At 41.9% G+C, this 144,179-nt stretch overlaps 2 protein-coding genes across 2 annotated transcripts in view; one reads left to right on the top strand and one right to left on the bottom strand.

Annotated features, from left to right (window-relative positions):
- Positions 1–26,837: 26,837 nt before the first annotated feature.
- On the bottom strand, positions 26,838–80,513 carry EHHADH (enoyl-CoA hydratase and 3-hydroxyacyl CoA dehydrogenase). Its single transcript, XM_075180085.1, has 7 exons — positions 80,126–80,513; positions 79,234–79,337; positions 78,870–79,042; positions 72,289–72,400; positions 70,827–70,931; positions 52,192–52,533; positions 26,838–28,177 (listed from the first exon to the last, which is right to left on the bottom strand). Exons 1-7 carry the CDS (start codon positions 80,230–80,232, stop codon positions 26,910–26,912), a joined length of 2,211 nt encoding a protein of 736 aa, XP_075036186.1. The 5' UTR covers positions 80,233–80,513; the 3' UTR covers positions 26,838–26,909.
- Positions 80,514–136,211: 55,698 nt separating this feature from the next.
- The window catches only part of TMEM41A (transmembrane protein 41A), a 14,940-nt gene continuing 6,972 nt past the window's right edge, over positions 136,212–144,179 (top strand). The window contains exons 1-3 of the mRNA XM_075180084.1: positions 136,212–136,382; positions 139,083–139,236; positions 141,562–141,723. Coding sequence (XP_075036185.1) covers positions 136,279–136,382; positions 139,083–139,236; positions 141,562–141,723 — 420 coding nt within the window. The 5' untranslated portion in view covers positions 136,212–136,278. The remainder of the gene's footprint in view (positions 136,383–139,082; positions 139,237–141,561; positions 141,724–144,179) is intronic.

Here is a 144,179-nt window from a genome sequence, read left to right as displayed (position 1 = left end):
CATCTTGATGGACTGCGCATGCGCAGCATCCATGAACTCTTATGACCTTGCTTTTAACCTAATTGGTGGATCAATCACCTCTCCCTATTTAAGGCACCTGTGGCCATGGTATCGTGGCCTGATCTTGATTCTCATTCCCTGTGAGTCTCTGAAGGTGTCTCCTGTGTCCTGCTCGTATCTTCAGTTTCCTGCTGGATTACCTGCTCTGCTCATCGGTGGTTCCCATACCCGCTACTGACTCCTGTGTCCTGCTCGTATCTTCAGTTTCCTGCTGGATTACCTGCTCTGCTCATCGGCGGTTCCCATACCCTCTACAGTCTCTCAGCTCTCCTGCTGTGCCTGCATATCCTCGTTGGACAAGCTTCTCTACTCAGCAGCGGTATGCATACTTGTTATTGACTATCAGCTGTTATCCTGCATATCCGCTTTGGACAAGCTTCTCTACTCAGCAGCGGTATCCATACCCGCTATAGACTATTAGCCGTTACGCTGCATATCTGTTTGAACAAGCTTCTCTACTCAGCAGCGATATGCATACTTGTTATTGACTATCAGTTGTTATCCTGCATATCCACTTTGGACAAGCCTCTCTACTCAGCAGCGGTATACATACCCGTTATAGACTATTAGCTGTGACGCTGCATATCTGTTTGGGACTAGCTCCTCTGCTCTCCAATTGTATTTATACAGTTATAGACTCTTATCACTCCTCCACTTATCCGCATCTGGACAAGTCCTCACCTCATCACAGCAGTGGTACAACTTGCTATACGCAGACCACTGACTCTCCCGCTACCTACCTACACCTGGACAAGTCTTCCCTTCACAGCAGTGGTACAACTTGCTATACGCAGACCACTGACTCTCCCGCTACCTAGCTGCACCTGGACAAGTCTTCCCTTCACAGCAGTGGTACAACTTGCTATCCGCAGACCACTGACTCTCCTGTTACCTTCCTTCACCTGTTTACATCCACTCTACTCTCCTACCAGTACAGCTGCAAGTCGCTGACTGTCCTACCAGTATAGCTGCAAGTCACTGACTCTCATCTATTCCATTGGCATTTTCTCTCCATCTGCTGTTATATACGTTCCTACTATTCACCCTACTGCCCAGAGGACCGCTGTGTAAACCCCGCCCCTATGGTAAGCATTATCAACTGGTGAATCCTGGGCAGAACTCCTAGTGCCCGTGACAATCCCCAATGTTTTTCATGTATCTCTGCTCAAACCAGTAATCATTAATACACTTTCTGAATGCAACAAAAACGTTCTGCCACCTTGGTACAAGACCAAGAATTCGAAGACAAAGAGATTATTAATTCCAGTATTTCTCGAGAAAACCTCCAATTCCTGGTTGACTCGAGAGGCTACGACCCAGAGGATCGATTTGGAGAATGTGTCAACTGAAGTCCATCCAACAGAAGATTTACGTACAGTGGAAATGGAAGCCCACCAAGCAACAATAGAGGTAGAGGACGCTACTCCACCTGAATCTGAGCAAGCCACAGTTCAGTTGTCACAACTTGAGTATGTGCTTACTGGTTTTGACACTACTCACCAAAGAGGCGCGGAGTCTAACGTGTTCCAGGTATTCACCAGGAACCCGCGCAAGGGACTATGTTCTTAGCTGCGGGAGACACGCAGGTCGTGGTCCTCAGAGGGAGCAACCAGTGAAGCGGTGAGATGAAAACGGTGTAAGGCAGGCCGGGTCAGAAACGAGAGAATCAGGATATGCCACAGGGAAGATCCAAGCCAAAATCAGGAGTAGCCGGGTCCAGGGTCAGGAGCGCAGGAGAGGATAGTCAATGAGCCGGGTTCAGTAAACAGACATATCAGAAGTAGAAGGGTCAGCCAGCCGGGTTCGGTACACAGGAATATCAGCAGCAGAATGGTCAGCAAACCGGGTTCGGTACACAGGAATATCAACAGTAGAATGGTCAGCAAGCCGGGTAATACACAGAGAACAATGAGGACACAGGAACGCTGGAGCTAGGTGGGACCTATTACTCTGGCACTCTCCTAGTGCCAGAGTGATCCTTAAATAGAGCCTTCAATTAGCGGCGGTGGTGACGCTGAACACCACCGCCTGATTTACTAGAGAGCGTTCTGTTGCCTAGCAACGGAACGTGGCCGCCGACCCGGAAGTGTACTCGGTTGCCTAGCAACCGAGCGCTCAGCGGTAGTAGCAGGCGTCCGTCCCTGTGCGACGGACACAGTACAGGGACGGCGCCTGACATCAGTTTCAGGACACCATGCAATCTGAAGAGGTGGCCCACACTACAATTGAGGTCACGGACACAACAGAAGAAACCGCAGAACGGGTGAATACACCTCTATCACATGCTGAAGTTCCTAACATCTCACCTGAACCAACACAGCAAGAGGAAGAAGGGCGTGACTATATTACTCATTCCTTGGTGATTCACAAGCTTTTAGACAGAGACAAATTTTGGCTATCCAGAATCTCTTTGCCCAACACTTTTGAACCAGGGAATGTGTTAAATGGAGCATTCCACAGCATTCGGGAACATTCAAATGTCACAGCATCAAATGTGGGCAACTGTGAATGAAATGTGGATAACACAGCAACAGGTGGTTGCAGCGAGCATTGCAGTTTCCACCAGTCTGCAACTTCTGGTAAATGAATTGATGAAAAGAAATGTCCAAGAAAGTGCTGCAACGCATTCCCAACTTGCTCGAGTACCAACCTCAGAATCATCTACACAAATAGATGAAACAGAAAGTGAACACCAAACAACTTCCACCAAAGAACCACCTCATTGTTGAAGATGATCGCCTGCCCTGCGCCACTGCAGCACATCAGGTAATTACAATTGTCAACCAACATATCTATTTCCCTGGCTCCATCTTGTACTTTCCTTGACCATGGCTTTTATTTCTTGTTTTTGCCTTATCCCTCCTCTTTTCCTGTTGCAAAATGCATTAGCTCACAGGCCTTTTATGCTACTCTTTGTAGGTTTCATGTTGTAACAGTGCCAGTCGCCAACCATGTCTGATCGTTGAAGACAGAAGAATCACCTGCCCTGCGCCACTGCAGCACTTTAGGTAATTACAATTGTCAAATAGACAAATATCTCTCCTTTGGTCCTTTTTCTTAGGTTTTTTTTTTTATATATATTTCTGTAACTGTTTCACCCCTATCTGGACTCTCACAGCCTTCTTATCTTTTATCTCTCTTCAATTAACTTGAGTATGTGTATAGTTTTTTCTTTTTTTTATTAGTGTGGTCTGTATAATCTATTGACAGATATTGTACATTCAACTACAGAATGTGTACTCAAGTGTTTTGTAAGATAACCTCTTCAACTCTCAAGATACACATTGAATAAATGTAAATGAAAGAGCATTTCTAAATCTAAGTATATTAAACAAAAATTACTTCTAATCATTAGGTCTAGTCCTGTTTTTTATAAATATTTTTTTGCAGTGGTAATCTTTATAAATGTTCATAGTTAAAATATTATTTTTCAAGGTTGGTAAAGATGTGATGTACAAGTTTTTTTTGGTAATTCAACAGATGTTACAAAGTCAGCTTCACCGTGAAAACAAAACCTTCATTGAATATCCTCACGAAGAAAACATGCAGTAACTGAAATTAAAAGAGAGTGACCTAAATTTGAGAGCATCCTACAAAGATTATCAACCATTTGAACACATTCACCCCAAAATTTGGCGAAAATCATTGTACATTATTATTGTCATAAAACAATTTATGTACATATACTGTATATTGCAAACAGTGGTTTTTCATTATATATTGTTAATGATTGCATTTCTAATAAAAAAAAAATGCTGTTTTTCAAATTACATTGTCTGAATTCATTCTACTTTAATTTTTCTTTGCAATTAATTAAAATACATAAGTGTTGCAAGGAGTCTATGGATAGTTTGGTTGCAGTGAATATTAACATCCGTATTACAATATAAGGTAAACTTTCGGTTAATTTACTGGTTAACTTGATATATAGTATAATATATTTTGTAAATTTTCAAATAGAATATATATATTTGAAAGTCAAAAAAGGACATTATGACATAAGTTGACCAACAATGACTTTATAAATTTAGTCTGAATCAGAAAGTTTATACCCTACATAGTAATAACATTTAAACAGTATAACTCCTATAGTGTGCCCTGCAAGAACGTGCATTACTTGCAAGAATTATATATTTTTAAAAAGCTGTCTAAAAATCACCTAATACATACTACATAACATTAATAGTAACATTCATTAACATAACATGGTCAGTAACCCACCAGTGTTATGAATGTGTCTTTTATTGTGAAATTAAAAATGTCAAAGTTGTAATTAATAACAAATAAAAACATGTTAAATTTGCTGTAGAAAGTACATTTATTACATATGAAATAACGTTGTATTACAAACATGTATGGCATCTGATTCAACAGTTACATTTATTATACTAATTCCCCACATTGTTTGTTAAGAAATTCCTATTGTCTCTGGCTTCCAGTCTACACGTATTAACAAACTGCAAACCTGTCGCCATATTTACAAGCTAATAAGGTTCACGTGACCATGTCAATTGACGTTGTATCTGTTACAAGTGTTAACTAACTTAATAACAAACAGTAAATTACTGCAGAGATACACAGGGCTAGATTTACTAAGCTGCGGGTTTGAGAAAGTGGGGATGTTGCCTATGGCAACCAATCAGATTCTAGCTGTCATTTTGTAGAAGGTACTAAATAAATGAAAGCTAGAATCTGATTGGTTGCTATAGGCAACATCCCCACTTTTTCAAACCCGCAGCTTAGTAAATCTAGCCCACAATCTGACATCTACAACTTTGGGCTATAATTCAGACATTCATTCATAGTATAAATAACTACATAATGTAAGTAAATAGTCCAACCTCACATCTGCGCTTATAAAAACTCCCGACCAGAGTCACATTGCCACTTATTACTACTGAATAAGCTTGCTAATTCGTGTTGTATACCTTTCTTTGCCTGACTCTGTTACAGAGAATGGATTTTGCAATATATCCCTTTGATATACCGGCTTTCCATTCTGCTGTTATCCACCTTTGTGACAAATCTCTGCAATTTCGATGAATTTGTTTAGAAACGGATTATACTATCACCGAAATTATGGCGACTGCATCTGTTTCCCTAGTGCCATCTCAGAAAGGTGGAAATCTACTCAACGCTGATGGATTTCTTTTCACCAGGAACAAACAGCGTGGAAAAAGGCGTTATTGGCGTTGTAACAAGTTTAAGAATGGCAGTTGTCGTGCATGGGCCATCAAGGTGGAATCTGCCAATAGCCGTGAGCTCATCTCACACACTGAACATAACCACGCAGCGAGGGAAGAAAGAACTGATGTTGCCAGAGCAAGACAACATCAGGGAATGGGCACGGAATACAGTGAAGTCCACGGCACAGATCATTCAAAGTGTGACAGCAGAAATGCCATTAACAAGCACAGTGTACTGTGGCAAGAGCCCGTTACTGCTGAAGCACACGCGAATAACTCCTTTTTTTTTATGTAGCTTTAGTGTCAGGATGGTAAATGTTTTGACACCGTATACTTTCACAGCAATTATGGAGACCCTAAACGCTAGCTATACATAGACCAGCTCTCTCTCAAGACCAGCCAGCTTCCCCAGCCTTGGTCTCAGTGAACAAATGACACAAACAAGCTTTTATACATGATACTCCTCCCCCAGCCTTAGCTTGATGGACAGGTGACACACCCACCTTCTCTTTAAGAGAAAACGCCCATCACTGGCTCTGTTTGAACTAACAGACACACCCTGTCTGTTTGCTGAGAGGAAGCGGTTTTCAAATCATGTAAGTTAACCAACTTTAAACTACACATAAGTCTTTACTTGGTTTAACCTGAATCTAGGTGCATAACTGCGCCAATGTCTTACTCTGCTTGTATGTTTTCTTTGCATCTAGTCAGATAAATGCCTCCCTTTATTACATATCCCTCCCCCTAGCGTCTCCAAGTAGGGGGACGTGGACTTCGCGAGGAGCGCATATTTTCGTGACAATGCATCTGCATTCTTGTGCAGAATCCCAGGTCTATGTTCTACTGAGAACTTGAAAGGTTGCAGTGTCAAGAACCAGCGGGTTACCTTGGCATTTACCACCCGGTTACTTTGCATCCATCTCAATGGTGCACGGTCTGTTATTAAGATGAACTCTCTGCCTAGGAGATAATAGCGCAGAGCTTCTGTAGCCCATTTTATGTCGAGGCATTCTTTCTACATTGTGGCATATTTTTGTTCCTTCGGAAGTAACTTACTTCCGAGGGAACTTACTTAGGTACAGGACAGGATTTTCTACTCCAATCTTCTCCTGTGACAAGACTGCACCTAAGCCAACGGCAGAAGCATCAGTTTGAAGGAATAACCTCTGGGTAAAGTCCGGTGCTTCTAGAGCTTCTGTAGCCCATTTTATGGCAATGCATTCTTTCTCCACAGTGGCATGTTTGTTCCCTTGGAAGTAACTTACGACTTAGGTACAGGACAGGATTTTCTACTCCATTCTTCTCCTGTGACAAGACTGCACCTAAGCCAACACCAGAAGCATCAGTTTGGAGGAAGAACCTCCGGGTAAAATCCGGTGCTTGTAGAACTGGGGAGGAACAAAGAGCTAACCGAAGATCAGAACAGGCGGTTTCTGCAGAATCAGACCAGGTTAATCTATCTGGACAACTTTTTTTTAACATGTCCGTAAGTGGAGCAGTTCTAGTGGCGAAGTGGCTTACAAACCGCCTGTAGTAACATACTAAGCCTAAAAAGGTTCTTAACTGCGAGTTTTTTTCTGGTCTTGCCCAATTTCTGACTGCCTTCACCTTGTCTAGCTGGGGTTTTACACGCCCTCGACCAACAACGTACCCCAAATATTTGGCTTCTCTCATGGCTATGGCACATTTCTCTGGGTTAGCTGTTAACCCTGCTGACCTTAATGAAGCTAAGACCGCCTCAACTTTGGCTAAATGTGATCCCCAGTCTGGGGTATAAATCATTATATCGTCCAAGTAAGCGGCTGCATAAGCTGTGTGAGGTTGTAGCAATTTATTCATGGCCCTTTGGAAGGTGGCAGGTGCCCCATGCAACCCAAAGGGTAGGAGGACTTTATATTGATAGAGACCATCAGGGGTGGAAAATGCAGTCTTTGGCATGGCCGTGGAAGTCAGGGGAACTTGCCAATAACCCTTTGTTAGATCAAGGGTTGTTAAATAATTGCTACCAACAAGATTTTCCACTAGTTCATCCACACGTGGCATCGGATAGGCATCAAACTGCGACATACTGTTTAGGCGCCTTAAGTCATTGCAGAACCTAATTGTCCCATTGGGTTTCGGGACAAGCACAATGGGACTATTCCACTCACTAGTGGACTCTTCAATCACATCTAACTGGAGCATCGTCTCGATCTCCTTTCTCACGTCCACCCGTCTGGCTTCTGGAATACGATACGGCTTCTGCTTTACAATGACTCCTGGCTTAGTGACAATGTCGTGTTCGATTAAGGTAGTGCGCCCAGGAATGGAGAAGACATCCCTGTTTTGGCGAATCATTTCTTCAGTCTGTTGTCTCTGCTGAATGGACAAAGCTGGCTCTATGGGCACTTCAGACTGTTCAATGGCAGTACTCACTACCTGAGGAGAGGTTTCCTCATCATGCCAAGGTTTAAGGAGGTTAACATGATATATTTGCTCCTCCCTTCTCCTACCTAACTGGCGGACTCTGTAATTTACAGGACCGACAGCCTCTAGAACTTCATATGGACCCTGCCAATGAGCTAAAAGTTTGCTTTCCTGGGTGGGAACCAGGACTAGGACCTTGTCCCCAGGCTTGAAAGATCGAACTACAGCACTTTTATCATAACTTTTTCTCTGTCGTTCCTGAGCCTCTTTTACATGTTGCTGCACAATGGGTCCTATCTTTCCTAGCCTCTCATACATTTGGGACACAAATTGTACCAGATTTGGCTCCCTGGGACCTTGCTGCTCCCACCCTTCTTTTAACATATCCAAGATACCCCTGGGCTGTCTCCCAAACAATAACTCAAAGGGACTAAACCCTGTTGAAGCTTGAGGTACCTCACGGATGGCAAACATCAAATAGGGAATAAGAGTGTCCCAATCTTTTTTCTCTTGAGCCACTGCTTTCCTGAGCATGTGCTTTAATGTGCGGTTAAATCGTTCCAGCAAGCTATCTGTTTGTGGATGGTATACAGAGGTGTGAAGCGCCGTAACCCCTAGCAGCTGGCACATGTCCTTCATCAGTTTAGACATGAATGGAGTACCCTGATCTGTGAGAATTGCTTTGGGCATTCCCAAGCGTGTAAACATCAATACAAGTTCCTTAGCTATGGTGCTGGACTTGGCTACCTGGTTGCATAGTCAAGCACCACTAGTATATATTGGTGCCCATGTGCGGATTTTTCCATTGGCCCCACAAGGTCAATAGCTATCCGTTCAAAGGGAACTTGTACTATTGGTATTGGAATGAGAGGTGCCCTGTACATGGGTTTGGGACAGGTTCTCTGACAAATGGGACAGGATCGGCAATACTTTTTTACTGCCTTATGTACACCGGGCCAGTAAAACCTAAGCAGAACTCATTCCCGTGTTTTATCCTCCCCTAGGTGTCCCCCACTGACATGTGTGTGTGCTGCTTTTAACACTAGGGGTACATGGACCTGAGGAACCATTAATTGTTCTACTTTTTCCCCCTGTACATTAGCAACTCTATACAGGAAATTATTTTTAACAATAAAATATGGTATACCTTCTGCAGGCTGGGCGGCTTTCGCTGCCCCATTTACCTCAGTCACACTTTTAAAGGCATGTTCTAAAGTGGCATCATTCGGTTCCTTTAAGATCGGGCTTCCGACCGTTGCATCAGTTGCCGGCATGTCCGGCTGGATCCGCTCACCGAGGACATCATTAAACAGTGGGAAGTCTCGCCCCAAAATGAGTGGATATGGGAGTTTAGGTTCTATGGCAGCTACCACCATAACAGTTTTGTCTTTGAGTGTGATTGGTAGTATTGTTCTTTCATACTCCTCTGTCATGCCATGTACGCAAAGAACCTTCAGCTTGGGCAACCGAGAAGTTATGGTTTCAGGTAAGGCAGAGCTGGAAACCAATGAGAGTTCACTCCCCGAGTCAACCAAGGCCCTGTAGCAAGGATTGTCAAACCTGGTTTTTGGCGTGGCAGCGGCTTTGGCACAAATGCAGGTTCTTGAGTCATTTGCTGTAGCGCACAAAACCTTTCTACCACGGTGGCAAGCTCTTCATAAGTTTGTGGGTCTGATTGCAGAACCCACCTTTGCAAATCGCGGTTCAGCCCCAGGATGCAGTGATCTATCGCCAGAACATCAATAATCCGAAAAGGCGAATTCTCCTCAGGCTGCAGCCATTTCTTTAAAATTTTAGAAAGCTCAGCCACTTGCGCTCTGACCGGTTTTTCTTTATCATAGCGCCATTGGTGATAGCGCTGGCTCGGCCTGGCCCAGAAACTCCAATGCGAGCCAATATCTCAGACTTTAGGCACAAATAATCAGAGGCCCGTTCCTCATCTAGATCCATATAAGCTCGCTGAGCTTCACCAGTCAGATATGGCGCCAGTCTCTCAGCCCAATCTTTAGGAGGCCATTTTGCCCTTTTTGCAAGTCTCTCAAAAGACACCAGATATGCTTCTACGTCATCAGCTGGTAACATTTTCTGCAGAACCGGACCAGGTGGTTAATTTCTGTCATGCCTCACCTGGCTTAACTCTTCTCTTAAGAGCCTTGTGTTTTCCACCTGTGCATCGGCGACTCGTAGCATCTGAGCTTGCTGCTGTTGCTGTGCAGCGGCCACATTCACGAGGGTTTTCAGTACTTCCTCCATGTTGACATCTGCGCAGGTTGGGTAGTGGAAACTTGCTTCCCGGAGTATCCCACTCCTGACACCACTTGTGGCAAGAGCCCGTTACTGCTGAAGCACACGTGAACAACTTCTTCTTTTTTATGTAGCTTTATTGTCAGGATGGTAAATGTTTTGACATCGTATACTTTCACAGCAATTATGGAGACCCTAAACGCTAGCTATACATAGACCAGCTCTCTCTCAATACCAGCCAGCTTCCCCAGCCTTGGTCTCAGTGAAAAAATGACACAAACAAGCTTTTATACATGATACTCCTCCCCCAGCCTTAGCTTGATGGACAGGTGACACACCCACCTTCTCTTTAAGAGAAAACGCCCATCACTGGCTCTGTTTGAACTAACAGACACACCCTGTCTGTTTGCCGAGAGGAAGCAGCTTTCAAATCATGTAAGTTAACCAACTTTAAACTACACATAAGTCTTTACTTGGTTTAACCTGAATCTAGGTGCATAACTGCGCCAATGTCTTACTCTGCTTGTATGTTTTCTTTGCATCTTGTCAGATAAATGCCTCCCTTTGTTACAGTACATGCCAAATCGATCTGCTTTCAGGCAGTCGGTGAAGAGGGTGAGACTCGCTGACATGCCAGCACAGTCAACATCTCTAAACTATATAAATGTCCCTGACAATTTAAAAGAAATCGATGGAGATCAATTTCTCGGGAAGGACACCACACTTGGCAGCGAACAAATTTTACCGTTTGCAACTTGTGAAAATTTGGAAAAACTACAGGTGGCCGCATATTGGGTGATGGATGGCACCTTCAAAACATGCCCAACATTATTTAGGCAGATATACACCACTTATGCTGTGGTTGGTACTAATGAACACACCAGACGTTTTGTGCCACTGGTTTATGGATTACTTTCCAGTAAAGGCCAAGAGTGCAATCAAAAGTTTCTAGAAGAACTCCAGGTTTATGCCATGGAATTTGACATCGACCTGGCACCACAATATATTCTCACCGATTTCGAGATAGCTGCAATAAATGCCACTCAGCTAGAATTTGGAAGCTGCCAGTATAAATGTTGCTTCTTTCACCTGGGTCAGAGCCTTTACCATAGCATACAGACAGCAGGATTAGCTCAGCTGTATAGCACTGACCCAACTTTTGCACTCCACATGAGGCTTTTGCAATCCAAGCAAAAAGAACGGGAAACTGCATTACAAACATGCAACGGCCAGAGTGAAACAGTCAACCTAATGTCATGTTTAAGAGGCATCGCCTGCTACTTATTAACAAGTTGGTTGTGCCAATACAATATCTGTAATGCAAGCTCCCCTCGCGAAAATTGCCCGCAAGTATGCACTTAGAGCAATGTCTGTGCCTATGCAATGTTGACAAGCGCGCGACTAAAATGAACAGGCGATTGATGTTTTTTTGCTTAAAATGTTGTTTTTCCAGTAGTAAATTGTGTGCCTGATGTGGTCTTCAAACAAGTCTGGATGTCAAGCTAATATGTACAATTATAAGATCCTGACTTGGCGATTCACTAAGGTATGCAGCTGAGTTAGTATCTAGAATATGCACTCTTATTTCAAAAACTTTCTATAACAATAAAAAAATGATGATACATACACTTGTGCTCCCTTTCTTTTTCCTCTGCACATAGGAAAATATTCAACTTGAATTTTTTTGATATTTAGGATCTACTTTTCTCCGCGAATGTATGAAATCGATAAAATGTCTTGGGACTCACATGAAAAAGAACATAATATACACCAAATAGTGTAATGCATTCATGAATATATACACACTGAGTCCACCACCATAAGTCCCACACCCTCCTTATTTCTCTGTGTAGAAAATGTCACTCGAAATACACCAGGTGAAGAAATTTTCACTCCACCCTTCTAGGGTATGTGCTTACAGCTATCCAGAAAATAATGCGCCTTCACATATGACTTTCCAGATGACGTTATTTCATCAGCTCCCAAATTTCAAGTACAACAATGTCCTTTTTTTAAAAAAAAAAAATACAGTGGAAATGAAGAATTGAGAATAACAGATTTATCTAGCTATTCTATGGATGTGATCTTTGAATTGAACATTGACAACATTAAAACTACTGTTTTAACAATACCAATATTAATAAATTAACAATAAATTACCACATATACATAAGAAAGTGTCTGCGCAATGCTTACGTGACAAAATTAACTATGTTTAACATAATAAAAAATTGCTTGTATGTAAAACAGTCAAAAAAATGTAAATGTAAAACTAAGAAAGAATTATAATAATATGTATATAAAAGTACTGCACAATATGATTAAAAATGGTTGAGAATATAATAAAAAATAATTATATTTATTATTTAAAATATATAAATTACAATGTATACATCAATTTGCTTTAATTTACATCTGAATTTATATAAATATAGACAATTATACATCATAAATGACAGCAGTTAAAATAAAACATTGGTTAATAATAACTGTTCCTCCAAGAAGAAATGATTAAGGTCTAATTAAATACCAATTATAAACACAACAAAACATCTGACCTATTATTGGTATTAAAAACATACTAACTGGTGTAATGCTTTTTATGACACAAAAAAGAATAGTAGCAAACACGGCTACAGAATACATGACAACATATAGTAATAACAAGCATGGTCGGGAAAATTATATGTTCATCTAAGTTCAAAGTTATGTTAAACTATTATGGCCTTAACACCTTTAATTGTCAATAATAAACTGAATATGTTAATAAAGATACAGAGACTGTAATGTAATGTTTGATAAAGCTAATATATAATGTAGTAATTGGATACATATGGAATTACATAACTATTAATGATATTGAATGCACTCTGACCATTTTCATAACCTTTTTTTTGAGTGAGTAAATTGACTTTTTATTTTTAGTAATAGATTATCTATTTGGGTTTGTTTACCAAAATAATGTGTAGGGTTTATATCTCAGTAATGATTTTTTATGTAGACATTAATGTTCTGTCATTGATATTGGATGTAGAAATATATTTAGTAGCAATTTCAGTTTTGTAGTTATTATTTCAGAGTCATTTTTATTTTGGTAGGCATTTATGTAGTGTAGGTAATATTTATTGTTGGATTTTTTTTTTAGTGATTTTTATATTTATAGGTAATATTTTTCAGTAGGCATTTCTTGTGTAGAAATTTAGCACTGACATTAACCTTTATTGTAGTCATTTATGCTATCGTTACTTAAAATTAGTATGGATTTTATGTATGCCGTTATATTATGTGAAGGCATAGCTCGCATCTGTTTTACATCGTGCCTACTATGTAGCTGTCGCGATAATGCACTTGGAGGCATTCTCGTGTAGTTCTATTAGTTGTCGTTATTTTCAGTGTCATTAATTCATACCCAACCCAATAGAGAAATATATTCAATTTAAATTACCTTGCAGATTCTGAGAAAATGTACCGTGTTTACTACTTATACACTGTTTTGCATTTCTAGTGATACTTATTAGTTGTGTGTGTAAAATGCTATTTGTCAGACTTAGTTTTAGTAATGTTGCTTTTACAAAATGTGGGAATATGTAGTGTTACTAGTTTATGACACTGCAGCTGTGCAAGAAGATCTTTAAGCTGAAGAAAACCTGTGTTGGATGCTACTACCGGTGCTCCGCTTTATATCCTGACCACGACCAACATAAAGCCAAGTGACAATTGGGTTAATATATGTTTTCTTGAAACAGTTTTCATAGCATAATCACTTTGTCTGCCCATATCTAAATGAGTTACAGCTACTGACATGGACTGTCACAAACTTGCTCCCAGCTGCCGTGACTTTGGGGGTTTTCTGTATGAGGTCACACTATTCCAGCCCGCAATCTCTCTTTACCTATCACACAGGTTATAGACCTATTGAATCACCCCAAACAGCGCTCACACCTCACACACTTCAGGTTTGTCACCACCTATTGAACACGGGCAATAGGACCCCAATATACTGTCCCACACTGGCACACAAGGCTTCTAGTTATCCACAGCCTAGCAGGACCCACACCAGCAAGCAAAGGGTTAACTCTTCACACCTCCAGACTGTTACACAAATGTAAATGCAAGCACACACAGCTTGTTAATTAAATGTATCAACAAATCACACACTGGCATTCAAAGAGTAAACTTGGTCAAGCTATTTCTTCTTAACAGGCTAATGGATTTGTTAGAGTATCAAGGACGCAAAATATTAAATTATAGATTTAATATGCAAAGTACAGGGCATACAGATATAAAATAATAATTATTAAACAATTAATAGATTCAGATAACATACACAAGCAAAACAGTTTAAAATAAAAAGGATTAGATTCAGTGTGTCACTTACATGAATGGCCTACTCTGTGCCATGGGAAATTGGCAAGGAAGATGGACAGCATATTAATGTGAATTGATTTCCAAAAAAGTCTGACAATTTGTTGTAACTGGTATGTTTTTTAAAGACACTTCCACACCTGTCTCCACCCCCAGGGGTTCTGTCTGTGATACTTTTTTCAATCACTATTTGCATGTTGCCTGATTTACTACTCAATTCTACTATGTGACCTAACTTTTCTGTAAAGTGTCACACAGAAACAATTTCATTATTAATAAATCCCTTATGAATCTGTCTATCTTTTGATACCAAACATGATGAAATTTTGACAATGTGACATACCTTTTCCAAAGATATGTGATTTTAGCTGTTCCCGGATACCACCCGTACCTGTCATTCACAACCCTGGTGTGATTCCTGCTCCTCAGTATGGAGTGCCACCCAGATTTCCCCAAATATGAACTATGAAGGCATTTTCCTTGGAAGCTCATATTTCTATATACCTGTATAGGCCTTCAACATGCTGCCATGGGCTGCAAGGATGTCCAGCTGTGAGCCGCCCCACAAAGTCTATTCAGGAGTTCAAAAACTAACTTGTGTCAGGATATATCTCACAGCAAGAGCCCTTTGAAGGTGGCACTGCTATCTTCTCGCACTGGAATGTGCAAAGCTTACAAATACATTTACATCAGATTTTCTGTCCTCATATTTTACACTTTAGTAGCTAAACTTGTATCAAATTAATCCATTGATAACATATTTACACTGCAGTTATGATTTATCCCTTATAAATAACTATAAGTTATCTATATTCACAACATGGACTTTCAATGCCACAGCGCCAATCGCTATTGTACTAGGACCACTCCATCAATGTTCTAATGCAATGTTTTTATGGAGTAAGGCGGTTTGACTGTCATGGCATTGTGCTATGGTTTACTCCAAATCAAATTCCTACTTTTTAGGGGGCCTAATTTCTTCAACGATCCCAGCATCACATAGTCTGGGGGATCTAGAGGAGTGATCCTGCCACACACAATGCAGGTAAGTGTTAGCAAGATTGGCTGGGGTAGGTCATTTTTTACATTTTCCATACAAAAGGTGGATTTATACTTTAACACATCTGGCAGTTTTCTGACTCCACGTAAATACGTTTGTGCTCAATTGTCAAAGTAAGAACAAAGATAAATGTTTTTGTAAATATTCCATGGCAGAATAAGTTAGTGCCTTCTAGCCTTAGGTAGAGACAGGATATAAATATGCCTCCAGGTAGCATATAGTGCACCTCCTGCTCTTCTCTGACATCTTTGCCAAGACTTGCCAAGCTGTTCCTGAAAAATATAACATAAAAACACAGTGAACAAGATGGGTGGAAATATTAGGCTGCCAATGAGTATTTTGAGGAAAAGGAATTAATGGCAAATATAATTCACTTCTTTCCTTGCAATCCTCCATGGAAGTCTTGAAAATGGGATACATCCAAGCAATAACAATAGGGAGGGCTACAAAGAAAAACTAACAGCAATATATACTGCATTATTAAAAAATTTCTAGAGGGATTGTGTGAATAACATATCTCCCAACTGTGCAGTGGAAGCTGATATTACATCCCTCCGATAATGTCTGAAGAAGGTATGAATAGATGACCACTCCGCAGCTTTGCAGAGATCTTCTTTTGGATTTAGGCCTGAGCCCTAAATGCCTAAAAAGCTTTAGTTTAGTGAGCCTTCAAAATTTCTGTCACCTCACATTCATTTCTCTTATATGCTTTTGTAAAAACTTATCTAAAACACTTCAAGATGGTCTGTTTGGATGGGGCATTCCCTTTCCGAGGTTTTGTCAGACTCACAAAAATTTGTTCCATATTCCTCAATTCTTCTGTTCTCGATAGATACACAGTCCACTGTGTGTAACTTCCTTTCTGTGTTAAAGTTGGCTGCAAATACAAGGATGGAAGTATAATTTCCTGATTAATATGGAAGTAGGACACTACTTTATGTAAGACAGCTGTATTAGCCCACAGAACAACCTTATAGACATTCAAAAAGGGTTCTTTGCACTATAAAGTTTAAAGTTCCCAATTTTGTGAAGAGGTAATTTCCACAAAAAACATTACTTCTGTGTAAGCCACCTAATGGAATTCTCTAACCGGCAAAGGTTGCAAAAGTCCAAGTGGAGCAGTGCGTGGAGTCTTAAATCGGGCACAAGTAGTGAAGGACAACACAATTTTTTTAACATCCTTCTTATATTTCGGCCACCGAAACATACACGCATAATTTAATTCCTATGGGAAATAAATGTAAAAGAATTAAGTCTAAACCAATGTGGCTAAATAAAAAGGTAAGGAAAGAAATGCAAAGGAAGAAGCGTGCATTTAAATTGTTTAAGTCTGAAGGATCTGAGGAGTCCTTCCGTAGGTACAAGGAATATAATAAAACATGCAAAAAGGAAATTAGATTGGCTAAAAGTTGCAGAAGAAAGTAAGACAAACCCCAAAAAGTTTGACGTGTATAAATGGCAAAAGGATTAAAAAAGATAATATAGGACCCCTAAGAAGTGAGATGGGAGAATTGATAAATGATACTAAGGAAAAAGCAGAGGTATTAAACACTTTTTTTTTCTTCAGTATTTACTAGAGAGGAACAAATGGTAGGAGTAATATATAAAAATGGAAATTAAATCATACCATTAATTAATTCTTAGTTGTCAGAGGAAAAAGTCCAAAGGTGACTGACGAATATTAAAATAAATAAAGCTCCAGGTCCAGATGGCATACACCCAAGGGTCCTTATGGAGCTAAACACAGAAATAGCTAGACCGCTATTCTTAATTTTCAGAGCTTCAATCTCATCAGGCTCAGTACCAAGGGATTGGTGAATAGCAGATGTGGTGCTGTTGTTTAAAAAGGGTGCGAGATCACAACCAGGGAATTATAGACCTGTAAGCCTGACACCAATAGTGGGGAAACTACTGGAAAGTATATTAAGGAATAGTATTCAGGATTACTTGGTGCGCAATAAAATTATTAGTGGGAAGCAACATGGATTTGTGAGGAATAGGTCATGTCAAACTAATCTAATTAGTTTCTACGAGGAAGTTAGTGGGAACTTAGACCAGGGCAGCACAGAAGATGTGGTCTACTTAGATTTTGCAAAGGACTTTGATACAGTACCACACAAGAGGTTGGTTTACAAAATAAGGGAACTGGGTCTAGGAAACAACATTTTTACTTGGATCGAAAACTGGTTAGAGAGTAGGGAACAGAGAGTTGTAATAAATGGAACATTTTGTAATTGGTCAAAAGTTTTAAGTGAAGTATACCTCAAGGTTCCGTGCTGGGGCCGCTCCTTTTTAATATATTTATTAATGACCTTGGTGATGGTTTAGAGAGTAAACTTTCTATTTTTGCAGATGACACTAAACTCTGTAAGGAATAAAATCAGAGCAAGATGTAGCTTCTCTACAGAGGGTCTTAAATAAACTGGAGGATTGGGCGGCCAAATGGAATATGAGGTTTAACATAGATAAATGTAAGGTTATGCATTTAGGGATTAAAAACAAGAAAGCAATCTATAAATTAAATGGAATTAATTTAAGAGTATCTATAATGGAAAAGGATTTTGAAGTGCTCGTAAACAGTAGACTTAGCAATAGTAATCAATGTCAAGCAGCAGTTGCAAGGGCAAATAAAGTATTGGCATGCATAAAAAGGGGCAGAGATGCAAGGGAAGACAGTATAATTTTGCCACTGTATAAATCGTTGGTAAGACCTCTTCTTGAATATGCAGTACAGTTCTGGGCACCAGTCTATAAAAAAAAGATAATTTGGAATTAAAAAGGATTCAGAGAAGGGCGACAAAATTGATAAAGGGTATGGAGTCATTAAGTTATGAGGAAAGGTTAGCCAGTTTAGGCATGTTTACTTTAGAAAAGAGGCATCTAAGGGGAGATATGATTACTATGCACAAACCTCATCAACTATATTACTATGGATATATTAATATGGAATATGTAGAAAACTTTGTTCTAAGCAAAGAGAAAGCCCTTTCAGCTTCTGGAGACCAAAGGAAAGATGATCCTTTATTAGTTAGTTGAGTGACTGGTGTCACAATCTTGGAGAAGTCTTTAATGAATCGTCTATAGAAATTGGCAAATCTACTATCTACTATAGCCTTGACTTTGCTAGGGTCCATTCCCATACATTTCCACGATATGTCATCCTATGACATTCCCAAGCTATGTCATCTCACCAAGAGGTGAGATGAAATAGCCCAAGAAGTTAATCTGTGTTTGGTGGAATTCACACTTGTCCAACTTGATGTACAAATGGTGTCTGAGAAGACGTTCAAGTACAGTTCGAACCTGTTGTTGATGCTCCTCTTGGAAATTTGAGAAAATTAGTTTGTTGTCGAGATAAATAACAAATTGGTCAATTAAATCTTTAAAAACGTCATTCATAAAATGTTGCAATGTAGCAGGGGCATTGCACAGTCCCAAAGGCATCACCAAATGTTCAAAATGTCCATATTTACTTTGAAAAGCAGTCTTCCATTCATCACCAGATCGTATGCAAATTGAATTATATGCTCCTCGTAGATCTAATTTGGTGAAAAACTTTGCTGAATGAAGCCTCTCCAGTAATTCTGAAATAAGTGGGAGCAGGTAACAGTTCTTGATTGTCACTTTATTCAATGCTCTATAACCAATACATGGTCGTAATGAACCATCCTTCTTTTTCACAAAAAATATAGATGCACCTGCTGAAGATGTGGAGGGACGAATAAAACCCTTTTCTAAACTTTCATCTATATCATCCTTAAGGACCTTTAACTTAGGGTCGGCTAATGGATAAATGCACCCAAAGGGTATGGCAGCCCCAGGTAACAAGTCAACTGGGCAATAATAGGGCCTGTGAGGTGGTAATTATCAGCATTCTTCTTATTACAGACATCATAAAAGTCTTTATATTGTGGAGGTAGCTAGTCCAATACATGAGGAGGGGAGTTATATAACTCGCTCACCTCTTCAACAGAGGGTTCGGGTTTAGTCTCAGGAGCTTCAGTTTCTTGTGCAAATGAAAGGGTCTTTGATTCCCAATTAATGAATGGATTATTTGCATCCAAGGAATTCCCAAAATAATAGGGAACTGGGGAAAAGAGATCAATAAGAAAGTAAGAGTCTCATGGAGATTTGGCTCAATTACAAGATCCAGGGATTCAATCTCTGGAGGTCGAACGTGAGCTGTTCACAGTCTCCATTAACACAGGTATCTGTTTTTCTCTGAACTCAATCTTGTTTCTCTTAGCAGACATAATGTCCATAAAATTGCCATTCACACCAGAGTCCACCATTGCTATACTGAAAATCCAGTGTGCACCGATCTGAAATTGAATAGGAAATGAGAAATGCAAGTTATTATTCCTCTTATTCTTCTCAGTTGATGCTAAGGAGGAGAGACAAAGAATGATTGCATTTAAATGCTGAGGAATATCGGAAATCACAGACTTCTGATCTGAAGAATCTGCCTTTGATATGGTGGCCACTGTATTCTGAGGTCTTCTAGGACAATTTGAGACATAATGTCCTGGTTTGCCACAATAAAGAAACACGTTTTCTTGAAGTCATTGCCCTTCTCTCACTGAAACTATGTTTGTGAAGTGTGTCTGCTTGCATGGGTTCAGACTCACATTCCTTAGTGGATTTGATCTCAGAATTCCCATAATAGTTTGAAGTTGTGGGTTCAAGATAACTGGGGTACGTCCAGGCCAAGGCCCTCCTTTCTTGTCGTCTCTCAATCAATCCTGCATCAATGCAAATGCAATGTTTGATGAAAAGTTCAAGTTCAGTTGGTGCCTATCTGTTCCTGAAATGCAAGCCATGTCAGATTATCTGAAAGTAAACCTTGCTCGAGGCTTTATTCGACCATCTACCTCTCCAGCGGGTGCAGGATTTTTTTTTGTTTAAAAAAAAAGAAGGGACATTACCGTCTTGTATTGACTACAGAGGTCTCAATGCTATCACCTTAAAAAAAACGTATCCCATTCCTCTGGTCACCGAACTATTCGACCGAATAAAGGGGGCACAGATATTTACCAAATTGGACCTGAGGGGCGCTTATAATCTTATCAGGAAACATGACATAGATGAATGGAAATCGGCACTTAACACTAGAGACTGCCACTACGAATACCTGATTATGCCATTTGGACTCAGCAATGCCCCAGCAGTGTTCCAGAGTTTCGTGAAAAAAATTTTCAGAGAACTTCTGTATTCTTCTTGTTGTCTACTTGGATGATATTTTGATTTTCTCACAGGATTTAAAGTCTCATCGGGCTCATGTAGTGGAGGTGCTGTCTAGGCTCAGAGCTAACCAGTTCTTTTGTAAACTAGAGAAATGTGTTTTCGAAACATCGGAAACTACCTTTTTGGGTACATTGTCTCAGGACAAGGATTACGCATGGATCCCGGGAAAGTCAAAGCTATTAACAACTGGCCTATTCCCTCTGGCCTGAAAGCCAGCCAATGTTTCTTGGAATTCACCAACTATTACAGGCAGTTTTTCCACAATTATTCCTCGATTGTAGCACCGATTGTTGCCCTCACTATGAAAGTGGCAGATACCAAGACATGGCCAGCTTCAGCATTATCTGCATTCCATGCCCTCAAAGAGGCTTTTTCCACAGCTCCAGTTTTAAGACAACTCAATACTTCGTTACCATTCTTTGTTGATGTGGATGCTTCAGCGGTTGGAGTCGGCGCAGTATTATCCCAGAGGTTTCCTCCAGAGAAACAACTTCACCCATGTGCCTTTTTCTCTCGTAAATTTCTACGGCCGAGAAGAATTATTCAATTGGGGATAAGGAACTTTTAACTAAGAAGTTGGCTTTGACAGAATGGAGATATCTGTTGAAAGGAGCATTGTTCCCTGTGACGGTTTTTACTGACCACAAAAATATACTTTACCTTCAGACAGCTCAATGCATGAATCCCAGACAGGCTCGTTGGTCTCTCTTCTTTTCACATTTTAACTTGCATGTTACATTTCGGCCAGGATCAAAAAATAAGAAGACAGATGCTTTGTCCAGAGCTTTTTCATGTGAACCAAAACTGTCCAATATCACTAATCGTCCCATCTTGTTACCCAAATTTTTACAAGCCTCATCAGTATCTCCTCCCCGACGCCTCCTCTGGGGAAAAGCTTTGTACCTTCTAAACAGTGCAAAAAACTTCTACACTGGTATCATGTTCTTGGTTTATGGGTCACTCTGGCACAACCAGAGTCTTTGAAATAGTTTCCCGAAACTATTGGTGACCTACTCTTAGAGCAGACGTTAAACAATTCGTGGCAGTCTGTCAAATCTGTGCGCAACATAAAACTCAGTTGGTCCCCTGGTGCCGCTTTCGATTCCTTCCAAATCTTGGACGAAAATGTCCATAGATTTCGTGACAGACCTTACGCCACGCAAGAAATTTAATACTGTATGGGTGGTTATTGACCGCTTTTCGAAAATGGCACATGTCATTCCGTTGAGTGGTCTGCCTTCAGCTTCACTGTTTGCTCAATTATTTATCAAAGAGATATTCCGCCTGCCTGGATGCCCTCTCGAGATTGTCTCGGATCGGGGAGTTGAATTCACAATGAAATTATGGAGATCATTGTGTAAACTTTTGGATATTCAGCTAAACTTCTCCTCATCCTATCATCCTCAGTTCAACGATCAAACCGATTTGGTAAATTAGGATCTAGAGACTTTTATTCAGTTATACTGATCTGCTTCACAAGACAATTGGGTGGACCTTCTACCATGGACCAGGATTGCCCATAACAACCTTTATCATGAGTCCACGTTATCCACTCCATTTTCTATTGTGTATGGGTTACATTCCAATCTACCCAGCTTCAAGACCGTTTCTCCCACTCAAGTTCCAGCTGCCAACGAACAAACTCGACCGAGATTTCTTGTCCATATGGGATCGGTCTCTCAAATGTCTTAGGAAGGCATCTCATCGATATAAACGGTTTTTAGATAGAAGACGCCGAGCCGTACCTCCACTGAAACTGGGAGACAAAGTTTGGTTAACCAACCAAGAACATTCGTCTTCGAGTCCCATCCATGAAATTTGCACCCCATTATATCGGTCCTTATAAAATCCTCTGTGATTAATCCTGTGTCAGTCAAGCTGAAATTACCAGATTCACTACAGATTGCTAATTATTTCCATGTGTCTCTCATTAAACCTCTTATTATTAATCGGTTTTCCTCTACTCCGGCAACTTTGGCTCCTCCGGTGGTGCAGCATTCAGATGAATTTGAGATTTCACAGATATCGGATTCCAAGATCTCACGAGGCAAAATAAAATATCTAGTCAACTGGAAGGGATACTGTTCCGAGGAGCGTTCTTGGATCGACGCCTCCAATGTTCATGCTCCATCTCGGATGAAAAGATTTCATAAGAAAAATCCCAGGAAACCAAAACCTTAGGTCTTTAGTGCCCACCTTTTTTAGGGGGGCATACTATCACGTATCTCACCAGTTTCGCCCCGTGTGGTTCACTGTGTTCTTTGGTTTCCCTTGGTTACCACTAACTGCTGTTCAGCCTGGCGTTCCTCTAGCATTGGAACCATTTTGCCTAGTGGTCTGCGCATGCGTTTCCCTGGGAAGCTTCAAAACCTCTGCTCCACAGTGATTGGATCATCTGCAGCCAGTTCCTTTTATAAGGGCCCACCTCCCTTTAACGGGTGTCAGATCATCAGGTCTCTCTACCTGATAGGAAGCATTTCCTCTGACTGCTGTTGTTCCTGACATCGTGGATGGTGCAGCTTGCTACTACTCTGAATACCCATGCTGCTAACTGCTTCCCAGCAATTACCTGTGCAGCTTATCTCTACTCAGCAATACCTGTGCTGCTCAGATTCTCAGCATTACCTGTGCAGCTCATCTCTACTCAGCAATACCTGTGCTGCTCACAGATTCTCAGCAATACCTGTGCTGCTCACAGATTCTCAGCATTAACTGTACAGCTCAGAACTCCTGTACTGCTCACTGCTTCTCAGCAACTACCTGTGCAGCTCATCACTACTCAGCAACACCTGTGCAGCTCACTTTTCAGCAATACCTGTGCTTCTTACTGCTTCCTAGCAATTACCTGTGCAGCTCATCTCTACTTAGTAATATCTGTGCTGCTCACAGATTCTCAGCATTACCTGTGCAGCTCAGAATTCCTGTGGAGCTCATTGCTTCACAGCATTATCGCCGCAAGGCATTGCTCCTCATTGGTCTTGTTCCAGTGTTATAACACCTGTGTGGATCTCAGTGCTATTGCTCTCTACTGTGCATCTCTTCACAACTACTTCATGGTTCTGTGCATTCTCTGCTGCGCCCTCTAGAGGACCACGACCTGCGTTGGAGAGCAGCCAAGGCCATATTCCCTTGCAGGAATCCCTGGTGAACACCTCTCTGCCGTTAGACTCCACACCTCTCTGGGGTAAGCTGTCACTCTAGCAGCAATCAGGACCATTCCCATTATCCAGCTTTCATGACAGTGATATGTTCCTCATGTTGAGATAGTCTAATTAGAAATTCCTAGAAAACACTACGTGTCCCACGAGCCTTTTGTGAGACAAATTGAATTTCTTGCTTAACCTGTAATTCGAGAGCCAAAAAGCTATCATTCAGGAATTTCAGCTCTGCCTGGTATTCAATTAGCACGGTGGTTAAACTTTCCCCATGCCGCTTAATAGGTATATTTTTGGCAGGATCCATTTTAATGCTTGAGTATCCTGTAATGATACTGGTGGTATTATCTGAAGCCCAATAGCAGAGTAGATATCCAGAGAGTAGTCAGACGTTTCGCAGGTTAGTACACAAGAGGGTAGTCACAGATGCAAGGAAGTGTAGCAAGTAGCAGCAGCTGAGCAAGCAGAATACTCAATACACATGTCTGATCAAGGAAGTGCCTATTATAAGCCCAAACAGGAAACAGGATCTCCTTGATGCAATATTGGCCATCTTGGATAAGGGCAAATCTAAGGGCAAGTTACAAATACAGAGTCCTCTAATGGTCGGAGGTGCAAATATCAGAGTAATTCCTTACATATTGTTATATTTTTGCTGATCTGTGTTTTGTTTTCTGCTCTGTCTCTGATATTCAGCAAAATCTGGAGTGGATATCTGAGTTGTTGTGTGTCTGTTGCTGAGCAACCTTACTCACCCTGCTTCCTGGGCTGCTAACGAGGAATCCACATTACAGCTACATCTCTTGCAAGACTTATCACTTCTCATTACTTAACAGCTGAGCAGTCATACGCTGGAACTGGACAATGTTTTGGAATTTTCCAACATTCCAAGGACAGAATCGGATAACTTGCTCAAGAGAGATTTGTCTGTGATCCCACTGATTAATTCGAACTTGCTAAAGGGAGGATACCTGTGGGGGAGCAAAACATTCCTACTAGGTGGAGTCCCATATATATTGGAATCTGTTGTTGAGACTTTATTTGCTGTGCAAGCTTGAGATGACTCTGCCTAGTTTATGATCCAGCCATGGGGCTGCAGAAAAGACATTACTTGAGCTATCCTCACTTGGACAATATGCTCCGACTTCCCTGTCACTAGGATTTCATCTAGATAAGGCCAGAGAGTGATTCCCTGCTTTCTCAGTTCTGCTTAAAATTTAAATAATACATTGATGAATGTCCTTGGGGGTGTTGCCAGGCCAAAGGAAAAACAAATGAACTGGAAGTTGTGGCCCAGAACAAAGAATCTGAGAAATCACTGGTGACACACTGCAACAGGGATATCAGCATCCTAAAGAACTATGGATGTCTAAAGTGTCTTTCACAGAGAGAATAGATTTTTTTTAGCCGACTTAAACCAAATACATTTCAGGATCCACCTACAGATTTTCTGACCAGAAATAGTTTGGACTAAAAGCATGCTGCTTTCTGGACTGTCGGAATCCACCGATCCTGAACTGAATGCGCCAAGGTTTCTGTATAATCTGTGATCCTGCCACCCACTGGAGTCATTGAAGGCTGAGCCAGCCAAGTCATTGCGGGGAGGCTTTTTGAACTAGCCTTCCATCTTTAAGCTTGAATGGCCAAAAGGCACCATCCTTGCATGTGTACTGTCTTTCATATTCATAGCTCGTTAGTTTCTTAAAATATTGGAATGATGAAGAGGAGAAAAAATACTTAACACTTCTATATTGTGGCAAATGGATCACTTCCAGAAAACTTCTGAATCATGGTATATAGCTGGTCACTAAAGGGCAAGAAACCTTCATAAGGAAGCATAGCTAAAATATTCTTCAAGTAAGCATCTCCCCATGGATGCGGCCAGTATATATCCCCTGGAGTTGTGTATATTTCCAGTCTCTACCTAAGGCTATAAGGGACTAACTCATTGTTAAAGTATCCATGGAGGACTGAGGAAACAAAACCTGTTTGATGGTATTAAGAAACATTTTCCATATTTTAAATCATCTTAAACCTAAACAAAATGAATAAAGTGGAGGCAATCTTACATTGGAAAGTATGTGACTATACATAAAATGTGTAAATTTGGCTAAATTAATTTTGTTGAGGTAACAACCGTGTAAAGCATCCATAGCTGTGTTTGTGTATTGATCAATTTATACTATAAAAATTAAAAATGCAGCTTTTTCAGATCAGGTAGGTGCGTAAATCTGTAGTCTGCAGACAGATTTTTCAGAAGATATTACACTGCAAACTAATTTCACCATCTACTATCTCCCTGTAGCTATAGTGTTAAAGAATCTGTCCCCTTCTCTGGAGTTTACTTTTATTTTACCTAGACCAAAGGGTAATATTATGAATAGACATTCCTGCTACCTGCATTTGTTAGCCGGTTACACTTTCAGAGAGCATCTTATCTACATTTTAGAAATATTCAGTCTTTGGGCTGTGTATAAAGGACGTTTCCACTGCCATCTCCCATATTGTTCTTAGGCCAGGGATTTGGACTTCAGAAAACACCACAATCGTGACGGCATGCCGCTATACCTGGCACATGATCTAGTTGGTAAAGATTTTTAAAATGCAGTAAGCATATATATATTTTAAAATCTAATTGTATCTTCTAAATAGGGTTCAAATATCATTAAAGCAGTATGTAGCATTAATGAGGATTTGATGAACCACCATCAATTTTAAATTGCTTTGTCAGAGATAAAAGCAATTTAAATATATGTCAGTAATTACATATTTAATATAGGGCCTGATAGGAGCCAAATAGATGATATTTGAATGAGGTGAAGGCCCACTACTTTAAGAATCACCTTTAATATATCAACTGCTCATCACCAAGGTCCCTTTTTATCCAGGTTCAAACTCAGAAGTGTCTGCTTAGAAAATATTAGATGTAATATGTTAGCAAGTTACCAGAAACTTTAAATAAATACACAAAATCTCAAAAACATATCTTACGGCATTTAATAAAAAAAATCATATTTCATTCTGAAGGTTTTGTTTTATTTAATTTTTATGTCAATAGGACAATGCATCATGTTTTCCAATAGATTGGTCTATGTATTGAAAATATTCAATCAACAATGATTTTATTGTTGTTTATTTCAGTTTCTCACTAAGTAATTTGTAAATGTTTAAAGTGGAAATTTTCTGTAGTTAAAGTTTGTTAATGAGCTTTCCTACTTGTGTTCTCCATTCTTTGATTGGAGGTCCTCCCACAGCTGCAAGCTTCTTAAGTAAAAAGGCTGGCTTCATGTTTGGGACATCTAGGTTTGTCTTGTGATAATTTTCCAGCATGTCAAACAATTTAGCCAAACCAACAGTGGAGGCATAAAACATTGGTCCTCCTCTGTACTTAGGCCAGCCATAACCATTGTTGTAGATGACATCAATATCCTCTGGACCTGAGGTGATTCCATCTTCCAAGACACGGAATCCTTCATTAATGAGTGCATATAGGCATCGTTCTAAAATCTGTTCTGGCCCTAAATGGTGCTGCTTTATTTGATGAGTGTTTCTATATTTCTGTAGGAAATCTTTCACCCAAGGATCAGATTTTGCATTTCTACCCCCAGGTTTCTCATACTGGTACCAGCCTTTTCCAGCCTTTTGTCCAAATCTTCCCGTTTCACACAGCAGGTCAGGAAGGGGGCTGTACCTGCTACCTTGGCGTTTCCTTGCAGGAGTTCCATAGGGTACCTTGGCACCAGTTAGACCTTTTTCCATTCTTGACCTCCACCCAACATCCAAACCAGCCAGGTCCATCATTCGAAATGGACCCATGGCCATGCCAAAATCTTCAAGAACGCTGTCTACATCTTCTGGATAACATCCTTCCTCTAAGAGGTAATTTGCTTGCTCAAGGTATGGGCCCAACATTCGATTCCCAACAAATAAGGGGCAGTTGCCTACCAGTACAGCTACTTTCCCCAATGTTTTGCCAAGGCTCATAGCTGTAGCAATGGTAGTGAGTGAGGTATGATGACCTCTCACCACTTCCAGGAGTCTCATGATGTTGGCAGGGGAGAAGAAGTGTGTGCCAATGACTAGGTTAGGTCGACTTGTGACAGATGCAATTTCATCAATATTGAGTCCTGACGTGTTAGTGCAGAGGAAGGCATCAGGTTTACAGACAGTTGACAACTTACTGAATATCTGCTTCTTCAGTTCCATGTTTTCATACACTGCCTCAATGATGAGATCTACATCTTGAAGCTCTCCAAAGTCCAGGGTGAAGTGAACAGATCGCAAGCCCTTTCCTGGAACAGACCCTTGCTTCTTTAACTTCTCAGCTTCACGTTCCAGTAAACCATTTACGACTTTCTTACCCAGATCCAGCTGCTGTGCATCCTGCTCCAGGGCAATGACAGGGATATTTGCCTTTGCTAGTGAGGTAACTATCCCTCTTCCCATTGTCCCCAGTCCTGAGAAAAAGAAAGTATGAATTATAAGTCTCAAACACTGAAATTAGCAATATATGTTGTTGTCCCTTCTATAATATTATTTAAAAATGTTTAAAAATATTTTGTGCTCCAAACAAATTTAGATGAAGAAATTACTTTTCAACTTTAAATAATTACAAACATAGTACTGCAGATTGAATATTTCCTGTACCGACAATGGTCTCCAGAGTTTGACACAAATGAATGATTCAATCATTTATACCAAAAAATGGTTTTATCAGGGAAAAACTAGAAATATTCTATATTATGCAGTATTTAACCCAAAAAATAACATTTTCTTGTGCACCATGTATCCTTGTCCTCACTGTCCATTGCTCCTCTGATTTCAAATGTCAGTTTAAAACATAGGAGTCATGGCTCCTCTCTGCTTAACAACCATTTGTTGGGCCTGGAACTGGAAGCGGTCATCTCCCAATGTACTATAATTATTACAATTATAAAGTCAACAACTTTGTTACAGAACAAGAGTGTACATATACATATGCACATTTTAAGGAAGACAGAGACAGCCAGGGCAGCACATTGGAGGCATTTAGTCTTTAAGCCAGCGGTTCCCAAACTGTGTGCCACGGCTCCCTGGAGTGTCACAGCGATGTCACAGGGGTGCCACAGCCGTGGCCAGCGGTAAGCGGGATAAGCAATCTGGGGGGGAAAGGGCGCACAGTGTGATGGTGAAGAAAAAAACTGGACTACTAATTATTTTGATTTAGTAGTGCCTTGATAAAATTATGGAGACCCTAAGGGTGCCTCAAACTGAGAAAGTTTGGGAACCACTGCTTTAAACAATAAAACAGAACAGGGAACTTATTATAGTACATCATTTTGTAATATTGTGTACATAATATTGTGCAAATTGACCACTTTTTCAGTTAAATGCATGGATTTCTGGGGCCAAGATGGTAGCATCTGCAAGGTCATTCTTTTGTTCCTTGCTAAGCGTCGGTTAAGTGCACAAATGTGCCTACAGTAATTGTACACCCACAGGCAGACAAGGAATTATGTGATTCAAAGAAAGGAACTTAGGAGAAATTTCCAGGTTTAGTAGAGGCCATGGCATTTTTTTTCTTGCAAAATAACTTAATTTTTACATATAATTGGAGGTTTGTGTATAATTTTAGTGGGATACCTCTGCATCTTCAGGGTGCACTTTTTATTGGAATGCTCTAGAAGCATTTCAATCAAACACAAAAAAGGGACACATAGCATATAGTACAATTAAGCGTTGATCCTAAAGTGGTAGCAGGATGTGCCGTGAAGTGAAATTTTAACGCTTTCCACCTTGTGCATTTCTTGCTTGACCTGCAAAAGTTTTACAGTGGCATTTTCAAAAGTATGTTTTAGGTATGCTCTCTATTAATAGATGTTACTTAATAGCCAAAATTATAATGTCATAACTGCTCTAAGGTGAACATCACATATAGCCCTACTTAAGACAATAAAATTCACAATTGATTAATCGTTACAGGAGTTAATCAGAAATAAATGTATTAGAGATAAAGATTTCCCTATATCTGACTTCCTGTTAGCAAATCCAACAAATGATACTGCAGGGTAGTTTTGAGTCTGTCATTTGTGATAACTGAGGACAACAGCTTGCAATGAAATAGATAAGATAATGAGATAGTAAAGCGCTACGGAATTTGCTGGCGCTATATAAATAAATGTTGATGATGATGATGAGATAGTGATGAAAAGATCACTTATAATATACCTTCCCTTAGACCTTTTTATGGCAGGACAGTCTCAAATTTCTGACCGCAAAAGCGTGCAGTCTATTGAATTGGGGAACAGGCATCTGGAAAATGTAGGTATGACTTAAGTGGGTGAAGGTTTATTTTGTCCAGATTTTGACTTCAGATGTTGAGAGGTATGTACATGCTCTTCAAATGCAAAAAGAGATAGTTGAGTGCTAACTTCAGCTGAATTGGCACCTGAGAAAACCAAACACCACGAAAGGGAATACAGCTGCAATACAGTAGTAATTTACATAATTTTATTTCTACTGAACACATATCATACTTGCCAACTTTTAGTACCTGCACACCAGGAGATCCCAGAGGGGAGGTCAGGTGGCAAGTGCACAAGGGGATGTGGCAACAAGAATACCTGTCCGTGCCTCCACTCCCTATGTAAGGCTGTGATTCACACAGCAGGGTTGAGGCCTGATGACTCAAACCGTGCCCCACCTCAACCCAGGTATTGGAAGACTGTCTGCTCTTCTGGGAAAGTAGGCAATTATGACATACGTGCAATGTTTTAGGTTAGAAAGCCCTTTATCAAGCCTTACACAACATTCCAATAAAGTATAAGCAATCTTAGGTGTGACCTGGAGTATAAGCAATCTTAGGTGTGACCTGGAGATCACACATGATCACCCCCATCAACATCTAAAAAAAAAAAAGCAAAACATTATTGCATTGTCAGAAGAATAATTTAGCACACTAATAGTACTTTTAAAGATGAAAACAAAAAGTTTTAAAGTTTCTAAAGATAAAATATTGTCTATATTATTATTTTACTTATCTTTAGATGTATAATAAGTATGATAAATTATTCTTCTGACACTATGTCTTTATGTTTTTATAATTGTTTTTAATATGTTAATAGGTTTTTTTTTTATTTAAAATGTGTACCTTATTTTAATGCTTTGTGAGATTCGCCTAAGGTATTTTTACTCCTAATACATTGCTTTCCATGTATTGTCCACTTGGAATAAAAGGTTACTAATGTGGTGCTGTATTAATAAGGTACATCTCCAATTTCTAACATCTTAATGCCTGTCATAGTATATAACTGTTTTATATACTGTAACAAAAGGAGGCATTTAGCTGGCAATATGCAGAGAAAGCAGGGAAGTAGAGTAAAACATTGGCACAGTTATGTACCTAGGTGGAGATTAAACCAGGTAAAAACATATGTGTAGTTTAAAATTGGTTTACTTACATGATTTAAAAGCTGCTTCCTCTCAGCAAACAGACAGGGTGGGTCTGATAGTCTAAACAGAGCCAGGGATGGGCGTTTCCTTTTAAAGAGAAGGTGGGTGTGCACCTGTCCATCAAGCTAGGCCTGTGGGAGAAGTGTCAGGTATAAAACCCTGCTTGCTTCATTGTTCAGGGAGATCAACGCTGGGCTAGCTGGCTGATCTGGACAGAGAGCTGGACTATGTATAGTAAGCATTGAGGGTCTCCATAATTGCTGTGCAAGTATACGGTGTCAAAACATTATTACCATCCTGACAATAAAGAACCATAAAAAGGAAGAAGTTGTACGCGTGTGCTTCTGCAGTAGCGGGCTCTTGCCACAAGTGGTGTCAGGAGTGGGATGCTCCGGGAAGCAAGTTTCCGCTACCCAACCCGCGCAGACGTCAACATGGAGGAAGTACTGAGAACCCTCGTGAATGTGGTCGCTGCGCAGCAACAGCAGCAAGCTCAGGTGCTACAAGTCGCCAAGGCACAGGTGGAAAACACAAGGCTCTTAAGAGAAGAGTTAAGCCAGGTGAGGCATGACAGAAATGAACCACCTGGTCCTGTTTCTCCAGAAAATGTCACCAGCTGATGACGTAGAAGCATATCTGGTGTCTTTCGAGAGACTTGCAACAAGGGAAAAATGGCCTCCTAAAGATTGGGCTGAGAGACTGGCGCCATATCTGACTGGTGAAGCTCAGCGAGCTCTTATATGGATCTAGATGAGGAACGGGCTTCTGATTATCTGTGTCTAAAGTCTGAGATATTGGCTCGCATTGGAGTTTCCGGGCCAGGCCGAGCCCAGCGCTATCACCAATGGCGCTATGATAAAGAAAAACCGGTCAGAGCGCAAGTGGCTGAACTCTCTAAAATTTTAAACTACACATATGTTTTTACCTGGTTTAATCTCCACCTAGGTACATAACTGTGCCAATGTTTTACTCTACTTCCCTGCTTTCTCTGCATATTGCCAGCTAAATGCCTCCTATTGTTACAATACATAATTGGATAGTAAACTGGGTCATTCCATGTCAGTTCAACCAGGGTTGTCCACCACCCATCTCAGATTTCTACGAAAATTTTTTAGTTAAGAGAGGATGTCAAAACAACCACTTCTGCCAAATATCTCGACTGTCTGACAATTAGTTGATTATATATTGATTTTTCAATTTATTAAATAATTTACCAATCGCGGCTTCTTTATCCAGTTTATTTGAAGTATTGCGGGTGTTTATTAAGGAATCAACACAAAATTTGGACCCCTAAGGTAACTCTTCCTCCCGAATCCAAAAATCCAAACCAAATTACTTTATCTGCCTCATGTTTTGCGTTACGGCAAAAACGCACGTTTTTCGAATATCATTAAAAACGCTAGATTCAATTGAGATTAGGGATCCCATTTTTAGGGGGGTGTTTAAAGAAAGTATAAATTACTACCACAACAATCAGCCGTGTACTCTGCTTCATAGTGGAGAAAAAAAATAATGAAGTTGATGCTCAATTACTGCTGTACAGCATACATAATTTACAAGTTGTTAAACACCATACCAAAAAAGTGAACTAAACTGAGGCAATGGGATAAAACTCCCATACAGGAAATGAAACAAACAGAAACTGATGGGAAGGGGATTCCCTTTAGAGAGACCAAAACTGAAACTTTCCAGAGAAAGAGAGAGGGAGACACAGAAAGAGTCAATCATGTCAGCTGCTCATTTGGTAGTCTTTTACATATGGACTGCCATATTACTATTTAGTCAAAAACCATTGGATTACATAGCTGGCACCACTCTACAGATGAAGAAAAAGAACTTTTGATTCTGAGAACTGAAGTTTCAAATGCAGTAACCAATGATCCTGAAACCTCAGTCTGCTACCATCATGAAAAGCTTCTGCTGCTAAGATATGAAGAATTTCAGAAAACATGCTGTAATCCGAGACAAAAAAGGAGCCAGGAAAAGCTTAAAAGTTATGTCACTGAAGTAGACCAAAGAACAGGGTAACTGTCAGCTTGTTGTATATTTTAGGCAAGATCATTGTGACACTTCAAACTGTGTGAGCCTGTGCGTTATTAGCGATACCCATGACCATGTAGCTATAACTGTGCATGCCTTCATTACGGTAGCTATGAAACACTTAGCGTTATTATTGTCAAAATTGTAGTATGTGAATTTAGTGATGGTGCTAGTGCACAATATAAGAACTGCAAAAACGTTTTTAAATTATGCTTCAATAAGGATGACTTTAACATTCAAGCAGAATAAAAAAAAATTCCACATCTCATGGTAAGAGTCCATGCGATGGCATTGGAGGGACAGTTAAACATCTAGCCACACGCAGCAGTCTGCAAGCAGTGGAAACCCCTCACATCTTGACGCCTTTCGACCTGGGCAAATGAAAACGTACATGGCATAAAGTTTTTTTTCGTGTCACAAAACAAAATACAAGACTGCGAAACCAAGCTGCATAGCCGTCTAGAAACAGCAAACACTGTGGCAGGAACACGTTCTCATCACAGATTTCGGCCTATTAGTAATGATGAGCTACACATATATATCGATTGTCATCAGACGACATAAAGTCAGGAGGAACCAAAGTTAGTGTCACTATGACCACAGTCACAAAAAATGTGGAAAAAAGTGATCTGCAACTTGGAACATACATAGCAGATAGCAGCAGTGTATAATAACATCTGGTACATTGGGTATATCATTCAATGTAATGAGGAGGAACAAGGGGCCTAGTTCATTAAGGATCTTAACTTGAGAAACTTCTTATTTCAGTCTCCTGGACAAAACCATGTTACAATGCAAGGGGTGCAAATTAGTATTCTGTTTTGCACATAAGTTAAATACTGAATGTTTTTTCATGTAGCACACAAATATCAACTTTAAATTTCAGTTTACAAATAAGCTATCAAGTATTTGTGTGCTACATGAAAAAACAGTCAGTATATAACTTATGTGCGAAACAGAATACTAATTTGCACCCCTTGCATTGTAACATGGTTTTGTCCAGGAGACTGAAATAAGACGTTTCTCAAGTTAAGATCCTTAATGAATCAGGCCCAAGATGTGCTGATACACTTAATGAAACCAATCAACAAATGTGCTGTCCTGGCCTTCAAGAGATAAGTGTTTTGTTCCTTTTATTCACGTCCTCTGTGTAACGAAAGTGCCTACTATCCAAGGAAGTACTGGAAGGCAGTATACACTTTCTGCTGACACTTTAAGGAAAATTACAGACTGTTACAAGTTCCAAACAAGGGAAAAATAATGAGATTGTTGACTCAACTTCAGTTAAGGGCTTAAGTTATGTTAAAGGTTTTAAATTTCATCATTTCTTGTGTAAATTATGTATGCGGTACAACAGTAATCGAACATCAGCATCAACTTCATTTTTTTTTTCTCCACTATGAAACAGAGTACCCTGCTAATTTTTTTTTTGTGGTAGTATAATATATACCTTTTTTAAACACCCCCAAAAAAATGGGATCCCTAATGTCAAATGTAAAGTGGTCTCAGCTATATAATCCAATGTTTTTTGAGTAAATACTAATATGGCAGTCTGTATGTAAAAGACTACCAAATGAGAAGCTGCCATGATTGACTCTTTCTGTGTCTCCCTCTCTCTTTCTCTGGAAAGTTTCAGTTTTGGTCTCTCTAAAGAGAATCCTCTTCCCATCAGTTTCTGTTTGTTTCATTTCCTGTATGGAAGTTTTATCCCATTGCCTCAGTTTAGTTCACTTTTTTGGTATGGTTTTTAACAATGTGTAAATTATGTATGCTATACAGCAGTAATCGAGCACCAACTTCAATATTTTTTTTCTCCACTATGAAACAGAGTACCCGGCTGATTTTTTTTGTGGTAGTAATTTATACCTTTTTTAAACACCCCCTAAAAAATGGGATCACTTATGTCAATTGAATCTAGCGTTTTTAATGATATTCAAAAAAACGTGCGTTTTTGCTGTAACGCAAAACATGAGGCAGATAAGGTAATTTGGTTTGGATTTTTGGATTCGGGAGGACGAGTTACCTTAGGGGTCCAAATTTTGTGTCGATTCCTTAATAAACACCCGTAATACTTCAAATAAACTGGATAAAGAAGCTGCAATTAGTAAATTATTTAATAAATTGAAAAATCAATATATATCAACTAATTGTCAGACAGTCGAGATATTTGGCAGAAATAGTTGTTTTGACATCCTCTCTTAACAAAAACTAAAAAAAATTCGTAGAAATCTGAGACGGGTGGTGGACAAATCATGTTTTTTTGGGTGATCTGATGTGGAATGACCCAACTGCAATATGTGTGTAGAGACAACCACCCTGATCCCCCAGCATAAGATGGGTTAATTAATTCAGGAAGTATCCAGTGCAGGGAAAATTCACTTGTTCCCTGTGTTACAGAAATCCCAGTAGCCCACAGTTTTTCCTGCCTTGCTTAGAGAAAGACGATATTTCTACCAATACTGCAAGCAGGGCAGTTCTAGGATGAATAAAAAAAACAAAAACCTGGTGATTAATCGCATTAATATACATAAAGGCTTTCAGAGACCAGCTGTATTGCAGTGAGATCTCGTTTATTGTAGTGTATGAAAAATTAATATCTCTATTATCTCTGGAAGTAGGCTGCCTTAAAGTTTTTTCTAAAAATTTCCAGATGTCAACAAACAATTATTTTCTGTGTGGTATTAATATTGGTGAAAGATAAATTAATTACATGGTTGTTGTTGCTCTGTCAGTCATCTTGGAGTAAAATTGATGAGGAATGTATGAGATTAACCAGCTTTACTATCTGTAAAATACTGTAATCAGATATCCTTACTATTAGACAATTTAGGATACAATACAAGGCGAAAAAGAACATAACCCTAGAATGTATCCATCAGTGCTATTACTTAATTTCTAGAATTCTTAGGGGGCCAGACACCATTACCGGACAAGATGACTAGCATTAATTTATTATGTTGAGGGTTTATTAAGTTTTAAACGGAGCATCTCTAAGGCATTGGTATACTCTTTATTTAGAAAAAAAGAGATCTAAGATACATATTATACTATTTCTAGGATATATATCATTTAAACACATACAATAATTAAATGCAATGTCCATTTAAACAACAAATATGTATAGCCTTCATCTGAGCAAATAAATGGACAGATTGACAACCTCTGTCTAGAGAGGAATGGGAAAAGATTTGGGACTACACAACATGGCGAACAAAGAAAATGTCAAAGGAATAATAACTTTTAAAAGTGACTATTTCGGCCAGGACTCATTTCTAAGCTGACACTATATCTAAGAAGACTGTCTCCCTTACAACTACTACAACCACTGTGGCTTCCCGAAAAAAGTTGAGGTCGCCAGCCTACTGCAAGCCTGAAGAGCTGCCAACACCATCGAGCAGTCAATTGTGACCATCAAACAATCACATAAAAATATACAATAATGTTATAAAAAGTAATGACTAATATTATTAATAAAACAATCCATATAAAAAGTTCATTAAGCTCATAAGGTGCTAGCCAGCAAAACAAAACAAAAAAACAAAAAAAAAACACATACAAGCTAGACAATGTGTTACAACCAGTTAAAAAAAGTCAGGTGGGCGAAGAAAACAATCCCACTAAAACAGCAAAGGTAATTGTGGACTTCAATGCAGAACTGTACAATATCGGTAGAGATGTCCACTCCTATCAACCCAACTTTGAGCAGACTAAACGATTCAAATTCCAAACCCGAACCTACCCTAACTCAGCAACCATACTTTGCATTCTCTCTAAAACTCCCATGATATAAAGGGAAAGCATTATCTGTAATCAATACTACCTCCTTGAAAGTCCCTTTAGTCTTAGTTTCACTGGAATTCCCTTTATAGATGGCTTGGAGGAAATAGTTCCACATCTGTTGGAGATATTAAATTTAGGATCCTCCCAATTCCCCTTTTCCATAGAAATGATGCAGGCCCAAATTGTTACCAAGTTACTAAATTAGTTCTATGCTAAGCAACAGTCAATGTTATATACTGTGAATTTTGTAACCCTTATCTTTTCCCATCCCTTTTATTTTATCTGCACCCCCACATTGGAAATCAATATAGCTGAATGATATAAAAAAAGTGAATTCATGGTGGTGTGGCTTGGCGGCGGAAGTGATTGGACGCACTCCAACAGAGCTCCGGCGGCTGTCCACAGAAATCTGCAAATTACACACCGCAGCTCCAGGCTATTGAGTCGGAACCTACCCTGGTTGCATCACTGCAGCTGCACCGGCGGAGTTGTCCACCTGGAGAGGTGTTTGCGGACCGTGGGGCACCTCCTGCCGAATCTCGTGGCCCTCCCGCTGCCTGGTGCAGTCTCTCGCGGACCTGTTGGATCGGGGTGCTTGGCTGGATTTGGACCCACTGAGTCCACTAATACTAACCGGCGGATCAGACTGTGACAGCCCACACTTAACGGTACAGTGAAGTAGAGGTGAGCTGCAGTATTCCCGTCAGGGTCACTCTTCGGATGGTACCATTTGGTAGTTTTCTGGATGCCTTAAGAAGGAGTTGACGTGCTGAACGAGAGAAGTGTCTCTGCGAACCCCCTGGCCAGACTGCAGCTTGGCTGCCTTGAGAAGCTGTGGAGCAGCTGACTATGTCTTTCCATGGCTCCCCTTCAGCTGAGGCCTGTGTGTTTTGTCCCGCTGGGAACCAGGGCCACCCCTCCCGGCCTCCACATTCCCCTGATAGTCTCCCGCGTGGCTGTTTCCACTGCTGCTGGGGGCATTGTCGGTGCCAAGCACACATGCTTTGAGACATCAGCGACTGGTGGCACAATGACCCCCATCGGACACAGACCCAGCACCTCTGCTCTCCCTTTGGGATGAGGCTCGGAAGCTACTTGTGTGACAACTTGCCCCACTCTTCACCCGCAGCTCACGGACACACCTACCTGTGAATGGGTTTGTCGTCCCGGTGGCGATCCTGCCTTGTTACCCGCTCACAGGATTCTTCATCTGGTGTGCCTCTCTCCCAACAGTCTAGCCGTGTACACCATTTCTATTCTCACAGTGAGTACTGTTCACAATTCATTTTCAATTCGCTGTTCAATATAATTGGGCCAACAGGATGGTCAGTTATACCCAGTAAATGGGTCGTGCTGCCATCTAGTGGCCGTTTATGATTACTACACCCCATAAATCTGACTTAAGACAAAAAGTGAGAACAATACAACTTACGAACAAATGTCTAAATAATAAAAGTAGTTTTGGGTCTGAGTGGGCCGTCAGCCCCTGTTCTGCCTTTTACCAGAGCTGCAGGCTCATACTAGCTCTGCTATCACTTCACTTTGGTTGTCAATTAAGGATAGCTGGACACCTGGTGCCACCTCTGTGGAACTGTATTTGGGGCGTGCACCTTCTCTCCTATGTCTACATAATTAACTCTATGCGGCCTGACCTACCCGGAAACACTTTTCTTTTCAAGCCCCCCCCCAAAAAAAAGCAACCCTTTCTCGTGCTCTAATACCCACTATGCATAAAAACAGCTACAGGGGAAGGAGAGGAACTCAAACGGGGATCCTTCAACATAGGACGAGACAGGATTCTCCTGCACATACTACCTCCCCACCCCATCTCCTCAAGCCTTATCTTATCCTTTACAGTTGAAATTCAAAAACTCTTGGCTGATCTCCAAGGAGAAATTCCGCTGTTGACTAAATGTACAGCTTCTATTGAAGATAAAGTGGACTCAAACTCTAAAACGCTGCAGGAACCAATGCAAGATACTGATTACCTTCATAGGGAACTGATGTTCTTTAAAGATAAAGCTGAGGACCTTGAAAATGGAGATCGCTGGAACAATCTTTGTATCCGTAACATTCCAGAGTCGGTGGATCCCCAACAGCTAGAACCGAACCTAGTCCGTCTATTCCAAGCCCTAGTTCCCGAACTCTCTGATCCAAGATATCCATATTGAATGAGCCCACATGGCCTTGCGCCCCAGACCTAAAGACACCGAACCTCCCAGGGATGTTGTCCTTAAATTCCTATGAAGGATAGCATAGTTGCAGCAAGCAGGAACTCCCCATATATTCAATTTGAAGAATCTAAAGTTCAGATCTTTCAGGACCTGGCTCCCTCTACAATCTTAAAGTGCAGAGAATTAAGGGAAGTCACGAGAACCCTACACGAACATGGATATAAATATAAGTGGGGCTACCCTTTCCGGCTAATTGTAGAAGCGGGAGGTCGCCAACTCACCGTACGTGATCCTAATGAAGGCAAAGATCTGCTGCGAAAACTAGTCCTGGGCCGTACGGCACCGGATCCTGTCTCCCAGTCGTGATGCTAGCATTTGGCTTCTTTTCTTTTGGGTAACCTCTATACAAGTCAGCCTCCCAGGCGACGACTTAAGTTCGTGTGAATTCCTGGAACCTGTTCTGGATCCACTCCACGTGTTGTGGCAACCCGGGCATGGACTCCTGGACCTAACAGTACTGTTAATAGGAATTCTTCTTAGTTAATTGCAGAGACTAAATTTATTCACCATAGTTCAGTTATTTCGGATTTTAATTTTGATACGTATAGTTTATGCTTATATATTCTCAAGTTATATTTGTTTCTACTTGCCTAGAGTCTATATGCTTTTGATACATTTTGGTTTCTTACACGTTCTTTAGTGTAGCCATTTACAGTACAAGCTGCGGTCATGCCCTTTTGCCCCTCCTGGTGCTCTGTCCTGTCTGTCTACCACGGGTCGGTTGGGGCAGAGATTCTGTTTCCATCCATAGTCCGGGGCTCCTGGAGGCTGGTGACCACCCCTCAACATCTTGAGTTATGTGCAATGTTAAGGTTTCCCAGATTCATATTTTATGTCGTTATTAATGTTCAATATGTACTTGCATTAATTTTGCCGTTTTATTGTTACACTTTATCAGACTTATGATTAATTATGTTGTATGTTTCCGGGTGGGTTGGGTTTGGTTTGCCTACCCGGCCTTGCCCCCCCTATATTCTGTGTTTCAGGAGTGAGGGGACGGTATAGTCCCCATTCTCTCCTTGATACCATAACTTCTCTTCCAGAACTTTGTAAACCCAATCTCCGAGACCATTCGACCTGTTCCAACCAGGATGGACCGAATTCCCACCTTTCCATGGGCTCAAACTCAGTGATCACTTCTCCCCTCATTCTTTTTTGGGAGAAGTAGTTGACCACTATCTACCCCTATCCCTTTACTACCACCCACTTCCTGTTCCCTTTTCTTTCCCCCTTCTCCTCTCCCTGTTATGCAAAATTTTACTTGTCTCTCCTCTTTCCTTTCTTTCACTCTTGTAAGCCTCCTAGTGCTATTGTGTGGCGTTATGTCCCTCACTTTTGTATCCCTTAATGTCAAAGGGCTGAACACCCCCCCAGAAGAGATCACTGCTACATTGAACTATTAAAAACTTGAATGCAGATTTTGTATTTTTACGGGAAACGCACTTTAAAACAGGGCGACCACCCCTCCTTGTCCTCTCGTAGATTCCCCACCGTGGAATATGCTTCCCTACCCACCAAGAGGAATGGAGTTGCCATCATGATCAGGAATTCCGTGCCTTTTCAGCGTACTGCTTCTAGTTTTAATCGCGAGGGACGCTTCATTATACTGGTGGGTCAGGTAGGACACCAAACTATTACTGTGGTGAATTTGTATGCTCCCAATTCAGGGCAAACTAGCTTATTTAAAAAAAAATTTCCAGAACTAAATAAGATAGAGGGGCATTCTCCTGATCTGTGGGGACTTTAATGCAATTTTGTCAGAGGAACTGGACAGGTCTGGGGTACGGCATATCTTCCCACTTACTGCACACTCAAAAGCGTTGATCAGACACATGGCTGGGGGAGGTCTGTTTGATTCCTGGAGGGCCCTTAATCCCTCATCTCGTGATTATATCTTCTACTCACATCCACATAAATCCTACTCTAGAATTGACATGATAATGGGATGTAGTAAAGTTATTCAACTTCTCACTCGCACTGATATACTCCCCAATCCTTGGTCGGATTATTCGATAGTCAAGGCTTCGTTTGATCTCCTGAATAATTCTAAAGGCAGATCGCCATGGAGACAAAACAAATCCTTGCTTAATCTTCCCCAGTTTCAAGAGCAGATGGGCTCCCACCTCCAAGAATATTTTGACCTCAATCTGACTCCTGAATCCTCTCTCTCTACCGTTTGGGAAGCACATAAGTCAATAGAGGGGCCATTATTAAATATGCATCCTTTCGAAAAAAGCAACAAACCATGAAATTAAATTCTCTTACTGTCCAATTGCAGCAGCTCAAACATATCCATAAACAAAACCATTCAAAATCAGTTTATAAACAAATTCTGTCAGGGGAGAAATTCATTCACTACTGGCGGAAAAAACTGAATGATCCCTTAGCTGCTCAATCAAAAATTCTATGAAAAAAGCAACAAATCAAAAACTATGCTAGCAAATAAACTAAAAGCTAAACGAGCAGCACAGGCAAATATGGCAATAAGGGATAAAAAAAGGTACACTTAATTACGACCCAACAGTTATCAACGACTTTTCACAGATTTTACAAATCCCTCTATAATTTAAATACCGTTGGGCCCCCTTCATCCTCCTCAACGGCCATCATTCAGCAATTTCTAAAGGCTTGTAAACTACCACAACTAGATAGGTCCTTAGATCCAAATTGAACGAGGATATCTCTGAGGATAAGATTAAAGTAGCCCTCAAGTCCCAAAAAGCATCTAAGGCTCCTGGTCCTGACTGATTCACCATCTCGTATTATAAAACTTTTGCTCACATTCTGACTCCGCATCTACTTTTAACTCGGTTCTCCATGGTGACACCACATGCTCCACTATTATAATCATACCTAAAACCAACAATTTGCGCCAACTATTGGCCCATTTCTTTTCTAAACACGGACATCAAGCTATTTGCTAAGATCCTAGCAAACAGGTTGAAACAACCACCTGTAACAATTTATCGACCCAGATTTTGTTTGTTCCTAATAGACAAGCCCTTGATAATACCAGGAGGACAAAAGACTTGAATTCCTATATAAATCAATCCAAACTCCCCTCGGTAATTTTAGTGCTACATGCAGAGAAAGCCTTCGATAGGCTTTCTTGGCCATTTATGTTTCAAACCCTTAAAACCTTCGGATTCTTTGGTAAATTTTCTTCAAGTTATTCCAGTTTTATACCATAAACCGTCCTCCTTGGTCTCAATGAATGGCTTGAGTTCCTCCCTGTTTGGTATTAATAATGGGACGAGACAGGGTTGCCCTCTTTCCCCTCTCATTTATGCGTTATGTATTGAACCACTTGCTGCTCGGATTCGACTGGACAGATGTCAAGGGTATCCAGGTTAATAGTAGACAATATAAGATTTCTCTTCGCAGACGATGTCCCCCTAACTCTATCCTTACCCCAGACCTCCCTTCCTAACCTATTTATGGAGCTGCAGAATTTTGGTTCCGTCTCTCTTCTAAAGTGAATAATTCCAAATCAGAGGCTCTCGCACTACATCTTTCGCCTCCCACTAAGAAATTATTGGAACTTAACTTTTCAGTGGCATCCTCGTGCAATTTGTTACCTGGGCGTTTTCCTATAAAACTCTGTTTAGGCCAACTATCCCTCTTTGCTATCTCGTGGTTTTGGAGAATCAATACCATTAAAATGAAAGTCCTGCCCAGGTTGTTATACCCATTTCAAACCCTTCCTCTCAAAGTACCAGATTCCTTCCTGAGCTCTATTCCATCTCTGTGGTAATTTTGTGTTGCTCATTAAAAGACCCAGCTGTAGTAGGCTCTGTTTAGCCAAACCTAAATGTAACGGGGGCCTGGGCCTTCCCTCTATTTGATAAATATTACCACGCCACACAATTCACTCATCTCCTTTCTTGGCTCTCGTCTGTAGGACTCCAAAAAATGGGTGGACATCGAAGAAATGTAGTCCTCAGTCTTGGGAGTACACTTTTTACCCTGGATCCCTAGGAGTATCAGACCAGCCTCAGCTTATGCCTTCCATTCGTTTTACGGTGGAGATATGGGACAAACTGAACATGCAATACGCACTGGCCCCCTACCCCTCGCCACTTACTGTTGTTTATTTCATCTGATGGGTGAGCATGCATCACGTTTCTTTACGGACTTAAGTGAGAAACATGATCATCCAAGCATCCTATACTTCCACTATATGCAAGCAAAAAGTTTTATACAAACCCCCACTCAATCGTCTAAGCGTCGCCCCCCCCAACGCCCTTTGAACGTCACAGCATCTATAGCACGGGATGTCGGGGCTATATATCAATCCTGTACAGTTCTCGTGTCCTCATCGTCCTCTCCCACGAAACCGTTTGAGCGGGCTTGGGAGCAGGATCTTGGAGTACCTTTGGACAAGGAGGACTGGTTGCTCATCTGACAAAGGATATCAAAGTCTTCCATTAGTACAGCCATTCATGAAAATACCTACAAGATTTATACTACATGGTACATGGTTCCAGACAGATTGCACTCTATTTACCCCCACACCTCCGATGTTTGTTGGTGTAACTGTGGTTCAGTGGGCACCTTCCTCCACATATGGTGGGAATGCCCCCTAGTATCTAAATTTTGGTATGATGTCTTGCTCCTGCTTAAGCAGGTTACTTCAATTAATGTGCCTAAGGACCCGTTATATGTGCTCCTTTTTCAGCCTATCAAAGGGATCGCCAAATCATCGGATAAACTTATTCGACACATATATAACGCAGCTAAACTTCAGATAGCTAGTGATTGGAAGAAAGCTTAGCAATTCTCTAGAGAAGCGGTTATAAATATAACCTGGCACACTGCCTCCAAGGAATATGTGAGAAGTCTACTCTACGATACAGGCCCTGATTTTCTTAAAGTGTGGGGCACTCAGTACTCCTATAATAATAGCAATATGCCTGGCCTTCTCTAAGCCCTCTATGGTCTTTCTTCTTCGCCTGTACCTTTTGCCTCTTATTTTTCGAGCCTCTCTCCTATCCACCTCCGGGACTCACCACTTCCCCTACTCTCTTTTCCCCTCCCCTCTTGCCTACCTCTGTCCCTCATTTTATCTAGATACGTAGGATCTCTGTGCAGGGAGGCACACCTACAATGAAGACAGTTTGCTCTGGCCATTTCAACCGACTCAGCTAATGAACCCTCTGCACGTGACCTTCTACTCCACTTGGCTCATAGGGTGGAGAAGCAAGAAGCAGAGCAGGCACAGTTACTTCACTGTATCCAAGGAGTCGCAACTCGTCTTGAGACCCTCCAGGCCTCCATGGCTTCTGCTCAAAACGTTCCCGTGACTACCGTGGCTGGCGCCGCCACCTCCTTCTCTCCTGCAGTGGTTTCTTCAGCAGCCCTGAGACTCTCTCCACCAGACAAGTTTGACGGAGAGCCTAAAAATGCAGAGGATTCCTTAATCAGTGTCTTATCCACTTCGAGTGTAATCCTGCATCTTTTTCCTCTGAACGCATTAAGGTGGCATTTATTATGTCCTTATTATCCAGACAGGCCCTTGCTTGGGCCTCCCCCTGTAGGAACGAGATGACCCTATGCTGTCCAACGTCACCACCTTCATTGAAACCTACCGCAAGGTTTTTGATGAGCCCGGACGCATCTCCTCGGCTGCCTCCAGTCTCCTTAACCTCCGCCAGGGATCCCTGACTGTCGGGCAGTATGCTATACAATTCCGCACGCTGTCCTCTGAGCTCAGTTGGAATAACGAAGCTTTGGTAGCAACCTTTTGGCAAGGACTCTCAGACCGAGTTAAAGATGAGTTAACTTCCCGTGAGCTTCCCGCTGATTTGGATTCCCTGATTTCTTTATGCAATCGCATTGATCTACGTTTCCGTGAGCGTACTCAGGAACGTGCCACTTCCAGACGGTCCTCTACTCGCCTTGCTCCCATGTTTCAAAACCCGGTTCATCATGAAGAACCGATGCAAATCGGCCGTTCCCGGCTGTCCGCCGAGGAACATCAATGTCGCTTTAAGCAAAACCTATGTCTGTATTGTGGAGATCCTGGCCATACCATCTCGTCTTGTACCAAGAGACCGGGAAATGCCCCCTCCTAATCGGTGGAAGGGAGTTAGGAGTTGGAGTTATTACTCCCTACACCATTTCTAGCAATGACTGCCTCATGCCTATCTCCTTGCATACATCTGTCGGCCCCTTTGAGACCTTAGCCTTTGTGGATTCCGGCTCTGTCGGAAATTTCATCTCCGCCACTCTGGCATCGCAACTCCAATTAGCTACTATTAAATTGCCTCAGCCGTTATTCCTCACCGCGGTAGATGGGAATCGGATCTCCAACGGGTCTGTTTCTCACACCTGCGCTCCTGTTCGGCTGACGGTAGGGGTGCTACATTCTGAAGTCATCGAGTTCCTGGTTCTTCCTCGTTCTGTCAACACCGTCATTCTAGGATTACCTTGGCTCAAGTTTCATTCACCCCAATTTGATTGGAATCGTGCAATGGTTACTTCTTGGGGCCCACAATGTTTTAAGTCCTGTTTGTCTGGTCTAAAACCAGGTCAGACCTCTCTTACTTGTCATCTGATATCTCCACACGTTGAATTACCACTTTCATATATTGCTTATCAAGATGTGTTTTGCAAAGCTGCAGCCGAGATCCTGCCCCCCCATCGGCCCTGGGACTGCTCCATATAATTACTACCTGATAAACCACTTCCAAAGGGCAGAATCTATCCCCTATCTCTCCCTGAGAACACTGCTATGACCACCTATATCTCTGAGAATCTTCAACGTGGCTTTATCAGGAAATCCTCCTCTCCCGCGGGCGCGGGATTTTTCTTTGTCAAGAAGAAAGATGGTTCCCTACGGCCGTGTATTGACTGCCGGCGATTGAATGCCATCACCATAAAGAACAGATACCCGTTACCTCTCATCTCTGAGCTCTTTGATAGAATTGCTGGATCCAAGGTCTTTACTAAGCTAGACCTGCGGGGGGCGTATAACCTCATCCGTATACGCTCTGGAGATGAGTGGAAGACTGCATTCTGTACAAAAGAAGGCCACTTCGAATACCTAGTCATGCCCTTCGGGTTGTGCAATGCCCCCGCTGTTTTACAATCTTTTATTAATGAGATTTTCAGAGGTCCTGTCTCGTCTACGAGCCAATAAGTTGTATTGTAAGCTTGAGAAATGTGTATTTGAGAAGCCACAGATTCCCTTCCTGGGCTACATCGTGTCAGGGTCCGGTCTACAGATGGATCCAGTCAAGCTATCTGCCACCCTCAAATGGCCTAGACCTATGGGTCTGAAAGCTACCCAGAGATTCATTGGCTTCGCCAACTATTACCGGCAGTTCATTCCACGGTTTTCTTCTATCATCGCACCAATTACCGCTCTGACTAAGAAAACTGCTAATCCTCATGTTTGGTCCACAGAGGCCATCGACGCCTTCGAAACACTCAAGAAAGCCTTTTCTTCTGCCTCTTTGCTTGTTCAACCGGATCAAGATAAACCATTCCTGGTAGAAGTGGATGCCTCTGCAGTAGGAGTCGGGGCAGTTCTTTCACAAGAATCCATTTCAGGGGGATTACTGCCATGTGGGTTCTTTTTTAGGAGATTCACTTCCTCCGAATCTAACTACGGTATAGGGGATAAAGAGTTATTGGCGGTGAAGTCTGCGCTTGAAGAATGGCATCATTTTCTAGAGGGGGCATGTCATCCAGTTACTGTATTCACCGACCACAAGAACCTCATCTATCTTCGGGATGCTCGGTGTCTCAATCCCCGGCAAGCCAGATGGTCCTCATTCTTTGCCCGCTTTAATCTCATTCTTACTTATCGTGCTGGTTATCTCAATTCCAAAGCTGATGCCCTCTGCCGCTCTTTTGATGTCTCCGATTCTTCACCCACTACTGTACCTCTACCAGTGTTTGAACCCTCCTGTATTGTAGCCATCACCTGTACTCCTCCTGTGGGTTGTTCTTTCCTAGAACCACACCTACGCTTAAAGGCGTTACGTTGGGCTCATGCCTCTAGGTTTGCCGGTCATGCTGGTACTGAGAAGACTCTCTCGCTGTTATCACGACATTACTGGTGGCCAACTGCCCGTACGGTTGTCCAAGAGTTTGTAGCCTCATGCTCTATTTGTGCCCAGAATAAAGTGCCTAGACAATCTCCCGCTGGATTGTTACAGCCTCTTCCGATTCCTGATCGTCCATGGTCCAGCATCTCGATGGATTTTATTACTGATTTGCCATCCAGTAGCGGCTTTGACACCATTTGGGTCACAGTAGACCGGTTCTCTAAAATGGCTCATTTCATTCCTCTAAAAGGCCTTCCATCTGCATCCAAATTGGCACAAGTCTTCATCAAAGAAATCTTTCGTCTCCACGGGTGTCCTCTGGAAATAATCTCTGACCGAGGCGTCCAGTTCGTGTCTCGCTTCTGGAGAGCCTTCTGCAAAGATATATAGATATTGCTCTCAAGTTCTCCTCTGGATATCATCCCCAGACGAACGGCCAGATGGAGCGAGTAAACCAAGATCTAGAGGCGTTCCTTCGCTGTTTCTTATCTCATAACCAGTCTAATTGGAGTCTTCTGCTACCTTGGGCCGAGTTCACACACAACAATCATGTCCATTGTTCTTCTGGGTTTTCTCCTTTCTTCACTGTGTATGGGACTCATCCTACCCTCCCCACGTTCTCTTCCACTTCCTCCACGGTTCCTGCCGCCCATGCCATGACTCAAGATATGGCTAAGTTATGGGTTACCACCAAAGAGAACCTTCTGAAATCCGGACGGCATTATAAATCTTCCGCTGATCATCATAGAAGAGTTGTGCCGGCTCTCCAAGTGGGGGACAAAGTGTGGCTGTCCACCAGGAATCTAAAATTACGGGTTCCTTCCATGAAACTTGCACCTCCTTTCATTGGACCTATTTCAGTAACTCAAGTAATTAATCCAGTTATGGTTCGACTCCAACTCCCTCCACAGATGAAGATTCATAACACCTTCCATATTTCCCTCCTCAAACCGCTGGTCCTAAACAAATTTGTTCATACCTCTACTGTTCCTCAGGCCATTTCCACTACTATGGGCAATGAATATGAGATTAGCCAAGTTCTTGCTGAACGCAAGGTTCGAGGTCGTTTCCAATACCTAGTACACTGGAAAGGCTTCGGCCTAGAGGAGAGATCTTGGGTCTTTAAAGAAGATTTGCATGCCCCTAGACTACTGGCAGACTTCCTTAAACATCGTTCTGTACCTAGTGATTCCCCCAATTGTAAGGAGAGGGGTACTGTCAGACGCCGTCCCTGTGCCTCCTCCTCGAGCAGGGACGGACGTCTGTCTTAGGAGCGCCCCGTTGCCAAGCAACGGGGACGCGTTTCCAAGTTCCTGTCGGCGGTCAGAACAGCTGACCGCCGATCCTCTGCCCACCAATGAGGAGTCATCACTTCCTATTTAAAGTCTGCTCTGACACCATTAGGGTGCCAGAGCAACTGGTTTATCTAGTCTCCAGCGTTCCAGTATAGTGTTATCTTGTCTCCTGTGTTTGACCCGGCTTCCTGATCTCGCTTTCGGATTCTCCCTTTGTTCCATCCTGATATTCTGGTTTTGACCTCGGCCTGCTGACCATTCTCTGTCTCCTGATTCGGTATCTCATCTGCCCGGTTGGTTCCTGACTCTGCCTGTTTGACTACGTGTTTCTCTATATCTCGCAAGTAGCTACCTGGGAGGGCCGCGACCTGCACGTCGTTGCCGCTAAGTCCAAACTTCCTTGCGGGGGTCCCTGGTGAACACCAGCGGCGTGTTAGACTCCGCGCCTCCTGGTGTAGTAGTGCCAATACTTGCAGGTACTAAGGTTACGTCTGTGACAGTAGTAGTGGCAAATAAATTAGGAGTCAATTCCCTTTTCTAATGCTGCATGTAGAAAATTTTCACTATGATCTAGACTGAGAGCTATTTGAATTGATATGCCTTGACGAACACAATTCACAAAAGGGTCTTCCACACTAATAGACCTTGGAAGTAGTAATTGTTATTGCCACTATTAGTGTATGAATAATAAAGGCAACTTCATTGCATTGGGTTTGATAACTGGACTGAGATAGAAGAAAATGATGCCAAGAGATCTTGTAAGGCAGGTTGATCATTATGTTAAATAATTCTGCCTTGTCCTCATTGTTCCAGAACGCCTGTAGAGCAGGTTTATCATGAAGTCAGTTTCCTTGGCCACTAAGGTAGGATTGCAATTACTTTCCACCTCTGCATTCCATAAGATGCTCATAAACAATTGGAATGGTAGAAAACAATAAGTCAGTGGGAACCTCCATTGGTTGGAAGAAGAATCTTTAAAATGTTCTACTGGTACAATGATTCTTTAACAAATCAGTGTGAACTTTGAGTGACTTGGAGATTTATATAGGGGTGACTCACATAGACAGCAAATTATTGAAAAATTCTGGATGCAAAGCCCACTTCTTTGGCTCTATCCTTTGACCTGTTGGGCCTGTTACAATTTAATAGCAGAGTACATGAACAAATCTACAAGACCATTTCTCATACAAAATTGACTCATTTCGGGTAGATAAGAAGGAACTCACAACTAGAGTCTTCTATGTTTCTTCATACAAGTTATCACTGCTGTGTCATTAGTTAGAACTTTTACCACTTCCACCCGGGTTTGTTACTGAATGTTGAATCGATATGTTGAATCGATAAATTGAAGAGAGAAAAAAAAAAAAACTCCCTCCGAGCTGGTGTTTATCAAAATGTATCAACCACGTGACTTACGTGATATAAGATAGTGTGGTTTCTATTTCACTGTGAGAGAAAATTGTTCTGTAATGACCAGGCATAAAATATATTGTCCACATTAATAGTAGATGCTTACTGGGCACTGATGTTTGGAGACTTTTGTGTGTATAAACTGCATAGTTACTCTGCGCATACCCAGAATCGGACCATAAGCCACAAAAGTAAGCAACGTTCAATTCATCTTCGAGCATAAAAGGACACTTACAACAGCTTATGATTTCATGGAGGAAACGGGTCGGAGAAGGGGTGTATGCCCATAGTTAATGTACAGCGGGAGCCAGGCTCAAGCACATGCAGCTATAGGTCTAGTCTAATTGCTGATTACTAGTGAAGACGGCCGAGTATGTATGCTAGGATATGTGTTTGCAATCAGGAGAAAAAGTGTATTTTACGTACAATAGACATTCATAAAAGCCTAACAAATGTATGTCATGGAAAAATAAAAAAAAATAAAAAAATAAAAAAAACACTTTATATTTTAGTTTTTAGTTTTTCTGTAAGTTTATTTTCCACACAGGTATTGGACGTATTCTGCAGTGTCTTATCTAGCAAAGTAGAGCAGACCTACACCTGTATTCATCAACATTTTTGTTTTTGTAACGCACATTACGTTCACTATGCCTCCCTTAATGAATCAGGTCCCAAGTGTCTGATTATTTGCTATGACTTTCTGTAAGTTTTGCATCTAAATGCAATTTTACTAAATGAGCACTACTGATGTGAAAGTATTAACCATTGAAGTCATTGCCACGCAGAACATCATTACGAACGAAGAAGCATGCTCATTTGTAACATTTTCTACTCAAAAAATGCTCCTTATGATGTCTATGTAAGGCAATAAATTAATAACAAATAAATTAAGTTAGCCTACACTTAGTTACATAAAATATCCATAGCAGTAGCAGAAATATATATGAAAAGGGTATACATCATACATAAAAAAAACTGATTAAAGGCTGTATTCGGATATAGGTTAGAAATTCATTCCCCTGGGGGGTATATTTATTGATGCAAGCACAAAAAAAGAAAACTTTTTAGAGGATAGTCCTCTTATCTTCCTTCTGTATTCTTTTCTGTGCTTGCATTAATAAACATATCTTAGCAGCAGTCACACTGACTTAGTAGCTACCACTGGATACCACTGGAATAATGATGGGACATATAGCTCCAGGAGCAACTGAGAGTGGAAGTTGCTGACAGTACAGATGACTGTTTTACCCAGCCAACTTTGGTTTCCTTCACCACAAAATAGCCAGTCTCAGTTCCAATTAAAGCATGCATACCTGCAAATGCTGCTTTTTCCTTTATATTTAGCGTGGCAGATGTCACTATTACATGCAATAGAATAGCAATGGGACTTGCTGTGCATGCCCAGATTGAAGGTGGAAGCATCTTATGACACAGATTACTGTACTAGTCCATCACCAAAAACAGATCCCCAGCAGCAATTCACTTCAGTGTTTCTGTGGGACTTCAGTGAAACTTATATTACACCAAATGGAAAGAGAACAATGACTACCCTCTCCCGGGCAAGGTACTGGAAAAGAATGAAGGGATTATGTAAGAATGAGCTTTGAAGATTTTCATCTCCCATCCATCTTATGCCAGGAAGGGTACTAAGTATTTGTGTCCAATGTATTTTTAAGGGAAATGGATAATGGATAATTATCTTAATACAAATTAAAAGTATACCGGTTGCATACACAAAGTTCCTCGTGCCACAATGATGCAATTCTCAAAAATAATAAATTGTTTCAGGCTGGTTGCTGGTGAGCGGCACAAACATTTTATGTTATAACAATGGTGTATATAAATTATGGTTTATGCACCTTTTGCCATTACTTACCAAAATATGCTTCAGCATTTTATATTAATATACCCTATTGTAATACATATGTCCAACAACGTTTCATATATCTTTGCTATGCTGTAACTTTGTAGAAATAGTCTTTAGTGACTTTATGGAGAACTTTTCAAAGAGTTAGTTGGCCACAGGTTTTGGGAAATCTGCAGTGCAGCATTGTGAATACATTCCTTGTCAATTCCTTTCTAGAAGTGTATAAATGTTCATTTTAAAGCTCCATGGCAACAGAGAAAAGCAACTTTAAATTCATATAAGGTCCCTGAAATTTTATAATGGTAGTAAAATACAAACATGCACCAGTGGGATGTTGGCAAATTATAGCCTATAACCTACCTATGACAGCTGCTGTGCGGACTGGTTTTGGTGGCACCGTGTCCCATTTGCCACCTGAGGAATGTGTCCACTTCCCAACATTCCTCTCTGAGAAGAAGGCATACTGCAGTGCTTGAGGCTGGCCTGTGGCCCACAGAGAGAGGAACAGCTGTTTCTCCTTCTCTACAGCTCGATGGTATGGCAGCTGGACAGATGCTCTTACAGCTTCGATACAGGCCAATGGAGCTTGGGCGCCACGAAATTGCTTTTTCGCTTTCTCCAAAGCACTATCCAGGAAGTCTTCCATATTTGGATTGGATGAGACATTTTTAGTGCTTAGCCTCCGTTTGTCCAAAGGAGCTCCTGAAATACAGATAAAAATAAGGTTGGCTAAAGAGATTTTCTAGTCTACAATTTATTTACAGTATGTGTGTACAGGACCATAATATGCTTGTGGTTGCAAAGTGATGTACTGTATTGTATATAACATATATGTATTGCACTGTACTGTACAGCATATGTATTGTATATAATGTGCATTTGGGATAAAACATACTACAGTTCACAAGCTTTCTGAGAGTTCATAGTTCTTAAAGAACAGATACATACAAAAAAGTAAATGTTAAAGTGTGGAGCATACATGTAATATGGATTGTTCAGTCTTACCCTGACTTTTCACAGCAGTCTTCTTAAAAACGTTTTACATTTCATGAGTTGAAGAAATTGGTTAGTGCAGACATAACAGGTGCATCTATAAAAATAGTTTTCCAGGAAAATGCTCTTTTACGCTCATTCCTCTTCTTTTCTCGCTTTTTGCTGTTCTCTCCTTGCTGCAGGCTGTGAAATGCACTGGTGTATTACAAGCACATCCAAACACATAAGATGCTCCTTACCTCCTGCAGCAGGGAGATGACAGATTAAAACATCTTTTATGTACTGCAAATTTGTGAAAAGGCGAACGAGTGACAGCATCTTTTAATATGTTCTGCTGGGAAGTGAGCACACGTTGAAGACTGTTTGCTCAGCAGCTCCGTTTGGTCCTTCTGTCCTAAGGAAAAATATCTGTTCCTAACAAGATGGTCTCAGTATGTTCGGCAAACACTATCAACAGCTGTGAAGTATTTTCCTGGCCTATACCCCCTAGCGAAGTAGAAGTATACTTCTCACACATTTCTGCTCTAATTCCAGATAAATTACATGGCAGCAGTGATGGGCAACCTGATATACACAAGGGCCACAGGACAGGGCCTCTAACCTTCAAAAGCACCACACATTATTATTAATTTCCATAATAAGTTACAACAATCTCTTGAATAAACCACACATATAAAACTCCCAATTCACACAAAACAACCCTCAAATGCCTCTCAGACCTACCACTTTGCCAAAAAACACTCCTTAGCCTTCCCACTCATTTAATTTCATTTAATAAGACTGGGGTCACGGGTGTAGCCTGGTGGGGCATAAAGCAGAGAATACGAGCTAGGGCCAATAGAGCATAAAGCAGGGAAAAGGATTAATGAGTCATAAAGTAGTAAGAGACTGGGGGCTGCAAATGAAGACTTGCCAGGCCACACACAGTGCTCGGTCTGACTGTTGGCCATCACTGCCTTAGATGGTGCTAATGTTTACAGTACAAGAAGGCTGAACTGCGCACACTCTAGTTCAGGGTTGTAGAAAAACCACCAGCCATAAGGGGCAGCTCAATTCAGAGCGAGGTCTCGTAGGAGACTCGAGCAATTTGCAGCTGCACTTATTTCCAGATTTTATGCTACAGTATACATTGCTAATTTTTGCTCTCATCTCTATGAGATCTAAACAAAAATCAGCGATAATTTAGGCAACATACATAACATAATTTCGCTATTCCAGCTCATAAATTATCCTATATATTCTTCCTGAAAAAAAGATAACTTTAAAATACTGTATATTTTAATGACACATACAGATATGGAAACACTGTACTGTACATCATTACTTTGACAAAATGCACAGGGGGGTAAAAATTTAATTCTCAAGCAGTGAATTGTTGTTGGTGTTTTTAAAAGCAGCAGCAAAATGTTCTTGGTGGCAGTATAAGTTAGTATATCATAAGCATAGCCTTTCCTGTAAAATTACCCTAAAGTTGTAGATTAAGCCAACAAACTGCACTACATTTTCTTTTCTACAAAACTTATACTAGGGATGCAAATATAATTCAATATCTCCCTCCCCTGGTATTCAGTGGAACTGCAGCCTTATGAATGTACAAAACTTCCAGTTGATCAATAAAAATGTAACCACTACTGCCCTCCCTGTGCCAGTTGGAGCAGGGATTTATGGGCAGGGATCCTCCCAGGCAGTCCTAATGTGTTCCTGGTGGACTCTATCTCCCATCAGCCAATGCAGCATGAACAGAGGCTACGACAGAGCAAATATGTCCCAGTGGAGTTGAGAATGCTCTTCCTCTGACAGAACCAACAATGAGTGAGGAGCTGCACAGACACGCTATATGGGAAAGAGAGCCAAAGGCTTATAACAACCTGTGTTACTATTGCCAGCAGACATAAGAGACCATATGACAACAGCAAGCACAAGGAATACCAGAGGCCTTCAAATACAAGTAAAAAAACATGGATTGTGTATATGCTGAATGGTTAAGTGAGGTGCACAAATATCACTTCAAACATTATCACTCCAGACACTGAGCTAATAATGATCAGTTGCATTTGACGTTCGTCCACATAAGTGGAGTTTGCATATCAGAGACTGGTTACAGTAATATATATAAAGAAGCCTATTTGAATAGCTAGTTCCCTGTAGTACAGTATGTGCTACACCAGTCGTCCACAATCAGGATTAAAGTAAAACTAGGCTTAGACTGAGTTCCTTAGGGGTCTATTTATCAAATGAAGAAAAGTCCAATCTATGGCAAAGCTGTATTTTCTCCTGAATAAGGCTTTTTTCATTTAGACCTATTTTACGCTGACAATAACATTGCTATTGCTGGGACGAATTCCTCTGGCGAAGCCTATTTTACAAGGATTAATGGGGAAGATATATTGCTGCAATCCCCCTTCTGCTATTGCCATAGATGGCGATAACAGAATAAAATCAATGAAAAAAGAATGCTTTATTATTTAAATAATAATAAAAGCGTTTTTTTAATTGTGATTTTTTTAAAACAAAAAAACCCCCAATTTTTTATATATTTGCATGTATTTTTAAACTCTTTTTTTGTCGCTTAGTTTGGGCTTTCAGTTCCACAGCGCAGTATGTTAAGCCTTATCACTCGCGGCCAGTAAGGCAGAGGCAGCTAAGTATTGCCAAGTTGCATCTGTGAAATTTTATTGATAAATCATGCCGATATGTGGTTTTCTATTGCTGAGATAAGGGTCTTTATCGCCATGTCTTAGTAAATAGATCAGTTCATGAAATTTATACACAGACTGAGACCTAAACAAAAGACATATTATTGATAACTACTACTACTAACTGATGTTACCAACGACTGAAAGTCCCAATCAGCATGCCGATTCATGTGATTGAGACTATACAAGTTTTACAAGATTTAACGTCAGAGCTGTGCTCTTTATCCATTATAACCATTGGCTGAAAAGATTGTGACTTTGTAAACTCTATGGAGATCTGCCTACACTGCTGGTCGTGACTGCACATACACTGCAGAATAGGCACAACATCATTCCATCGTTTATAGCCATTTTTAGTCCGTTTATAAAATCAAACTATACAATGTACTTTGGAACTATAAAACACGATTGTTGGAGCGTACACACTAACAGCGATATAGGACCCATTTGTTGTTTACTGTGCGAGTGGCACGATAATTGGGTGAAAAACATGTAGAGTATACCCAGCCTTACTAGTTAGAAGTAGAGTTAATCTAGAGTGTAGGTATGAGATTAATTTAGAATTAATGTGAAGTGATTGTGCTATTAAGAGTTTATTGCATGCAGCTATAATTCACACTACTTTATCCAAGTCACTGCTTTCTTAACTCACTATTGACAAATGTGCCTTAGTGGCTTGTCCTCATTTACAGTAGCGCTTATTGTGTCTGGGCGAGTCAGGCAGAAATAAGAGTCTATTCATCCAAATATAAATGATAATAATAATACTACACATAATAATTTATTACACACTTTTAGAGCATGCTTGTCTAGGGGTTACAACAAGATAAAATTAATGATAATGATTATGGGATTTTTAAATATTTGAATAAAACAACTATTCACTTAAAATTAGATTTATTTTGTGCTACCCAAATGACGGTGTTTGCAGCCTAAAGATGCCGGAATTCAAAAATCAGCAGTGCAGAACCTAATTTGGTAATTGTCCATTGGAATAATTTTGCGGTCTTGCATGTCAATTTTTCAACCTCTGTTCATTATTTTAAAGGAGCATTTTGTCTAAAACGTAATCTATTGTACTGGTTAAGAACATTTGTCTATGAGAATCAACCTGTATCTTTGGAGACATGACCCTTTGGTCTTTGATTATTACTTTAACTGGAGCATAAGCCTATCAAAATACCTAGACAGATCTATGCAATAGGATTTTTATACTTCTTATTTGAAAGAAGACCGAAACAGCTGACACCTGATCCTTAAGAAAACTAAGGCACAAACCCACGTCTACCCTGTCCAGCAAGAGCAAAGGCAACCTGGACAATCGAAAAGAAAAGGTAGGATACCCCTTCTTTTCACACCAATGTATGTCTTCCAGACACTATGATAAATTTTGTCTGAACCCAGTTTACGAGCACCACACGCTCGGAAAAACCCTTGGCTCGCAGAATCATGGCTTCAACAGCCACGCCGTTAAAGCCAGACATTCCAAAACTAGATGACAAAAGGGTCCTTGAGTTAATAGCTCTGGACATAGCAGCAGCTGCCACGACTGATCTCCCACCATGGAGAGCATGTTAGTGTACCAGGTCCTTCGGGGCCAATCAGACACCACTAGAAGGACTGGAAGACCCTCTCTCTTAACATTTTTAAACACCCGTGGAAGCTAGACTACCAGGGGGAAAAGGTACACTGAGCGGTTCCGCAAAGGAACAGACATGGCGTCTACTGAGACAGCGAAGATCTCCTGCCTGGAAGCAAAAGAGATGAACCTTGTGGGTCAAACGAGACTCCATCATGTAGACATCTGGCTGACCCCACCTGTCCCCTAACTGGTGATATACCTCCGGATGGAGAGACTATTCGTCTGGATGCAGAGTCTGCCTGTTTAGGAAATCGGCTTCCCAATTTTCTACCCCTGGAATAAAGATGGCCATGACCACCGGAACGTAAGCTTCGGCCCACTGAAAGATCTTGTGCTTCTGTCATATGGCTAAGGAACTTTTTGTGCCGCACTGGTGATCAAGGCATACGAACGCCGTGGTACTGCCCAACTGAATCTTCACTGTGCTTCCCTGCAGCAAACTTTGCAGACTGCAGAGATTGTGTTTCTGCAACCACCAAAGAAGCAACTGACGCACATGAGGTGACAGGAGGAATACCTGGCCCGAGCGATTCAGATGGGATTTGTTCCATTTCGACAGAAGTTCCAACTGGATCTTCAGTGCATGAAACTGAGCAAACTGGACAGCCTCGAAAGTAGATACCATCTTGCCTAGAACTCTCATGCTGAAATGCAGAGGTCGGTTTGCCACCAGAGATCTCAACATCTTCTGCAAGGCCAGAATCTTGTCTAGAAGTAAGAATATTGGGATTCTAGAGTCTGGATCAAAACTTGGATATGGGACTGAAGAAACTCTGCCTTCAAAAGAAGATCGTCCAGGTAAGGGATGATCGTAATTCCCTTGGACCTCAACAGAGCAGCCATGACCGCTACGATCTTGGTGAATACTCGCAAGGCCTTAGCCAGACCAAAGGGAAGAGCCTGAAACTAGAAGTGCTCTGACCAAGCCGCAAACCTGACAAAGGACCGATGACCCTCCCAGGTGGGAACATGCACATAAGCATCCTTGATGTCTAGAGCCACCGGGAAATTCCACGCCGTGAATCACAACTGCAAAAGACTCCATCTTGAACCTGGGCACCCTGACCTGAGTGTTGAAGGATTTCATATTCAGAATGGGTCTGAACGAGTCATCTGGTTTTGGCATCAGAATTATTTTTTTTTAGAAAAAAAAACCCTACATCTTGTTGTGAATCTCGTACCGAAATAACCGCTCTGGAAGAAATCAGGGATTAAACTGCCTCTCTCAGAGCCAGACGCTTTTGTGGACATGCGGGAAGCCCTGTGGGAAAGAACCACCTGGTAGGATGACCGAGCAGATCGATTTTGTAACCCCGGTCCATAACTCCTCATACCAAAGGCATCAGTGGAAGAGTGAAACCTCCGATCCCTGAATAATCGAAGACAGGCTCCCACCACTAGTGACTGAGGAAGGGTGAAATACCCATCATGCGGACTTCTTGTCTGCTGACTTAGCTGCCGGATGCCAAGCAGACAGACCTGACACCCAAGCTGCACACCACCCCCGGGGGCAGACGACTAAACTCTGGAGGATTGGCCCGAGGAATATTGACCATGAGACCTGCCTGAAGAAAGAAAAGTCCGGAACCTGGACATCCTTTTTTTGGGAGCACCGACAGGAAGAAAAGTGTTTTCCTCCCATTGCTTGACCAATAACGAAGTCAAGCTGAGGGCCAAACAAAAACACCACCGGACAAAGGAACTGTGTCAATACCCTTTATAGACCCAACTTCAGAATCCCAGGACTTAAGCCAGAGAGTCCGACAAGCCGAACCGGAGAGGCAGATATTCATGCCCGTATCAGTCCCGCGTCCAGGGCTGCCTCACATTAAAAAATCCGTATCCCTCTGAATTTGTTCCACCAAAGGAAGCAATTCAGAAGGTCTCCAACAAACCTTCAAACAGCAGTTCTGACTAGCATTCTACAGCTTTGTGGATCAACGCCGATGCCAAGGCAGGCCACAGGAAGGCACCCGCCACCACGAAAATAGACTCAAGAACGGCCCCAAACTGGCTGCATTGGGAAGAGGGTTGGTAGTAACTTTGGCCAACCTTGCAACTGGAGCATCCACACATGGAGGTGCCTCCCATTTTGCAAGAACCTCAGAAGTACTTCTCAACAAACAGATCTTCCAATTGGGAAGAAGTGGGAAATGACAAAGATTTTTTTGTCGCCGCACAAAGAGAGAAGGCTCCACAGTGACAGGGACTGCCGCCTCTAGAATCTCAAGTACCTGACATAGCCCGTATTAATTCCTCCATACTCTGCCGATCAGGATGAATCTCCTCCACTACAAAAGGAGCGTCCATGTCAGATTACAAGCGCTAATTCGCCCTCCTCCTGGGAAGAACAGTCAAAATGTGACTCATTTCCCTGTAGGGGTGCCGCTGAACATTTCCACTTACGCAAGGACAGTGTAGCAGACTGCAACATCCACTCAAAAGGAGGAAGAGACCGACACCAAACCTTGTCCTGGAGGACACAAGCCTGCGTATCCATCCCGGTTCACCAGAATTCGCTGCCACAGGTCCAGCCGGACACTGACCTAGCAAACCAGAATCTACCTCATTCGCCACAGAGGAAAGGGAATTTGAAGAAGGACCGCCCACAGACTGAGACCGCACCATTTGGGCAAGTTCAGCCACATTATTGGTAAGAGACCGAGTCCAATAGGCTCCGCAGAGTCAGAACCTACTGGTGCACACAGCATGCGATTTTGAAACTGACAGGCCATGCGCAAGGCGTGCGCACCCAACTATCCAGACGGTAACTTAACATTACAGGCAGCACAGGTGAACTTCAACATAGAAGTTACCCCAGCCTTAACCTGCATGGATTTTCACCTGACATGTTAACAGACGGGAAAACACGAGATAAAACAGTCAAATAAAGAGTGAAAACACAGTATATAAGACAAACATTACACAAATCAAGCACATAAAGTGAGCCTGCAATACAGCCAACTGTCTAAAAGATAAAACCCTGGGGAAAAACAACACCCGGAACCCGTTACCTTACAGGACACAGAACAGAAAGTGGGAGAAGCTGGAGCTGTAAAATGACTGTCTATTCTGGTGTCTGCACACAAAAGAGTGAGAGACCTCCAGGGAGGAAATGCATGAGACAAAAAAAACACTCCTCCCCCCCCCCCCTGGATTGGCAGGTGGATTGTCAGGTGTCAATCCACCTTCCAATCCAGGTGGGGATTGGCAGGTGTCCAGCTGGACAGTCTCTTCTACTAATCCAATGCCCTCATAAGCATATTTTTTTTTTTTAATTAACTCACTGGCTGCCCCTGCCAAGAGGCAATCTAACTTAAGGGACACACTGTGTGTCTCCCCCCCCCCCCTTACCACCCCTGATCCCCCTCTACAGGGAGCGTGCAGCCTTCCATGCTGTGAGCTGTACATAGAAGCCGGCAGGGCCTCCATGATTGACAAACGCCAATGCAGCTGTCAACTAATATGAGGCATAAGCCTCTATTTAGTATTTCACTTAAATCAAAGATAAATAAAACAGAAGAGGACTGCAGCGCAAAACAGCCCATTTTGCCGGGCACTTAAACTAGACTGATGAAACAACAGTTAATTTCAACTTGTGTATAAAAGTAGGTGTACACATAATATACTTTTTCCAAATTAACATATTTAGGTATGGGTTAGAGAATGGTGTTTTATATACTTTTTCAGTACATTATGTGAGCTACTACATATACAAAATTGAATTGCGTTGAACATATAATCTCATCAGCAGCCGGACCAGACTGCATATGATTGCCTTTAATATTAAAAATTGGTTGAAACATTTTGGAGCTTTTGGGTTGGCCCTCTACTGTGAGAAGAAGTGAGGCCAAGAGAGCAATTACATTTTTGTCAAACTTTTCAGCCATAAAAGCAATAACAATAGCAAAAACACATTTCTTAGACATGGGTGCACCCGTTTTACCAAACAAGAAGAGTCAAGGTAGTTGTGTATTAGAATAGCTCTTTAAACCTTTTTTTTCCAGTCAGTATATGATAGGGCCTAGTATATATTGGGCCCGATTTAGAGTTCAAGTCAAATTTTTATCCACAAAAACACACGCAGAGCAATTTTCACACATCTTAAGATGCATGTGACTCAAAATAAACACATAGGGCCTGATGCAGAGTTGGAGGTACATCTGTTTGCGTAGTGTACAATTAGCAAATTGTACTGCACATGACCACTAAACAAGAGGCAGGCATATTTGCTCAGCTCTGACACTTGCACCTGCCTGTGACTTGAGAGGTGGGACAGGAAGGGAAGGGGCGATCTAACATAGACAGAGTACAGTAAGGGAGTGTTCATGTAAGTCACAAACAGACTTTCTCTGGAGGTCTTACCTGCCAGTATTGGCGGAGCTAAGTTAGGATGCGCGGAGTCTAAACACGCCTCTGCTCTTCACCAGGGACCCCAGCAAGGGACTTTGGGATCCGCTGCAGAGACATGCAAATCGCTGCACTCCCAGATAGCTACCAGCGAAGTGTAGGTGTACAAGTGTAGCCGTGAATCCAAGGTCAAACCGTGCGGGTAATACAGGCACCGAAGAAGCAGGCAGGAGTGGAGTCAGAACGCCAAAGGTCAATACCAGGAAATCAGTATAAGTCCAGAGGGAGATCCAAAAGAGTAGTCAGGCAGAACTGGGTCAGAATCCAAGAAGACCGGTATATGCAGGAGGCAAACGAGGTGCTGGAGAATAGAGACCTAGATACTCTGGCACCCTAATGGTGCCAGAAACAGGTTTAAATAGATAATACAAAATCAAGATATCAATGTGGCGCTTAACTAGTGTTTGGGATATAATAAATCTTATTAACAGTCTTGTGCAATATTTCTGTCTCAAAACACCACCACGTGTACGTGTGGCAGCCAACTTCAAAATACCGGATGGCAAGTCCGTAAAACAATGTAATAGATGAAGGAAAAGAGCGGCGCCTTCTGGTGTATTGTTACAGTGTATCACGAACACAGATTAATACAGTTGGACCAAATAATACCAACTAAAATAGCTTCAGGGTTCCAGCCACCCAGAGGGATTAACCAGTTGTGCAGAGAAGAAAATCATCAAGGATCACCAAACATGCAAATAAATATGCGTACCAGAATTATATGTAATATGCGCTTAGCTGTGAACTTATGCTGTGTCACACGCCGGTCCCATAGTTAGGAACCGGCGCTGTGACTTTCCCTTTAAGAACCATGAGTCTGCTTGCTTCTGCCTCAGAGACATTACTTTCACAGGTGTTCCTGGCTAGTGTGATCTGGACCTCCTCCCGAACCTCATTGGTCCTGAAGCACTATATTAACCTCCCATGGTTATGGGCTCATTGCCTGTTTTTCGTGTTACTCTGGTTGCATTTGGATCTGGCTGTGTACCTTTTCCTTCCGTGTGTCCGTTACCTGCTTGCTGGACTATACTCCTTACCGCTGTTCACCTGCAAGCTGCAAACTCCTCACCGCTGTTCACCTGCAAGCTGCAAACTCCTCACCGCTGTTCACCTGCGAGCCGGAACTCCTCTCCGCTATTCATCTGCACACTGAACGAGTATCATGAGTTGTTGCTAAACCTTTGCCTTATGTATTGGTTCACCTTTACGTCTGGCTGACTAAGATCGCTGCATCTCGCTGTAAGAGCTACTATCAAGTTACTTGTCACCTGTAGTTCCACGTCTGACACGGGCTATCCTTACTCTGCTGTTACCTGTTTACTGGACTGTTATTGTGAACTACTTGTTGTGCCGGTGGCTAGTACTTTGGCTCAAGTTACGTGTCTCTGTTCATTTGCTTCATACTACAGCGAACTTACCATTGCAGTTACAACGAATCCTACTACCTGTAGTTCCACGGATGGTTCAGATACTACTCACGTCTCTGCTACTTCTAGGCAACATTCTACTGCATGTGTCAGTGTTCATCCAAGTCCTTGGGTGTTGTTTAACGCTTGCTGTTCTACTTAATAAGAATCACAGTGTTTCCAGTACCACCTGCTATGCTGAGTCATCTCTACTCTCAGATCAGCTAAGTTCTATATACTACTCTGTTTGGACTGTAAGCCATACCAGTGATTCACATTCATCTGCTGTGTGGTTCTCTATTGGATCCTAGTGTTCTTGTTTATCATCACTGCGTTGAACTGTATATCATCTCATCTCATGCTGTTGCCAAGGGTTACTGACTATGAAGTAGCATATGTGATTAATGTCTGCACTACAACGAATTGCCTATATATATATATATATATATATATATATATATATATATATATATATATAATTCCTTCCATTCCTGTTGTACCAACATTCAATATAATACGTTGCAGCACTACTACTTTCTCCTGTTATTATTGATGCGTGTAAGCCGTGAACTTATCCTGAGAATATTATTGTGTTCTGCCTCCACCATCCTCTATAGTAGAGGCAAGGGATCTGCAAAACACCCTCAGAGCCGTGACATGCTGCATACGGTCTCATCAGGGTTGGTGCGTGGTCCTCACTTGTGAATGTTATGTCTCGATCATCCGAAGAAGGAAGATAACACTGGTATTGTGGGTAAACAGCTTCATGCGCCGGTTATGGAATATGGCAAAAGAAATCCCATATGGTGTAGTATGTAAATCAACAGTATTTATTCCACAGTAAAAAACAACAATGCTCACTCACAATTTATAAAAAAAAAAAAAAAAAGAAGGAATGTCACAACGCGTTTCGTTCTGTCTACGAACTTCATCAGGAGAGTTATGATAGTCAGGGGTATGTACCGATAAAACTGAGTCTGATATACTCTGCGCCGCCATTTTGCATGTGCGCTGTGTCATCGGAAGATCGCGCATGCGCAGTTCCGTCTTCGGCAGCGAGATAGGTGGATATGAGTGAAGGGTGCTTCTATTTTGTGCAGAAAATGGGTCTATCGGACCTACCGTCTAAATTGTGCCCAATATAGCAATCGTTCATTCCTCTTTTGTACAGTGCAATTACCTTTTTGGCAACGGATATAGTAAGTAGGAGCAAAAATATCTTTATATATTTGTGCCTCTAATTATTATATCCGCTGCCAATATGATACAGCGCAAGCGCAAAATGGTGGCACAGAGTATATCAGACTCGGTTTTATAGGTACATACCCCTGACTATCATAACCCTCCTGATGAAGTTCCTAGAGGGAACGAAACGCGTTGAGACATTCCTTTTACCTATGTGACACTCACCAGTCTTTGGGACACCTGCAGCTGTTCATTGTTCATCGTACTTCTGTGTGGAGTCGGTGGTGGGACCACTACATGGACCTAGTGCCAACTACTTATCCTGTATTACAGATAAGTGCATGTTTATTTTATAAATTGTGAGTGAGCATTGTTGTTTTTTACTGTGGAATAAATACTGTTGATTTACATAATATACCATATGGGATTTCTTTTGCCATATTCCATAACCGGCACATGAAGCCGTTTACCCACAATACCAGTGTTATCTTCCTTCTTCGGATGATCGAGACATAACGTTCACAAGTGAGGACCACCCACCAACCCTGATGAGACCGTATGCAGAGTGTATATTATACTGTTTTGTGAGTGTATTTTAGCAAGGTTTTTTTATTTTTTTTTATTTTATATTCGTACATGAGAAGTGGTATAGCAAAGTTTTTTTGTATTTTTATTCCAACCTGTTAACAAATGTGTATTTCGCTATCAAAACAAAAGTATAAAAAAATTGGGTGTCATTTTACCTGATGTGTGCTTGAAGTAGGCCTGGTTACCTGCTACTGCGTTTTTTTGTGCAATTGTGTGTTTTTTGTGTAAATGCATTTTAAGTCTGCTTTTTTGACTAAAAATGTTAAAACTCAGCATCAGACCCAAATGAGGTTCATTATCTTGCTAATCTAGTTGATATTTTTATCTACAATAACAAAGCTGTCAAACTGGCTAAATAATGTTTAATGATACTTTTATCATTACCTAGGTCAAGGACTCATTCTATACCATAGATTAAAACTAGATATATTTATAAAGAGGCGTATGCATTCTTTAATCATTAACTGCTTTAACAGCTATCTGGAAGAAAGCTGAGCTTTTGAATTCTGAATAGTATATACACAGCGTATACAAAAATAAATTTTTACTACTTGCAGCTGGTAAATGAAAACCAGTCCACACACATAAATATATACATAAAACAGCAAACAGTAAGTAATATTTATAAAAGGTGTTGTTTTAGCTGTCATGGCATGGAAGTGCCATCCGTGCGGTCTTGGCTTGGAAGTGCTCTGTTAGTTTAGTGGCACATGCAGGTGCATAATCATTTTGTGTGGACATGGGCTGGTTAATCAAAGAAAGAGCTGATGTGTAATACATTTGTTAGAACACTAATGTTCTGGGCACAAGCTGGTGTAATGTGTCCATTAAGCATTTTCACCTTTGCAATCTGGCTGGACCAATATGCAATATGTAGCAATTAACCTCATGGATCAAACTTCCATTTCCCTATAGATTGAAATCTTGCAAGCAGGGCCCTCTTACTTTTCTGTCTGTAATACCCAGTCTTGCTTTATTACTATATTTGTTCACAATTGGAAAGTGTTATGGAATATGCTGGTGCTATATACATATATGGGCACAGGTTTTGTAAAATATACTGGCCATGTGGGCTGCATAAAGTCTTTCCATAGACTGCTATTGGCCATTATTATGTGCATGATGCTGGCAATGTGCAGAGTCATATTTCTAAAGGGGTTGATGTACATTACAAATTTTTAAGTACAAAATTGGCTCCTAACATTTGCTATAATATATATATATATATATTTATTTATTAGTGTGACAGAGTCACTGCAAGGAGGCTAAATGGGAGAGGTATGTGTCCCAGGCTTCGTTTATTGTGTACTTTAAAACACCAGGGAGAATCTAGATGTGGGGGAAAAGCTTCCCCCAGAGTGTTTTCATGTGGTAACAAACCATGGTAAGGGTCCCTGGTGTTATGTATGGAGAAAGAGAAGGGTGGGCTCCATACATACGTACATAAGGCCCAGTCGGGTCTTCTTGTCTGTCAGTCTCAAAAGAGACTGATCAAGAGTTGCACCTGTGAAAAAGTAGCTAGAATAGGCAGTCAGTGTCTCAGACCAAGGCAAGATGCCTCCTGAGACACTCTGATATGGTGAGCAACAATATATTGACTGTTTGTTTGGACACAAGCACCTGAGAGAGGGTCTTGCTCAATTTATTAGCTAGTAGCCAGACGGCCAGGATCTTGTTTTAGGTTTTGTTTTTGTTTGCAAGCTGGTGATTAAACTAGCTTCGGCTGTTAACCTGAAACCTCTGGACTCATGTGGTTTACTGCTGCTGTTCACCAAGTAGATAGTAACTATTCCCCGATTATACTACTAAAATATTTATATTATATATAATAATGATCTGTACAGTCTACAACAAACTAAACGTGTGGAAACATTGACAACATCAACTTCCTTAGAACATTGCCCTACATGACATAAATCCTTTGACCATGGTTCTGCTAATATGGTTAATTTGAGCTGTTGTTGCCCACCTGAACATGATTTGGTGGATCTTTTCAACATGATGCAGGTTCATAGTCTCTTGCTAATGGCCCTGATCCTACTATTCACCAGGTCGAAAAGAGCAACGTGGTCCAGAATTATGTGGATTTACGGAGGGAAGTGCACAAAGAATAAAGTACATATCTATAATTTTCAGAAGTAGCAAAGTAGTGTCTTGAGGTATAACTATGCAAGCAACAGTTATTCCCAAGATAAAATGAAGAGTAATAATAATGAGAGGATGTTATACACAAATAGCAGAAAATATTATAACAATCAGTCTACTGAATATATACTAAACAGATGTTAAATATGATTTTTTTGTTAAGGCCTCATAAGGCCTTTGTTCAGCAATTTATTGTAACTTGCATAGAAATATTATTTTCTAAAAGAGATTATTCATTTTTCTGCTGATTTGCAGTTTTACAAGATGTAAGCCCATGGCCTTGAGGTTAAGCGGACATAGAGAACACCTGAAGAATGTATCAAGATATGAGAACAATAAGTAGCTTCATGTTCAGCTCATAGTGTGGGAGCTGCGCCCTTGATGTTGGACATGGCATACAAGAGATGAACCTCCAGCTCCCCTTGAGATAAAAAATAATAGGCTCATCTGTCCTTAGAAGGGGGAGAAAGTAAACACCTAAAGAATACGTGAGAAAGTTAATCAGTAGCGCGTCTAATAGACTAATGGTATAAACTATGCTTATGATGTAGGATTCATTTATTCAGTAGGCTATAAAAACTTGTATCAATAAATCAGAGAATATTCCTTGTATACAGAACTTGGTCTGTTTCAATTCTCTCCAGCTGATTGAAGCGCTTCCAGATATACTTGACAGAATTTTAGATCCAACACAGACATAAGAATAATTCAGTGTAACAATGCTCTAACAGACATGAATTATGCTGATCAGATAAATGTTATAAATATAAGGCACAGCTGGTTTATGCAATACATCCTCATCATCATTACTACTCATAGTTTGATCTGTGTATTTTCATAGGATTAGCACTATATGCGCCTTGAGAATACCTGTTGCTTATATAGTTACATCCTCGAGGGTGGGGACCCCCTCTTCCCCTACACATTCCCTAGCGGTGGCTACCACACTTACTTACATTGAGAAGCACAGACACCCGCCAAACCACGGTTAAAATTATGGTTTTCACTACGTAAAATAGTCCTGGAAATGATCTGTATTTTTCTTGTTTTTGTAAAGCAGGTAATGACCCCGTTAGTGCACCCTCTCCACCTAATTATCTATTTTACATTATCCCATCCGGCAAAATTAAAACTTTTTCCTGCACATAAATTCAACACTGTTTGCTTGCGCATCTAATCTGCATTAGCAAAGGATACCATTGAGTCGCCCACTACTTCCATCGGCTGGTTAAAATATTTATATTCCTGCAGATGCAGTCATCTTGGCCTGACATCACAAAAGACCATTTGTGCTGCCGATTTAAACTTCTATATTCTGTAAATGACATTTCGCAGGTCATTTACAAAGCACAAATCATCACACAATAACAGTGCAAAATGAGGTTTGTGTTCAGCAAGTCTAGATTTCCAGCAAAATGCATAGGTTTTGTTATGCAAGATGGAAATGTTTGTGAAGGAGCAGAATTTGTATAGACCAAGGGGAGGAGTTTGATGACATCAGTGTATTCCTTGCAGTATGAAAAAGGTGCACTGGTTTACCTAGTTTTACGGAGTAATGTACTAGATATCCTTTTGTAGAGTGAGACTGTTGAAATTAGATAAAAGCAGAGAGATTATTCTTTGCTATGTGAATGATCAAATGGCTGATGGAAAAAGGATTTGATTTCTGACTCCCCGCAACCCTACCTGAACTTCTAATTTGCATAGGCAAGCCTTTGCAAGCGGCAAGTACCTTAACACGCACGGAGCTGGCCATCCAACTGTGCAAAACCAAGGCGTTTTCCAGTGTGTAGCATGTGCACTTTGTACATAGAGCCCACTGTGCGTTCCAAAAAAACATTCAAATATTAATTCTGGTACCGCAGCACAAAGAACATTAGCCCATGTAAATCTGACTCATCACAAAACTGCAGAAATGGACTGAAAGGGTTATATGAACAACGTCACTGCAATCCCTGCACTTTGTTTTTTTGTATCTTTTAATGTTCAAAGTCTACTTGATCATAAACCTGGTGGATATAGAAAAAGGTTACAGTTCATTGTGCATAAGGGGAAGGAGTGGTTTCAAGAAATGCTGTGCACAATAAAGCTATCTATATTGGGATAAGCTCACCTGCCAACGTAAATAGCTATAGCCCAAAATTCTTCTGTTTTGCGTATAGGTGGACACATAGGGATTTATACATTGTTTGCTTTAGAGCGCCGGACATTTTCTTTTGTTCGCACATACCCAGTTGTCTTAATTCTCCTGGCTGCACTTTTCCTAATGATTTTATTCACTTGTACAGTTTTCACTAATTTAAAGAAGCGCACCTTCTTCTTTCTCACAAATAACAGTACGTTTTTCTTTGTGGGCATGCACAGTACAGATTTATTGTACTCTAAGCAAGTATACGCCCAATTCAGCATGAGCCCCATTATGTATAAAGAAAGACGCACTCTATCCATTGACATTGAATTATATGTCTATATAAAGTTTTAAAATTAATAATTATTACTATGTATCTTGCTTAAATTGCAGTTTTCCTTGCATGATTTCGATTCCAAGCTGTCGGACTGGTGCTACCAGCTCCAGGTTCCTGTAACCCACTTTGCACTGCAGCTTGATTACTGGGTATCTGGACTATTACTTAGGAAGCTGTCTGCTTTAACAGCTTAAAAGCCAGGAGGTAATTTCCTGAATGGTATGCCTGATGCGCAGTGATTAATAAACTGCAAGTGTGGTGCAGAAGTGAAATACAGGTATAAATGTAGACGAACAGGGAACTCTGATCTCCTACATTTCTAGGTGCCATTGCATCAACAGGTGCATCTTCTTTTGTAGCTATGCTACAGAATATATCCATGTACCTGACTGCTACTATTTGCTAACTACAGTATATGCCTCCACTAATGTTTCCATGAGCCAAACAGTGTTAACGCAGATCTATTCACATCCACAGCACCACACACTATTGCAGATTATTTGCTGCATGATGTGCAGAATTTTGATTCTGAACTGTATGCGTCCCAAGACAGACTTGTGTTATTTATTTTTATTGTGGTTTAACCCAGTATATTTAAAGCAACACACGCAAAGGCAGAACTGGATATACACTATATTATCCAAAATTTCCTGCTGCGTGTTAGCCCTTTCAATAAGGTTCAAAATGCAAACCTATTGTACCAATTTGTGCAGAATGGGAAAATCAATGTGGTCACTATGTTGTCACTGCTTTCTACTGTATTGAAAAGCTACATTCAAATGGCGACACTGTCAATGCACAAGCAATTGAGTAGTGGAACCTGCCATGGATATGGCTATTGACAACCGTGTCCAACCTAGGGTTATCTGGCAAAGGACTATCATTCATATACGACACAAACCTAATGTCATTCCAGTAACTTCAGTCACAAATACCCTCACAGCACAGTGATGCATTGAAGGTGAATCCTAATGAAGCTTACGATGATAAACTAAAGTTCTTGTGTGCGGTGTAGAGCTGTGTGCACTTACAAGGGCATAAGTCACAGGAAGTAGTAATGTACTTTGACCGTATGTATATGAAACTTTATTGTAAGGGTGGATCTTAGATCTTTGTAAAAAAAAAAAAAAAAATGTTTTATAAAAGGCATTTGTAATACTATTGCAGTTATTGTCACTGATTTCTAAAGTACTATGGTGCTCCACACAGTAGGGTAAACAGAACATACATAAAACAGTGACATACACGGTAGATAAAATAAATAGAGACGTGAAAGAAAGAGGTACAGGAGGCTTGCTTGTGAAAGCTTACAATCTAGTGGTAAAAGGGGAACAAGTGTGGCTTAGGATAATAGCGTGTGAATAATATAGGTGGGAGTAGGCATTTAAAGATTTGAAGGCCAAGGGACAGTCTGATCAAGCATGGTAAGGAATGTTAGAATGGTTACATCTACAGATCTGCTTACCTACAACTGTCCGGGCCAACAGTATGGCTGCATCAACAGCATTACCTTGCACAACTTCATCAACAATACCCAGCTGTAATGCTTCAGTGGCAGGAACATGCCTACCTGGCGGAAAAAAAGACACAGACCAAAACTATTGGTATGCAGACGCCATGTATAAATACACATTTATTTACTATACACTTATAATGCAGACTTCGGCCTGCTTCATGTTTGGACGCATCCTGCACGCAACTTGTGTTTAAAAAAACGAGAACAGAACTTTTTTTAGTACGTACTGTACATGCAATGCATTTTTACTAAAAAAAATTTAGATGCTCTCTTACTTACACACAAATGTTCTAGTGGCACGCATACACGTAGTTTTTAGTACAAAGATGATGCTGTGACAGTCATCACCATCAGTCGGCACTTACACTTACCTTGTAGCTAAAGAAACTGATGACTAAAAACAAAAAATACAAAAAGTACATTGCCTACGTTTGTTCAACCCTTCACACCCCCATTCCACCCTTCAAGTCGTAGGCATTCGGAAGTGTGATTTGTGTTCAGACATAAATTGAATTCAATTGAGTTCATTGGCGTAAGGTCTGTTTCTGAGCAGGCGCAGAGTTGTTTCACGCAAGATATGGCACGCAAAGGGACTTGCGCCCAAACATGAATCAGACCCTTCATATCTGAGCTGGTATATGAACAGCTTTCAAACATGTTTTCAGTGCCCACCATTAACATCTTATTTAGACTGGATTATAACTAACCTGATGTGAAGGACAAGCTGTTCATACTCTAAAATGCTTCAGATGGTGTTGAATTTTAAGATAACACTCACAGGGTGAAATTTCTATATTATGCACTGGTTTATGATATAAAGGGGCAAATTCAATTAGAATTTTTTTTTTTTTTTTAAAACTGCAGTGTAGTGCCTCCGGAACGGCCGCAAGACACTACGCAGCGATTTTTTAAGTGAAGTATTTGCTCATCTTTATCTCGTGCCCCACAGAGGTGCGAGCATTATTGCGCAAAAAAAAATAAAAAAAAATATATATATATATATATATATAATGAAGGTAATTAAAAACAGGATGTATTCCTCCCTTCCTGTAATAGACTGATCTACAGAAACACTTCCATGTGTACCAAATATAAGTTGGACAGGGCTGGAATAGTTAACTTATAAGAAACAAGGCAACTAACAATAATAAGCACAACAACAATAATGAATACACAAATCATGTCAGATAATTTAAACAAGTTCATTTTATCACGTCAAGGACGTTTACTAGCTAAATGTTCATCATCAGTCCCCACAAAATGTTATTCCATTTGCGCTTCTAGTATTAGCTGACCAATTTTAACAACATTTTCAGCTTTCAATGGGACAATTTATATCCCTCTTTGTCCTTTATTGACCTTTGTTTTGTCATAAATATCTCTTTATAAATTGATAAATAAAAATAATAACCTCGAACAATGACATCTAGGGCTGCAGGAACACCAATTAACCGAGGCAAGCGCTGAGTTCCTCCGGCTCCTGGTAGAAGGCCAATCAGTACTTCCGGAAGTCCCACTAGTGACTGTAATTAAATTACATCACTATTAGCATTTAACAAACACACGTTTCTATGCACATTTATTTTATAGCACCAACATATTTTCCAGCTCTTCACAAAGCAAAAATGTTCATTTATTCACGTCAGTTACTGTTCCAGTGAACCATACAATCACACACATACAAACTATTGCCAATTTTAGAGAGAAGCCAGTTAGATTAATTTAACAGAAATGAAGATTTCACATTTATGCTATACAAAGCAGCAGCACACTTGTTTTATATTGCAGTCAGTAAATTGTTCACTAGAGAAGTAAAAAGTGGGCATTTATGCATTGATACACTACTCTCTGACAGAGAACCTCTCTAACCTCCTACCCACTCCACCAGGGAACATGGGCCATTTTACTTACTTTCTCCTACACTCCTAGTCCCTAACAGTGAAGTTACCTACACCAGCAAACCCACTTCCCAAAGCCCCGCTCTGTAACCAAAGGGTCTTGTCCAGTTGGCAATAGCCCTTCCGTGGACCTGTCGGTCCTCTGTATTCTAGGTGCCTAAGTTTTCCCCTTAGCGTGTCTTGAACACTTATTGTCCTAACTAACCCTCCACCGCCCTCCCCAACTCCCTACCCTTTCCCTACGCCAGGGGCTCTCCATTACCCCTCAAATTCACTAGAGCTAATCCCTCTACACCTTCACCACCTAACAATGCCAGTGAAACTCAATGTTAAGGGGCTCAATACGCCCAGCAAACGCTCACACTTGTTTTACACTCTCCGTACACTTCAAGCAGACATTGTCTTGCTTCAGGAGACACACTTTCACCACTCGGGCCATCCGTCGCTCAGTTCAAGCTGCTTCCCTGCAGCCTTCTACACCTCAAGCCAACACAATGGGGTCACTATTTTGTTATGCAGCCCTCTTCCATTTGAGCTCGCCTCCTGTGTCACCGACTCCGACAGTCATTATATCATCCTCATTGGACACTTGGGCCAGTTGGAAATCAGTTTGGCCAACGTGTATGCTCCCAACATAGGCGCATCTTTTTCAATGAGTTTTTCTTTAAGCTCCATAATTCCAACAAGGTGGGCTTCTGACAGGCAGAGATTTTAATTATATCCTTGACAGATCTCGCTTCACAGGTAACTCCTTGTCCCAATCACACAATAAGTGCTTGGTCAGACACATGAAAGAGGCAGGACTGACTGTTGACATGCAGTTAACCCGATAGCTTGAGACTACACTTCTTACTCTAATCCTCACAAGGTCTACTCGAAGATAGATATGATACTGGGTTGTAACACTCCATCATGCAACCTTTTAAATTCGAAGATCACTACGAACCCCTGGTCTGACCACTCTATTGTCACATTCCTTTTCAACCTCTTTGAAGGCCCGGCGGGACGCCCCTCATGGCACCTTAAGGAAAACCTCCCGTGGATCCTACAATTTCAATCCAGAGTGAAAATGGCCATCGCAGAGTATTTCATGGACAATATTCAAAAGAATTTCTGCTCCCTATTGGTCTGGGAAGCACACAAGGCAGTTGTAAGGGGCTCTATATTCAACTACGTCACTCACCGCAATAAGGAGCAGAAACGCCTAATACAATACCTCACCACTATTGTGCAACTTTTGGAGGATGGGCATATACAACGGTCCTCTAACCGAAACTATTGCACCCTCTTGTCGGTTAGGAGTGAACTGAACAACATCTTGGCTGAAAAGACAGATAAAGCATTGCGCTGGCTTAACCAAAGCTTTAATAAAACGAGAAAGAAAGCGGACACCCTGTTGGCCAATAAACTTAAAGCGCGCCAATCCTCCCAAGCTGTCCCACTCATAAAAGCCCCCAACGGTATTCCCAAATATGATGGGGCAGCCATAAACGATACCTTAAAACTTTTTAAGCAGCACTCTACAACCTTTAGGCGGCCAACCCCAAGGACTAATACCCGCCCTGCTGTCCGTCAATATCTATTCTCTTGTAGGCTTCCTAAACTCACTTTTACATCTGCGGTGCCTTTGAGAGTACGTCTCCGATGAGGAGATTGAAGCGGCCATCAAGTCCTAAAAGCCTTCCAAGGCTCCGGAACCAGGTGGCTACCCAATGTCTTATTACAAGTCGTTCGCGCCTAGCTTAATCCTCCACCTCCGCTCCTTGTTCAACTGAATCTTGGACAGAGAACATTTCCACCCAGATAATACCAGGGCCATGAAAACTGTAATCCCCCAACTGTGTAAGGATCCCTCAAACTGCTTCAATTAGTGCCTCAGAGCTAAAGAGCTCGCAAAACTGGCTGAACCCACTCCTCCCAGGTCTCATCCACCCTGATCAGGAAGGCTTCGTCCCGTCCAGACAGGGGTTAGACAACACTCAATGGGTCACTGACTCGATCCACCTTATTATCAAATCTAAGATCCAATTTTTGCTTTGGACGCAGAGAAGGCCTTTGATAAGTTCTCTCGGTTGTATATGGCTCGCACCCTCCAGATGTTCGGTTTCACAGACAGATTCTTAAAGGCTATTTGAGCCCTTTATCGTAATCCCTCCGCCTCGGTCCTTACCAATGGCCTGGCATCTACCCCCTTCTCCTTGACAAATGGCACTAGAAAGGGCTGCCCGCTTTCACCCTTGCTTTTTGCCCTAGTTATTGAACTCATGGCAAACCGGATCCGTGCTAATACAGCTGTTTCTGCCATTACCACCATGTCCTCGGATTACAAAATATCTTTATTTGCAGATGACGTTCTGCTTACCCTTACCAAGCCTTTGTTTTCAGTCCAGAACCTGTTCCAGGAGCTGTATGATTTCAGGGCAGTCTCGGGATACAAAAATAACAACAGCAAATCTGAGATGCTGCCCTGAGATGCGGCCCTCTTAAGCAGCTTCTCAAGCTGAATTTTAAATTTCAGTGGAAGACGGACTCAATAACGTATCTGGGGGTAAAGATCACAAAGTCGTATGACTTCCTCTATAAAGATAAATTTCTACCCCTGATTCATGAACTTGAGCAAGACCTCCTCCACTGGCAGAAACACTACCGCTACCTATCGTGGATAAGCAGAGTTAAGCGCCATTAAGATGACTGTAATACCCAAATTTCTCTATCTCTTCCCTACCTTGGTCATGCCGGTGCCAACCCAGACTTTTGCAGCTCTTCAGGCCTCTTGTAACAATTTTATTTGGAACGACCGGAGGCCCAGGATTCAACAGGACCCACTGGCTGCACCCTCGGTGTCAGGTTGCCTTGGGTAAGCCTCTGTTTCGTGGGTATTACCAAGCCTCCCACCTTACTCCCAACTAATGTCCTGGCATGTTGCCCCCACACCTCAAGTGGTACGTTGACCCTGAAAATGTGGGACTCTCCGCCTAACAGAGCGCCCCACTCCACTCACCCCAATATGAACTCACTCTCTTTTCACCCTGGCCTTATGCCTGGTGTGGCTTTGAAGTAGAGGGCTGCGGGGATCACACGCTTCCACCACAAAGAGGGCGATTTTGGTCCGTGCCCGTTTTCAGGCATACACGAGAGACACATTGCCAACTCAAGTTCTACTGATACCTCCAAATTCAACACTTCATACGGTCATCTCATCCGTCCACTCCCCTCCGACACCTTTCCCAGTTAATGGGGGCCATCTCTCTCCTCTACCACTCTATCCTAGCCCCATGGAAACCTCCACCAGCCCCCTACTTAGCACCTGGAAGGCTGACCTTTGAGCGAGGAACAGTGGGACACAATCCACAATAGAGTTTCTAAATGTTCCATTAGCGTGGCCATCAATAAAAAATCCTACAAAGTTCAACCAGATGGTATCTGGTCTCCTCCCACCACATTATATTCCCTAACACCTCTGATGCATGCTAGCGGCAGTGTGGTCAGCGGATAGATTTTATACACATATGGTGGGACATGCCCAGCCCTGCCCTCCTTTTGGGCCAATATCAGCTCCCTTATTGCAGATGTTACCAGGCCCACCGGTCTATTATACACATGTCCAATGCACCATGCCTATGTGATGTTTGTAATGTCATGCCTGTTTGCTTGCTGTTAAACTTCAAAACTTACATAAAGAGATTTAAAAACAAAAAAGTACATTTATACAGTTTTGTTCATGATTTTGTATAATTAGTAGAAGACATCTATGTGTGTCCATGTGTGTGTTAGTGCATTAATGTTGCTATATCATTACCTTCAACTGTGATGTTTTTTGTTTTATTCCCCTTGATTCTATTTCTGTATTACAACAATGGTGTAATATATTATTGTAACAATTTAAAACCAGCTACACTTTTACCAGTTAATGAGTCTTAAAGTTTCCAAGGCCTGATCTCACCTATACTCTACTTGAGAACCGAATGATAGTATTAAGCTGGATACACACTACAGATGCGATTTCTGTAACGATTATAAAAATGATCGAAAGCCCTGATGAGCATGCAGATTTATCTGAACACACCTACATGATTTACCTTCAGATCTGTGCTCTTCATCTCTCATAAGTATCTGCTGTAAAGATGGTGATTCTGCACACCATATACGGATCTGCCTACACTGCTGGTGTCAGTGCATACACAATTCCAAATTTGCCCGACAAAGTTCAATCGTTGATCGTGATTTTTAGGTAGTTTATAAAACCAAATCAAACAATATGATGTGCTTTGGTACATGGCATGATCATGTGAGCATACACACGAATGCAATATTTTCCTAGTCGTTTCAGCACGATAATAGGATGAAAGACCTATAGTGTGTACCAGCCTTATACGTTGATGGGAACTGTCACAGATTAGAGCAAGGTACAATCAGGATATGTAGCAGTTATTGACAATGGAGTTATGAAAGCAAAAGTACTGCCAACTCCACATTTAGCACAAGTGGCAGAATTAATTGCACTCACAAGGGCTTGTCAATTGGCCAAAAACAAAACTGTAAATATATACACAGACTTCATGTATATATTTGGAGATGTACACAATTTTGTAACCTTAAGGAACATATGTGATTTTGTGTAATACATACAGATGCAGCAGTGGCATAAAAAAGTACTGTACATTATTTTAATGGGCAAATATATTTTCCCATTAAAATGGATTCTTATTTTGAACCAATAACTTTTTAATGTGCATTTGACTAGGGTCAGAGCACATTTTTGTGTTCAATTTTAATTTATTTTTTATCTAGATGCCCCCAACTTTGAAGTGAATAGAGACAGAACAACCTGAAGCAAATCAGATCGCCAGAATGTTCACAGCAACACAGAAGATTTCAGAAAATGAGTGTTCTGATCTGCTGGGAGGCACACTCCCACCAGATAATATAATTGTGTTAATTAGTACAGGGTTGCTTGTAACAGGTACAATGTCATGATGTGAGGAAGAGAGGGATGTAAGCACAAAATAGACAGATTTTTATAGTGGAGGGAGCAGGGTCCTCCAATTGCACACAGTAGTGATGTGAATCTCCTGTCATACTGGCGCAGGAAGATTGTGGTGTCAAATCTTCCTCTCTATGTGGCAAAGTTCATAATTCCAATTTCTTTCTTATATAAAAATATTGAAATGAAAATGTCACTTTTTATGTTATATAAGTGAGTACTATTATAATGACACAATTTTATGATAGCTATATATTTCATGGGGTGAAAACATTGATATGTTGAAGCTATAACTCATTTGTGTAAATTAAAAACTGTAATGTCAACTGGAGTAATGGTAAAATAAAGAATAACAATTCCTGTGATCACAAAAGGAATGATTAATACTTACAGGATATCTTTACCAAATTGAATTAAACTGGAAATATCACAAGGTGTATTCCAAAGCATCAAGAGTATTTTTTATCTTGAATGCATTAACATTGTAGATGCAATTTTTAAGTTAAGGTACTTAAAGGAACATAATTATATTTCTTTTTATGTTTTAAGTTTTTAATTATAGGAGAGTAAAAGGTAATTTCTTAAAAAAAAAGTGTGTGCTTCCCACAGTGCTGATGCCATCTATAGAGGCATATGAACCTATTTAATTGGAAAGCTCAATGATATATGGGCCCGAGAAAGGGATGCAAAATGTAGGATTTTCTGAGTGGAGGACCTGGACGGATTGAGGACACTTATTGCAGTGAGCAGTCTGGGAGCATGAATGTGCCTATTTAAGTACTCGCATGCAAAGATGAAGTTTTGTTTTATGCCAGGAAATGCACTTTCCGGTATAACGAACACATGAAATGTGTAAAAGGCATCCCATTGAAAATATAGTTTAGTATCTCTAAGTGCATTTCTACCAATGTAATAATAAAAAAAAAAATCATAGAGAAAAGGTGAATTGAATAAAAGGCTTGGCCCTGAATTAGTAGTAGGCAGAACTTTGTAGTGACACTTTTTCACCAGGTTAATTTTCAGAATATCCCGTATTGCCACAGAGGTAGGCACAGACTGATTTTTTAGCTTCCTGGAACTGTGATAGAAATAAGATAGAGATACAATTACCTGTATATTTGCCACTCTATAGTGACATGCCAAGGCTAGTTCAAGCCCTCCACCGAGGGCGACTCCTTCAATTGCAGCCACCACAGGCTTCCTGCTGGCTTCAATTGTGGCATTTAAATCTTCTAAAGAGACTGTTTTAAAATCTGAAGAGGCAAATTCCCGAATGTCTGCACCTACAGCAAGACAGTAGCATGAAAAGATTTAAAAAAATAGACCAAAAAAACAAACAAACACCACACACACACAAACGATATAGAATGTCAAACTAGGTGACAGCAAGTGTACAACCAAAATAAACATAAGCAAAATGGAGAGACAATTGCAAACAAGTTTTTGTTTAAAACACACCTACAATTAAACATACCTGCGCTAAACTTTCCATTGGCCCCAGACAGCACAATAGCCTCCACGGATGGGTCTTTTCTGGCCTCTCCAAACTCTCTCACAAGGGCATGGCGAACAGAAGAGCTGAGAAAATAAGATCAATATGGGGAATAATAAACAGGCCAAAAATTGGCTAAACAGCAGTTAATGATTACACTTTCAAAAGCTACTATTTTAAAAAATAAATTCATTTTCTAGGACAGACTCAGTTTTGGAACATTTTTGCCTGGCTATTTCTATTCATTGCATTGACCTTATTTTTCAAGACAGCCCCAGTGTGTATTTTTATTCTGTATGCTGTACATTCTAAATGCAAGTACAAAAAATGCAATGCACTTATAAGACAATATGCAATGCTTAAAGCGCTCTGTTATGAGCTTGACAGTTATATATACATTGATGTACTTACCCAGCAAGAGTATCATTACTTTCTTATTTTGCTAACTGATATAAATTACTAAGAATAAATGAATACTTCATACACATCATAATCCACACATGGTTAGTATGCAATTACCAATAAAGTAAGAATTAAACAATATATAAACCTGCAGCCCAATCAAAGAGAAAACACATTTTTGCAGTCTATATTAGCGAACTGCTATTGCCTTTCTTCTGGATGAAAGATCTTGCAGTTTAAAAAGTCCTATATGAAGTAGCAGCCAGGCGCACCAAATAAAGTCACATGTAATTTAATATAAGCCTTCGCAAAGTTAAGACAACAAGTATAAGACAACAAGTAGACATCCAGCTGTTGTGGAACTACAAGTTCCAGCATTCTCCAGCTGCCAACACCTACAGTCTGAAAGGGCTAGCGATACAATGCACCCACAACATTGGTGCGCGACGGGAGTTGTAGTTCTACGAATTACCTCAGTGCATTGACTGTGGGGTGGTCGATTGTAATCACTGCCACTGTGTTGGACAGACGTCGTGTGGCTGCCATATCCACTGTCTTCAGTCCAGGCACAAAGTTCATAAGCTAGGAACAAGGTGACATGGTATCTGTAAACAGTCCGCCCTTATCTTAAACCAATCAGAATGTAAGCTGCTCAGATAGCTGACTAATTAGCAGCTCACTAGGCGTGGGTCTTTGCTGATAGCCAATGAGTGTACACTCAATTTGTTACGTACCCTACTATGGAGCTCAGAAGTTTTCTGTGTATAGAAATGTAAATGTCATTCAATTGTATCAAGAAATAGGTAAGCTGTAATGCCCCAGCCCTTATGGGACTAAATGTCCCAGCAGCAGGCTTCCCCAGCCTTTGAGTCGCAGGGAATGTTGGGGCTTGTAGTTCCGCTACTGGTGAAGCGCCGCGGGTTGCCCAACTCTGATTGTATCTACAATAAGCAAATGTTTGTCTCCTAGCAATAAACGTGCATTTTAATTTGCACATATGAAAGACTTTAGACGTATATTCAAACTAACACGTTCATGACTTGGAGAATTGTATATGTGTTTTTTATGAGATACGAGTGAGTTACATAATTTTTATTTTCAGAATAAATAAGGTTATCTTCTGGTAACACTGAAAATTTGATTGTAATATAACTTTTTTTCCTTTTCAGATTCTGCCCATAGTCATTTGTACCCAGTGGCGTTAAAACTGCAATTATCTCAGGGTGGTGTTCTACCCCAAAACGTCCCTCTTGTGGGATGATCACAGAAAAGAAAGATCGTGATGATTCCCTGCAGTTCAATTTTCTGCCAATAGATGGAACTAACTTTTCTTTCATCCACTGCTTTTAATAGAGAAAAAGTGTAGCAAACACTTTTTTTCTTACTATTATTATTGCAGTACCATGTTAGCCAGAAAAATATATGTGATGTTGAATACTTTCATGTCAAAAAAAGACAAAAGCATTATAGGAGTGATACCTTTATTGGCTAACAGAAAAAAAATGATTTTATTTCCTAGCTTTCAGAGCACAGAGGCCTCTTCATCAGGCAAATGAATGAGGAAAAGGCACAACATTTAAGAGCTGTTACATCAAGAAATTTGTACAGGGGGGGGTACATCATTAAGATAAGCTAAAGAAATAAAATAAAGGTTTTCGTTCTGGAGGGAAGAGTAAAAGTCTTAAGAGTTTAGAGATCTGGGGGTAAATGTATCAAACTGAGAGTTTTCCAGCGGGTTTGAGAAACCAATCAGATGCTAGCTATCATTTATTTAGTACATTCTACAAAATGATAGCTAGAATCTGATTGGTTGCTAGGCAACATCTCCACTTTTCAAACCTGCCAGAAAACTCTCACTTGGGAGTCACTTTGTTGTGGGGTGTGAAGTGTGTCCATGTAGTGGGTCATAAATCCAGGAGTTAGATTGAGCCTTTGGGCTAGATTTACTAAGCTGCGGGTTTGAAAAAGTGGGGATGTTGCCTATAGCAACCAATCAGATTCTAGCTTTCATTTATTTAGTACATTCTACAAAATGACAGCTAGAATCTGATTGGTTGCTATAGGCTACATCCCCACCTTTTCAAACCCGCAGCTTAGTAAATCAAGCCCCTTGAGTCAATGACTGGAATGTTCTTATCAGTTTGAATTCCCACATTTTTCTGTCATTTTTAAAAAGACATTTTAGTATTAAGACTTTTAAATCTGTCATACTGTGTCCTGGTCCAGAGAAGTGTTTACGCATGGAGGTGTCCAGAGACAGCAAAGTCACCACACAGTCTTTCAATAATGCATCACCTCTTAATAAGGTAAAGTTCTGATATACCTCATAACATTTATCTTCAGTGGCGCTATATAAATAGCTGATGATGATGATGATGATTAAAGGTGAAATCATACAGACCAGTCGACGGGAAATCTAACCTCAATAGCACTAATTTCCAGTCATTTTCAGTCAATTTTGAATGCCTCACAGGTCACAATATTATTTTCATCCACTTTCGAACAAAGACTGCAGCGAGCTGGTTGGATGCTAAGCGAAAGAGCAACGACAAACACACAACAGTTCATAGCACATATAGGATATGGGCAGCATGGTGGCTAAGTGGTTAGCACTTCTGCCTCACAGCACTGGGGTCTTGAGTTCAATCCCCAACCATGGCCTTATCTGTGTGGAGTTTGTATGTTCTCCTCGTGTTTGCGTGGGTTTCCTCCGGGTCCTCCGGTTTCCTCCCACACTCCAAAAACAGACTGGTAGGTTAATTGGCTGCTATCAAAAAATTGACCCTAGTCTCTCCCTCTCTGTCTGTCTGTGTGTGAGTGAGTGAGAGAGTGTCTATATTAGGGAATTTAGACTGTAAGCTCCAATGGGGCAGGGACTGATGCGAGTGAGTTCTCTGTACAGCACTGCGGAATCAGTGGCGCTATATAAATAAATGATGATGATGATGATATTGGATACATTGTCTTACAGCAGTGGCAGAAAAGAAAGTGGTGCAAGGTGGAATTATCCTTTGTTCCCTCCCACCCACCTTTATGTAAGATATTGAAAAGGACATCTACAGTTTAACAAAGCAAGTGCTCCAGCGACAAGGAGGGCAACTTTTATGGCTGAAGTGCTTGGTTTGTTAGGGCTCCCACAAAACAAGCTAACAATGGGCTTAAGGTGTGGGTCTTTGCTGATAGCCAATGAGTGTCCTAAGCAAACAGTGCTGTTAATGATCTCTACTGTGGCAAGTCATGCACCAGTGGAAGCAGTTCTTGCCAGTAATAAGAAGAAGGCCATTGTCATGCCTGGGCATAAGACGAAAAAATCCACCTCTTATGTATGGAATTATTTTTACCCAAATCCTGACAACAGTTGTCTAGCTATTTGTAGCATTGTAAAGCCACAGTCAGTAGAGGTAGGGACCTTAACCATCTAGGAACCTCATCCATGTTACGCCATTTGAATCGAGTTCATGGAAAGCTCTTGCAAAAATCAGAACCTTATGCTAAAAAAATAACAAGCAGTCAGGCATCAGCTATCTCCCTTCTCTCAGCTAGATCCCAGCAACTGCAATCTACTCCCCCAACACCTTCATCATTAATATCCTCACAAGTGATCGGAGTTAGTCCTGCATCCAAGTTGCTAAGGCGAGATGACTCCATCCCTATCCAGGACTCCTCAGAAGAATTCTTGAGCGGTAGGCCCACTGCTACTGCTCCTACTGCTGGGGGTGGATCTTCAACCCACAAGCAGGCCAAGAAGAAGACTACTAGTAGTTTACAACAATTGACTGTTAATCCTTTGCAAGAGGAAGCAAGTATGGCAGCTGTCACCCAGTCGCACAGCGGATCACAGGCGCCATGGCGACAATACTAGTATTAGATCTGCGTCCAATATCCACCATTACTGCAGCAGGAATAAGACAGTTAATTGAGGTATTGTGTCCCCGTTACAAAATTCCATCTCAACACCATTTTACTAGACAAGCAACTCCTCACCTGTACCAGCGGTTTGGAAAAAAGGAAATAATTGAGATACAAAATGCCATTCTACCCACTATACACTAAACCACAGATATGGGGACAAGCAGAACTGAGAAAACTAAACATATGACAGTGACAGCCCAATGACTTAGTAAATCGCCTTTAGCAGCAGGAACAGCACCAGTATTTAACAAACAACGCCACATCTTTCAGAGGCAGGCTACTCTGTGTATCATCTGCCTCACTCAGCGGCATCCCGCTGACAACCTGTTTCAAAAACAAAGGGATGTCATTGCAACATGGCTTATCCTGCTTGGACTCTCCTGAGGATATGTGATTTCTGATCACGCCACCAGTATTGTTAGAGAATTACAGTGGGGGGAATTCCATCACATTCCCTGTTTTGCTCACACAATAAACTTGGTGGTACAGAACCTTTAAAAAAAATGACAGTGACATGCAGGAGATGCTGTCTGTGTTGAATTTTATTTGTGAAAAAAAAGGAGAGACAGGTCCCTGTATCGACTATAGAGGGCTCAATGCTATTACCTTAAAAAATCGGTATCCCATTCCATTGATCATCTAATTATTTTGACCAAATTAAAGGGGCACAGATCTTCACCAAGCTGGACCTAAGGGGTGCTTATAATCTTATCAGAATTCGTGAGGGGGATGAGTGGAAAACGGCATTTAATACTAGAGACGTTCATTACGAATATCTGGTTATGCCGTTCAGCCTCAGAAAATCAACAGCAGTGTTCCAAAGGCTCAGAGTTAACCAGCTCTTTTGTAAGCTAGAGAAGTGTGTTTTCGAAACACCAGAAACAACCTTCATGAGTTATATTGTGTCGGGACAAGGATTACGCATGGACCCCGAGAAAGTCTGAGCCATTATCAAGTGGCCTATCCCCTCCAACCTGAGAGCCATCCAACGTTTCTTGGGATTTGCCAATTACTACAAGCAATTTATTCAGAACTATTCCTCGATTGTGGCTTTGATTGTTGCCCTCACTAATTGTGAAATCCAGACATGGTCGTTGGTCTCTTTTCTTTTCACATTTTAACTTACATGTTACATTTCGGCCAGGATCAAGAAATAGGAAGGCAGATGCCTTATTCATAGCCTTCCTGTGTGCACCAGAACTGTCTGATATCACTAACCGTCCCATCCTGGAACCAAAATTTTTGAAAGTCACATCATTGTCTTCTCCGCCGCCGACTCCTCCAGGGAAAAGCTTTGTACCTTCAAATCACCGTAAAAAGCTTCTCCGCTGGTATCACTGCTCCCAGTTCTCGGGCCACGCTGGCGCAGCCAAAGTTTTTGAAATAGTCTCCCGGAACTATTGGTGGCCTACTCTCAGATCAGATGTGAAGCAATTCGTGGCAGTCTGTCAAATCTGCGTGCAACATAAAACTCCTCGTCAGTCTCCGGATGGTCCTCTCGTGCCACTTCCAATTCCTTCCAAAACATGGACACACATCTCCATGGATTTTGTGACCGACCTTCCACCATGTAAGAATTTCAGTGCCATCTAGGTGGTCGTAGATCACTTTTCGAAAATGGCACACTTTATTCCTCTGAATGGTCTGCCTTCTGCTCCCCTTCTTGCACAGTTATTTATCAAAGAGATATTTCGCCTGCATGGATGCCCTCTTGAAATTGTCTCTCACCGGGGAGTTCAATTCACTGCAAAATTCTGCAGATCTTTGTGCAAACTCCTGGACATTCAGTTGAATTTTTCCTCATCCTATCATCCGCAGTCCAATGGACAAACCGAGAGTGTAAATCAGAATCTAGAGACTTGTATTTGTTTATACTCCTCAGCTTCACAAGACAATTGGGTGGATCTTCTACCATGGGCAGAATTCCCCATAACAATCTTTACCATGAATCTACTTCATCCACCCTGTTTTCTATTGTCTATGGGTTACATCCCAACCTACCCAGCTTCAAGGTCATTTCCCCAACTCAAGTTCCAGCAGCCAACAAACTCCACCTGGGCTTCTTGTCCATATGAGATCGGACTCTTAAATGTCTCAGGAATGCATCTCACCTATATAAACATTTTGTAGATAGAAGACGTCGAGCAGTACCTCCACTAAAAGTGGGAGACAAAGTTTGGCTATCAACCAAGAACATTCGTCTTCGAGTTCCATCTTTGAAATTTGCACCATGCTATATCGGGCCATACAAAATCCTCCGAGTGATCAACCCTGTGTCAGTAAAAGTAAAATTACCAGATTTTCTTCGAATTGCTAATACGTTCCATGTCTCCCTCATCAAACCTCTTATTATTAATTGGTTTTCCTCCAGTTCTACGGCTTCTGCTCCTTCGGTTGTCCATTTCTCAAATATTGGATTCTAAGATCTTGCGAGGGAAAATTAAATAATTGGTAGGCTGGAAGGGATATGGACCAGAGGAGCGTTCTTGGATCGACGCTTCCGATGTTCATGCTCCAGCTCTGATAAGAAGGTTTCACATGAAAAACCCCAGGAAGCCTAAACCTTAGGTGTTCAGTGCCAACTTTTAAATAGAGGGGTACTATCACGCATCTCACCAGTTTAGTGACATTCTGATCATTATGTACATTGGTTACTGCTATCTGCTATACAGCCTGGCATTCCTCTATCCTCAGACGCCATCTTGCCAAGTATTCTGCACATGCTGGGTCCTCCTCCTTTCTATGGGTGTCAGATCATCAGATCTCCCTACCTGATAGGAAACATCGTCTCTGACTCCTGTTCGTGCTTATACTTACCTGTGTTCCTGACTTTGTGGGTTAGGCTGTTCATTCATCGACTGCAGCTTCACTCGTTATCGGTCCTGTTCCTGAATTACTACACTAGCGTATACCTGAGTCCTGCAGCTCATTGCTTCACAACATCATTGTTCAGCTTATTCTGCTGTTAAGACTTGTGACTATACTGCATCGCTCAACATCTGTTCTGTTCTTAAATTTCTACAAAAGTGTATACCTCAGTCCTTCTGAGTCCGGCAGTTCATCGCTTCACAGTACTACCTGCTCAGCCTATTTCACAATCGAGACTCGTGGCTATACTGCTGATCATCGCACAGCAACCGTCCAGTTCCTGAATTTCCATATAACTAGGCTACATTCCATTCTGCTTTCTGCCTTACAGCTACTTCATGGTTCTCCAAATTATCTGCTCTGCGCCCCATAGAGGACCGCGACCTGCGGTTGAGAGCAGCTAAGATTATATTCCCTTAGCGGAAATCCCTGGGGAAGACCTGTCTTCCATTAGACTCTGCACCTCTCAGGGGGTAAACTGTCACTCAAGCAGAGATCAAGACCATTCCCACTACCTGGCTTTTGTCACAATTTTGATGTACCTTTGAAGTGACAGAGCTAATTTGTACTAAAATTATATGTAATTTCTTATGTATATGCTTAAGCATAGTACAGATCTTCTCAAAAACTTTTTATAATTAAAGAAGTCTTTTGCTCTGGGGAGGTGAAAGCTGCTTATGTGTATGTTTATAGTATACACTTGTAACTAGTGGTTTCCTCTACCAGTGTCACTGTATTGCACAACTGTTATCAAACGTAGCATTAATGTATGTCTATACTATACACCTGTAACCAGTGGTTTTCTCTACCAGTGTCACTGTATTACACAACTGTTATCAAATGTAGCATTAATGATGCATTAATCTGTCAATCGAGTGTTAAAGCTGGCTATGTGTATGTCCATAGTAAATACATGTAAGGACTGGCTGTGCATATACCAATGTCCAGTCTAGTACATTACTGTTTTCATGCTTAGAAACATTAATACTTTGAATGCCTTGAAAATGCAAGAGTGCATTTGTGTAAGTGTATGCTAATAAGAGGTACTTCCACTTTTCTTGCCTACCCGTACTATATGATAACCATCAAAAATTAAGCCATATGTGGGCACTGGTTCCAGTTGAAATCAGTATATCCATCTATCTTTCTTTAATACTGGAACACGGTGTCCATTTAAAATAGAAAATGACAGCAGATTTAGTGTGTATCTGATGCTAAAACGCAATTCTTACTCTACTAATATATAGGTAATTTTTGTCCTGCATTTCATGTGATGTATTCTCCTATTTATGTACAAAGACCAAAAGTAAAGTCTTTTGCCATGGGAAGGTGAAAGCTGCTTATGTGTATGTTTATAGTATACACTTGTAACTAGTGGTTTCCTCTACCAGTGTCACTGTATTGCACAACTGTTATCAAACGTAGCATTAATGATGCATTAATCTGTCAATCAAGTGTGAAAGCTGGCTATGTGTATGTCCATAGTAAACACATGTAAGGACTGGCTCTACGTACCATTGTCCAGTCTAGTACATTACTGTTTTCATGCTTAGAAACATTAATACTTTGAATGCCTTGAAAATGCAAGAGTGCATTTGTGTAAGTGTATGCTAATAAGAGGTACTTCCACTTTTCTTGCCTACCCGTACTATATGATAACCATCAAAAATTAAGCCATATGTGGGCACTGGTTCCAGTTGAAATCAGTATATCCATCTATCTTTCTTTAATACTGGAACACGGTGTCCATTTAAAATAGAAAATGACAGCAGATTTAGTGTGTATCTGATGCTAAAACGCAATTCTTACTCTACTAATATATAGGTAATTTTTGTCCTGCATTTCATGTGATGTATTCTCCTATTTATGTACAAAGACCAAAAGTAAAGTCTTTTGCCATGGGAAGGTGAAAGCTGCTTATGTGTATGTTTATAGTATACACTTGTAACTAGTGGTTTCCTCTACCAGTGTCACTGTATTGCACAACTGTTATCAAACGTAGCATTAATGATGCATTAATCTGTCAATCAAGTGTGAAAGCTGGCTATGTGTATGTCCATAGTAAACACATGTAAGGACTGGCTCTACGTACCATTGTCCAGTCTAGTACATTACTGTTTTCATGCTTAGAAATATTAATACTTTGAATGCCTTGAAAATGCAAGAGTGCATTTGTGTAAGTGTATGCTAATAAGAGGTACTTGTTCCAGTTGAAATCTATCTATCTATCTATCTATCTATCTATCTTTAATACTGGAACACGGTGTCCATTTAAAATAGTAAATTACAGCAGATTTAGTGTGTAATTGATGCTAAAACACAATTATTACTCTCCTAATATAGGTGATTTTTGCCAATGTTCTGCATTTGATGTGAAGTATTCTCTCATGTATGTACAGAGACCAAAAGTAAAGATAGTTGTGCAGGATTTCATCATACTGCACCTGCCAGCTTTGGTAGAATGCAAGAGGTACTTGCACTTTTCTTGCCTACCTATTGTGAAAGTCAAATAATTGGATGAAGTCATTTCAAATTAATAAACATTGATTTAATTGGTTTTATGTGAAATTACGCAAATGGTACGCTACAGCTTGGAAGAGCTAATTACACTGGCAAACACTTATAAATACATTTATACTCACATATACATTTCTAAATAGTTCACTTTAATAAAGTTCCAGCGCATAGTCTTTTTACATTAAAACTTAATAGATTTAATAGTTTAATATAATAATGTTAAAACCACTTTATTGACATCTAAGGTTCAGAATATAGGAAATGTATCATGTTTAGTGTCATACTAATCCACTTTTTACCATCAGACATCCACTACAATCGGCTAAGCGATCGCACCATGTGTATGTTAGTTATGGATGATAACGGATTAATGCTCCAAATGATATTGTGTTTGGAATTCTAATAGGCTGGTTTAAACCAGTATTTTGACGGGCTCCTGAGAGAAGACACGTAGGCAACAGTTGGAGGTAGCCACCCCCACACTTGGACAGCATCGTTTGAAGTGACCCATGACCTGCTTTGTACTGGACTGTCCTAAATCCTGAACCAATTGAACCAATTGAGAATGCCTTTACAATTGACTTATTTACTTTATGACATCATCACTGTTTTTTATGTACCATAAATTGTATATAAACCAGACACAGTGACCATCATTCAGTCTGCTTTGACCACAGGCTTCAGGACTGAATGACTGTTTGCTGGCTCCAGTATGCTGCGTATGTACTTTATTTTATTTTATTGTAATTTGTGACGTCTTGCTATTAAATCTCTTTTGTTCGTTGGAGCCACAGACAATATTTAGTGATAGCGACAATGCGAACATTACGATTTGGGGGCTCGTGAGTGGAAATCACGATACCAGAAGATTCGCAAAACCTACGTATTTCGGTTTCTCAACAATGGGTGGAAGACACATCATAATTGGGTAATAGCGCAAATAGTTCTGTACCTATTTACCATTCTGTGTTGCAAAACTGAATATCCGCTTTGTGTTATCCAAGGAGCACTGGCCTGGTTAAAACCTAGGGACTAAAATGAAAAACTGTTTCTTTTTCTTGTCATTTTGCAATTTAAATGTGATTTGTTTGCATAGGGTATGCATAAATTTCCCTGTATATTTGCCACATGTTTGAACAATAGTATTGATTAGTTATAGTGGAATGAATTGTTAAAACCTCTGAGAAATTAATAACGCCATTTGGGAAAGTATTTTTTGTACAGAAAACAAAGGTGTATGTGGATTATGAATTGTGTGATTGTAAAGACAAAGTAAAGTTGATGCCGGTTGCTATTGAGGAAACAGAGTATAAAAGATAACCGAGGAAGGGTATACAAAGAAGGTATACTGTGTTTCGCATGGTATACAGATAGCTTATTATCTGTAGGTTGCATGATCAGTCCAAACATGTTACATATATAGCAAGTGATTGAGTGATTTTGAATGGTTGGAGGAAATACACTGGAACGGCTGGTATCATTCAATATTTAGTGCTCCCAGTGGTAGAGTATTCAACAGGAACATCGCTAGAAAGGCGGGGTATTACTACATTGATCTTCTCATGCTACCAGTTGAGCGTGACTGGGTTAGGGGACTTCGCTAGATACGCTGCAATAACGTGTATTGCTTAGTGGTACACAGTGGAGAAGAAGTGAGTGGACGCAGCTTACAGAATTTGTCCACAAGAGTTTTGCACTGAGAGGCCGATGTGACCGACATACAGGTCAAAGCAGGGCCAACAGGGTCTGCGAGGTATATTATGTGTAAGAAATATAGTGCATACACAACAGTATACTGTGATAAGTGGGTCAATATGACCAATGAGTGTGTGAAACCATTTCCTACAGTTGTAAGTTTCGATCCAGAAGTATCAAGTACTGTTAGAGATAAAATCTGTTTGATAAAGTCTTTAAAACAGAGAGTTAAACATACTGATTGTTTGAAACTGTGGCAACAGTAAGGTAGTTTGTTGTATAATGGCGCATGCGTAGCGGAAAGTAGAGTTGTGAAGCGCAGAGAAGCGAGCGCAAGTGTGCCCCCACCGCCATATGCGGATGGGGGAAAAGTACAGCTGATACCAAAAATGATAAAAAAACATTAGTAATTTATAGCCTATATTAATTGGTTTGAAAGATAATGTTTCTGAAGAAGATGATGAACCCACTGTTATTTCAGCCATTGCCCATGCAATTAATATGCAAAAAGTGCCACACAGAGAAGGAAAGGAAGCAGTTCCACCAGCAGGGGCAGTGGCTGAAACCTGTGAGAGTATTGTAGAGACCAATAGGCGGGGGAACATTCATTGTACTGAAACCCGCAATAAGTCCAGAATGTAGTGATTTAGTAAGTTTACATCCTGTCCGTACATTAGCAGTTTCCAATAGGAAAACGTACAAAGATGGTATAGTTCCCATAAAACATGTAACAATGCATTGTCCATGGACTAGATCTGAGCTGCATTCAATTATGTCTGATTTCCCAGATCCAAGGAAAGATTTGGCTAGATGTCAGAAAATGTCAAAGATTTGGGCAATGCTCATAAGCCAACTAATACAGATTGGTTAGTGGTGTTAAGGGCCTGTTTTCCTCCCAGTACTGACATACAAAAGTTTATTAAACATTGTATGCTAGAGGAAGAGGATTCCTTAACAGATGACGATAATTAGGTGAATATTAAAAATATAACCTTTCAATTGGGCACAGGGCTGTGCGACAGGGGGCGACCGCCCAGGGCGCAACGCTGAAGGGGGGCACAATTTAGTAATATTTTAGGTTAATTTGGTCAAAATTGAGGGCTAGGGGGGCGGCATTTGTCTTTCTCGCCCAGGGCGCTAGAATGCTAAGTTACGGCCCTGTTTTCAGTAGTAGTGAACTGGAGCAAAATTTTCACTATTAAACAAAAGGATAGTAAAAATGCATCAGATTAATTTGCCAGAGCCCTGGCAGCAATGACCAACTACACTGGGATATGAAACATAAAGGACGATGTGCATCACAGGGAGGTAGCTGTTACAGTACTAATGGATGGTCTCAGGGAGAATCTAAAGACTAGGGTACAGGCCTCTTTACCTAATTGGAGAGGAATCACGGTAGATGCTCTTAGGGAATCTGCTGTGGAACATGACAAAAATATAGGTAAGAGATAGGAGGCACACAGTGATAGGTTATTGATGGTAACCATTCAGACGTTAGAAGGATTTCACAGAGAGCTGCTGCGCATGTTTCGGCAGCGCTGTCCTATACAGCACCGCCACGGACGCCTCTTTGACAGCGACGCGGCTGCTGTATAGGACAGTGCCGCTATGGTGGGCACTAAGTTAGCGCAGGGGGGGGGGGTTTCTGGAGACTCAGAAACTTCCCCTGCGTGCGCCACTGACAATATAACAACACTTATTATGGGGAACGAAAAAATCAGGAACCAATGAGGTCTTTTAAATGTTTTAAATTGGGACATGTAGCAAGAAACTGTCACGAGAGAACAGATAGAGGAAAACAACGGGACAATAGAAGATTTGGCCCACCTAGGAGAGAATCTCATAGATACCCACAAAGAAGACATACACAATCCTCAAAGGTTTCCCAACAGTTGCCCGCACATATAGCAACAAATGCTTTGTGGGAGAAAAATAGCCAACACTAGGGGTCAGGTCATACCTGTATTCTACAACCAGTTAGGTTTACTGAAACCTTAGGGAAGAGTAATTCTTCACCGCACGAATTAACAACCCCTTTATGTATATAAAGTTAGTTTATCTTCAGCTAATATATGACGGGAGGTGCACCAACACAGGTATTAGTATCAAAGTAAAACATAGAAAAAAAGGGTTGTGTTTCCAGGGCACTCTTTTGAGTTTGGTTAGGTATAATAAACAAATATTACAAAATATATCCTTTATTGAAATGCAATACGAACAATTGTGGCGAAATATTAAAAAAAGAGAGAAATGGTAGTGACAGTGGCAGATTACTTAAAACTGTTAAAAAGGTAGAATAACTACCCCGCTGACTCGCTGTCCTAAGATTGGTATTAAAATAATAAGCTGAGTCTTAGATAATATTCTGGGGATCATAAATCCTAATTAGAAAATATATTTCTGAATTAATATCCTAATAGCAGTGTCCCCAATTGATAGATCTTGGTGCAATACAGTAGTACAACCAAATTAAATCCAATTGGTTAAACCAGCCTGATTGTGATATAATAGTACTGACACTAAAAGACATTTGTTATATCTACAGTGTGGTTACCTGCCCTCTTACACAGGAGAAAAATATCCACACTATATATTATAAAATAAATGTGTGCAGTCTATCAATGAGCGATTTTGATACTTTATATAAACAAAAATGTAAAATAACAGCTTTTACCTTGGTAAAGAAAAAAAACACCTGTAATCAAGGCAAAGTTAGCTGCAGAAAAAAAATAAAATTGCCAACATGCCATTCTACACACGCAGTGGCAAGGAAAAATCAGGCCTTCGCCTTTCTGTATGAGTGCTGGTTCTGCAACGGTTGTTGAGGCATCTTCTTGTAAGGTCAGTAGTGACGGTGCAAGACCTTGTCATTCTGACTCAAAATGGTGCCTAAATACTTTTAAGTGTAAAAGCCGAGCTGGAAGAAAACAGTAAGGCATTAGAAGAAACTCTATGTTCAGGTTCAGAAATGACACAAATCCCTGAGGAGAGTCTATCCACGAGTGCTATGTGTAAGCTTAACCTTTCCGGTACTCATAATGAAGCCTCCTTTCAGCATTTCTACAGATGTGTGGATGAGCAGCCCAAGTGTAGACGGTGATACACAAATTGAGGATGCCACTTTGGAATTGCAACAGGATGAGGGGGATATTTGTGTAGCTGACAACGGCTGTAATGAGGATGTTGATGACGATGATGTTGTTTGTGTAAGTCCTGCATCAGTGGATGTCATTCTTGCCAGTGATAAGAAGACCATTGCCATGCCAGGGAATAAGACCAATAAATCCACCTCTGATGTGTGGAGTTATTTTTACCCAAATCCTGACAACAGTTGTCTAGCCATTTGTAGCGTTTAATGTATAAAATACAGCAAATACACCTTATTAGGGGTATTGAGTTGAAGCGCTGATGATTAAAGATGGTCTTGAGTCAAGACCATCTTTAATCATCAGCGCTTCAACTCAATACCCCTAATAAGGTGTATTTGCTGTATTTTATACATTGTATGCTTTGTTATTTTATGCCCTGTGGGGGTGTTTATGGCCATAACCACTGTGTATGTAATTGTGCATAATATTTTTATTAAATTTAGAATTGTGTGATTTACCTAGCGCTTTATCATCCTTTATCTTTGTTTATCTACCTCATGGGTCTGGAGCCCATTTAAAGCTGCTGGTAAATCATCTTTTAGGTTGCATTAGCGCCCGGATGTGTTTGTTTTTTTAATTTGTAGCGTTTGTAAAGCCATAGTCAGTAGAGGTAGGGAGCTTAACCATCTAGGAACCTCATCCATGTTACGCCATCTGAGGAGTTCATGGGAAGCTTTTGGGAAAATCTGAAGCTTATGTTAAAAAATAACAACAAGCAGTCCAGCATCAACTAGCTCCCTTCTCTCACCTGCAATCTACACCCACAACTCCGTCCTCATCAATATCCACACTAGTGATTGGAGTTAGTACTGTATCCATGTTGCTAAGGCTAGATGACTCCTCCCCTATCCACGATTCCTCAGAAGAATTCTTAAGTGTTAGTCCCGCTGCTGCTGCTGCTGGGGGTGGATCTTCATCCCAGAAGCAGACTAAGAAGAAGACTACTAGTAGTTTACAACAATTGACTGTTAAACAATCCTTTGCAAGTGTCACGAATTTCACTAGGAATATCACTGACTGGTATGTGTGCTACTAACCTGAGAGGCGCGGAGTCTAACACACCACCGGTGTTCACCAGGGACCCCCGCAAGGAGGTTTAGGCTTTGCTGCGTGTGATGTGCAGGTCACGGTTCTCCCAGGAAGTCACCAGTGCAGCGAATGAAGCGTAGTCAGACAGGCCGAGTCGAAACCAGAGAAGCGAGGTACCACGAAGAGAAGACAAGAGTAGTCAGGGACGGTCCAAAGGTCAATACCAGTACAAGGGAGATCCGCGAGAGAGGTCAAAACAAGCCAAGGAGTGAATTCACAGGAGATCAGGAACAGTATAACAACGATAATGCTGGAGCTGGATAGAACCAATACTCTGGCACTAGACATGTGTCAGAGGCTGCTTTATGTACCCTAAGGTGCCTCCTGATTGGGTTAGGGAGATTTTGGCGGTTTAGACATGCTGGCTGCAGACAGGTGAGCAGAGATAGAGTTCTGCTGCTAGGCAGTAGGACGTGGATTGCGGAGAGAAGGTGTCCGTCTCTGGCGCCTGTGGAGAGTGCGGAGACGGCACCTGACAGCAAGAGGAAGCAAGTATGAAAGCTGTCAAAGCAGATCAGACGCCATGGCGACTATATTGATGTATTGGATCATTACCAAATTTCATCACAACACCATTTTACTAGAAAAGCTATTCCTCACCTCTACCAAATGGTTCATAAAATGTAACTATTGGCCTACAAAATGCCATTGTACACACTGTACACTTAACCACAGATAGGTGGACAAGTGGAACTGGGCACACTAAAGATTATATGACTGACAGCCCACTGGGTTGCTGATTCGCCTTCACCAGCAGGAACAGCAGCAGCATGTACCCAAGTATATCACATTTTTCTGAGGCAGGCTACTCTGTGTATCATCTGCTTTACTAAGAGGCATATTATTATTATTATTACTATCATTATTATTATTATCATAGATTTGTAAGGCACCACAGTGCTCCACAGTGCCGTACAGTAGGGAAGACAAGGACATGCATAAAACAAGGCATACGTAAAACAAGCACAGTCAAGGCAGAAAAAATGAATGGAGACATAAAAACAAAGGGTATGGAGGACCCTGCTCATTAGAGAGCTTACATTCTCAAGGGAAGAGGGCACAGCTGAAACAAGAGGAGTGAGTGTGGCTCAGAGTGGAGATTGAGATTGTTGTGAGGGTGCATTAGTGTGAATAGTGTTATCTACAATAAGGTCACTTCTAAAAAAATAGATGGGTTTTCAAAGAGCATCTAAAGATTTGAAGGCTGTGGGAAAGTCTGATTGAGTATGTGTCACTCACCGGACCGTGAGTGCCTCTACTCTGGTGCGAGGTCCTCCATCTTTTCTACCTACACCTGTGTGGAATCGTGGCCGCTCGCTATCCTGCCATTTGCGCATGTGCAGGTCTCGCTAGTAGCTTCACCTGTCCATGGAGGTGATTGACAGATCAATCACCTCACCCTATTTGAGGCACCTGCAACCCTAGGTAGGGGCCTGATCTTGAATTCTCATTCCCAGTGAACTTCTATAGGTGTGTGCAGATCCCAAACTGCTTCCAGCTTTACTCGTTGTACAGTTTCCAAACTGTGTACAGATTGTTCTTACTACAGCTTCCACGCTGCTCCCTTGTTCAACTCAGCGGCGGTTCCCATACCGCTACAACACTATCATCCCGCTGATCGTGTCACAGCTTCCACGCTGCTCCCTTGTTCAACTCAGCGGCGGTTCCCATACCGCTACAACACTATCATCCCGCTGATCGTGTCACAGCTTCCACGCTGCTCCTGGCTCCACTCAGCAGCGGTCCTCTGACCGTTCCAACGCTGACACCCTGCTGATCGTGTTACAGCTTCCACGCTGCTTCCCTGCTCAACTCAGCGGCGGTTCCCATACCGCTACAACGCTTCACCTTCCAGCTGATTCCGGATCTACACAACTGGGTATGCGTTACTAACTATTGACTATTATCTATTCTACTCACATACCAGTTGCATCCATTGTTGTTTGTTGCGCAGGGTACAGGTACCCATATAGACTGTGTTTCCGCATTGCTCCAGTTAGGACTAGTTGTCACTCAAGCTCGTTATCTACTCACGCTACTACTTGACGTCATTGTGCATAATCTGCTGTGATCAGCTTCTCCCCACTGCAAGGCACCAACTATATATGCAGACTATTCATTGTGCCTTCCAAGACATTTCTCTACTCAGCATGTTCCCATACAGCCACAGTTTGCCTTTCAACTTCACTCTTCTACACCTGGACAAGTCCTCACTCCCTCCACAGCAGTGGTACAACTTGCTGCACGCAAACCACTGACTTCCCTGCTACATACCTGCACCTGGACAAGTCCTCCTATCACAGCGGTGGTACAACTTGCTACGTGCAGACCACTGACTTTCCTATTACCTACCTACACCTGGACCCGTTTCCTCACCATAGCGGTGGTACAACTTGCTGCACGCAGACCACCGACTACCCTGCTACCTACCTGCACCAATTCTATTCTTCCCATCAGAGCAGTGGTACAACTTGCTGTACGCAGACCACTGACTCCTCCTCTACCTATCATCACCGATCCATGTCCACTCCTTGTGTCTACATTATCTCCAGTTTCCAGTTTACAACTCCAAGTCGTTGATTGCCTCAGACTATATCTACTCTCCTGCTGTTGTGTCGCTCCAATCATTCACCTGCCTGCTTTGAGGTGCGTGCCATATCCCCGCCTCTCCAGCAGAGTACCATCTGGTGAAACTCGGGTAGCAACTCCTAGTGCCCGTGACAGTATGGTAGGGAATTCCATAAGTGGGGAGCAGCACGGGAGAAGTCTTGAAGCCGGGAGTGAGAGGTGGTTATCAGAGGCGAGACAAGGGACAGGTCAAAGGTAATACCGCTAACAACCTGTTTAAAATACTAAGGGATGTCATTGCAACATGGCTTATCCTGCTTGGACTCTCCTGAGGATATGTGATTTCTGCTAACGCCACCAATATTGTTAGAACATTACAGTGGGGGGAATTCCATCACATTTCCTGTTTTGCTCACACAATCAACTTGATGGTACAGAACTTTTTCAAAAATGACAATGACATGCAGGAGATGCTGTCTGTGTTCCAAAATATTTAGGATCATTTTCGGGAATACACAAACAGCATGTAGGAGAATGCAGCAACTGCAAGAAGAATAGAATTTGAGGGGGAATGTACTTTAGTCCAGCGAAATAGTCACCTGTGAAGAGAGTGCAGACACTTTTAGCTTGAGTCAAGTGATTCCCCAAATTAGACATTTTGAGAAGCAGCTGGAGAAATTGAAGGAGGAAATGACACAAAGCAAATCTGCTAACTATATTGTAATTAAGTACTTAATTTGCAACGCCAGGATCCAAGAGTTATCAACATCTTGAAATCGGATCACTACATTTTGCCAACTGTGCTTGATCCCAGATCACAAGAGATGCAATGAGCTCCTGGTCAGCAGGCTGACAGCTCAAATGGTACATGACACAACGATGTCTCCTCCTTTAGTTTCTCTGCCAACTGCTTCTAGGAAAAAACTTAGCTTTCCCAAGACACCCAGTGGTGATGCAGATGAGTCAGCACAAAATTTTGATATTTGGTCTGGTCTGAAAGAATTGCCCAAAAATTGTGACAGCTCTGCCATAAAATGAACTACAAATTCCATGAGGAAGGCCATTATCGGCAATTACATCAAAATACACAGATTCTGTGATGGTGAATTCCAGCGGGGATTAATTAGTATTGTTTGAGGAAGATGTACACAATGATGAGGGTGAATATGATGACAGGGTAGATTGCAGGTGCTGAAATCTAGCTGAGAGAAGGAGCTACCTGATGCTGGTATGCTTGGTAATAGTTTGGGTAGGATGACATGTTGGCAATTTTATGGTTTTTCTACAGTAAACGTTCACCTTTATTTGAGAGGGTTTTTTTTCTTTAAAAAGGTACAAACTATTTATTTACAGATTTTCCCTGACTTAAAACCACTATGCACTTGAACATAGGCTTTAGCACATGAGGTAGAGGGATTAGTATCATCATGACTGAGACTGGAGAGTGACAAGAACAATGTCACCCCTCCTGTTTCTGTATGAGCTATGGCACAGTAGAATGTCACTGGAGACTTTTAAGAACACTGACAGCCCTATTATTACAATTTCTGTTTCAGCACTGAAGCTTGCCACTTCTCCTGTTTCTGAGTGAGCTATGGCATAGTAAAATGTAACTGCAGATTTAGACCAAGCCACCCAGCCCTATTATTTCTATTTCAGCAATAACAATTAGCAATGGAGTTCTCCTCTTTGTGTGTAACCTATATAACACCGTACAATTTTACTGCAAAGTCAGAAGAAAAGCCTGCCAGCCCTAGTATTTGTATTTCAGCAATGACAACTAGCAATGGAGCAATGCAGCTCTCCTCTTTGTGTGTTACCTATATAAAACTGTACATTATGAGACTGCAGATTTAGAAGATCAAGCCTGCCCTAATAATTCTATTTCAGCAATGACAATTAGCAATGGAGCTCTCCTCTTTGTGTGTTACCTATATAACACAGTAGAATGTGACTGCAGAATTACACCAAGCCTGCCAGCCGTAGGATTCGTATTTCAGCAATGTCAATTAGCAATGGAGCAATGGAGCTCTCCTAACTGTCACCGTAGACTTTGTTGAACACTGCTACCCACTCCTCTTTCAATTCTATCTATGTTGCTGCCCAACTGCTCTACATACTGTGCTACCCCTTCTGTGTCCCTGTGTGAAATGGCGCTAGATCACTTTGGAGGGTGGTACTTATAGATTTCAAAACTCCCTACGACGTAACAATGACATTTTGCCTCGTTTTCAATTCCGAAAAAGCACGAAAGTACTATGCCAAGTTCGGGTGTGTTCAGTTTTCAGGAACCTAGCCTGAGCATCTCTAATTTATATATGAAAAATGTCAAAGAAATTGATTGAATAATGTAAAGTCCTATTTATGAAAAAAATTATATTGCAAACTTGATAGCAAAACTAATGTAATGTCATAAAAAAAACATTCACATTTTAAGCCCTCTTTCAAGATATCTTGTAATGAAGGCAATAAATTCATGTAGCCTTTGTTATGAGCCGCGACGATCCGCGGCTCTCCTCTCCTGTGTGCGTCCTGGCTACCATGGCAACAGCCGGGATGACACTTAGGGCTTCCAAGTCCCGGCCGTCACCATGGCATCGGCCAGGACGCTATCTCTGACAGCACCGTGTTCCAGCATTTGACACAGCCCTCCACAGGTGCAGTTTAGATTAATTTGGTAGTTTCAGCTTCAGGTGGCTGATTAGATCTCCCGCACCTCCTCAATTCTGATTGGGCAGTTTATGTATTTAAGACAGGGAGGGCTTAGCCTCCCTGCCGGTTATAGCGTTCTCTACCTGTGTAGTTGCTGACCTGCTCATTGTCTCTTGACTTCTGATTGACTCCTCGTTGTGACCCTTGCCTGGAATTGGACCTTGCCTGTTTGCTTGCTGCCCTAACTTCTACCTGAATATTGGAATTTGCTGTTTTGCTTGTTACACAGATCCGTTTTCCTGACTTCTCTGTCTGCTTCAGACCCCAGATCTTGGCCTACCACTGACCACCCGCTCCATCCTCGTGGCTCCTGCCTCATGTTCCTCCTTGAAGTTCTAGATGATCCGATAAATGGTGATTTAGGTGCAATCTTACTAGCAACAATATCCTTGCCTGAGAAGCACTTTTTGTGCAAAGCAATGATGACTGCCTTGTTTCCTTGCAGATAACCATGGTTAACAGAGGAAGAACAATGATTTAAAGTACCACCCTCCTTTTAAACCTTCCAGTCTGTTATTCTAAGTCAGTCAGCATGACAGAGTGATCTCCAGCCCTGTCCTCGTCAATACACTCACCTGTGTTAACGAGAGAATCACTGACCTGATGTCAGCTGGTCCCTTTGTGGCAGGGCTGAAATGCAGTGGAAATATTGTTTTTGGGATAAAGTTCATTGTCAGAGCAAAGAGGGACTTGGAAATTAATTGCAATTCATCTGATCTCTCTTCATGACATTCTGGAGTATCTGCAAATTGCCATCATAAAAACTGAGGCAGTAGGCTTTGTGAAAAATTATATTTGTGCCATTCTGAAAACTTGTGGCCATGACTGTAGAGTAAACCAACCTTAGCAAGATAAAAATTGCATGATCTGGTAAGTAGCAAACATAGTGGAATGCACACATTTGTAGAGTGTTAAAACAAAATGATAGTTAGCCTGTACAAGGATAAGCACCGTGTAGCAACATGAGTCATTTCTTAGAAAAATGATGGCGGTTCATTTGACTATTTAGATTAGAATATGTTTCAATAATATGCCAAGGTCTCAAAAAGGCTCACCAAATGGTTCTTGAAGCAATAAAGAATTTACTGATAAAATTAATTATTGATGAATCGGTTTCATTAGATTTTGGTGTCATTAATTCTGATTGCTCAAGAGGAATGAGTGTGGCTCAGAGTGGATATTGGGATAAGGAGGGTGAAGGTGGGAGTAGAGTAAGCTCTAATAAAGAGAGAATAAGATTTATACTTTTTCTGGCACATAGATGGATAAACCCAGAACCAATCCACCACGGGGAATGCATATTAATTCAGGGAATATTGATGGTTAGAATATGATTTTTTTTTTGAGCAATCCATAGTAACTTTTTATTCGATTAAATATATACACATGCAAACATAGGGGCAATATACTCTGTTGGTTTTATACTTACCTACACTAAATTAGTGTTTTCACATGAATATACCTTAAACTATTATTGATTTGTAAGGACCCATATAGCTCCACAGAGCCAGACAGTTGTGAAATAAGGATATGGATAAAATAGGGAAATATAACATGGACAAACTAAGTGCAGGCGTATAAAGTAAGGGATGGAAGGGCCCTGCTCCTTACATTCTATTGGATGAGGGGACAACTGAAACAAAAGGAATGAGTGTGGCTCATATTGGATATTGGGATAATGAGGGTGCATAAGTTTGGAAAGTATAGGTGAGAGTAGAGTAAGCTTTAATAAAGAGATAGGTTTTCAGTGTTCAAAGATGTAAAGACCACAGAAGAGTCTGAAGGGGCATGGTAGGATATTCCATAAGAGGGTAGCAGCACCTTATCTAGGTGGGACTGAGAGGTGGTTACCAAGGACAAAGTGCAGGTCAGAGGTAGATCCAAGAGAGACAGTATTTTGTTGAGATGTATGAAGCCGTGGTGGTTTTTGAGGGCTTTGTAGGTAAGTGTGATTTGATTTGGATTCTGGAGGACATGGGGAGCCATTACAGGGATTTGCAGAGTGGTTTGGCAAATATGGATCGACGGTGGAGGAAAATCAGTCATGCTGCTGCGAAAATGGACTGAAGAATGCACAAATACTGTATGTGAGGGAAATGCCAGAAGGTAGGAGGTTGCAGTAATGAAGGCAGGGATCATGAGAGAATGGATAAGAGTTTTGGTAGAAAATTGGGTAAGAAAATTGTGTATTCTGGCAATATATTGAAGGTGGAAGTCCTTACAAAAGGGGGATTTTGATGGTCAGGGCTATGCAATAATTAGCATCATGCATCACCGCTTAACACAGTGATGCTAAATGTTGCACCGCTGATATTTAACATTATTCCCCTACATTGCGATCCCCTGCGAAATCAATGCTCTGCTGCGATCATATGATGCTTTACAGAAGCAGCCTAATGCTGCAGTGAAGGGCTGCAGGCACCATCCACTTCCTAATCTTTCTACTGGGTATGCAGGGCTAAATGTTCACACATTCACATTGTCAGGGCACATTGCAAACTTCAGTTTTTTAGTCTTTTTTTTTTTTTTTTTTTTTTTTTTAAGGAGACATACTTGCTTACATGCTGGCCATTATATAAATGGAACAGTTAACCCCTTTATTTATAGAGTGGGACACACAAGCCTCATATTTTTCTAGCATTGATTTAAATAACAAATCCTTCTTAATACATTTATCTGTATAAAGCAATAATAGACATTTTAAATGGATATGTATAATGCATGCAAATATGTTTTATAATAATTTATGCATCTTTATAAGGAAATATACAGATCTGACTTGCAACTGGATTCACAAGGGCGGTAGGAGTTGCAACCAGCCACAATGAGATTGAGAGAACCTCCTGCTTCTGTGATCTCTATGCTCTCTCAGGCTGACAGGCAGACCGGGTGCCTAACGCCATCCTGGGATGTCAATAGGTTTTATGGTTTCCTGAGAAAAGCAAAGCATTTCTCTGCTTGATAAATAGAGTCAGATCGCATAAGTGTCTATGGTGACTGCGGTAGTCTGGTGTAAATGGGTTAAGACAGAAGTAATCAGAAATTTTTCCTGTGTTAACCCCTTGATAAATTAGGTGAAGTCTTGCGATAGTCATTTTCTGGCTACATTTTTGGGTGTCGCAGGTTGATAAATAGACGCATATGTATGACAATCTAATCTTTTTTATTGTTTTATCGCCGTAGAAATGATTATACTTTGTGCCCAGAACTGGACTGCAAATCATATTAAAGTTAATCTATAATCTTAGTAGGGAAGTGACACTAGCTCTATTACCACAAAGATTTAAATGCCCATTATGAAAAACTTTACATTATGAAGCTATGTTTGAGTTTTATTAATAAAAAGTAGTTTTTTTAACAATACCCCATGCTGCTGAGCAGAGAGCCTACTTAAAATGTATCCAAGGAGACTGGACCTACTCCTATTTGGTCATATAGTTCCTGCTAGTATACATAAAATGTTCATGCTCTAGAGCAGGCCTGGCCAGCCTGTAGCTCTCCAGGAGTTATAAAACTACAAGTCTCAACATACCCTCTCCACTATCTGCTGGTTATCTACTGGCAAAGCATGTTGGGGCTAGTAGTTTCACAACACCTGGAGAGTCACTGGTGGGTCAGGCCTAGTCTAGAGTCTCATTAACCAAATCTATACAATTATAGATGTTTGGTGCCATCTGGGATCTACCTTGGCCAATGATAGGACATTTGTATCATTAAATATAGTATTTCCATTTTTAATCAAATACAATCAAAATATACATATCTTAATTTTTTAGTAGGTTCACTGTAATACCTGTTTAGTTTAGCAGTGAGGTCCAATCCCATTGTATCTTTACACAGTTCTATATTAAGTGCCACGAGAGTCTTCCCACCATCCCATATTTCAGACATTTAGTACTTGTATTACTTCTGCATTTTGCTATTCTGTTAGAGGTTAAAATAAATATGAAGTCTAAGTAATTGAATTAGTTGAAAACTGGTACAAAAAACATAAATATGGCTTTTTGGGGTGAGTGCAAGGCATCTAACCATTGCCCATCACTAAAAGCACCAATTTCTGTCCCATTTATTTGTCGGTCCTTGTAAACCATTTATGTCTACCACACTTCCCAGATAAGCATAAGTAAATATCAGTTTGTATGATCCCACACCTTGGCGGAGAGAGGCTTTACTGGTGCCTCTATCCATCATACAGAAACCGTATACATCACCATTTGACCATACCGTTGCCATTTGTGTTGCATATAGTAAAAAAAATCCCAACTATAAAACCTTCCCTTAGAGTTAGACCAATCTATGCAAGTGTGTGAATTATTTAATTACTATAACCCGTACTGTATCATCTTTCTAGGGGAAAGGGCCAAGAAAATTACAGTGCAACACCAGGCTGCACAGGCTGCTTTCAGAGCCGTAATGAAGGCAGTGCGGCTGGTGCGACCGCCCAGGGCGCAAAGCCAAGGGGGCGCCATGGCCGCCCGCAATTTATGCTACTGAAAACTATAAAATATGCCCTGCTAGCTAGACCCTCCCTCCCCGTATCTCTGTACAATTGGTCGCATGCTGCCTGTTCCTGCATAGAGGCAGCATGCAACCACTCTTATCACACAGGGGGCATGGCCTCTTCATGTGCACACTGCACAGGCTCGCCCCCTGACCTCTCTGCTCCTTCAAACAGAAAAGGGGGGGTGGACCAATCCGCTCAAAGGTATAGACAAGCCTCAATTATATGTGAAAAAATATGGCATATAATTTGAGGGGGTGCTCTCATAACTAGACAAGTCTAGACATGAAAAAGATACAGTTGATAATAGATATCAGCTGAATAAAGTAGTATGTGAGGCACTCCTGTCTAGAGAAATTATCACTGTAAAATCAACTTTATTAGTAATTGGTATTAAAAAGATTTTTGTTATGTTAAATATCCAAATGTCATATAGATTGGCGAATATTAAAAAATAGAAGTGAAAAAGATTGAAATGTAGTGTTTGAAGAATTAAAAATGACCCATAGGGAAATACGGTTATCCTTATTAAGTATTAGGTTCGTATTAGATTTAAATACGTGAGAATTAATGTATTCTCTATTCACCTTTTTAATTAGTATAAGGACCCCTAACAATTGACATCTTGTGTCTAATTACAATAGCGGTTCATAATAATTGTAGCTGCCCTTGTTATTATCAAAGGGTTATTTTAGCCTCATATGAATTAGGTGCTTGTGAATATATACCCACATATAAAATTTGGAATATTCTCATATATTCTAGAGATGTCCCATATGTTGCGGGCGGAGTTAATATAGGTGGTAGTGATAAAGTTAATATTATTATTTCATTAGGGCAAAAAATCCCCAAAAAGAGGGGTTAATAGATCTAAACAGTTATTCCACACATAATAACATAGCCATTTATTGTTAACCTCATGTGTATAAAAAAAGGAATCATATACATCTTATATGGTGTATCCTAGGTTTGTTTCACATCTTTGTCCAGGAGAAATATTTACACCAGGCTTGTTATGTAATTGGTAGTGAGTATTTTATGTAGTTGTAATTTCACATGAACACTGTGTGTAAAACCAAAGATGCCTATATGATAGATATAGGGATGTTCTCAAATGAAGGCAAGCTCTCTATAAAGTAACTCAGCTATGAGATCTCCACATATAAATAATAGTGGAGATAGTGGTGGATGCTTTTCAATATCTGTTATCTCACATGGGCCCTGTGTACTAGAGAGAAATGCCTGTGAATATCATAACAATAAAAGTATCCACAAATGAGGGCAGTTTCTCTGAATAGTAGCCCAATTGTGAGATTCCCACACATGTGGAATAGTCTAAATTGCCCGCTATGACTGTTCCAGTAGTCCGGATTGTACGGCTACCCCAATCTATAATAATTCTCCTAATAAATTCCCGCTTTCAACCTGAGGCTAACAGCTATAATAGTTAGTAACTGTGAACCTTATTTCCAAAGCACGATCGCGGAGAGGACCCGCTGACCGACTCCCTATTTCCGGGTCTGTGACGTCATACGTCACGTTACTCTCTGCTCCTTGTCAGATGCTGTCTGCTGTCGGCAGGCTTCCACCCCTCACTCCCCACTGTGTTTCTGTCTGCCTGTCTCTACCTCTCACCCCCTGTCTCTTCTCCCCTCTTGTGTTTTCCTCCGCTATTTTGTATGTTGTATGTTTGTATATTGTGGCAAAGAGGAATATTTGCCACAGTTCTCTGTAAGGAAACCGGTAGGAACAGTTAGTTGGCAGCAGCAGAATTAAGTTTTCCCTAGGTTCTTCTTTGAGCACACACACACAGGTGTTCCACATGGGTGTGATTGGTTTGCTGTGATTTGTTGTAGTGCTTAGGGTGGAGGATACTGCCTGTATATGTGGGTGGCACCACCGATGCCAGCAAGTGGCCGGCGAGCAGACAGGAAAGTAATGTCTAGCCAGATGTAGGTGGTGGGAATTTTCGTGTACTGTTACAGGATATGATTGCTGTACCAGCATTGGAGCTGTTTTACCATCCTGACAACTGCTAATATATATATATATATATATATATATATACATATATATATATATATATATATATATATATATATATATATATATATATCACTGTTTTTCAAATCCCCCTTAACTTACATTTCAATTGCCCTGTTCGAGTCGAATCCTTTTCTGTTCTTTGTCGCTGTCCTGCGCTCCTTCTCCGTGCTGTGCTCGCAGTGAATGTCAGGCGTGATGACGTCATCACGCCCGACATTCACTGAGAGCACAGCACGAAAGAGGGGACCAGGGAGGGTTCTACCATTTGCCCCCAGCACCCACTTTTTCCCTGTGCCCCTCACAGCTACCCCTTCTTCTCCCCTCTTACCTTTTTCCTCCTCTTCTGCTGACGTTGATGGAGTCCTGGTGGCTGCCGATTGGAAGAGCTGTGGACAAACTTGAGTATCGCAGGTAAACACAATCTTCTTATTTCAATAATTTTTTCATACATTATGTGGCAAATTCAATTACTCCCGATGTTCCTCAGAGCATCGCGGCTGCACATTTTTACTGTTACTATGGTAAACTATCTGCTGAGTTTTCCTTACACCTCAATGGGGCATGAGGAAAAATCAGCTGAGATTTCTTGTAAAAATTCCGCGGCCACGATGTTCTGAGGAACAGGCGGCTAAATGAATCCGCCGCTAACGGTCCTATTCATAGTCCCATTAGCACATGCACTTGTAAGACAGGGATTCCTCATTGAAGTTGCATGTACTAAAGGGCAGATTTATTTAAGGATGAAAAGCCCTATTACCAGCGACAATGGGAATTTTCCGTGGCGATAGTTTTTTGTGTGTGTCATCCTATAAATCAAAGGTTTATTGCCAGCGATAAACCTGACAGTGGTAAGATGTGCCAGCTTTTTACATATTTTTTTAGATTAGCAGACTAACTGCTGCATTGATTTTAGCGATAATGGATTTTTTTTATCACCGTAATTAGTGGCATTGAAGGGGCTGTTCGTGGTCCATAGGCCTCTATATTTTTGAATTGGATCTTTATTGCTTTCGATAGAAATAAAATTCAAGCTCCCTGGCCATTTGATAATGCTAGTTTAGACTAGCCTTATCAATATTACGTTGATTTAAAAACACAAATAAACATTGTTTTAAGTGTTGTTTTGTGACAGGGGTCTTTTTTAATATAGTGAGAGACCTTAAAATATCAGGCTATTGATTACATAGCATTATTTACTTTGTATAGCGATACAAGCTCCCCACATGGATTGATACTACACTCCCCTGCACTGCTCCGGAGAAGCTACAGAGGAGAAGCAGACAGGCCAGAATACCAGCTGCAAGGTAAGTGTGCCTTCAGTCACTGACTTATCGGTGTCTCTGGCTCTTCAGTGTTGTGGAACTACAAAGCACCACATGCCCTACCAGAGGGCAAGTTGGAACTTGTCGTTCGAAAAAAGCTGGAGAGCCAGAGGTCACACTGTATCCAGCCAGCCACATAATACACTTGTGGAACTATCATCACGGAGACAAGCCGCCGGCTGGCTTACTGTGTGATAGCTAACATTATTTGTTGTTAGAAACTTTTTTTCTTGTTTTGTTTTTATTTACTATAAACATTGGGCTGTAACTTGGGCCACGTGACATCCCAGGGCACGATGCCGAGCTTTCGTCACTGCTGACAGAGACCACCTCCACCTGCCAAGATAGGACATACTTGCCAACTTTTCCTCGCTGGCTTCAGGGAGATCCTGGGGAAGGTGGGTGTGCGGGGGCGGGGCTTGACAAATCGCATCATTGCGTCATTAAGCCCTCCCCCCCGCCACTTATCTATTGCAGGGGCAAGAATCGGGAGGTTGCCCTGCTCTCCCTGGAGCGCGGGAGGTCTCCCAGAAATGCGGGAGTTTCCCAGGCATTCCTGGAGAGTAGGCAACTATGCGTTAAGGCAGCTAATGAATCTCTAGAGACTGAAGTGTCTTTTACATTTCTGTCTCCATTACTGAAGTCATGTTGTCTTGCCTGTCAGTCTTTGATTAAATCTTGGTTTCCATGAAAATGGCCACCTCCATAGGCATCAATACATGGACATAGGACACAAATTCTGAACTGTGTCATCATGTCTCAGATGGCGAAGCCAACCATGTCTTGTACTGACTCAGCATCAGGGAGAATGCCAGACTCTTCAGGGAGTGAGGGAGATCACCCCTATTTCAGGGAGTCTCTCTGACATTCAGGCAGAGTTGACAAGTATGAGATAGGGGTGAGGGAGTGGGGGGCAATGCTCTTACTCGCCCAGGGCACTAAAATTTCTAGTTACGGATCTGGCTGCTTTAAACATCATATCAAATGGCAGTTAAAAGTAAGAGTAGGTTTTGTTAGATATTGACAGTGCTGTTCATGTCTGCAATACCATGTTTCCCCACTGTTGTTTTACGGTGCGGTTTTGCAGCCTGCTGAAAAAAATGTGTTGCTTTATGTTTGTTCTCAGTTTAGTAAAAAGTGTTTTACAGCATGCATAGCATAGCTCCTGTAGTCTCTACAGGGTCTACACATTTTTCATTTTTCTAATCATGTGTGCAAAAATACTTCTTAAGCTGTATCTATTCATTATCTGTGCAGAGGAATACTTTACAATTAAAGCAATATAAGATTGGCCTGATTCAGAGTTGAAAAAATAAATGCAAGTTACATTTAAAGATAAATCATGCGTTTACCTCTACATGCAGACGGATAAACTTCATGGTTGCAATCGGTGTAAACAGAGCGTACGTCTACGCCTATGCATAGACAGGTATACAGATGGAATGCAGAATGGGAGCAAATACACCACTTTTACTACTAACAGATTTACACTGGAGTCAGTGCAGAATGCACATACGACAATATGCACAATTATCCTCACTAGCAAATCCACACTGCTGGTTCCTAACAACTCATATTAACCATTTCACTGCAGAAACTTTTTCACCTTTACTATAAAACCTAAAATAATGACACCTTTATCCCACCATTTCTCACCAATTATTTACCTTTAAAATATATTTGGTAAAATAATCACAGATGGGTTTTTCTTTTATAAAAAAATAAATAAAATTGTTCTATATAATTATATAAAATTGTATAACATCATAAAACTGTTAACATTATCAAATAATAAAAATGACCTATAACATACATCATTTGCTGCATGTGGGATGGTTGTTGGGCCTTGTTATTTAAAGCACTCCTACAGCTTTGTGTCTCTATGTTATTACGGTGTTTGGACAATTTTATCTAGCTCTACAAAGTATGCAGGCACTAGATTGTTTACTCCTATTAATAATAATAAAAAATACTAACAACATAATTGCATCCATAGAAATGCATTTTGTAGACACATAAGGTAGGTGTGTGTGTGTTTGTCAAAAACTTTTCATAGAATGCAATTAACACCTGCATACGTCCAGCACTTGCCTAGAACATTATGGACTCGATATGAACATCAATACAGTGCTACGCCTACGTATAGTAAGACAGCCAACAATAGAAAATTGGACATATATTTACCTTCTTCTGCTAGACCCCTTCAATGGCCTCTTCTCCTCAGCTTCCTCCCTTTGCCCATTTTCCTTCTGGGCATCCTCAATTTGCCCCTCCTCCACCCTCTTGACAGCTTAGCAATCCTTCATATTAAACATTAACCAATAACCGTACCTTTGCAATAAATAGCAAGCTAAAACCAGTGAGGTAAACATACGCACAAATATTTCATAAACTTTATAAAGATCCATAGGGGCAACACACATTAACTTGCTGAATATTATTCCTTATATTTTCCCATAATCTGTAACACTAGAAAACAAATTGAAAACCACAAATCCTATTATGTCACAGCCAGATAAAGAAGCACCTGGCACTAGCAGTGGTACCAGAAAGAGGTGCTAGATAAACTGGTAGTGGTACTGGTGCAGCTAGTAGTAGAAAAACTACACCACACCAACAGGAATCTCATTGCACATATTATTTAACAATTTCTTTATGGCAACCCTAACTTAATGAATGACCCTGTGTCAGACATTGGTTCATACTTAAATTGGCTTTTGTTGACAGGAGTTGAAGGTAAAATCATATAAACTATATATATCATATGTCTTTAACCATGGACTTAAACCATTGACAACAATCAACTAATCACTTTAATCAGAAATAACCACACAACAACTTTATAAATTGGCAAAATAAATTTGTTTATTTATTTTATTTTAATTTTAATCCTGACCTAAAGTTAGCGGCGAGAGCATAGCAGTCAGCAGGCAAAACGCAAAGCCAAACAGTGGGAGGTCATACCCTTGCCCACTGGTCCCAGGAGTAAACTCCTTTACCATTGACCTGGAGTTAAATTTGGGCTAACGAGGCGGTTGCGCCCCTCCTGGACTCGACATTGGCGCCCGCTAAAAGCCTTCCAAGGGGTCCTTCAATCAGAAGGACCATGAGTCATGATTCTTCGGAGGGGGCAATGACCCCAGCCATACTAGTAACACCATCTGCTCATTAACGCCTGACTGCCTGCTCTCCTACCGACACGATCAAACCTGTAAACTGAATCTCACCAGTCGGACGGGAGGGTGGCAAACGATGCAGAAACAAGAGATCGGGCCGCCCACAGAAAGAGGATATAACTATAATCTCTGCTCCTCCCTGTGTCCTCATTGTCCATACCTGCATTATCATCGTTAACCCCTTTCTCAATTTTTAACTCCCTGTCAGCCCATATGTAATTAGTTTAGGCTCGTTCAGCCTATTACTTCACTCCTCATAAACTATATATATCATATGTCTTTAACTATGGACTTAAACCATTGACAACAATCAACTTATCACTTTAATCAGAAATAACCACACAACAACTTTATAAGTTGGCAAAATAAACTTGTTTATTTATTTTATTTTAATTTTAATCCTGACCTAAAGTTGGTGGCGAGAGCTTAGCAGTCAGCAGGCAAAATGCAAAGCCAAACAGTGGGAGGTCATACCCTGGCCCACTGGTCCCAGGAGTAAACTCCTTTACCATTGACCTAGAGTTAAATTTGGGCTAACGAGGCGGTTGCGCCCCTCCTGGACTCGACATTGGCGCCCGCTAAAAGCCTTCCAAGGGGTCCTTCAATCAGGAGGACCATGAGTCATGATACTTCGGAGGGGGCAATGACCCCAGCCATACTAGTAACACCATCTGCTCATTTATGGCTGACTGCCTGCTCTCCTACTACCGCTGTGACCTAAAATGAGTCACGGCCCGCCAACCAACAACCTCATTACTTCCTCTAACTGCGTGAAAATATGCCTGATAAAGATTACCATTCCTTGATCACTTAAATGGACTCCATCCTGCCGATATAAATTACTTTGCTCGACTCTTATTGAAGGGTGAGTGATAGACGTCCCCCCTAGTCCTTTTACGACTATGCCTATGGACCTATTCAATTTTCTCATTATGATACCCATCTTTTTGTTTGACCGGAGATCTCCATGTTATGCGGGGAATAATATTTGACCAGAGCAGGGTTATTGATGGCCACCTAGTCCGAATGGCTCTAATATCCTCCCGTATAGTGATCAGTAAACCCAGAGATTTACCCTTACCGAGATCATTCCCACCCAGATGTATCACTAATATATCTGGTAGCCTGTTCTCAACTTCTTCTTCAATCAAAGGTAAAAGATCTTCCCATTGTAAACCTCTCTTCCCTACCCACCTGATGTCAACTGGCGAGGGGAAGGAACTCCAATACTTAGCTAATTGGTGTCTGGCTGCCCAGTACACAAACGAGTGGCCCATAATACAAACCTTGATCTTCACAGGAGGGACACCTAGGCAAATGAGATGAATAACTATTTATAACGTGACCAATGCAACAATGAATTTGTTAAACGGGCAAGAGGCTTAACGGGCAAAGAAGGGGGGGAAGTGTTTTTTATAGGAAGAGCATGTTGACACAAACGAGGGTAAAAACCCAAAGAAAACCTTGGAGGCGCACCACTAATCAGGCCTTTCGTGGATCCATGGGATAAAATCCGTTCGTGCCCCCGCTAAAAGCGGCGAGCGGAGTAGCCCTCAGTTAACGCTTGATGACCGGGATTCACTTTTGGGGTCTAATGTAGCTCCTGTAAGCTTCAGACTTCCACCGCCCTAGCTGTTTAATAGTCCGAGGAGGAGCTCCCATCTCAGCCGCAGCAGTAGCTGCACTGATTCTAAATGAGTGAGTACCGTATAACTTGGGATCAAACCCCAGACGAGTCAGGGATAACTTCAAAAGTGCGCCAAATTAAAACTTTGTCAGGGGCCAGCCATCAGCATGTACCAACCATAAATCCACCTCATGTGGCCACACCTTGGACCATCTTGTACACAGGGCCACAGGACATATGCTCTGATCATTACGGGCCGATAAAAACACCCACTGCGCATTTACCCGCTTGGTCCGTTTTGGACTTCACCACTTTGCAATGCACATGTGAATCAGTACTAACCATGTTCCTAGCTAGCAAAGCTGTGCCATAGCTAAATCTGGACTGAGCCACTAGCTCGCAAACTCGAAAAGCCCCATGGAAAGCAAGGGTAAAGGCCACGCTAAAAAGTAGGGTCTCAAATAAATCATTTGTTATGTTTGGCAATATGTCTATCAATTTCTTAAGCATGCCACTATCAATGGGTCTTCTATTATTGGGAACAACTTTGCCCACCCTTTAATGGCTTTGGATATAATGAATGACTTAGTGGGATCAAAACTACCGTATAAATGTGCCATAAACGAAATTCCCGCTAGTGTCGTGGACATGGAGGTTTTTGAAGCGCCATTAATAAACTTAGACCACATGAAATTACAAATTTCACCTTGCTGCTGTTGCAAAGAACCCCCCTATCGCCTAACCAATTCACCCAATAACTCCATGCTGCCCGATATGCTTTCTTGGTTGTGTTGGCCACGGACGCCTCTGCCAGACTCCTTATGTTGACCACCTGCCAAACATAAGAGGGGCAAGGGGTACCAGTTAGTTTAGCGTGTGGAGCTAACTCTCTAAAACGCCGCCAGTTGAAACATGAAAGGGCATCCGCACTGTTATATTTTACACCGGGGGCATGCCACGCACGAAATGTGATATCATGAGTAAGGCACCTTAGTATTAATTTATGCAGCAGGTTATTTACCCGGAAGGAAGGTAGTGGTTTGGCTAATGAACGCTTGCACCACCCCGAGGTTGTCACACCAGAAATCCACATTTCTGCCCCGGAACCTATCCGACCACAACTCCAGTGAGACCACTGGGGAATAGTTCTAAAACTAACAAGTTCTTTACCAGCTCTTTATCGACCCAAGATGCCGGCCAATGGGCGGCACACCAATCCCCTTGAAAAAAGGCTCCGAATCCGATGGCAGCGGAAGCATCCGTTTACAAATCAAGCGATGGGCTAGCAATAATCGGGGCTGGCCATATTCGGGTTCCATTAGAATTCTGCAAAAAATCCAACCAAATTCGCATATCCTGTTTCAACTCCTTTGTGAGGCGAACCCTCGCATGTGGTTTCGACAGGCCAGCCGTGGCCAATTGGTGTTTCCGACAGAATAATCTACCTAGTGGTATTATGCGACAGGCAAAATTAAAGGAACCTAAAAGGGACTGAATGCAGCAGAGTGGTTTCGTAGGGGCTGAAATAACTTCCACTATTAACTCCGAAGATTTTTTGACCTTATCCATAGGTATCAAATAAAACAAATAGGGATGTGCTGGAAAAATAGTATTAATACATTTTAATAAAATATCACCATATTAAAAAAACCTAACAAGGTATATAAATAAAAATTATATAGGAATATATTCTTGCATTATCAATTGACCCACAACTCAAGAAAATCAATAATAATCAAAAAGTAATTGGCTGCTAAAACATCCAAAACATATACTGCTATTTAGAATCCCTGATAGTCTATATAGGGATGTTGATAAATATGTGAGTTCACACTTATAGGTTATGCACATAACATCTGGAGATTCATCCCATATATTCACATTGAGACATCTTATAAATGTAATAGTCCATAAATCCCAATATGGAATATAGATGCTTTTTTGTAAATATTGATAATAAGGACCAGATTATATCTATATTATCGTGACTCGATTCAGTGTCAAGTATAAAATCTTCCAAATAGAATCCAATAATGTATATGACTATGACTATGTGAACTCTTAGCCCCTTTGAAATGCTCGTTCAGAATTCTAATAAGCTTGCGCGACCCCCGCTCAGCGCCTGACGAGCCCTTACTTGTTGTGGATCTAGGTGGACTAAGTGTGTTTGACAATTGTGAATTACGTCTTTCATGCTCACCCGCTTGCTCAGGCTGGTCGATCACCATAGATCCTTGTGTTGCTGTAACCGCTACCGCTGCTGGGCCCTGTGAGTTCCCTTCAGTCTGCTCCCGACTGGGCCCGGTCACACCTCCTGCATTGTTATTATCCTGTGATCCTAGTAAGTGCACAAAAGGTAGGGAAGGAAGGAGCACCCCCAACTTTAGCTAAATTGGAAGGCAATATTTGCGCTTGGGGCTGTGACAGCAGCAGCATGGGAATGGGAACCAGGGCCCCAGTGGCCGTGGAAGTACTCGTATAACCTGTCACCCGAGGAGGTAGGGGTGCCTGATGGTCAGGGTAAGGTTGAAACCTATTCTTGGTGAAAGGCCTATATGATGTTGGTACATTTCCCGCTCCTCCAGCCCTGCCTGACTCAGATGGGATTCCACGTGCCGCTTCCTGATTTGGACCTCTTCTCCCGCCTGCTCTGGACTCTGTGGATCTCTTTGGACCTGCTATGGTTCTTCTCATGCCTGGTGCTCCACTGTGATCCGTCCATCCTCCCACTGCTGACCCCTGTTCCTGTGAACTCTCATCCCGGTCCTCCTGCTCCAGTGGGCACCCACCCTGGACATTCTGCTCCAGTGGACACTCATGATCCGGATGTACTGGTGATCACTCTGCTCTCCTGATTGTCTGCTTCTCTGACTGTTATTGCACTATTTTTCAGCTGTACATGACTGTTTTGCTCTGATTATCCGTTTGCTCTGCCTTCTCATTCCCCACTATTGCTGTACCTTATTGCTTTAATCGGTCATTTATTATTATTATTGTTATTGTTCCCCATCCACTGTTCTATTGACATTGTTCCCCATCCACTGCGCTTCATAGTAACCTGTACATTAGCTTCCTCTTCTGAGTCCACCTCGCCTCTCTCGGCCACACTCTGTCCCCTCCTCTCTCCTGTGTTGCTCCCTGCTCCCCTGTCTCTCACCATGCCGCCCCGCTCGGCTCCTATACCCATCCCCTCTCCTCGCCACTTTCATGGTCCCAACTCTCATTGTCCCATCTCTCACCCCCCCCCCATGCTCCATCAACCCTGATAATCTTATCCACATCTCCCCACTTCCCTCCCTCCCCTTCTCATGTGCCCTCTGGAACTCCAGGCCCATCCGAAACAAACTCCCCTCCATCCATGACCTCTTCATCTCCAACTCTCTTAACCTCCTCGCCATCACTGAAACCTGGCTCTCCTCTTCTGACACCGTCTCACCTGCTGCTCTCTCCTACGGGGGTCTCTCCTTCACCCATTCCACCAGACCTGATGGACGTCCAGGAGGCGGAGTGGGCCTCCTCCTATCCCCTAGCTGCACCTTTCAGGTCATTCCAACTATACCTTCCCTCTCTTTCTCCTCCTTTAAAGTACACTCCATCCGTCTCTTCTCCCCCATCCACCTCCGCATCTCTGTCATCTACCGTCCCCCTGGCCCCACCTCCCATTTCCTTGACAACTTCGCTGCCTGGCTCCCTCACCACCTTTCCTCAGACCTTCCCTCCATCATTCTTGGAAACTTTAACATCCCCATTGACAACTGCTCTGACCCCGCCACCATCAAACTTCTCTCCCTTTCCACCTCCCTAGGCCTCACTCAGTGGACTTCTTCCCCCACCCACTGTCTTGGTCACTCCCTGGACCTCATCTTCTCTCATCTCTGCGATCTTTCTGACTTCTCCAACTCTCCCTTCCCACTCTCCGACCACCATCTCCTCTCCTTTACTCTGTCCTCCTCCCAGGCTGCCACCTCACCGAAATCTACCTTCACTAGGCGCAACCTTGATGCCATTGACCCCGCCATATTCTCCTCCTCTCTCGATACTCTCCTTTCACCTCTTCCCCCCCTGGCCTGCCCTGACTAGGCGTCCTCTCTCTACAACCTCTCCCTCACTACTGCCCAGGATGCTGTGGCCCCGGCCTCCTCTGTCCACCAGCGACGCCTCATTCCCCTACCCTGGCACTCCAAACTCACCCGCTCCCTCCAGACGTGCTCTCTCACTGCCGAACGCCTCTGGAGGAAATCTCGCTCCCTGGCCAACTTCCTTCACTTTAAATTTATCCTCACCTCATTCTGCTCCGCTCTCTCCATTGCTAAACAATCCTTCTTTAAGTCCCTCATCTCTTCTCAGTCCTCCAACCCCCGCCGCCTCTTTGCCACCTTCAACTCCCTCCTCTCTCCACCCCACCTCCGATCCCGAATTCCCTCTCAGCTTATGACTTCGCCACTTTTTTCTCTTCCAAAATCAAGGCCATCAGACTGAACATCTCCTCCTCCCATCCCCCTCCATCCTCCCTTTTCCCCTCACCTCCCCCTAACAACCAACTCTGGTGCTCCTTCTGCCCTACTTCAGGTGAAGAAGTTCGCTCACTTATTCTATCCTCTCCACTCTCTACCTGTCCTCTCGATCCTATCCCCTCTCGCCTCCTCCGCTTGCTCTCTCCCACTGCCTGCTCTTACCTAGCTCACCTCTTCAACCTATCACTCTCCTCTGGCGTAGTCCCCTACTCATTTAAACACGCTCTCATCTCTCCCATCCTCAAAAAATCATTCTTGACCCCACCTCTCCTGCTAACTATCGTCCTATCTCACTTCTCCCCTTTGCCTCTAAACTACTTGAGAGGATTGTCTGCAGCCGCCTCACCAGACACCTCTCGGACTATTCCCTCCTCTACCCTCTCCAATCTGGTTTCCGCCCCCTGCACTCCACCGAAACTGCCCTGGCCAAAGTTACCAATGATCTACTTTTAGCCAAATCCAAGGGTCACTTCTCCCTACTCATCCTACTCGACCTTTCTGCGGCCTTTGACACCGTAGACCACCCCCTCCTGCTACAAACCCTTCTCTCTCTCTATACCACTTCCCTTGGTTCTCTCATCTCCTCCTTCGGTCTTCAGTATTACCTTTATGCCGATGACATCCAACTCTACACCTCCTCGCCCGATCTCTCCCCCACCCTCCTCTCTCGTGTATCCGACTGCCTCTCTGCCATCTCCTCCTGGATGTCCTCCCGCTTTCTCAAAATTAACATCACTAAAACTGAACTCATTGTCTTTCCTCCCCCCAGGCTCCCCTCCCACCATGACCTCTCTATCACCATCAACAGCACCACCATCTCTTCTGTCACCTAACTTCACTGCCTGGGCATTACCTTCGACTCCTCTCTCTTTTGCACCCCACATTCAATCCCTCGCCCAAGCCTGTCGCTTCCAGCTTCGCAATGTTGCCCGCATCCGGCCCTTCCTCTCTCAATATGCCACCAAAATCATCATCCACGCACTCATTATCTCCCGCCTCGATTATTGCAACCTCCTTCTTTCCGGCCTCACTCTCTCCCACCTTGCTCACCTTGCCCCCCTTCAACCTATTCTCAATGCGGCTGCAAGGCTCATCTTCCTCTCTCGCCGCTCCTCCTCCGCATCCCCCTCTGCCTTGCCCTACACTGGCTCCCCATCCCCTACAGAATCCTTTTCAAACTCCTGACCACCACGTTCAAGACTCTTTCCCAGTCCACTCCCCCCTTTATCTCTAACCTCCTCTCCATTCACACTCCTGCCCGCTCCCTGCGCTCAGCCAATGACCGTCGCCTCTCCTCCACCCTGGTCACCTCTTCCCACTCCAGAATCCAGGACTTCTCCCGTGCAGCCCCCCTTCACTGGAACGACCTCCCTCGCTTCATCCGTCTCTCTCCCAATCTAAGCTCCTTCAAACGAGCACTTAAAACTCACCTCTTCCTTAAAGCCTACCATCCTTCCACCTAACCCATTATCCCCTCTCTCCTAACGGTCCCTTCTCCCTCCCATATGAGTCAACTGACTCCCTTTGTGCCTGAGTCTTGTTCACCCTCCCTTAGGATGAAAGCTCACTTGAGCAGGGCCCTCTTCCCTCCTGTATCCATACCTGTTCTTCTGCTCCGTACTTACTGCATTAGCCTGCCTGGAGCCTCTGAAGTTTGGTATTTATTGTTTATTGTTCAGTAATGTCTTACCTTGTATAGTCTACTGTTTGTACAGTGTACGGCGCTGCAGAACCCTTGTGGCGCCAAATAAATAAAGGATAATAATAATAATAACCCGGATAGGGGACAGGTGGGGGGTAGGGGGCGGACCAACCCTGAGCCGAAGAATCTGGGAAAAGTCTGGGGTTCGGAGGGGAAGGACGTGGGCAGGGACCGAAACCTGAGGGCCTGGCCTGATCCTGGAAAGCAGGAGGGGGGAATGGCCAGGATAAGGATGGGTTGAGTGACCTAGTGTCAGGTGCCGTCCTCGTGCTGTGTCCGTCGGACAGGGACGGACGGCTGCTATTACTGCCGAGCGCCCGGGTGCACTTCCGGGTCGGCGGTCACGCGTTCCGTTGCTAGGCAATGGAAAGCTTCCCAGCAATTCCGGCGGTGGTGTTTAGCATCACCACCGCCACTGATTGGACTATGTGCTCTATAAAAGGATCACTCTGGCACTTGGAGAGTGCCAGAGTATTAGATCCCACCTAGCTCCAGCGTTCCTGTGCATTTCCTCCTGTGACTCCTGTGTATTACCCGACTTGTTCCTGACTACCCCTAATCTGTGCTCCTTGTGAATTGACCTCGGCTTCATTATTGACCATTCTCTCCTGCGCTCCTGATACCTGACGTGGCTAGCCCCTGACTACGAGATTGGATTCTCCCTGTGGCATATCCTGATTTCTTGGTTCTGACCCGGTCTGCCTGACACCGCTTCCATCCTATCGCTTCACTGGTTGCTCCCTCTGAGGACCGCGACCTGTGTGTCTCCCGCAGCAAAGACCATACTTCCTTGCGGGGGTTCCTGGCGAAGACCTGGGACACATTAGACTCCGCACCTCTTTGATGTGTAGTGCTAAAACCAGTAAGCAGAATACTCTCTGAGTTCGTGACAGTATACTCTGGCCATGACGTCAGATGCAACAGGTGAGCCCTCAGCTCGGGATCTCCTTATCCACCTGGGCCGACCGAGTGGAACAGCAGGAGGCGGACCAGGCTCGTTTACTTCAGTGTGTCCAAGGAATTATGTCTCGTCTAGACTCCCTACAGGCGGTCACCCCTCCCCTGAGGGAACCTTCCACTGCTCCTTCTCTCTCCGCTGTGGCTCCAGTGGCTCCGTCTTCTTCCCTGACTCCTTCTACCGGGCTTAGAATTCCTTCTCCAGAGAAGTACGACTGTGATCCAAAGAGATGCAGAGGTTTTCTCAATCAGTGCGCCATCCATTTCGAGTGCAACTCTTCAGCCTTCTCATCTGAACGCACCAAGGTAGCCTTCATGATATCCCTGCTCAGCGGACAAGCATTGGCCTGGGCTTCACCGTTATGGGAGTGCAACGACCCTTTACTAAAGAACCCCGCGGCATTCATTGATATGTTTCGTAAGGTCTTCGATGAACCTGGTCGGATCTCCTCAGCTGCCTCTAGTCTGTTGATTCTTCGACAAGGTTCGATGTCAGTATGCGGTACAATTTCGTACCCTTGCCTCGGAACTCCGATGGAACAATGAGGATCTCATCGCTACCTTTTGGCAGGGCCTTACTGACCGGATCAAGGACAAGCTAGTCACCAGGGAACTCCCCTCTGACCTGGATTCCCTTATTTCCCTGTGTATCCAGATTGACCTACGTTTTAGGGAAAGAACGTCGGAGAGATCTCTTACAAGACGCCCTCCCTGCTTGGCGCCTACCTTTCAAAACCCCATTTCTGCTACGGAGGAACCAATGCAGCTTGGTCGCTCAAAATTGACGCCCAAGGAGCGTGAGACACGGTTCAAGCAGAGACTGTGTCTATACTGCGGAGAGTCTGGACATGTGTTAAGTCTCTGTCCTAAGAGACCGGGAAATGCTCCCTCCTAAACGGGAAGAGGGAGGCCGCCTTAGTAGTAGCTGTTTCCACTCCCTACTCAACTTCTAATCTTGAGTTTCTTATGCCAGTACTACTGGTCAGTTCTAAGGGACCCCAGCAGACCCTAGCCTATGTGGATTCCGGTGCCGCTGGGAATTTTATCTCGGCCTCTCTTGCCTCACAGCTCCAGTTATCCATCCTGGACCTTCCTCAGGCGCTAGCGCTGATGGCTGTGGACGGTAACCGCGTCAGCAACGGTACCATCTCCAGCATCACTAGTGCCGTTCAGTTGCGGATTGGAGCCTTACATCAAGAGTGGATCCAATTCCAAGTGTTACCACAATCTGTCAACCCTCTAATTTTGGGTCTTCCCTGGCTCCGGGCCCACTCTCCACAATTTGACTGGGCTCGTGCCGAAGTTATCTCCTGGGGTCCGCAGTGCCGTAACCAGTGTATCTCCTCACCACGTCCTCAAGTTTGCCTAACTCAGACCAATTCCGAGTCAATCACATTACCCTCGGTCTAACAAACCTTTAAGGACGTCTTTTCCAAGCAAAGATCAGAGATTCTTCCACCCCATCGCCCTTGGGACTGTCCGATTGATTTAAATCCGGGAAAACAGATTCCTCGTGGTAGGACTTCTCTCCTGTCTTTTCCAGAAACCCAGGCAATGTCATAATATATCTCTGAGCCCGAGGTTTTATCAGAAAATCTTCTTCTCCGGCCGGAGCAGGGTTCTTTTTTGTTAAAAAGAAGGACGGATCCCTACATCCCTGCATCGATTATCGGCAACTAAATAAAATTACCATAAAGCACCGCTATCCATTGCCCCTTATAATGGACCTTTTCGATAGAATCAGCGGAGCCCGAGTCTTCACCAAACTAGATCTCCGAGGGGCATATAATTTGGTGCGAATCCGTCAAGGAGACGAGTGGAAGACAACGTTCAACACGCGGGATGGACATTTTGAATATCTAGTTATGCCCTTCGGGCTTAGTAACGCCCCCGCTGTCTTTCAATCCTTTGTTAATGAGATCTTCCAAGAACTCTTATATCACTCCGTCGTTGTCTACCTGGACGACATCTTGATTTTCTCCCGAGATATTACCTCCCATCGCCTTCATGTTAAGGAAGTCTTATGCCGGCTACGAGCTAATCAACTCTTCTGCAAATTAGAGACGTGAATCTTTGAGGTTGAACAACTCCCTTTCCTTGAGTACATTGTTTCGGGATCAGGACTATGCATGGATCCAAAAAAGGTATCTGCCATTACCAGCTGGCCTCTTCCCCAAGGCACCAAGGGCATTCAAAGATTTGTTGGGTTCGCCAACTATTACAGGCACTTTGTTAAGGGGTTCTCCTCCATTATTGCCCCAATAACCGCTCTGACTCAAAAATCATCCAATCCCAGAGACTGGCCTTTCGATGCCCTGAAGGCTTTTAACCTCCTAAAGCAAGCCTTTTCGTCTGCGCCAGTCCTTTCTCAACCGGATCAATCAGAACCCTTTTTTCTGGAAGTTGATGCTTCCGCTATAGGTATTGGGGCAGTGCTCTTCCAGAAATCCAAATTTGGTGCTCATCTCCCCTGCGGGTTTATCTCTAAAAGATTCTTGTCTCATGAGAAGAATTATGGCATTGGCGACAAGGAGTTGCTCGCAATCAAGGCCGCCCTAGAGGAGTGGCGACATCTCTTAGAAGGTTCTCATCACCCAGTAACAGTTTTAACTGACCATAAGAACCTGCTTTATATCAGTGAAGCTCAGTGCCTCAACTAACATCAAGCTCGATGGGCATCGTTCTTCGCACGCTTCAATATCATCCTGACTTACCATCCTGGGTTCAAGAACATCCGAGCGGACGCCCTGTCTCGATCTTTCGACAATACTGACCTCTGCACTTCCCTGAAGCCTCTGCCTATTCTAACACCCAGCAGGGTTATCGCCCTTACCAACACCTCTTCTAAGACATCTCCTAGGGGTTTTTCCTTCTTGGAATCTAATCTGCGAGCAAAAGCCCTACGGTGGGCACATTCCTCCAAATTGGCGGGACACGCCGGGGTGTAGAAAACCTACGAATTTCTTCGTCGAAGATTTTGGTGGCCGGCTCTGCATTCTGATGTACGAAGATTCGTGGCCTCCTGTGCTACGTGTGCTCGTTGTAAAAACCCCAGATTGGCTCCACCAGGTCTCCTACAACTGCTTCCCACTCCAGATCTTCCTTGGCAAAGTATATCAATGGATTTCATCACTGACCTTCCCCCTAGCAATGGGTTCACCACCATTTGGGTCGTTGTTGAGAGATTCTCGAAAATGGCCCACTTCGTACCTTTGCCCACTCTACCATCTGCTTCTCAGTTGGCCCTTATCTTTATTAAGGAGATATGTAGACTCCATGGCTGCCCTTGCGAAATCATTTCAGACCATGGAGTGCAGTTTGTTTCCCAATTCTGGAGGGCTTTTTGTAAGACACTTGGTTCCGACCTCAAGAACTCGTCCGGCTATCATCCACAAACCAATGGCCAAACGGAGCGGGTTAACAAGGACCTCGAAGTCTCTTTACGATGTTTTTCTTCAGACAACCAAACAGAATGGGCTAATCTCCTACCTTGGGCAGAATTTTCCCACAATTTTCATCACCACGAGTCTTCCGGTGCTTCTCCATTTTTTGTCATTTATGGAACCCAACCCACCCTCCCAGATTTCTCCAGTCAGGTTTCCTTTCCAGTTCCAGCTGTTGAGGATTCAATGCAGAGCTTTTCCCAGATTTGGTCAACTACCAAAACCAAACTCCAAGAGACTTCTCAGCGCTATAAGCAAGCGGCAGACCGCCATCGGAGACTTATTCCTCTACTACACTTTCACGACAAAGTGTGGTTTTCTACACGCAACCTCAAGTTGAGGGTACCTTCTCAAAAATTGGCTCCTCGTTATATCGGGCCCTTCTCCATAACACGTTATCAACCCGGTGACCTACAGACTCCGGTTACCTCCTTCCCTGAAGATCCACAATGTCTTTCATGTCTCTCTTCTGAAACCACTTGTACTCAATAAGTTTCATCGTTTGCCTCATGATCCGGGTCCTGTGCGGACTACTAATGGTGAAGAATTTGAAGTGAGTGGCATCCTGGACTCCCGTGTCCTCCATGGACGACACCAATTCTTAGTTCATTGGAAGGGCTTCGGCCCAGAAGAGAGATCCTTGGTACGAAAAGAGGATCTTCACACCCCACGGCTATTAAAACAATTCCTGGAGCAAAGATCTATCCAACTAAGTAGGGGAGGAGGTACTGTCAGGCGCCATCCCCGTGCTGTTTCCGTCGCACAGGGACGGACGCCTGCTATTACTGCCAAGCGCCCGGTTGCTAGGCAAATAGGAATTACTTTAGCTTCCCCAGCAGATGTCCATCCTACTGCATATTTCCCCTCACTTCACTAATAAACACTCCTTTACATGCAAAAGGGTAAATCTTCTATGCAATTGCTCTGTTATGACATTATGAATTTGCAGTCAAAAATGGTAGTGTCTGCAGGAGTATAAATGTTTGCTGTGCTGATTGGGGTGTGCCTTCCTATGCACAACGTAGGTTCATAAATGTAGCTACTTTTTCACCAAAGTAAAGCAAACTATGATGAGTGCATTTTATATTCATTATTTCTTATGTGCAAATGGTCAATAAGGAACATTTATGAAGCCAGATCAAAAGGGATTGGACCAAGGTGTCATTAGGGTTGGTGGCTAGCTTTACAAAAAAAAACCATTATATTGGGCCAATAGAACAGTCACAAATAATTTACAAATATATTTTTCAGACTATGTCTTGACATTTAGAACTGAGGATATTCTAGGAGTGCAGGATGTGTAACTTATGCATACTTATACTTCAAATTTTGGACAGCTGAGTATCATCCATTGCCAATAATTAACTATTTAAAAAAGTAATAGCTTAATTTGGAATTTATTAGCCCTTTATACATAAAAATTGTAATTGCTAATAAACAACTGCAATATACATTGAAGACACAGATGATATAATTGCCCAGACTAACTAAGATTCTCAATATATATGGCAAAGAAGTTCTTTGATACCTTCCCTGGAAATAAGTTCCTTAAGCAAATTTGGAACTTCATCTTTGTGTTAAAACACCAAAGAAAGCTTTAAAAGTAACAGGATCAGACCAATAAATATTTATCACAACATCATTCATGATCTGATTCCTGGGCCTTCTGTGGAAAGATACATCTTACTTATGTTCATAGTTCAGTAGCTGGTAAGAACTTACACCTGTGACAAATGGAAAATCAAATGATTGTTATCCAGAAAGTAGCATTAGAATTATGCTTTTGAAAGTTAAACAGCTAGTTAAAGCCTATTGAAGGCCGTCTAAATAAGGATTTCTGTTTATTTACAGAAGAATGAAGAGGAAAGGGACCACAGTTAAGTAGCTAGAATATTGAAAAACGATGTTATATATGAGTCCAAGGGAAGCTAGTTATATCATTAATTGAATTATTCAACCAGTCCCTATTTTCAGAAGTCTCAGAGGAATTTAAAAGTTAACGTGTGTGTCTTGCTGCACAAAAGTGGAAGTAACGAAGAGGCTGCAAACAACCACTTAGTCTGACATCAGTAGTGGAGAAATTATTTTTTTACATTGCTGAAAAAAATAATTGTAGATTATTAAATTTACAAGATCCCAAGCAACATGGATTTACTCAGAGGAGGTCATATCAAACAACCTAATTTTTTTTTGACTGGGTGACTAAGGTAATATCAAGGTGGAGCTGTAGATGTAGATTATCTAGATTTTGTTAAGACTTTCAACATGATCTCAAAGGCTGGTAAATATTTGGGATTGGGTTCAAAAGTAGTTCAGTGTACATAATACTGCTTGACAGATAAACAGAGTTGTAGTAATTGGAAAATATTCAGAAGAGGGTAAGATTACCAGAGAAGTACCTCAAGGATTTAAACTTTGACCAGACAGGGGGTAAACAAAATGACTGATGATCTAGAAATGTTCTCCACTTTTGCTGTATTTGGTTCTGTAAACCTTTGTATTGTGAAACAATAAACATCTAATGCTCTGATTTACTAAAAACAAATGTTCAGGCCCTGTGAATGTTCTAATGATCTGAATGATTTCTGGTTAGTAAATTACATATTATAATGCTCTAATTTGCTACAGGATGGACAAGCCCTGTGAATTTCCAGTACACTGGCTAGCTATAGTCTAGCTCTAACCACAGATGGGCAGGCTCGGTTCCCCCGAGAACCGAACTCGCCCGACTTCAGGTATCCGAGTACCGAGCCGAGCAGGCTCGGTACTCTCCCACCTATTCGGTATTGAAAACGAGGCAAAACGTCATTGTGACGTCATCGGATTTCGGAGCTCGGTTCTCGCGATGTTTCATATGCATAAATATTCGCCTCCACAGCAATCCATTGCCATTTGACAGAGGGAGAGAGAAGGGTTAGGGCACAGGATTATTATATACCAGCACTATATATTTCTGAATTTGCACTACAAGTGTTTGGGGTGTCAGATATTCCCCTGTTCTAAAAAAGCTATTTTCTGGTGTTGAAATTATTATATACCAGCACTATATATTTCTGATTTTGCACTAAAAGTGCTTTGGGTCTCATTAAATTGGATTCACAGCAGTCCACATATGAGCAGGATCAGCAAGCAACTGCTGGTACCAGTCCTGATGGTAATCTTCTCTGTACGTCATCTGGTAAAGCCTATGTAAAAGTACACAGTCTTTTTAAGTCAGGGAAAAAAACACACCAAAAAAAACCTTTTACCGTGTTGAAGAGAGAAAGAGCTGTAACTGCTGAAAAGTTAACTGCCGATAAAAAAAAAATTGCCAACATGCCATTTTACACACGCAGTGACAAAGAAAGAATGAGGCCCTCGCCTTCCTCTATTAGTGCGAGATCTAAAAATGTTACAGAACCTTCTTGTTGTAAGGTCACTCGTGACCAAGCAAGACCAAGTAATTCGGAGTCCAAAAGTGGTGCACAACTACTGTTATGTGTGAAAGCCGAGCTGCAAGAAAACAGTAAGGCATTAGAGGAAAATGTATGCTCAGAATCAGAAATAACACCAATCCCTGAGGAGAGTCCATCCACGAGTGGTATGTGTAATCGTGACCATTCTGATAGTGTACCCATAAAGAAGAGCCCTTTCAGCATTTCTGCTGATGTGTGCCTGAACAGCCCGAGTGTAGCCGATGATACACCGATTGAGGATGCCACTTTAGAATTAGAAGAGGATGAGGTGGAGATTTGTGTAGGCGACGAGGGCACTAATGAGGATGTTGATGAGGATGACGTTGTTTGTGTAAGCCCTGCACCAGTGGCAGCAGTTCTGGCACGTCACAAGAAGCCCATTGTCATGCCTGGGCATAAAACCAAAAAAGCCACTTCTTATGTGTGGAATTATTTCTACCCAAATCCTGACAACAGTTGTATAGCCATTTGTAGTGTATGTCAAGCCACAGTCAGTCGAGGGAGGGACCTTAACCATCTTGGAACCTCATCCATGTTACGCCATTTGATGAGAGTTCATGGCAAGGTTTTGGGAAAAGCTGAAAAAATGGCAAAAAATAACAAGCACTCCATCATCAGCTAGGATCTACATCCCGTCGGCTGCAATCTACACCCACAACACCATCCTCATCAATATCCTCAGTAGCGATCGGAGTTAGCCCTGCATCCCACTTATTAAGGCTGGATGACTCCTGCACTATAAATGATAACTCTGAAGAATGTTTGAGCGTTAGTCCCACTGCTGCTGCTGTTGCTGGGGGTGAATCTTCCTCCCATAAGAAGGCCAAGAAAAAGAGCACTACTACTTTACAACAATTAACTGTGAAACAAACTTTTGCTAGAGGAAGCAAATATGACAGTAGTCACCCAGTCGCCAAGCGGATCACAGACGCCATGGCTGCCATGTTAGTGTTAGATCTGCGTCCAATATCCACAATAAACGCAGCTGGTTTTTCACAGTTAATTGATGTTTTGTGTCCCCGTTACAAAATTACATTGCGACACCATTTTTCCCGTAAAGCTATTCCGCAACTATACCAAAAAGTTCGTAAAAATGTAGTAATTGGGTTCAAAAATGCCATTCTGCCCACTGTACACTTAACCACAGATATGTGGAGAAGTGGATGTGGGCAAACCAAAGACTATATGACTGTGACAGCCCACTGGGTTGGTCATTCGCCTTCAGCAGCAGGAACAGCAGCAGCATGTACACCACTACGTAACATTTGTCACAGGCAGGCTACTGTTTGTATCACTGGCTTCACTAACAGGCATACAGCTGATAATTTGTTACAAAAACGAAGAGATATCATTGATACATGGCTTATACCACTTGGACTCTCCCCAGGATATGTAATTTCTGATAACACCAACAATATTGTGCGAGCATTACAGCTGGGTAAATTCCATCACATTCACTGTTTTGCTCACACAATAAACTTGGCGGTGCAGAGCTTCCTAAGAAATAACCGTGAGGTGCAGGAGATGCTTTCGGTGGCCCGTAAAATTTCGGGGACATTTCAGGCATTCTGCCACAGCAAGTAGGCGATTGCAGCAGCTCCAAGAACAATTTAACTTGCCCTGCCACCAACTTAAGCAAGAGGTGTTAACAAGGTGGAATTCCACCCTGTACATGCTTCAGAGGATGGAGGAACAGCGCAAAGCCATCCAATCGTATTGCACAAGCCATGACATTGGGAAAGGAGGGGGTATGTATTTCACTCTTGCACAGTGGAGAATCCTTTCAATGCTGTGCAAGGTCCTGAAACCATTTGAAGTTGTGACGTGTGAAGTGAGTTCAGACTCTGCTAGCTTGAGCCAAGTCATTCCCTTAAGAAGCTTGACAAACGGAAGGAGATGAAAGAAAGCAATTCCGCTGTTACAAACCGCGGCTCCCCGACGGGCCGCCGCGGCTCGCTTCCGGTCTTCTCAGACGCCCCGGCCGTCTCCATGACGACCGGGGTGTCACTTCCGCCTCTGACGTCCCGGTTGCCTAGGCAACAACCGGGACGCTGTAATCCAGAGGCCGCAGCCCCCGGCCAGCGGGCTGACACCCGGGCACAGATCAGCAAGGAAAGGTAGGGTTGTTATATATATCTATAGACTCTTATGGGAGTCTTATATATTTACTGTATTGGTACTGGCTTGGTTTTTGTCAGCATTGTGTCAGTGCAAAGTCATACAGTGGGAGGGGTTTCTGTTATCATGATTCCTATTGGCCCTTCTTGCTATTTAAGGCAGTGAGGACTGAGCCTCATTGCCAGTTATAGCTTTCTGTTTAGCTAGGCTCCTGTTCCTGTTTCCCTGCTCCTGTGCTTATTCTATTATTGGATTTCCCGTGTATGACCCCTGGCTTGTTTTTGGACTTTGTTGTATTGCCTGTGACCCCTGACTTCGGCTCGTTTTCTGATATCCCTGTCTGCTGCCGGCCCTTGACCTTTTGCCTGGATCTCACATCGCTGTGTTCTACTACGCTGCCTCAGGGTTCTCCCCAGTCAGTGCACACTACACGACCCTCCGTTCGTTTGCAGCCAAGTCTGTCCCCACCACTAGGGGCTCCAGCGAACACCAGACATCGGAGCAGATTCCGGGTTCTGTCGTGCTGACTGAAGGAGTTCCTAACATCCGCAAAGTATGTTGGCCTTGTAGATCAAGTACTTAATTCGCTTCGCAATGATCCAAGAGTAATTAAAATCTTGAACTCGGATCACTACGTTTTGGCGACTGTGCTTGATCCTAGGTTTAAGACCTACATTGATTCTTTGCTTCAAAATGACCGAGATGTGAACCTTTGCAAGGAGCTATTGGTCAGCAAGTTGTCCGCTGAACTGGGCCTTGGCTTGACGACTTCTCCTCCTTCAGTTTCTCAGGCAACTGCTGCTCGGGAAAAAATGCACTTTCCAAAGCAAAGAAGGGAGGACGCAGGGGCAGACCACAAAAGTTTGACATCTGGGCTGGTTTGAAAGATTTTACCAAAAAATGTGTGACCTTGCGCATAACTTCATCCAATCCTACTATTAACATGCTAAGGATGGTGGAGGATTATTTTGAAGAGCTAATTGATATGGAAATGTCAGACAGTCCCTTTCCATACTGGGAAGAAAAACAAGCCATTTGGAAACCCATGTACAAACTTGCTTTGCAATACCTAAGCTGCCCACCCTCTAGTGTGTACTCTGAAAGAGTATTCAGCACAGCCGAGAACCTTGTCAGTGATCGATGTAGGAGGTTACTTCCTAAAAATGTGGAAAAGATGATGTTCATCAAAATGAACTACATCTTCCACGAGGAAGGCCTTTATCGGCAAATACATCCAAGTAATGGCACTTCTCTAATGGCGGATTCCAGCGGAGAGGAATTAATAGTCTGTGATGATGATGTACACACTGATGAGGGTGAGGATAATGCTGAAGATGATGATGACATCATCTTGACAGTATAGAATTCATTTCCCAAGACTGTTGGTCTAACATGCCTTTAGGGCATTGATAGCTGGTTTAGTGGGGGCCCAAACAAGCCAAGCACATCAGCACAAAATTGACAGCCCTTGTCGCTGAAGTGCTTGGTTTGTTAAAGTGTGCATGTCCTTTGCAAGATCCAACATATGGGTGAGTGGGAGGGCCCAAGGACAATTCCATTTTACACCATTAATCTTTCCTATGGCCATTTCTATTTAATTGTGCAGTCTTTGCAGGCTGTTTTTTTTTCTATTTAACTAAAAGTGGATGGTGTCATACACAGACAGACACCAAACTGCCTTCGGCCATTTCTATTTAATCGTACAATCTTTGCAGGCTGCTTCTTCTTCTATTTCAATTTTAATTTCTGGGAATCATCTAGACCAGGCCTGTCCAACCTGCGGCCCTCCAGATGTTGTGAAACTACAAGTCCCAGCATGCCCTTCCAGCTATTAACAGGTTGTCTACTGGCAAAGCATGCTGGGGCTTGTAGTTTCACAACACCTGGAGGGCGGCAGGTTAGACAGGCCTGATCTAGACCCAAACAGAACATCTGCTTAGGGCATTTCTATTTTATTGTCCAGTCTTTGCAGACTGCTTCTTCTTCTATTTCAATTTTAATCTCTGGGAATCATCTAGACTCAAACAGAACATCTGCTTTGGGCATTTCTATTTTATTGTACAGTATTTGCAGGCTGCTTCTTCTTCTATTTCAATTTTAATCTCTGGGAATCATCTAGACCCAAACAGAACATCTGCTTTGGGCATTTCTATTTATAAAATAGTCTTTGCAGGCTGCTTCTTTTTCTATTTAACTATAAGTGTAGGGTGTAATATACACCCAAAGATGATGGCTGCATTGCCAATAGTCAAAGATGGAGAGGAAGACAAGCAGGCTTGTCTGTAGAATTTGCAGGCAAGTGTTACATTACATTGAATAAATAAGACACATAGGGGGAGGAGAAGAGGGAGACAGAAAATGAATCATCTTCCTCTTACTCAGGACTGTCACTGCCAGTGTCGGACTGGGGCATGAAGGGCCCACCGGGGGACTACAACGCTAAGGGCCCACCAGAGGGGGTGTGGCCAGCCATCAAAGAGGCGGGACCAGACACTAGAGGGGGAGTGGTCAGCCCACGAAGGACAGCTAGAACCATAGTGTAGTATATAAAGAATGCAGTGTGTGTATAAAGAGTACACAGTCTTGACCTGTCCCTTAGATTAGACAGTCACCAAAAATCGGGATTGTCCCACTAGACCAGGCTTATCTAACCTGTGGCACTCCAGGTGTTGTGAAACTACAAGCCCCAGCATGCTTTGCCAATATATAGCAGCTTATTGCTGGAAGGGTATGCTGAGACTTGTAGCTTCACAACACCTGGAGTGCCACAGGTAAGCCAAGCCTGCACTAGACTCAGAACATTTGACAGACTGTCCTACCTGCTCTTGTCACTTTTACCACCTGTGGCTGCTGGTTTCTTTAGTTGCGGCTTGTCTGGATCCTGGAATGTTGGGGGCCCTATTTGGGAAAAATAATGAGTACATTTAGAAAAGCCCGGCGTTAAATCAATAGGACCCACAATTAATACTTAGCCACCATCTACCACACACACATTACATTTCCACAAGCCCGCTGTGCCATCACACACACTAATGTGCCCCTTAATCACCATGCTGTGCCTCCCTATGATCACACTGCGCCCACCATGCTGCTTTTGCTCCACCCTTCTCATGGCCCCCTTTCATCACCCTGGGCCATGTTGCTTTGGCCCCCCTACACACTGTGCCATGCTGACCTGGCCCCCCTTCACACTGTGCCATGCTGACCTGGCCCCCCTTCCCACTGTGCCATGCTGACCTGGCCCCCTTCACACTCTGCCATGCTGACCTGGCCCCCCTTCCCACTGTGCCATGCTGACCTGGCCCCCTTCACACTCTGCCATGCTGACCTGGCCCCCCTTCACACTGTGCCATGCTGACCTGGCCCCCCTTCACACTCTGCCATGCTGACCTGGCCCCCCTTCACACTCTGCCATGCTGACCTGGCCCCCCCTGCACACTCTGGCATGCTGACCTGGCCCCCCCTGCACAGTCTACCATGCTGACCTTGCCCCCCCTGCACAGTCTACCATGCTGACCTGGCCCCCCCTGCACACTCTGCCATGCTCTTTTCTGTTTTAAAAAAAAATAAAAAATAACAGGCTGGCTAGCTTGGGAGTGCACTCACTTACCTGTGAGTAACTGTAAAAAGCTCCGGCATCCTGCTCCTCTGGGCGGCCGCAGCTTATAATACCAGGAAGACAGCAAGAACTCCTCCTCCTTTGCTGAAGTGAAAAACACACTACCGCGCAAGTGCAGAGAGCCGTGCGGTAGTGTGGTTAGTTACGGAAGTGGCCCCGCCGCCGACATCTGAACTCAGGTGTTCCCGTTAGCTCCGCCCTAACAGCGGAGGGGGCGGAGCTTCAAGCCTGCCGGGCCTACCGGTGGATAGTCCGGCTGCCCGGCAGGCCAGTCCGACACTGTTCACTGGTGTTATAGTCTCTTAGTAGGCTGTGGATCAGCCTGCGACAGTTCTAGATGGTCATCTTCTCCCTTTTCATGATGAGGCGATTCCTGGCAAGCCAATTAGCGTCCTTAAAGCATTTCATTAGGCTACAGACCTCCTGAATTGCCCCAATGATGTGGGTCCCAGGAAATAATCCATTAAATACTAAATGGTATGAAAGGCAAGTTCTGGGCACACTGTCCTTATGCTCATGTTTCAAGGCATCCAACAGTGCCTGTGCAGTGGGGAAGTCCCCAAAAAAAAGCTGTGCTGTTTACCTTCTGGTGATGCAGAATGTCCTGAGAGGCAGATATCCTTGGATAGTCATCCATGCAATGTATTTGTGTATAGTAGTCAGTGATAAATATGATTTTTTGTTATGGCCTTATAAAGCCTTTGTTCAGCCATTTATGGTAACTTGCATAGAAATATTATTTTCTAAATAAAATTATTCATTTTTCTGCCTATGTGAAGTTTTACAAGATGTGAGCCCATGGCCTTGAGGTTAAGCTGACATAGAGAACTCCTGAAGAATGTATCAAGATATGAGAACAATAAGTAGCTTCAGTTTCAGCTCGTAGTGTTTGAGCTGTGCCCTTGATGTTGGACATGGCACAGAAGATAAACCTTTAGCTCCCCTTGAGATAAGAATAATAGACTCATCTGTCCTCAGAAGGGAGAGAAAGTAAACACCTCAAGAATACGTGAGAAAGTTAATTAGCAGCGCTTCCCATAGACTTTGTATGCTTATGACGTAGGATTCATTTATTCAGTAGGCTATAAAAACTTGTATCTTTGTATCAATAAATCAGAGAATATTCCTTGTATACAGAACTTGGTCTGTCAATTCTCTTCAGCTGATTTAAGCGCTTCCAGATATACTTGACACCACAGGCAAACTTGGATCAGAATTTTAGATCTAACAGCAGTGTCTTCAGCAATCAAATAAACCATTCACAGAAATAAACATAGTCACATAGCCCTAAACACTGGCTACCACAGTTAGGTCCCTAAATAGTCACTGGCCACTTTTTGGCAGCAGTCTCCCAACCACAACACAAGATAGCTATTTATGCCTCCTCCCCAGCACTACTCTATCTGATTTAAATCTCTCTGCACCTATAGGATGTGGTTTCCCAGGGAAACCACCACTCTTTCCTCTAGTAGAAGGTGGCAAAGTATCCCAATTGCCACAAGATAAATAAATAGATAGATAGATAGATGTAAAATTAAAGACACACTATATATGTTCCCACACTCTTATTTTATACATCTATGGCAACACCAAACACCTAGCCATGCAGTCTCCATTTGCAAACATTTGTGATAGAAAATGAGTCTTTCTGAAGAGCTCAGTGACTTCCAGCGTGGTACTGTGATAGGATGCCACCTTTGCAATGAGATGGTTTGTGAAATTTCATCCCTAATGGACAGTCTACGGTCAACTGTGATATTATTAGAAAGTGGAAGTGTTTAGGAACAACAGCAACCATGAAGCGGAAGCCCACTTAATATCACAGACTGGGGTCAATGACTGCTAAGGCGCATAGTGCGTAAAAGTTGCCAACGCTCTGCTAATTCCATAACTGAAGAGATCTGAACGTCCATTAGCATTAATGCAAGCAAAAAAAAAATGTGTGGCGGGAGCTTAATGGAATGGATTTTCATAGCCGAGCACCGGCATACAGGCCTCACATAACCAAGATCAATGCCAATCGTTGGATGGAGTGGTATAAAGCACACCAACACTGGACTGTGGAGAGGTGGAAACGTGTTCTGTAGAGTGACGAATCACACTTCTCTGTTTGGCAGTCAGATGGGCGAGTCTGGGTTTGGCGGATGCCGGGGGAATGTTACCTGCCTGAATGCATTTTGCCAACTGTAAAGTTTGGTTTAGGCGGGATAATGGGATGGGCTGTTTTTCTGGGTTTAGGTTAGGCATCTTATCCCCAATGAAGGGCAATCCTAATGCTTCAGCAGATCAAGTCATTTTGGACAATGCTATGCTTCCAACTTGGCGGCAACAGTTTGGGGAATGCCCTTTTCTATTCCAACATGACTGTGCCCCAGTGCACAAAACAAGGACTACAAAGACATATTTTGATGAGTTCGGTATGGAAGAACTTGACTGGCTCACAGAGCCCTGACCTCAACCCCATCGAACACCTTTAGGGTGAACTGGAACAGAGACTGCGAGCCAGGCCTTCTCATCCGACATCAGTACCTAGCCTCATAAATGCTCTACAGAATGAATAGGCACAAAATTCCACAGAAACACTCCAACATTTTGTGGAAAATCTTCCAAGAAGAGTAGAAGCAGTAAAAGGGGGACCAACTCCATATTAAATTATATGTATTTGAATACAATGTCATTTCAGTCCCTGTTGGTGTAATGCATATAATCCTTACCACCGGCCCTAGCCATAGCACCCCTTCGAGATCGAGTTTGGGAACCACTGGTCTAAGCTATAAATGTGAATGAATACATAACCAAATAATACATTTTGGATGTTTGACTTGATAGTCTATATTATATTACTGAAAAACAATAAGGAGCCCGTGCATTGGAATATTTTAGATTGATTGAGCTAGAACAATTTTAATTATACAGTTTTATTACGGTCTGCAAATAATCCTCGTCAGAATTACGTCTAGATTTATTTTGTCATCATTTTTATTGTTGAAAACTACTGCTTGTCAAAAAGAATTATTTTAACATTGTCAGAAATATCTCCATGTCAGAATATTGCAAGTAAAAATATTTTGCTTCTACATTTTCATCATATTGGAAATATGACTGTATACATTCAGTCCTTGTAGGCATTATTGTGTCTGGATTTGAAGGGTAATAACGATGCATTGTAGTAGCTTGCATCCTATAGTGAAACATCTTGCATCCTTAAGTGGACTGAGTTTGAAACACAATCAGGTGAGTTAGAATACATAAGCAGGTGCACATATACCATTAATATCTGACAGAATGTTTGGACTAGTGAGTGCAGAGGATACAATGCTTTTGTTTTGCAGGAGACATTCTGGAAATTCAACTACTGTTCAATCTGCAAATTTCTTTGTTGTGGAAGGAAATAGCTAAACGTTCTGTAAAGCATCCTGCACATAACTTACTGGAGAAATAAAAAAAAATAGCAAAATTACTCATTGCAACGTCTGCAAAGACGCTTTTTCAGTCCAGTCTGGTGCATTAAGTAACTAAGGTTACTCTATCCCGCCCCTTACTTCTGGTCCTTTCTTCTTGTGCTCCTCCGGTTTCGCAGCTCTGTATACTGTGTTCCGGGTACTGCAAGGTCCTATCTGTTCCTGACCAGCACCATGCGCTCTCTGGGCGGCTTCTTCCTTGTGTTTGGTTGTGCTACCTTCTACCTCTATATTCTGAGCACAAGGCTGCGCCCCGGGCAAGGACAGAACGTCGAGAGGTGGGCACTGGGAATGAGGTCCGGGTAGAGGGGTAGTGTGTGTATTTAGTGAGTGCTATGAATTGTAAGATAGTTTGATATAATTAGTGGTTGTGCTGTTTTGTAAAATATTTCGGAAAGTGACCAGATGTCTAATTTATTAATAAGACCCTGTTAATCTTACAGCTCTTATTTCAGAATGGTCACTACTACATTGTATTTGTTAACCGTTTAGTACTAGCACACGTTGTATTGAAATTCAGCCGGATGTGAAATTACTGCTGTCAAAGTCCATTTTCATGTAAGTGAGACTTAGGAAGGGGCCAAGTCAGCATTACTTTGCAGGTGAAATACAAGATGGTTTGTCTGCAACATAAAACTTTAATATATATATATATATATATTAGACAAGCACGTTTTTGTATGTAGCTACTCACACCAATAGAAAAAATAAATAAATTTTAAAGAGTCAATTGTTGAGTCACAAACCACACTATGAAGGCACTTCATTTTAGGCTGGATAAGTGGAATGGTTTATACCATAGATTTACCAAAAATAAATGTATCAGATTACGTTTTAACCCTGGAATTGAAAGCCATGCAGATAACGCGGTGTGGCAAATCCTATGCTAAATTTAGCTGAAGCGTGTGTATGAGATCGGATTGCAACTTACTTGCTGAGGGGTGGGGGGATTGTTTATTAAATAGATTTTCATACTATTTACAGCACATTAGGTCATTTTAAAATGAAACAAATGCAGGCATGTTAGTGATATTTCCAATCAGGAATTTCATCAAACCTATATGTGTGTTTTATACAATAATTTATGTAATTTACAGCTGTAAAAGGTTGTGTTTATTATGGGCTTATGTTTGGTTATAATAACCATCAACTCCATGGAGGGGATTCAATCACTGACACTGTGCCATCTGCGAACATTGCCAGCCAATACAATACAGAAATCTCTGCACATATCTATTGGGCGAGAGGGTAAATGAGCAGAGATTTTAGTAAAATCTCAGCCCTGATTAGTCTCGGCGGTCTGTTCTGGAGACGCATCACAGCACCTCGCATCCAATTGAATGCTTTTATGCCTTTGAAGTTGCCAGACTAATGTATATGCTCCTAAATATGTGTCTAAAAGCCTAATTTGTTATATATTACAAAGTAATAAAGAGTTACTTCACTCCAAGTGTCGGGTATGAATCCCAGTAGCTGGAGACCGAAAAGCAACCAGAAACGTAGTGGGTGATTTAGCCGAAGAGCACAAATCAAATTGGGTTCTTGTACACACCAGGGTAGTCCAGAGCCAAAAGGGTATTGATGCTGTTTTTTCCATCATGTGACCCATCGAGTAAACATTAATCCTAAAATTATATTTTGTAATGAAATAAAGTGCAGAGTTCAGTCTCACTTAAATGTGTACAAATACAGGTACCTGGCAAAAATAAAGTTGGGCACGTAAATATAAATTTGTTTAGTATGGCTATTATGCGCAGTGACATTGAGTTTAGCAATGTCTGGAATTGTGCAGGAGGGATGCAGCATCATTCAGAAGAAAGTCATTCAACTGACATTTGGTTGGTGGTGATTGATAATGCTGTTCTAAGTGTGTTTTCAGAATATCCCTTAAATGCTCAATTGTGTTCACATCTAGTGAATATGAAGGCCATTACATATGGATAACATCAGTTTCATGCTCATTATACCATTGGGTCACCACATATGCTCTATGGATGAGGACGCTGTCATCCTGGAATACAGCCTTCTTATGAAAGTAATGCTGCAGCTTGAGGTGAAGATGAGTAATCTGTACAGTTAATTAGCTATTAGCATTGGAATTGCTTTCTAAATAAATGACGCCATCTAAACCCTGCACTTCACAACATTACAGAAGCACCAAAACCGTTTGCTGTTGAAAATAAGCACTCTGTGCTCGAACTGTTTATATTGGTGTCACATGCACCCGTACGGTTGTTGAGAACATTGTGAAGGATAACCATGAAGTATCTGACCACCACCTTCTCCATCTATTCAGTAGTCTTTTGCCTGTGCGCTCTGCCCCACTACATTAGCAAATTTGCATTGGCGTGTGTGATGAGCCATTTATGCATTTCAATCTGACTCCTTTGTGGAGTTCTCCTTGGACCATTTTTTATGAAACTGTCTGCTTGTGCCACCGATTGAAACTTGCAGTTTTTTGCCTGTTTTGTTTTGTTTTGTTTTGTACATTAAATTTAAACTTGTATATCGCGATCCGAGAGTAGTGCGCTTTCCACGCACTCCTGATGATGGTTTCTCCCTCAGAGTTACATGATGACATCTTGGATAATGTTGCTTGTGAAACATTAGCCAGTTGAGCTGTCTTGGTCACTAAACCTCTTCCTAAACCCACCCCAACAATCACCCTTCTTTCAATGTCACAGATGCCTCCTCTTACACCCTCGCAAGGCATAATTCTAGGCAACTGGGGCAGTCCAGCATTTTCATACATAACATCCCAGCATGGTCACAGTTATTTGCTTAGTTAAAGCCTTAGTCACACCTATGTAGAAACTCTTGTTTTCGATACAATTGATGTTCCTTATTTACCCAGGTGTTTCCTTTATCTCGGTCCACTACCTAAAAATATGGCAGGCATAGATTTTTACTGATTTAGACCCTAGAACAGTCTGCTGCTTGAGATTTAATTTTTGTCATTCCTTTTGTTACCACTGCAGGTCTTTGGTGTTTCCTTCACACCTGGATGAACTACGTGAATTGGCTGACTTCTTACATGACTATAAGAGGGAACACCAAACATATGTCACACTTCTGTTTTGTAGTGCTTACTTGTACAAGCAAAGCTTCGCCATCCCAGGATCCAGCTTCTTGGTAAAACAATCTACAGAATAATGGAATAAGTGTAACATCTACACCTAATAGTACTAAAATATTTTCTAGCAAATAACAATACTTTGCAGTGGCATAACTAGAGCTTTATTACATCCAAAGCAATACTTTGCTTAGTCTAGTGAAACCTGTTATTTTCATTAACATCATCATCTTTATGTCCCTTCATATTCACTGTGTTCTTCCATCACACAACACCCCAAATCTTAGTGCCAGTTCTTAGCCAAGCAGTCACTCAGCAGGGCCACCAGGCACTCCCTCAAACATCCATTCCCCAATACACACTCAGCTCCCACCCCAGCCAACCTCAACTCCCATCATATTATACCCACACCACCCCACACATTACCATGGTTATCACCTGGGGTCTGAGAGGCTGTTTCCTCTACAATTCTAGCTATCCCACTACCGTCACAAGACAAGTGTTCAACACAACCTGTGTTCAACTGCATTGAATGGCGCACTGCGAACCAGAGCCGACTTCACACAAAGCAAAAAAAAAAACCCAACAATCTGGCTTTGATAAGGAGTTGGGGAGACAGACACCCAAGGTTACCAGTATACTTACTATGCACCACACTCTGCTACAACATTAGTTGTGCCCCTGACTTTGCTTCTGTTGTATCTGCTATCTACTCTGGAAATTTATGAGACTGAGTAGATATTTGAAAAAAGGAGAGCAGACCATGTTTTTAGGCATATAATTCAATACCAGGATCAAAAAAGTCTAATAAGTTTATTATATATTATGTAGTTTAACTTTTCTATTTGTGTAAGTTGTCGGACTCTTTACCTTGCTATATACCCGATTGCTGTTTTAATAATAGAAAGGCCTTACCGAAATGTAAAAAGGAGTGAACTAATTATGGCTCCAGTCCAAGGAGGTGTGGCTAGCCCATGTCATGCTGCACTCTGCCTTATTCATTTTTCAATTTATTAATAAGCCATGTTGGTGCTAAAAAAAATTTTTCAAGCATAAGCAGGGATAATTATTTGTTTACATAGTGTTTAGTGCACTCAGAAAGTATAGAAAACAGTGCGTTGCATACAAATATGGGGTCTTTGCTGGATAGACTTTCAGGCAGAGTACCCACATTTGCATGTCCTGTTTTTCTAGACTCTCCCAAGGGAACAAAGATAAACTTAATTTATTTGAGTTTCTTCACACTAACATAGTTTGATAGTCAATATGCAAACTGCTAATTATCCAAAATGGGGCAGGTTTCCTATTACACTGTAGTTAACATAAGCAAATAATTTTTGTTTTTATTATATTTGGCTCTCAAACTCCACCTTCATGTTGGTTAGTATTTTGAGCCTTAGAATTACTTGGACTGTCTTTATAGGCAACAATGACAATATTGATATGTGTAGCCTTTGATACCGTATTACCAAACATATTGAAGAAGAGTGACACCATAACACACAGGGAGGATGATTTCTAAAAACTGGAGCACAGGTAAACTAAGTTCTTGCTTTGGTTGTATAAACTGTAGTAGGAAAATGGAAGAATCTAGTAGCTATGGGTTACAGTGTGTGGGGTACGAAATTACGATGAGAATAATAATGCAAACATCAATTACATTGACACTAAAATGACGATAGGTACAATAGCACTATAGCCGCAAGATCCACTAGCTTTGCCCCCTTAATGCCGGCAATATGACGGTCTTCATTTTAAGTGCAGGCAAGTGCGGGCATTTTCTCATGTCAGCGTTCCTACAAGGGCAGTCGGGAATGTTATAAGTTTTTGTGGAAGTCGCTATTTCCTTTATTTGACTATTGTACCTATCCGCATTTTAGTGTCTATGTAATTGATTTTTGCATTCTCGTCATCGTAATGATGACTACCACCGGTTACAGTTACCTGTCTATTAGTTTTAATAAATGTCCCCTGGTGAAACAAAGCACAAAGTTGTTTGTTTTTTGTTTTTTTTTTGCACAACATTTTTAATTATGATAATCTTTTCATGAAAAACTAGAAATTGGACAGCAGCTGTGACTTTATTGGTCTAGTTAGAATGTATTTGATGCGTATTTATTTGAGGAACCATTATTTCTGTACACCTTACCAATCCTATTGATTAGACAGTTATAAAAAAAATACAGATATCCACAGATGACAAATGTTGGCTGTCAACTCAATATTTTTTTTTTCTTTTTTACAACATAAGCATTTTTATACTGGACCAACTATTTTGGATTTACTGTTGCACACAGATTGCTAGTTTTATACATACTTTATATGGATCGTGTAACTCACTGGTAGATGTTGTGTTCAGTAATCACAATCTTGTGTCTTTGCAGAACTTGCTTGCTGGAGCATTGTTTGGCCCATGGCTAGGCCTGTTTCTTTGCTGCACACTAACCTCCCTGGGTGCTACGTTCTGTTACCTGCTCTCTCTGGCATTTGGCAAACAGATTGTTGTCATGTATTTCCCTGAGAAAGTCTCCATGTTGCAGACAAAGGTAGCTGTCCTCAACAGATGATACTTTACTACTAAAATTATTCCATATAATAATTTACAATACAGAAAGGAAAGTTGCTCAATCAATTTATAGGTTAACGGCAGGTGCTTGAAAGGGTGGAGTTATCCTGAAATGAGCAAATGCAGAGAAAATTCCCCCAGTGCACCGCTGTTAACCAGTAAAAGAGCTGTTATTTCTACTTCTAAAAATGCAGAATTCTCAGTTAGAGATGTATGATAAGCCACTCGCCACATCGGGTATAAATAATTTAAGCAAATAATTGTGCTAATTAAGTAATTGTATAATTAAGCAATGTCATTTATATACGAAACTTTGTTTCAATATTCTTTATCAGTGTTTTTTAAATTATTCTGTAACTGTTCCTTTAAGGCAAAATCTGGGAATATCACACAATTATTAATTTAGTTTTTTATTTTTAGTCCTTCAAAACTTAACTGGGAAATTCCCACATCCAGAACCAGAACAGAGTCTGCAAATACTGTATTTTGTAGAAGGTGGGCTTCGCTTGAATTGCATATAATAATCTATGTTTCTCATACATCCTGCTGGGGGACACCGTGATACAATCGGGTAGCAGTGCAACCTGTAAGCAGGTAGCACTGCTTAAATAATAATAGGATTTTTGTACTTAACGTAAAAAACCCGTTCCTCATAGTTCATTGGGGGGACACTGCGATACATAGGGGTATAGTAGGTGGTACCAGGAGTCCAGACACTTTAAACAGTTAAATTGTGAGTGTAACTCCACCCCTGCTATACCTCTCCCATAGGAAGGATATTCAGTTTGTCTAACAAATGAGGCCATATAGGGTTAACTAACCACAACAACACAGTCAACTATACAACATTCAGAGCAAGGGTGAGCGCAGTGTCCCCCAATGGACTGCGTGAAAGGGATTTTATGGTGAGTAAAAATATCCTATTTTCTCATACGTTCAATTGGGGGACATTGTGATACATAGGGGACCCACCAAAGCTGCCCCCCCAAGGGAGGGACATGGCTGCACGCAGAACCCTACGGGTTAACCTGGCATTCTGTGATACAAAGCATTGTAACCTATAGAATTTTACAAACGTGTGAACAGGTGTCCACGTGGCCACCCAGCACAACTGTTCAACAGAACGTCCGTGACACGCCACCCAGGAAGCACCCACAGCCCTAGTGGAATGAGCCAACAAACCTCCCAGCAACTGCTTATCTGACCTCGAGTAAGCTAGCTTGATGGTGGAGGTAATCCACCGAGCTAAAGAGACCTTAGAAGCAGGCCAACTTCGTTTCTTCCGGCTGTGCGGCCCACATAGCACCTAAAGACCCCGACCACAACTAGAAGCCACAAGGACTGATCTAGTGACCTAGAACCTTGAGGAAAAGCAGGGACAACAATTTCCTGATTTAAATGAAATCGGGAAACAACCTTCGGGACAAAGGAGGGCTTAGAGTGAAACACCGCCCTGTCTTCATGAAAAACCAAAAAGGAGGGTGGGGTCAAAAGATAAAGCCCCCAATTTAGAGACCTGGCGTGCTGAAGACACAGCTTAAAGAAACGCCACCTTCCAAATAAGGTAACAAAGCACAGACTGTAAAGGCTGTTTTGGTTCTTTAATCAAAGCCTGGAGAACCAAATTCAAGTCCCACGGCTCGACAGGATGAATGAATGGAGGCAAGATATGAAGCTGTCCAGCATGGAGGCCAGTTTACGCTAGAAATAGATGGACAATGCTGAAAGCTGCGATTTTAACGAGGCTAAATGCAACCCCTTGTCCAAACCAGCTTGAAAGAAGTCCAGAGAGCTTGAAACAGGAAGTGTGAAAGTGATTTGATCACTTTCAGAATGCATTTTTCTTGTTCTGCATACTGCATAAAATTTCATTTGTTCCTATTCTGTAAGTTGTGTCAGATGTATTTAAGTGAAACGTGATAATATTTTAATATCAGACGAATACCTTCATGTAAAGTAACTGCATAAGTAGATGATTTTGAGACATTGGTTTATAGTCTGTGGTGACAGCAGGATGGGTCGTGAATATAGAATTTAGCAATTTGTGTTTGAAAACAATATTTTCTCAATGTAACCAAACTTCAGTCTTCCAAAGAGAAAGCATCCTGGTTATAGACAAACCTCAGCTTATCCACAAGGACAGTGTTAGGTGTAGTACGGTGGCTAATCGGAGTTTGTATTATCTCCCCATGTTTGCGTGGGTTTCCTCCGTGTGTTCCGGTTTCCTTCCACACTCCAAAAACATACTAGTAGGTTAACTGGCTGCTATCAAAATTGACCCTAGTCTCTCTGTCTCTGTCTCTGTCTCTGTCTCTGTCTCTGTGTCTGTGTCTGTGTGTCTGTCTGTGTGTATGTATGTGTGTATGTTAGGGAATCTAGACTGTAAGCTCCAATGGGGCAGGGACTGATGTGAATGAGTTCTCTGTACAGCGCTGC

The sequence above is a fragment of the Mixophyes fleayi genome, chromosome 7 (genome assembly GCF_038048845.1).
Source record: "Mixophyes fleayi isolate aMixFle1 chromosome 7, aMixFle1.hap1, whole genome shotgun sequence".
Taxonomy (NCBI): Eukaryota; Metazoa; Chordata; class Amphibia; order Anura; family Limnodynastidae; genus Mixophyes; species Mixophyes fleayi.
This window is presented reverse-complemented; position numbering and strand designations above follow the sequence as displayed.

What these genes read in the sequence shown, in the direction of transcription:
- EHHADH (XM_075180085.1), bottom strand. Translation starts at nt 80,232, where the DNA reads ATGAACTTTGTGCCTGGACTGAAGACAGTGGATATGGCAGCCACACGA. An exon ending in CCCACAGTCAATGCACTGAG is followed by an intron (nt 79,338 to 80,125) that starts GTAATTCGTAGA and finishes TTATTTTCTCAG; the next exon opens with CTCTTCTGTTCGCCATGCCC. An exon ending in GTTGGCCCGGACAGTTGTAG is followed by an intron (nt 52,534 to 70,826) that starts GTAAGCAGATCT and finishes TCTGTATTTCAG; the next exon opens with GAGCTCCTTTGGACAAACGG.